The 144,179-nt window shown below is 45.4% G+C and overlaps 1 protein-coding gene across 2 annotated transcripts; it reads left to right on the top strand.

Annotated features, from left to right (window-relative positions):
* The first annotated feature begins 44,256 nt into the window (after positions 1 to 44,256).
* On the top strand, positions 44,257 to 142,733 carry ALOX5 (arachidonate 5-lipoxygenase). Of its 2 annotated transcripts, XM_038743803.1 has the most exons (14): positions 44,257 to 44,411; positions 66,715 to 66,913; positions 77,094 to 77,175; positions 93,670 to 93,792; positions 104,511 to 104,617; positions 108,304 to 108,476; positions 123,919 to 124,065; positions 129,821 to 130,024; positions 131,774 to 131,860; positions 132,024 to 132,202; positions 135,917 to 136,038; positions 138,277 to 138,377; positions 140,445 to 140,615; positions 142,122 to 142,733. In XM_038743803.1, the coding sequence occupies exons 1-14, from the start codon at positions 44,262 to 44,264 to the stop codon at positions 142,299 to 142,301; spliced, it is 2,025 nt and encodes a 674-aa protein (XP_038599731.1). In that variant the 5' UTR covers positions 44,257 to 44,261; the 3' UTR covers positions 142,302 to 142,733. The 2 variants fall into 2 exon arrangements, with proteins under 2 accessions (XP_038599731.1, XP_038599732.1); XM_038743804.1 differs by lacking the exon at positions 129,821 to 130,024.
* The last annotated feature ends 1,446 nt before the right edge of the window (positions 142,734 to 144,179 follow it).

The following is a 144,179-nucleotide window of genomic DNA, read 5'->3' as shown; positions in this document are numbered from 1 at the left end:
TTTTTAACCGATTAACTTTCATTGTTGATATTTTGGTAGGTTTTTTTTTTGCTGTTTCATCGTTACCTTACCTACCTTTCCTCCCCAATTTTCTACTGCAACCCAGCTCGCTCCTCTCATTCCAACCTACTCACCGTACCTCCATCTCATCTATCTCACCATCGACCTCACACCCACGCCCTGCCTCTCTCCTGGAACACCCTCCCTCTGACAGACGATCCCTCTCCCCACCCTCAAAGCCTGCTATTTCTGTTGTATCGTACTCCGCTGAGTGCCTAGTACGGTGGTCTGCACATAGTGGGCACTCAATAAATACCATTTATAGATTAATTATTGAAGGCACATCTCCAAGAGGCTTTCAATCAGTCGTATTTATTGAGCGCTTACTGTGTGCAGAGCACTGTACTAAGCCCTTGGGAAGTACAAGTTGGCAACATATCATCATCAATCGTATTTATTGAGCGCTTACTGTGTGCAGAGCACTGTACTAAGCGCTTGGGAAGTACAAGCCGGCAACATATAGAGACAGTCCCTACCCAGCAGTGGGCTCACAGTCTAGAAGGGGGAGACAGAGAGCAAAACCAAACATACTAACAAAATAAAATAAATAGAATAGATATGTACAAGTAAAATAAATAGAGTAATAAATATGTACAAACATTAAATACGTACTTGGGCTTGGGAGTCAGAAGGTCATTGGTTCTAATCCTGGCTCCATCACTTGTTTGCTATGTGGCTTTGGGCAAGTCACTTCTCTGTGCCTCAGTTACCTCATCTGTCAAATGGGGATAGAGACTGTGAACCCCACATAAGGTAGGGACTATGTCCAACCCGATTTACTTGTATTCACCCTAGGGCTTAGTGCAGTGCCTGGCACGTACGAAGTGTTTCCTCTCCTCCTCCCCATCCCCCCAGCCCTACCTTCTTCCGCTCCCCACAGCACCTGTATATATGTTTGTACAGATTTATTATTCTATTTTACTTGTATATATTTACAATTCTATTTATTTTGTTAATGATATGCATCTAGCTTCATTTATTTTATAAATAAATAAATAGTCATCTATTTATTTTGATGACTTGACTCCTGTCCACATGTTTTGTTTGTTGTCTGTCTCCCCCCTTCTATACTGTGAGCCCATTGTTGGGTGGGGACTGGCTCTATATGTTGCCAACTTGGACTTCCCAAGTGCTTAGTACAGTGCTCTGCACACAGTTAAGCGCTCAATAAATATGATTGAATGAATGAATGAAGTGTTTATCTGTTTGTTGTTATGTTGTGCTCTCCCAAGTGCTTAGTACAGTGCTTTGTACACAGTAAGTGTGCAATAAATATGATTGAATGAATGAACAAATACCATTATTATGATTATCCCTCTTCTCCCACTCTCTTCTATGTCACTTCTCTTCTATGCCACAAGTGCCCCACAGCACTTGTGCACATATGTACATATTTATTATTCTATTTATTTTATCAATGATGTCGATATATCTATAGTTCTATTTATTTATATTGACACTATTGATGCCTGTTTACTTGTTTTGATGTCTGTCTCTCCTCTTCTAAACTGTGAGCCTGTTGTTGGGTAGGGATTGTCTATGTTGCTGAATTGTACTTTCCAAGACCTTAGTACGGTGCTCTGCACACAGTAAGTGCTCGATAAATACTATCGAATGAATGAATTACACTTCACTCCTCAGTGGAAAGAGCACGGGCTTTGGAGTCAGAGGTCATGGGTTCAAATCCCGGCTCCGCCAATTGTCAGCTGTGTGACTTTCGCAAGTCACTTCACTTCTCTGGGCCTCAGTTACCTCATCTGTAAAATGGGGATTAAGATTGTGAGACAACCTGATCACCTTGTATCCCACCAGTGCTTAGAACAGTGCTTTACACATAGTAAGCGCTTCACAAATACCATTATTATTATTATTATTATTATGGGTTCTAATCCTGGCTCTGCCACTTATCAGCTGTGTGACTTTGGGCAAGTCACTTAACTTCTCTGGGCCTCAGTGACCTCATCTGTAAAATGGGGATTAAGACTGTGAGCCCCCAGTGGGACAACCTGATCACCTTGTAACCTTCCCAGCGCTTCAAACAGCGCTATGCACCTAGTAAGCACTTAATAAATGCCATCATTATTATTATTATTATTAATGCCAACCTACTTACTGAACCTTGAGCTCATCTATCACACCGTCAACCTCTTGTCCACATTCTGCCTCTGTCTGGAATGCCCTCCCTCTTCACATCCAGCACGTGATCACTCTCTCCACTTTCAAAGCCTTATTAAAAGCACATCTCCTCCATGAGGTCTAAGCCCTATTTTCCTCTTTTCCCATTCCCTTCTGTGTCACTCTTGCAGTTGGATTTTTCACCCTTTATTCACACCTCCCTCAACCCCACAGCACCTGTGAAACAGTGTGGCTTGATGGATAGAACGCGGGCCTAGGAGTCAGAAGGACTTGGGTTCTAATCCCAGCTCTGACAGTTGTCTGTTGTGTGACCTTGGGCAAGTCTCTTCACTCCTCTGGGCCTCAGTTCCCTTATCTGTAAAATGGAGACTAAGACTTTGAGCCCTGTGTGGGACAGGGACTGTGTCCAACCCAATGATCTTGTATCCACCCCTGTGTTTAGTACAGTGCCTCGCACATAGTAAGTGCTTAAGAAATACCACAGGTATTATTATTATATCTGTAATTTATTTATTTATATTACTGTCTCCCTCGCTAGGATGTAAACTCGTTATGGCCAGGGAATGTGTCTATCAACTCCATTGTGTTGTCCTATCCCAAGCACTTATTACAGTGCTCTGTACATGATAAGCTCTCAATAAATACAATTGATTGATTCATTGATTGTTGTAATGTACTCTCCCAAGCGCTTAGTACAGCGCTGTGCACACTATAAGAGCCCAATAAACATGATTGATTGTATCGACTGTATGATTGATTGATTGCAAATATAAGCATTTACTATGTGCAGAGCGCTGAACTTAGCAGTTGGGAGAGTACAATATAACAATATAACTGCTTCATGGCCCACAATAATAATAATAATAATAATTATGGCATTTGTTAAGCTTTTACTATGTGCAAAGCACTGGTGTAGATACAAGGTAAGCAGGTTGTGCCACGTGGGGCTCAGGGGTCTTAATCCCCATTTTACAGATGAGATAACTGAGGCACAGAGATGTTAAGTGGCTTGCCCCAAGTCACACAGCAGATAAGTGGCAGAGCCAGGATTAGAACCCACATCCTCTGACTCCCAAGTACGGGCTCTTGCCACTAAGCCCTGCTGCTTCTCTATGAGCGATCAGTCCTTAGTAAAGTACTCCACACCCAATAAGCACCCGTTAAAAACACCATCGATTGATTGACTGATTGATTGATGGCTAATTCATGCTCAGAACTTGGAAGAAGAATTCAGGAATTTGGGACTCTGGGAAGAGGTTGGAAAGGGATTAAGGAAGCCAGACGCCACATGGAGGCAGAGATGGATGCAGGAGTCCCCCTCTAGACTGTAAGCTCATTGTGGATATGAATCTCACTGTTTATTGTTGTATTGTACTTTCCCAAGCGCTTAGTACAGTGCTCTGAACACGCTAAGTGCTTAATGAATGTGGATGAATGAATTAATGAAAGATAGCTGGTATTTTGGGTATTTCTACTGCTCCTGCTTCCACCCCCACAACTTTCAAGCTTCAGAGAGGCGATTCAAGATTAGTTTGTCCCTGGAACTCATGAAGGCTGATCGGCTTTGTGCCCAGGAAATATTAAACTCTGCCCCTCAAGGTTAAGCAGAATTAACCACCCAAGTTAGAGTGCAATATTATCTGTATGGTTTGATCAAGGGCAGAAAGGATGTGAGAAGAGGCTACTTCCTGTTTGGATGTTTTATGTTTCAGTTAGAGGGAACTACTTAAATGACAGAATATTTGGTGTGAACCGCAGTAATGACTGTCACACACTCTCGCTGGAAAATAAGAGGGTTGGCTCAAGTGAAACCTTAGCGAAAAAAGATAATTGTAGTACTTGTTAAGCACTTTCTGAATGCCAAATACTGTATTAAGCACTAAGATAGATACAAGATTTCAATCAACTAATTGTATTTATTTGTACTTTCATTCATTCATTCAATCGTATTTATTGAGCACTTACTGTGTGCAGAGCACTGTACTAAGCGCTTGGGAAGTACAAGTTGGCAACATATACTTACTTATTCTGTACTTGTACTTACTGTGTGGAGAGCAATGTACTAAGCACTTGGGAGAGTACAATAAAACAGAGTTGGTAAGCACATTTCCTGCCCGGATCATGGCCAAGATCCACCCTTTCCTCTCCATCCAAACCACTACCTTGTTAGTATAATCACTCATCATATCCTTACTGGATTACTGCATCAGCCTCCTTTCTGATCTCCCAACCTCCTGTCTCTCCCCACTTCAGTCTGTACTTCACTCTGCTGCCCGGATTTTCTTTGTACAGAAACACTCAGGGCATGTCAGTCCCCTCCTCAAAAATCTCCAGTGGTTGCCTATTAACCTTCGCATGAAGCAAAAACTTCTCACTCTCAGTTTCAAAGCTCTCCATCCCCTCGCCCCCTCCTACCTCACCTCCCTTCTCTCCTTCTCCAGCCCAGCCCGCACCCTCCGCTCCTCTGCTGTCGCTAATCTCCTCACTGGGCCTCGTTCACTCCTGTCCCGCTGTTGACCCCTGGCCCATGTCCTATCCTAGTTTGGCAAATGGAATACCCTTCCTCCTCACATTCGCCAAACTAGCTCACTTCCCCCCTTCAAAACCCTACTGAAAGCTCACCTCCTCCAGGATGCCTTCCCAGACTGAGCCCCCCTTTTCCTCTGCTCCTTCTGCCCTCCCCAACACCCCCACTCCCTCCCTCTGCTCTACTCCCCTCCCTGCCCCACAGCACTTGTGTATAAATGTACATATATATTATTCTATTTATTTTATTAATGATGGGCATATATCTATCATTCTATTTATTTATTTTGATGGTATTGATGCCTGCCTACTTATTTTGTTTCATTGTCTGTCTCCCCACTTCTAGACTGTGAGCTTGTTGTTGGGTAGGGATTGTCTCTATCTGTTGCCGAATTGTACTTTCCAAGCGCTAAGTGCAGTGCTCTGCACACAGTAAGTGCTCAATAAATACAACCGAATGAATGAATGAATGAACAAGGTAACAGTCTAGAAGGGGAGACAGATATCAATATAAATAAATACAATATGGATATGTACTTATAAATGCTGTGGAGCTGAGGGGTTGGGGGGGGGGGTGAATGAAGGGAGCAAATCCAAGAGCAAGGGTGCCACAGAAAGAAATAGAAGAGGAGATGAGGGGCTTAGTCAGGAAAGACCTCTTGGAAATGGGCCTTAAATAAGAGTTTGAAGGTGGGAAGAGTCATTGTGTGTCAGATATGAAGAGGGAGGGCATTCCAGGCCAGAGGCAGGACGTGGACCAGACGTCAATGGAGAGACAGATGGGATCTAGGTACAGGGAGTAGATTGACTTTAGAGAAGTGGTATTTTTTGTGGTATTTGTTATGCACTTACTATATGCCAGACACTGTACTAAACACCGGGGCAGATAAGAGCTAATCAGGTTGGACCTTGTCCCTGTCCCACATGGGGCCCGGAGTCTTAATCCCCAATTTTACAGATGAGGTGACTGAGGCACGGAGAAGTGAAGTGAAGTGACCCAGGCCCTTCCGACTCTCAGGCTCAGGCTCTATCCACTAGCCAAACTGCTTCCTAACTGTGAGGGCTATTAGTTAATTAATTAATTCATTCATTCAATTGTATTTATTGAGTGCTTACTGTGTGCAGAGCACTGTACTAAGTGCTTGGGAAGTACAAGTTGGCAATATATAGAGACGGTCCCTACCCAATAGTGGGCTCACAGTCTAGAAGGGGGAGACAGAGAACAAAGCAAAATTTATTAACAAAATAAAATAAATAGAATAAACATGTACAAATAAAATAGAGTAATTAATACGTACAAACATATATACATATATACATTTGCTGTGGGGAGGGGAAGGAGGTAAGGTGGGGGGGATGGGGAGGGGGAGGAGGGGGAAAGGAAGGAGGGGGCTCAGTCTGGGAAGGCCTCCTGGAGGAGATGAGCTTTCAGTAGGGCCTTGAAGGGAGGAAGAGAGCTAGCTTGGCGGATGTGCGGAGGGAGGGCATTCCAGGCCAGGAGGATGATGTGGGCCGGAGGTTGATGGCAGGATGGGCGAGAACGAGGCACTGTGAGGAGATTAGCAGCAGAGGAGTGGAGGGTGCGGGCTGGGCTCCTGCTCGGTTACGGGAAGTTGCCTCCATTCTTCTAACTCCTTAGCCACCTGGGGTGCCAATTTCTGCTCGAAAAGTACCGCCTGCTGCATTTTTACCTCTGCCGTTGTCTACGGTAAGAGGCATTTCGAGGCATTAGCTCTTGTCCCATGTGGGGAATCATAGACTAGGGGGAAGCAGAAATGAATTCGAACATCCCAAAGCTGGCCTTTCTGTTGGTCCACTTGGGAGAGTACAGTTCAACAGAATTGGTAGACACTTTCCCTGCCTATATTGAGCTTACAGTCTAGAGGGGTAAACTCACTGTGTGCAGGGAATGTGTCTATCTATGCTATATTGTACTTTCCCAAGTACTTGGTACAGTGCTTTGCACACAGTAATTGCTCAATAAATAATAATAATAATAATAATAATAATAATGATATTTATTAAGTGCTTACTATGTGCAAAGCACTGTTCTAAGCACTGGGGAGGTTACAAGGCGTTCAGGTTGTCCCACAGGGGGCTCACAGTCTTATCATCATCATCAATCGTATTTATTGAGCGCTTACTGTGTGCAGAGCACTGTACTAAGCACTTGGGAAGTACAAATTGGCAAGACATAGAGACAGTCCCTACCCAACAGTGGGCTCACAGTCTAAAAGGGGGAGACAGAGAACAAAACCAAACATATTAACAAAATAAAATAAATAGAATAGATATGTACAAGTAAAATAAGTAAATAAATAAATAGAGTGATAAATATGTACAAACATATATACATATATGCAGGTGCTGTGGGGAAGGGAAGGAGGTAAGATGGGGGGATGGAGAGGGGGACGAGGGGGAGAGGAAGGAAGGGGCTCAGTCTGGGAAGGCCTCCTGGAGGAGGTGAGCTCTCAGTAGGGCCTTGAAAGGAGGAAGAGAGCTAGCTTGGCGGATGGGCAGAGGGAGGGCATTCCAGGCCTGGGGGATGATGTGGGCCGGGGGGCGATGGCGGGACAGGCGAGAACGAGGTACGGTGAGGAGATTAGTGGCAGAGGAGTGGAGGGTGCAGGCTGGGCTGGAGAAGGAGAGAAGGGAGGTGAGGTAGGAGGGGGCGGGGGGATGGATGGACAGCCTTGAAGCTGAGGGTGAGGAGTTTCTGCCTAATGCGCAGATTGATTGGTAGCCACTGCAGATTTTTGAGGAGGGGAGTAACATGCCCAGAGCGTTTCTGGACAAAGACAATCCGGGCAGCAGCGTGAAGTATGGATTGAAGTGGGGAGAGACATGAGGATGGGAGATCAGAGAGAAGGCCGATTCAGTAGTCCAAACGGGATAGGATGAGAGCTTGAATGAGCAGGGTAGCGGTATGGATGGAGAGGAAAGGGCGGATCTTGACAATGTTGCGGAGCTGAGACCGGCAGGTTTTGGTGACGGCTTGGATGTGAGGGGTGAAGGAGAGAGCGGAGTCGAGGATGACACCAAGGTTGTGGGCTTGTGACATGGGAAGGATGGTAGTGCCGTCAACAGAGATGGGAAAGTCAGGGAGAGGGCAGGGTTTGGGAGGGAAGACAAGGAGTTCAGTCTTGGACATGTTGAGTTTTAGGTGGCAGGCAGACATCTAGATGGAGATGTCCTGAAGGCAGGAGGAGATGCGAGCCTGGAGAGAGGGGGAGAGAGCAGGGGCAGAGATGTAGATCTGGGTGTCATCAGCGTAGAGATGATAGTTGAAGCCGTGGGAGCGAATGAGGTCACCAAGGGAGTGCGTGTAGATCGAGAACAGAAGGGGACCGAGCACTGAACCTTGGGGAACTCCCACAGTAAGGGGATGGGAGGGGGAGGAGGAGCCTGCAAAAGATACTGAGAAAGAATGACCGGAGAGATAAGAGGAGAACCAGGAGAGGACGGAGTCTGTGAAGCCAAGGTCAGATAACGTATTGAGGAGAAGGGGGTGGTCCACAGTGTCGAAGGCAGCCGAGAGGTCGAGGAGGATTAGGACAGAGTATGAGCCATTGGATTTGGCAAGCAGGAGGTCATTGGTGACCTTTGAGAGGGCAGTTTCTGTGGAATGTACGGGACGGAAGCCAGACTGGAGGGGGTCGAGGAGAGGGTTGTTGTTGAGGAATTCGAGTCAGCACGCGTAGGCAACTCATTCAAGGAGTTTGGAAAGGAATGGTAGGAAGGATATGGGGCGATAACTAGAGGGTGAGGTGGGGTCAAGAGAGGGTTTTTTTAGGATGGGAGAGACATGGGCATGTTTGAAGTCAGAGAGGAAGGAACCAGTGGAGAGTGAGCGGTTGAAGATGGAAGTTAAGGAGGGGAGAAGGGATGGAGCAAGAGATTTCATGAGATGAGAGGGAATGGGGTCAGAAGCACAGGTGGCCGGAGTCTTAATCCCCATTTTACGGATGAGGGAACTGAGGCACAGAGAAGTTAAGCGAATTTCCCACAGTCACACAGCTGACAATTGGCAGAGCCGGGATTTGAACCCCTGACCTCTGACTCCAAAGCCCGTGCTCTTAAATGCGATTGAATGAATATGAACGAACGAATAATTGAATGAAAAGGGAAGACAGGTATTAGTATAAACACTTTATAATATATAATTTCTAGATTTAGACAAGTGCTTTTTGTAGGTTTAGGATTGTTTTTTATCACAATGTCTTGCCAACATCCCAGTAGAAAGAACATTTCTTTGGAAATCAGGAGTTCTGGGTGTTTGTTCCAGCTTTGCAACAAGGTGACACCAGCTGGCTCTAGCCTGTAAGTGAAGATTTTTTTTAAATATTTGTTAAGCACTTTCTACGTAACAAACACTGTTCTAAGCACTGAGGTAGGTACAAGTGAATTAGGTTGGATGCAGTCCCTGTCCTGCATGGTGCTCACAGTCTTAGTAGAAGGGAGAAGAGGGGAACCGAGAAGTTAAGTGACTTACCCAAGGTCACGCAGCAAGCATTTGGCAGAGCCAAATTTCACAGGTATTTCTTGAGCATTTCCCATATGCAGAGCACTGTACTAAGAGCTTGGAAGAGTACGATATAACAATGTGACAATATAATGCTATAACAGTATTACAAAATAATAGAAGCAGTGTGGCTTAGTGGAAAGAGCATGGGTTTAGGAGTCAGAGGTCATGGGTTCTAATCCCAGTTCCGCCACTTGTCAGCTGTGTGACTTTGGGCAAATCACATCATTTATTTATTTTATTACTCTATTTATTTTATTAGTACATGTTTATTTGTATTTTATTTGTATTGTATTATTGTATTATTTGTATTGTATTTATTTGTACATGTTCAGACTGTGAGCCCACTATTGGGTAGGGACTGTCTCTATGTGTTGCCAACTTGTACTTCCCAAGCACTTAGTACAGTGCTCTGCACACAGTAAGCACTCAATAAATGTGATTGATGATGTTTATTCTATTTATTTTATTTTTTACACGTGTTTTGTTTTGTTCTCTGTCTCCCCCTTCTAGACTGTGAGCCCACTGTTGGGTAGAGACCATCTCTATATGTTGCCAACTTGTACTTCCCAAGCACTTAGTACAGTGCTCTGCACACAGTAAGCGCTCAATAAATACGATTGAATGAATGAATGATCTTCATTTCTCCATGCCTCAATTCCCTCATCTGTAAAATGGGGATTGAGACTGTGAGCCCCATGTGGGACAACCTGATTACTCTGTACCTACCCCAGCACTTAGAACAGTGCTTGGCACATAGTAAATGCTTGATAAATGTCATTATTATTATTATTATTATTATAGCTGACACATTCCTTGCCCACAATGAGCTTACAGCCTAGAAGGGGAGACAGACATTAATAGAAATGAATAAATTACAGATAAATACATATGTTCATAAACACTAGGCAAGATGTCGGGGTCCCATAGGCTGTAAATGGGTCTTGCATGTAAAAATTCCAACATGCTGCACCCCTGAGTTCCTGCTCTCTCTTGGCACTCTCCTGAGTGCCCTACTGAGAGCTCACCTCCTCCAGGAGGCCTTCCCAGACTGAGCCCCTTCCTTCCTCTCCCCCTCGTCCCCCTCTCCATCCCCCCATCTTACTTCCTTCCCTTCCCCACAGCACCTGTATATATGTATATATGTTTGTACATATTTATTACTCAATTTATTTATTTATTTATTTTACTTGTACATATCTATTCTATTTATTTTATTTTGTTAGTATGTTTGGTTTTGTTCTCTGTGTGCCCCTTCTAGACTGTGAGCCCACTGTTGGGTAGGGACTGTCTCTATATGTTGCCGGCTTGTACTTCCCAAGCGCTTAGTACAGTGCTCTGCACAAAGTAAGTGCTCAATAAATACGATTGATTGATTGATTGAATGCTTAGTACAGTGCTCTGCACAAAGTAAGAGCTCGATAAATACGATGGAATAAATGAGTTCCTTGCCTCAGGGGAAACCACAAATGGTGGGGAACAGAGAGCGTCATAGTGTGCAAATCACTAGCTCTAGAATCTGCTGCATTCTCAGAGCTCAGGACTCGGCCCAGACTTGGACTTGTTGGTATGTTTGGTTTTGTTCTCTGTCTCCCCCTTTTAGACTGTGAGCCCACTGTTGGGTAGGGACTGTCTCTATATGTTGCCAACTTGTACTTCCCAAGCGCTTAGTAAAGTGCTCTGCACAAAGTAAGCGCTCAATAAATACGATTGATGATGATGATGATGATGGACTGAGAACTGTATACTCACTGGAGCTGAACGAGGATGGAGGGTGGGCGACACCTGCCCCTTGGATCATGGCAAAGCGAGCATTCATTCGCTCATTCACTCATTCAATCGTATTTATTGAGAGCTTACTATGTGCAGAGCACTGTACTAAGCACTTGGGAAGTACAAGTTGGCAACATATAGAGGCGGTCCCTACCCAACAACGGGCTCACAGTCTAGAAGGGGGAGACAGGCAACAAAACAAAACATGTGGACAGGTGTCAAGTCACCACAACAAATAGAATTAAAGCTAAATGCACATGGGGAACCCCCGTAAACATACTGGGTCTGCTGGCTCTGTCACTGAATAATAATAATTATGGTACTTTTTAAGCACTTACGATGTGTCAAGCACTGTTCTAAGCACTGGGATAGACAAAAGATAATCAGGTTGGACACAGTCTTAATCCCCATTTTACAGGTTAGGTAACTTAGGCACAGAGAAGTGAGTGACCTGCCCAAGGTCACACAGCAGACATCGTGGAGCCGGGATTAGAACCCAGATTCTTCTGAGTCCCAGGCCCGAGCTCCATCCGCTGAACCACACTGCTTCTTGTCTGCTGCGTGACCTTGGACACGTCACTTCACTTCTCTCTTGCTGCAGAGAAGCAGTGTGGCCCAGTGGAAAGAGCATGGGCTGGAGAGTCAGAGGTCATGGGTTCTAATCCCGGCTCCGCCATTTGTCAGCTGTGTGACTTTGGGCAAGTCACTTCACTTCTCTGTGCCTCAGTTACCTCATTTGTAAAACAGGGATTAAGAATGTGAGCCCCACGTGGGACAACCTGATTACCTTGTATCCTCCCCCCAGTGCTTAGAACAGTGCTTCGCACATAGTAAGTGCTTAACAAATACCGTCAGTATTATTATTATTATCATTATTATTATTGCCTTAGTTACCTCATCTGCAAATGAGGATTAATACTGTGAGCCTTACGTGGGACTGGGACTGTAGCCACCCTGGGAAACTAGTATCTACCCCACTGCTTAGAACAGTGTTTGGCACATAGTAAGCACTTAACAAATACCATCATTATTCTCATTATTATTATTATATGGAGTCATGGGTGTCAACTTCAGTGAGGCCACCCTCTCATTGATGAATGGGTCCAGTCTCTGGTCAAACAGGCAATTTTAGGGGAGTCCAAGATACCCTGGAATCTCTCCCCGACATCACTTATATATCATAAACCTCATTCTGGATTCTAATCCCAGCTCTGCCACTGGCCCGCTGTGTGACCTTGGGTGAGTCCCTTTACTGCTCTGTCCCTCAGTTTCTTCATCTGTAAAATGGGGGTTTAATGTCTCATCTCCCTCCTACTTTGACTGTGAGCCCCATGTGGGACAAGGACTGTGTCCAACCTGCTAAACTTGGATCTAACCTTGAGCTTAAAACAGTTATTGACACATAGTAAGCACTTAACAAATATAATAATAATGATAATAATAATGATGATGCACGCATTCATTCATTCAATCGTATTTATTGAGCACTTACTGTGTGCAGAGCACTGTACTAAGCACTTGGGAAGTACAAATTGGCAACATATAGAGATGGTCCCTACCCAACAGCGGGCTCACATTCTAGAAGGGGGAGACAGGTAACAAAACAAAACATATTAACGAAATAAAATAAATAGAATAAATATTTATGAGTAAAATAAATGAATAAGTAGAGTAATAAATATGTACAAACATATATACAGGTGCTGTGGGGAGGGGAAGGAGGTAAGGCGGGGGGGATGGGGAGGGGGAGGGGGACGAGGGGGAGAGGAAGGAGGTGGCTCAGTCTGGGAAGGCCTCCTAGTAAGTAAGTGCTGAATAAATGACATAATTAGAGGCAAGTAGAAGTCATAAGGGTCTGAAGGGGACAAGTTCCAGCCAGGCCTGAGAGAATGTCATTTCCCAAAAATATCCCAGTGCCTCTCAGCCCAGGACTATGAGACATTTTATCATCATCATCACCAATGGTATTTATTAAGTGCTTACCATGTGCAGAGCGCTGTACTAAGCACTTGGGAGAGTATAGTCACTTGCCCTTCCCAAAACGAGCTAACAGTCTATGGGGGGAGAGAGATATTAACATAAAAACTTTATAATTGATAATTTACAGATATATACTTCAGTAGGTTTTTTTACAGATTTAATAGTGCTCTTTATCACAGTGTTTTACCAGCATCCCAGGAAGATCTACATACCTGGTATGTGTCTATTTCTCATATTTCCTCTTAGTAATTCTTTCAATTGTTTTCAGCTGGGTTTCAGGAAAATCCTAATGCCGGTTTGAAGCCAGGAACCAAAGCAGAATTTGTAGCTCTGAGCCCAGAGTTCTGGAACCTTGGGACTCAGGGCTTGTGACGAGGCCCAGTAAGTACCAAGCATCTCTGCCCCATGAGAAGCCCAGAAGAACAATAATAACAACTGTAGTATTTGTTCATTCATTCATTCAATCGTATTTATTGAGCACTTACTGTGTGCAGAGCACTGTACTAAGCACTTCGGAAGTACAAGTTGGCGACATATAGAGATGGTCCCTACCCAACAGTGGGCTCACAGTCTAGAAGGGGGAGACAGACAACAAAACAAAACATGTGGACAAGTGTCAAGTCATCAGAATAAAAAGAATTAAAGCTAAATGCACACCATTAACAAAAGCACTTACTATGTTCCAGGCACTGTACTAAACTCTGAGTAGATCCAAATTAATCCATTTGGACACAGTCCCTGTCCCACATGGGGCTCACAGTCTTAATCTCCATTTTACAGATGAAGTAAGTGAGGCACAAAGAAGTGCAGTGACTTGCCCAAGGTCACACAGCAGATAAGTGTCAGAGCTGGGATTAGAACCCAGCCTGGACAATGTGCTTTTTTCCACTGTTCAAAAAGGGAGAAGCAGTATGAGAAGTAACAGGGTCTAGTGGAAAGAGCCCGGGCTTGGGAATCAGAGGACCTGGTATCTAATCCCAGCTCCCACCACTTGTCTGCTCAGTGATCTTGGGCAAGTCACTTCACTTCTCTGGACCTTGGTTACCTCCGCTGTAAAATGGGGATTAAGACTGCGAGCCCCATGTGGGACAGGGACTGAGTTCAACCTGATTAACTTGTATCTAACCCCGTACTTAGAGCAGTGCCCAGCACATAGAAAGCACTTAACAAATACCATAAAAAATAAAGTATCCATGTGGGACAATAGATTGTGTCCGACCTGATTAACTTGTAGCTACCCTAGCATTCATTCATTCATTCATTCAATCATATTTACTGAGTGCTTACTGTGTGCAGAGCACTGTACTAGGTGCTTGGAAAGTACAGTTCAGCAACAAATAATAATAATAATAATAATGGCATTCATTAAGCACTTACTATGTGCAAACTGTTCTAAGCGCTGGGGAGGTTACAAGATGATCAGGTTGTCCCAAGGGGGCTCACAGTCTTAATCCCCATTTTACAGATGACATAACTGAGGCCCAGAGAAGTTAAGTGACTTGCCCAAAGTCACACAGCTGACAAGTGGCGGAATTGGGATTTGAACCCATGACCTCTGACTCCAAAGCCCGGGCTCTTTCCATTGAGCCACACTGCTTCCCCAATAGAGACAATCCCTTCCCACAATGGGCTCACAGTCTAGAAGGGGGGAGACAGACATCAAAACAAGTAAACAGGCACCAATAGTATCAATATAAATAAATAGAATTATATGCACATCATTAATATAGATAAATTGAATTATAAATATGTACATGCTGTGGGGCAGGGAGGGGGGGTTAGAGCAAAGGGAGGGAGTCGGGGTGATGGGGAGGGGAGGGGGAGCAGAGGAAAAAGGAAGCTTAGTCTGGAAAGGCCTCCTGGAGGAGGTGAGCTCTCAGTAGGGCTTTTGAAGGGAGGAAGAGATTTAGCTTGGAGGATGTGTGGAGGGAGGGAATTCCAGGCCAGGGGAAGGACGTGGGCCGGGGGTCGATGGCGGGACAGGCGAGAACGAGGCCCAGTGGAGGTTAGTGGTAGAGGAGCAGAGGGTGCGGGTTGGTCTGGAGAATGAGAGAAGGGAGGTGAGGTAGGAGGGGGCAAGGGGATGGAGAGCTTTGAAGCCAATACTGAGGAGTTTTTGCTCTAGAAAGAGATTTTGCCAGCTAGTTTTTGCTAGGAGTTTGTACTAGCACTTAGTACAGTGCCTGGAACATGGAAAGCACTTAACAAATACCATAAAATAAATGGGGCAGGAGAAGGACACTGCTCTTTCTCAGGAATAACCAAAAGCCAAGAGTCAAAGGCAGCATCTATACTATCACAGTCCATTCTGGGTTCTCAGTGCAGGATTTTCATTCGATTCCTGGCAGAATCTTCTTCCTTGCTAATAGCTCCAGAGCAGTGAAACGGGCAGAGAAAGGGAGAGAGGTGCATTAGTCAAGGAGCCCTTTACTAGCTGAATGATGCCACTACACCATTTTCTACATAACAGCCACAGAATTGCCTTGGGGGGACCATTCTTAAAATGATGATATTGAGAAACAGCATGGCTTAGTGGAAAGACAACAGGCTTGGGTGTCAGAGGTCGTGGATTCTAATCCTGGCTCCACCACTTGTCAGCTCCGTGACTTTGGGCAAGTCACTTCACTTCTCTGTGCCTCAGTCACCTCATCTGTAAAATGGGGATTAATCAATCAATCAATCGTATTTATTGAGCGCTTACTATGTGCAGAGCACTGTACTAAGCGCTTGGGAAGTACAAATTGGCATCACATAGAGACAGTCCCTACCCAACAGTGGGCTCACAGTCTAAAAGGGGGAGACAGAGAACAGAACCAAACATACCAACAAAATAAAATAAGTAGGATAGAAATGTACAAGTAAAATAAATAAATAAATAGATAAATAGAGTAATAAATATGTACAACCATATATACATATATACAGGTGCTGTGGGGAAGGGAAGGAGGTAAGACGGGAGGATGGAGAGGGGGACGAGGGGGAGAGGAAAGAAGGGGCTCAGTCTGGGAAGGCCTCCTGGAGGAGGTGAGCTCTCAGCAGGGCCTTGAAGGGAGGAAGAGAGCTAGCTTGGCGGATGGGCAGAGGGAGGGCATTCCAGGCCCGGGGGATGACGTGGGCCGGGGGTCGATGGCGGGACAGGCGAGAGCGAGGTACAGTGAGGAGATTAGTGGTGGAGGAGCGGAGGGTGCGGGCTGGGCAGTAGAAGGAGAGAAGGGAGGTGAGGTAGGAGGGGGCGAGGTGATGGACAGCCTTGAAGCCCAGGGTGAGGAGTTTCTGCTTGATGCGCAGATTGATCGGTAGCCATTGGAGGTTTTTGAGGAGGGGAGTAATATGTCCAGAGCGTTTCTGGACAAAGATAATCCGGGCAGCAGCATGAAGTATGGATTGAAGTGGAGAGAGACACGAGGATGGGAGATCAGAGAGAAGGCTAGTGCAGTAGTCCAGACGGGATAGGATGAGAGCTTGAATTAGCAGGGTAGCGGTTTGGATGGAGAGGAAAGGGCGGATCTTGGCAATGTTGCGGAGCTGAGACCGGCAGGTTTTGGTGACGGCTTGGATGTGAGGGGTGAACGAGAGAGCGGAGTCGAGGATGACACCAAGGTTGCGGGCTTGTGAGACGGGAAGGATGGTAGTGCCGTCAACAGAGATGGGAAAGTCAGGGAGAGGACAAGGTTTGGGAGGGAAGACAAGGAGCTCAGTCTTCGACATGTTGAGCTTTAGGTGGCGGGCGGACATCCAGATGGAGATGTCCTGAAGGCAGGAGGAGATGCGAGCCTGGAGGGAGGGGGAGAGAGCAGGGGCAGAGATGGAGATCTGGGTGTGATCAGCGTAGAGATGATAGTTGAAGCCGTGGGAGCGAACGAGGTCACCAAGGGAGTGAGTGTATATTGAGAACAGAAGGGGACCAAGCACTGAACCTTGGGGAACCCCCACAGTAAGAGGATGGGAGGGGGAGGAGGAGCCTGCAAAAGAGACTGAGAAAGAACGACCGGAGAGATAAGAGGAGAACCAGGAGAGGACGGAGTCTGTGAAGCCAAGGTCAGATAACGTGTTGAGGAGAAGGGGGTGGTCCACAGTGTCAAAGGCAGCTGAGAGGTCGAGGAGGATTAGGACCGAGTATGAGCCGTTGGATTTGGCAAGCAGGAGGTCATTGGTGACCTTTGAGAGCGCAGTTTCCGTGGAATGAAGGGGACGGAAGCCAGACTGGAGGGGGTCGAGGAGAGAGTTGTTGTTGAGGAATTCTAGGCAGCGCGTGTAGACAACTCGTTCAAGGAGTTTGGAAAGGAATGGTAGGAGGGATATGGGACGATAACTAGAAGGTGAGGTGGGGTCAAGAGAGGGTTTTTTTAGGATGGGAGAGACATGGGCATGTTTGAAGGCAGAGGGGAAGGAACCAGTGGAGAGTGAGCGGTTGAAGATGGAAGTTAAGGAGGGGAGAAGGGATGGAGCGAGAGATTTCATAAGATGAGAGGGAATGGGGTCAGAAGCACAGGTGGCCTTAAGACTGTGAGCCCCACGTGGGACAACCTGATTAGCTTGTATCTACCCCAGCGCTTAGAACAGTGCTTGGCACATAGTAAGTGCTTAAAAAATACCATTATTATTATTATTAAGCTCAAAAGGGAAAGAGAGGGTGCTTCCAGGGAGATGAACAAGTTGTGAGGGCGGGAGACAAAAGGACAAGATAAGGAAACAGATTATTTTTGAAACATAATGTAAACTAAGGAAAAAGAAGACAGAGATAATAATAATAATGGCATTTATTAAGCGCTTAATATGTGCAAAGCACTGTTCTAAGCATTGGGGAGGTTACAAGGTGATCAGGTTGTCCCATGGGGGGCTCATATTCTTAACCCCCATTTTACAGAAGAGGTAACTGAGTCACAGAGAAGTTAAGTGACTTGCCCAAAGTCACATAGCTGAAAATTGGCAGAGCTGGGGCTTGAACTCATGACCTCTGACTCCAAAGCCCCGGCTCTTTCCACTGAGCCAGGCTGCTTCTCTAGAGAAGAAAGCAGAAGAACAAAGACATAATAATAATGATAATAATTGTGGTATTTGTCAGTGCTTACTATGTGCTAAGCACTGGAGTGGATACAAGCAAATCGGATTGGACATGGTCCCTGTCCCCCATGGGGCGCACAGTCTCCATCCCCATTTTCCAGTTGAGGTAACAAGCTCAGAGAAGTGCTGTGACTTCCTCAAGGTCACACAGCAGACAAGTGGCAGAGTCAGAATTAGAACCCATGAGCTTCTGACTCCCAGGAACTTGCTCTATCCACTAAGCCGTGCTGCTTCTCATAATCTGTGAATCACTGGCATTTACTGAGAAGCCATCCACCTCTGAATCAAAGCATCCATCTGTTCTGAGACACTCACCAAGCTCTCACCCCTACCTTACCCCTCTGTCTCTTACTAAAGAAGCAGCATTAGCCCTGGGCAAGTCACTTCACTTTTCTGGCCCTCAGTTCCCTCATCTGTCAAATGGAGATTTGAGACTGTGAGCTCCACATGAGACAGTGACTGTGTCCAATCCGATTTAGTTGTAATAATGATAATAATAATAATAATGAGGGCATTTTTAAAGCACTTACTATGTGCCAAGTACTGTTCTAAACACTGGGGAGGTTCCAAGGTGATCAGGTTGTCCCACAGGGGGCTCACAGTCTTAATCCCCATTTTCCAGATGAGGTAACTGAGGCACAGAGAAGTTAAGTGACTTGCCCAAAGTCACACAGCTGACAATTGGCGGAGCCGGGATTTGAACCCCTGACCTCTGACTCCAAAGCCCGGGCTCTTTCCACTGAGCCATGCTGCTTCTCATGTTCCCACCCCAGCACTTAGAACAGTGCTTGGCACATAGTAAGCACTTAACAAGTACCACCACCATCACCATTATTATTATTATTATTATTATTGTTATTACTTCACCCAACCTGCACTTCCCTCCCCTAAAGCCAACCTCCTCACTTTACCTCAATCTCAGCTATCTTGCCACCAAGCCCTTGCCCATGTCTTCCCTCTACCCTCCTTCTGCATATCCCACAGATCCCATCTTTCCTCATTAATCAATCCATCCATCAATCATGTTTATTGAATGCTGACTCTGTGAAGAGGACTGCGCAAAGCACTTAATACAGTGCTCTGCACACAGTAAGCGCTCAATAAATATGATTGAATTAATGAATTAACTTGAGAGAGTCTAATACAACAGAGGTGGTAGACGCATTTCCTGCCCACAAAGAGCTTGCAGACTAAAGGGGGAGACAGACGTTAAAATAAATTACAGATAGGTACATAAGTGCTGTGCGGTTGAGGGTGGGGTGAATATCGAGTGCTTAAAGGGGACAGATCCAAAAGCATAGGTGACATTGAAGGGAGAGGGAATAGAAGCAGCATTGCGTAGTGGATACATCTGGGGCTTGGGAGTCAGAAGGTCGTGGGTTCTAATCCCGGCTCCACCACTTGTCTGCTGTGTGACCCTGTGTGACTGTGTTACTCCCTTCCTCAAAAATCTCCAGTGGCTGCCTGTCAACCTGCGCATCAAGCAAAAACTCCTCTCTCTCGGCTTTAAGGCTGTCCATCCCCTCGCCCCCTCCTACCTCACCTCCCTTCTCTCCTTCTACAGCCCAGCCTGCACCCTCTGCTCCCATGCTGCTGCTAACCTCCTCAATGGGCCTCGTTCTTGCCTGTCCCCCCGTCGACCCCCGGCCCACATCCTCCCCCTGGCCCGGAATGCCCTCCCTCCCCACATCCACCAAGCTAGCTCTCTCCCTCCCTTCAAAACCCTACTGAGAGCTCACCTCCTCCAAGAGGCCTTCCCAGACTGAGCACCCCTTTTCCTCTCCCCCTCCCCATCCCCCCCGCCCTACCTCCTTCCCCTCCCCACAGCACCTGTATATACGTTTGTACAAATTTATTACTCTATTTTACTTGTACATATTTACTATTCTATTTATTTTGTTAATGATGTGCATTTAGTTTTAATTCTATTTGTTCTGACGGCTTGACACCTGTCCACATGTTTTGTACTGTTGTCTGTCTCCCCATTCTAGACTGTGAGCCCATTGTTGGGTAAGGACCGTCTCTATATGTTGCCGACTTGTACTTCCCAAATGCTTAGTACGGTGCTCTGCACATAGTAAGTGCTTAATAAATATGATTGAATGAATGAATTAATGAATGCTCTATGCCTCAGTTACCTTGTCTGTAAAATGGGGATTTAGATTGCGAGCCCCACATGGGACAAGAATGGTGTCCAACTTGATTTGCTTGTATCCACCCCAGTGCTTAGTACATAGCAAGTACTTAACAAACAAATTATTATTATTATTATTAGAAAAAAATGAGAGATAGGTAAGGATTTAAAGCCCTACTAAAATCACACATCATCCAAGAGGAGGAGGTCAAGCAAAATTCTTTAGCCAGTCACCACTAGTTACACATTCTCCCCTGCTTCAAAACCTTATTAAAAGCATACAATAATAATGATGGCATTTATTAAGCGCTTACTATGTGCAAAGCACCATTCTAAGCACTGGGGAGGTTACAATGTGATCAGGTTGTCCCAAAGGGGGCTCCCAGTCTTAATCCCCATTTTACAGATGAGGCAACTGAGGCACAGAGAATCAATCAATCAATCAATCAATCAATCGTATTTATTGAGCGCTTACTATGTGCAGAGCACTGTACTAAGCGCTTGGGAAGTACAAATTGGCATCACATAGAGACAGTCCCTACCCAACAGTGGGCTCACAGTCTAAAAGGGGAGACAGAGAACAGAACCAAAGATACCAACAAAATAAAATAAGTAGGATAGAAATGTACAAGTAAAATAAATAAATAAATAAATAAACAGAGTAATAAATATGTACAGGTGCTGTGGGGAAGGGAAGGAGGTAAGACGGGGATGGAGAGGGGGACGAGGGGGAGAGGAAAGAAGGGGCTCAGTCTGGGAAGGCCTCCTGGAGGAGGTGAGCTCTCAGCAGGGCCTTGAAGGGAGGAAGAGAGCTAGCTTGGCGGATGGGCAGAGGGAGGGCATTCCAGGCCCGGGGGATGACGTGGGCCCGGGGTCGATGGCGGGACAGGCGAGAGCGAGGTACAGTGAGGTACAGAGAAGTTAAGTGACTTGCCCAAAGTCACAAAGCTGACAACTGGCAGAGCTGGAATTTGAACCCATTACCTCTGTCTCCAAAGCCCGTGCTCTTTCCACCGAGCCACGCTGCTTCTCCTCCAAAAGGCCTTCTCTGACGAAGCCCTCTTTTCCTCTTCTCCCACTCCCTTCTGTGTCACCCTGACTTGCCCCCTTTATTCATTCCCACCTCCCAGCCCCACAGCACTTCTGTACATATCAGTTATTTATTTATTTATATTATGTCTGTCTTCCCCTCTAGACAGTAAACTCACTGTGGGCAGGGAATGTGTCTGTTTATTGTTGTACTGTACTCTCCCAAGCACTTAGTACAGTGTTCTGCACAAGGTAAATGTGATTGACTAGAAAGCTCATTGGTGGGGTTGTCTAGGTCACCATTTTGTCATGATCATGAGGCGCTCCAAAGGTCTGTTGGCATATTTCTTGCCTAACTGCAAGTAGCTACTAATCTTTGTATAAACTTTATCAAATCTGTCTTGATGTTGTCTCTTTTGCATACCAACAGACGAGATAGCTGCCTGTGGGCAGTGTGATATCGGCTCTGAATCTGACCCGGTCTTATACTGTATATTTTCTTTCTTCCTGGGTGATGACTGTTCTCATCAGCATGGGTGTGTGTGTGTGAGTATATGTGAACATGTGCTGCTACTTTTAGAGAAACAGCATGACCTAGTGGAAAGAGCAAGGGCCTGGGAATCTGAGGATGTGGGTTCTAATCCTGGCTCTGCCACATCTCTGCTCAGTGACCTTGGGCAAATCACTTGACTTCTTTGTACTTCAGTTACCTCATTTGTAAAATGTGCATGATAATAATAATAATCAATAACAATTATGGTACTTGTTAAACACTTACTTTGTGCCTAGTTCTGTTGGGGTAGATACAAGTTAATCATTCATTCATTCATTCAATCGTATTTATTGAGCGCTTACTGTGTACAGAGCACTGTACTAAGCGCTTGGGAAGTACAAGTTGGCAACATATTGAGATGGTCCCTACGCAACAGCGGGCTCACAGTCTAGAGGGGGGAGACAGACAACAAAACAAAATATATTAACAAAATAAAAGAAATAGAATAAATATGTACAAGTAAAATAAATAGAGTAATAAATATGTTCAAACATATACACATATATACATATATACAGGTGCTGTGGGGATGGGAAGGAGGTAAGGCGGGGGGATGGGGAGAGGGGGACAGGAAGGAGGGGGCTCAGTCTGGGAAGGCCTCCTGGAGGAGGTGAGCTCTCAGTAGGGCTTTGAAGGGAGGAAGAGAGCTAGCTTGGCAGATGTGGGGAGGGAGGGCATTTCAGGCCATGGGGAGGACGTGGGCCGGGGATCGACGGCGTGACAGGGGAGAACAAGGCACAGTGAGGAGGTTAGCGGCAGAAGAGTGGAGGGTGAGGGCTGGGCTGTAGAAGGAAAGAAGGGAGGTGAGGTAGGAGGGGGCGAAGTGATGGAGAGCCTTGAAGCCAAGAGTGAGGAGTTTTTGCCTCATAAATAGGTTGACTGGTAGCCACTGGAGATTTTTGAGGAGGGGAGTAACATGCCCAGAGTGTTTCTGCACAAAGATGATCCGAGCAGCAGCGTGAAGTATAGATTGAGGTGGGGAGAGACAGGAGGATGGGAGATCAGAGAGGAGGCTGATGCAGTAATCCAGTTGGGATAGGATGAGAGATTGAACCAGCAGGGTAGCGGTTTGGATGGAGAGGAAAGGGCGGATCTTGGCGATGTTGCAGAGGTGAGAGTGGTAGGTTTTGGTGACGGATTGGATGTGAGGGGTGAACGAGAGAGTAAAGCCAAGGATGACACCAAGGTTGTGGGCTTGTGAGACGGGAAGGATGGTAGTGACTTCAACAGTGATGGGAAAGTCAGTGAGAGGGCAAGGTTTGGGAGGGAAGATAAGGAGTTCAGTCTTGGACATACTGAGTTTTAGATGCGGGCAGACATCCAGATGGAGATATCTTGAAGGCAGGAGGAGACACGAGCCTGAAGGGAGGGAGAGAGAGCAGGGGCAGAGATGTAGATTTGGGTGTCATCAGCGTAGAGATGATAGTTGAAGCCGTGAGAGTTAATGAGTTCATCAAAGGAGTGAGTGTAGATACAGAACAGAAGGGGACCAAGAACTGACCCTTGAGGAACCCCTACAGTAAGGGGATGGGAGGGAGAGGAGGAGCCTGCAAAAGAGACTGAGAATGAACTGCCAGAGAGATAAGAGGAAAACCAGGAGAGGACAGAGTCTGTGAAGCCAAGGTTGGATAGTGTGTTGAGGAGAAGGGGGTGGTCCACAGTGTCTCAGGTAGCTGAGAGGTCGAGGAGGATTAGGATAGACTATGAGCCGTTGGATTTGGCAAGCAGGAGGTCATTGGTGACCTTTGAGAGGGCAGTTTCCGTGAAATGTAGGGGACACAGTCCCTGTCCCACATGGGGCTCACACTCTTAATCCCCATGTTACAGATGAAATAACTGAGGCACAGAGAAGTGAATTGACTTGCCCAAGGTCACACAGCAGATATGTGGTGGAGCTGGGATTCGAATCCAGGTCCTTCTGACTCCCAGGCCCATAGTCTATCCACTAAGCCATGCTGCTTAAATAATAATAATAATTGTGGTATTTCTTAAGCACTTACCAGTGCCAGGCCCTGTACTAAGCACTGGGGTGGATACAAGCAAATTGGATTGGACACAGTCCCTGGCCCACATGGGGCTCATAGTCTTAATCTCATTTTACAGATGAGGTAACTGAGGCCCACAGAAGTGAAGTGACTTGCCCAAGATCTCGCAGCAGACAAGTGGCAGAGCTGGGATTAGAATCCAGGTCCTTCTGATTCCCAGGCCCGTCTTCTATCCACTCTTACTTCCTACTACTTAGACTATGAGCCCTTGTGGGAAAAGGACTGTGTCCAACCTATTTAACTTGTATCTATCTACCCTAGTGCTTAGAACACTGCTTGGCACATAGTAAGTGCTTAATAAATACCATAATTAATGTTCAAGCCCTCATTTTTCCTATTTGCCCTCCTTTCTATGCTGCCTATATGCTTCCATCCATACTCCTTAAGTGTTTGCTACTCACCGCGCCCTCAGCCTCACAACATTTGTGCACATATCCCTATCCTCTCCCATTTCCCCTTTCAGTAATATTTGTTAATGTCCCCTTCTAGACTGTAAGCTCTTTGTAGACAGGAAACATATCTACCATCTCTAATGTATTCTTCTCTCCCAAGGATCTAGTATGGTGTTCTTCGTGTTGTAAATGCTCAATAAATACCACTGCTTAATTCATTCATTCATTCATTCATTCAATCATATTTATTGAGCACTTACTGTGTGCAGAGCACTGTACTAAGTGCTTGGGAACTGATTGATTATTGAGTGCCTACTGTGTGCCAAGGACTGTACTAAGCTTTTGCGAGATAAAAGTTGAAACAGAAACTCCCTTTCCCCCATCCACACACACATACATCCTCCCAGACATACACACTCAGACACAAACACGCAATCTCAGACACTTCCAGGACACAGAGAGACATATACAGTCACAGAGATACCCATATGGGCGATACTGCTGAACAATTGCTGAACTGTACTTTCCAAGTGCTTAGTACAGTGCTTGGCACACGGTAAGCGCTGAATAAATATGATTGAATAAATACGATTGAATGATACATAGTTTCTCAAGGCAGACTTGCTCTGTTCAGTGTCTAGCAAAGGTATCGGTGTGGGGAAAAAACGTTGTCAGGATAAGGTTTGGTGGTGAGAAAGACGAGATTGAGATACAGTGAGAAGGTTTATCACGAGAGGAGAGTAGTGAGGAGAGGGAGGAGAGGGCAAGGTGGTGGACTGATTTAAAGCCAACAGTGAGGAGCTTTTGTTTGATGCGGAGGTGGATGGGCAACCAGTGGAGTTTCTTGAGGAGGGGAGAAACATGTCCTGAACATTTCTGTAGAAAAATGATCAGGGCAGCAGAGTGAAGTATGGACTGGAGTGGGGAGAAACAGGAGGCTGGGAGGTCAGCAAGGAGGCTGGTGCAGTAATCCAGGCAGGAGAGGATGAATGATTTTATTAATGTGGTAGCAGTTTGGATGGAGAGGAAAGGGTGGATTTTAGCGATGTCGTGAAGGTGGAACCGACAGAGTGACAGATTGAATATGTGGGTTGAATGAGAGAGAGGAGTCTCTGCACATAGTAAGCACTCCATAAATACAACTGAATGAATAACTAACTAAATAAATGAAACAAAGCTTCAGACATTGCTGCGTCTCTGCTTAAAGCTGAGAGTCAGTGGCTGTAGCCAAACCAGCACAGTGCATGGAGATCAGGAAATGAGTGACATTGACGGAGCAGAGGCTCTGTAAGGAACAGGAAACAAGGGTTCTCCACCTTCATCAAAATAATAATAATAATAACTGTGTCATTTGTTAAGTGCTTACTATGTGCCAAGCACTGTATTAAGCTCTGGGGTGGATACAAGCAAATCGGGTTGGGCCCAGTCCCTGTCCCATGTGGGGCTCACAGTATCAATCCCAATTTTCCAGGTGAGGGAACTGAGGCCCAGAGAAGTGAAGTGACTTGTCCGAGGTCACACAGCAGACAAGTGGCAGAGCTGGGACCCTGACCTTCTGATTCCCAGGTCTGTGCTCTATCCACTTCGCCTTGAAACAGCATTCTTTAGTGAATTTCATGAAGCAGCCTGGCCTAGTGGATAGAGCCCGAGCTTGGGAGTCAGAAGGACCTGGATTCTAATCCCGGCTCCCCCACTTGTCTGCTGTGTGACCTTGGGCAAGACACTTCTCTGGGCCTCAGTTACCTCATCTGTAAAGTAGGGATTAAGACTGTGAGCCCCAAGTAAGACAGGGACTGTGTCCAACTTAATACTAATAATAATGACATTACTATGTGCCAAGTACTGTTCTATGCACTGGGGTGGTTACAAGGTGATCAGGTTGTCCCACGTGGGGCTCACAGTCTTAGTCCCCATTTTACAGATGAGGGAACTGAGGCACAGAGAAGTGAAGTGACTTGCCCAAAGTCACACAGCTGACAATTGGGGGAGCCGGGATTTGAACCCATGACCTCTGACTCCAAAGCCCATGCTCTTTCCACTGAGCCACGCTGCTTCTCAACTCCATATCTAACCCAGCGCTTAGTTCAGTGCTTGGCACATAGTAAGTGCTTAACAAATACCATCATCATCATTATTATTAAATAAATTTAGTATTATATTAAATATATTAATATTATTTAATTTAATAATAATTTATTATTTATGCACAATACACATAAGGTGGATCCCACTTTAATCTTTGCAGGTACACATTTATGGTTGGATTTCAAAGTAAGTTTTGTCTTTGGGGATGATAGACCCCTATACACACACACACACACACACACACACACACACACACATTCCCACACACCCACCCATGCTGATGAGAACAGTCGTCACCCTGGAAGAAGGAAAGTATTTATAGTACAAGACCTGATCAGATTCAGAGCGGATATCACCCAGCCCATTAGGCAGCTATCTTGTCTGTGGGTATGGAAAAGAGACAACATCAAGATAGATTTGACAAAGTTCATGCAAAGATTAGCAGCTACTTAACGGTAAAGCAAGAAATATCTCAAAAGCACCTTGGAGCTCCTCATGAACAGGACAAATTGGTGTCCTGACAAATGACAAATTAGAAACCCACCATGGGCAGTCAGGTCAAATGTCAGACCAGGGGTGAATAATCATAATAGTAATGTATTTGGTAAGCGCTTGCTATGTGCCAGGTGCTGTGCTAAGCACTGGGGTAGATCCCCGCCCCACAGAGCTTGTGTATATTTGTACATATTTATGATTCTATTAATTTTACTAATGATGTGTATATATCTATAATTCTATTTATCTATTTTGATGCTATTGATGCCTGGCTCCGTGTTTGGTGTTGTTGTCTGTCTCGCCCCATCTAGACTGTGAGCCCGTGGCTGAGTAGGGATTGCCTCTATGTGTTGTCGAATTGTACTTTCCAAGCGCTTAGTACAGTGCTCTGCACACAGTAAGTGCTCAGTAAATACAGTTGAATGAAAACAAGATAATGAGGTTGGACACAGTCCCTGTCCTACATGGAGCTCCCAGTCTTAATCCCCATTTTACAGATGAGGTCACTGAGGCACAGAGAACTGAAGTGACTTTCCCAAGGTCACACAGCAGACAAGTGGTGTATGTATGTATATATGTTTGTACATATTTATTACTCTATTTATTTATTTGTTTTACTTGTACATATCTATTCTATTTATTTTATTTTGTTAGTATGTTTGGTTTTCTTCTCTGTCTCCCCCTTTTAGACTGTGAGCCCACTGTTGGGTAGGGACTGTCTCTAGATGTTGCCAATTTGTACTTCCCAAGCGCTTAGTACAGTGCTCTGCACATAGTAAGCTCTCAATAAATACGATTGATGATGATGATGATGAAGTGGTGGAGCAGGGATTGGAACCCAGGACCTTCTGACTCCCAGGCTGGTGCTCTATCCACTAGGTAACACTGCTTCTCACACTGGTGGAAGGCCAGGGATTTTTTCCCCATGACTTAGGGCATTGTTTGGCCCTGGCTGCAGACACATTACTATGGCCCCGCTGCAGAAGCAGCGTGGCATTGTGGAAAGAGCATGGGCTTGGGAGTCAGAGGTCATGGGTTCTAATCCCAGTTCTGCCACGGATCAGCTGTGTGACTTTGGGGAAGTCACTTGACTTCTCTGTGCCTCAGTTACATCATTTGTAAAATGGGGATTAAGACTGTGAGCCCCACATGGGACATCCTGATTACCTTGTATCTACTCCAGCACAGTGCTTGGCACATAGTAAGCGCTTAACAAATGCCATCATTATTATCTACATAGAACTGCTCTCATCACAGACAGTTAAAAAAAAATGGGACTGGATGTCAAGAGACCCGAGTCTAGCCCTGGGTTGGCTACTTGCTTAGTGCGTGACCTTGAGTAAGTCACTTAACTTTTCTGAACCACAATTTCCTGTAAAATGGGTGTTAAGTACCTGTTTTTCCTCCCCCTTAGACACAAGCCCCATGGAGGGGCTGTGACTGATCAAATTAGCTTGTAATACTTCAGTGCCTGGCACATAGTATTTTTTTATTATTCATGGCATTTATTAAACACTTACTAAGTGCCAGTCACTACAGCGTAGCTCAGTGGAAAGAGCCCGGTCATGGGCTCTAATCCTGACTCCGCCACTTGCCAGCTGTGTGACTTTGGGCAAGTCACTTAACTTCTCTGGACCTCAGTTAACCTCATCTGGAAAATGGGGATTAAGACTGTGAGCCCCACGAGGGACAACCTGATCACCTTGTATCTATCCCAGAGCTTAGAATAGTGCTTGGCACATAGTAAGCACTTAACAAGTACCATCATCGTCATCACCATCGTCATCAACAGAGTTGGTGGACACGTTCCCTGCCCACAATGAGCTTACACTCTAGAAGGAGAAGAAAGAAGATGTACTGTTTGACAAAATATTCAGTTCTGAAGTGCCTGGACTTTGTTTGAAAGGCTCTTCATTCATTCATTCAATCGTATTTATTGAGTGCTTACTGTGTGCAGAGCACTGTACTAAGCACTTGGGAAGTAAAACTTGGCAACATATAGAGATGGTCCCTGCGCAACAACGGGCTCACATTCTAGAAGGGGGAGAGAGACAACAAAACAAAACTTGCAGACAGGTTTCATAATAGTCAGAACAAATAGAATTAAAGCTATATGCACATCATTAACAAAATAAACAGAATAGTAAATATGTACCATCATCATCACCATTGTCATCTTCTTCCACAACAATTTTTGAGCCAATCTAGTAGTAAAGGTGCAGTCTCTGCAGTTGAACAGCTTAAACTCCAAAGGAGGAGACAGATGGCCAAATATATTGTATGTTAAAAAAACACAAGAGAATAAATTGAAATGAAAAAAACACACATAGACAATGAATGTAATAGATACTCAGTACTCATAAGTTACGAACGATAATAATAATTGTTGTATTTGCTGAGTGCTTACTATGTGCCAGGCACTATATGAAGTGCTGGGGCAGATACAAACAAATCGGGTTGGACCATTCCTTGTTCCACCTGGGGCTCACAGTCTCAAGCCCCATTTTACAGATAAGGTCACTGAGGCACAGAGGAAGTGAAATGTCTTGCCTGAGGTCACACAACAGACAAGGGGAAGAGCCAGGATTAGAACCCATGACCTTCTGATTCCCAGGCTCGTGTGCTCTGTCCACAAGAACACCATGCTGCTTCTCCAGGTTGAAAGAGTTGTGGGACCGGGAAAGCTGGGAAGGGAAGGACAAATCAGAGAAATGCCTCTTGAAGGAGGTACTTTTTTGGGAGGGCTTTGAACGGGAGAAATCCCTGTGGGCTGGGAATGTGTCTGTTATATTGTTGTGTTGTACTTTCCCAGGAGCTTAGTTCAGTGCCCTGCGTAGAGTAAGCACTCAATAAGATTGGTTGAGAGAAGTGGTTCGGCAGAGTTGAGGGGAGGGATTTGATGCAGGAGGAAAGATGTGAGCTAGGGCTAGAGAGTGGGGAGAGTTCCTCCGTGCAGGAAATAAGCAAATAAAATCGCTTTCAGGGGAACATATTCCCCCATATGTTTCTAGTATATTCCACTTTAGGCAATAATTGTGATATTATTCTAATCCTCACATAATCTAATCTATCCCTTCCCCACAGCACCTGTATATATGTATATATGTTTGTACATATTTATTACTCTATTTATTTATTTATTTATTTATTTTACTTGTACATATCTATCCTATTTATTTTATTTTGTTAGTATGTTTGGTTTTGTTCTCTGTCTCCCCCTTTTAGACTGTGAGCCCACTGTTGGGTAGGGACTGTCTCTATATGTTGCCAATTTGTACTTCCCAAGCGCTTAGTACAGTGCTCTGCACATAGTAAGCGCTCAATAAATACGATTGATGATGATGATGAGAGATTCACGCAGTTGGAAGGTTAGGGTGGCGGAGCGGAGAGCGTGAGATGGGGAAGGGGAGAAGAAGAGGTAACTACCAGTAGGAGAGTTTGTCAGAAGTTGGTGCTCCTGAATTGAGTCCATAAACATCCTTGTGGTTGCAGTAATGTAATTCAGTGAGCGTTTGCTCAGTGTAGTGCACTTAATCGAGCGATTGTACTTATTGAGGGCTTACTGGATACAGAACACTTTATTAAGGACTTGGGAGAGCACACTATAACAGAGTTGGTAGACACGTTCCTGGCCCACAAGAGGCGTGCGATTTACCAAGTGCTTAGGAAACACAAAAGAGAGAAACGACACGATCCCTGTCCACAAGGAACTTCGATTCTAATGGGGGAAACAGATGCAACAGACCACCACACTCCCCATTTTGAAAGCCCTACCATGATTACATCACCTCCAGGAAGCCTTCTCTGACTAATTTTTTTATCTCCCTCCCTTCTGTGTCACCTAGGCACTTAAATCCGGACTCCTTGATATTCACTCTGCCCCCGTCCCTGGAGCACTTATCTACAGTTCCTTGTAGTCCTGCAGCGTGGCTCAGTGGAAAGAGCCTGGGCTTTGGAGTCGGAGGTTACAGGTTCAAATCCTGGCTCCGTCAGTTGTCAGCTGTGTGACTTTGGGCAAGTCACTTAACTTCTCTGGGCCTCAGTTCCCTCATCTGTAAATGGGGATTAAGACTGTGAGCCCCACGTGGGACAACCTGATCACTTTGTATCCCTCCAGCACTTAGAACAGTGCTTCGCACATAGTAAGCACTTAACAAATACCATCATTATTATTATTATTATTACCTGCAATTTATTCCATTGTGTGTCCTTCCTGCTAGACTGTAAGCTCCTTCAGGGCAGGGATCATGCCTACTTTATTGTACTCTCCCAAGTGCTTAGTTCAGTGCTCCGCACACAGTAAGTGTTCAATAAAGACCACCGACTGCTAAAAATAAATAATTTAACAGAATAAGCCTAACCTTTCTTTTTCATCACTGCAGTGTATCGTTATGAGGAAATCCACGTGCTGTGCACACAGTAAGTACTCAATAAATACAGTTGACTGATTGAATGGTTGATCTATATTGTTGATGTTGGCAAAGTTCTATTATTTGCAGGGCAGATGTAAAGTCATCTGATGGAAATTTATGCCTGTGGGCCAACTTAGTAACAATAATAGTGTTGATGATGGTTTTTATTAAGTGCTTACTATTTGCCAAGCACTGTACTAAGCGTTGGGGTAGATATGAAATAATCCGACCAGACACAGTCCCTGTCCCACCCGAGGTTTACAGTCTAAGGAGGGAGAACAGTGTTTTATTCCTATCTTACAGGTGAGAAAACTGAGACTCAGAGTGGTTAAGTGACTTGACCAAGTTCACACAATGGGTAAGTGGTGGAGTCAGTACAAGAATCCAAGTATCCTGACTCTCAGTCTTGTGGTCTTTATGCTAGGCCACCCTGTCTGCCAAAAAGTATGTGATGGTGTCAAATATTTTTATAAGAAATTAAATATATAATAATAATAATGATAATAATAATAATAATGTATTTGTGTGCCAGGTACTTACTAAGCATGGAGGCACTGTATTGCATATATGTAATATATTGGCACACAGAAGTGAAGTGACTTGCCCAAGGTCACACAGCAGACGTGTGGTGGATCGGGATTAGAACCCGTGACCTTCTGACTTCCTTGAAGAAAAGTTTGGGACACTTCCCCAAAACACTAACCACATGAGGAGGGTACAACATTATGTAATTTCATTTCCAGGGAATAAAAGTTATTGGAGTTAATCTTAACAAAAGAGTTTTCTTTCAGTCTCTGCACTAGTAGGGGAAAATAGTTCTTAGATTTTTTATGAAGGACAGAGATTTTGACAGCCAATGGATCAATTCTGAAAAGAAAAATAGGCAGGGGAATGGACTCAAGTAAATTTTTTCCAGACTTATGATTCTATAATGTGATTTTAATGTAAACCAGCAAAGATAACACTGATTACCAGAAAACCCTGCAAATTCAAAGTCATTTGTACCCAACCCATTAAAAATTCTCCTATTCCTCAACTGAGGTCTCTCCCTGTGCCAAATAGATTGAGATCATTTTTCTACATCTCAAAGAAAATCATCAAAGACTTGTCATACTAACAAAGCGTAAACAAAGTCTGAACTAAGCATTCAGGATTCCAGGTTTGTGTATTTTTTAAAGCAATAGTTTTATCCTATTAGTATGAGCACATAGTAAGTGCTTAACAAATACCATTATTATTATGTCAAAAGCCCCTATATCCTCTCCCTGCCCCTTCCTTCCCCCCGGGCTTCCTCTTTGTGTTAAAGGCCTCCTTGATGCTTCTTCCCCCAAATTGGAGTGTTCCTTCTCAATCAATCAATAATATTTATTGAGGCCTTACTGAGTGCTCGGCATTGTACCAAGTGCTTGGGAGAGTACAGCATATATATATATATATGTTTGTGCATATTTATTACTCTATTTTACTTGTGCATATTTATTCTATTTATTTTATTTTGTTAATATGCTTTGTTTTGTTATCTGTCTCCCCCTTCTAAACTGTGAGCCTGCTGTTGGGTAGGGACCGTCTCCATATGTTGCCAACTTGTACTTCCCAAGCGCTTAGTACAGTGCTCTGCACACAGTAAGTGCTCAATAAATACGATTGAATGAATGAATGAATGAATATTATATTATTTGGTATTCACTTATACATACACATATAGAGAGGGAGGAGAGAGAGGGAGGTATCTTGGTGATGCTTTCTGTACGTTTCCCATATCTGTCATGCTGCGAAGATCATATCAGCTGGGCTGTGTTTTGGTCAGAAGCCACATTATGATTCAGAGAGTTTACAGCTGATGCGATGCTTTAATATAGCCTGTTGTGAAGAATTCTGACTGGAATCATCCCTGCAGAGGAGAACAGGGGAGTCTCTGGTAGTTTTGATGGTCAGCCCACTCCCCTTCCTTTACGAAGATGGCAATTATGGTGGTACCTTCCTCCGTGCTGAGGAAAAATCTGTGAAGCTATCTGAAGATTATCTTTGGCTCCCAGGTGTTGGTAAAGATATTCAACTCCCGGCTTTGAGTTAGAACCTGTCTTTTTAACTGCACCTCAGCCTTAGCATTCTTTTCTATTGGAACGCACTTTATTGGATTCCCCTCTGTGGACGGGATTGGGAATTTGAGGAGTTTAGCACTGGGGGCCACAGACAAGTCTCTCTGAGACTCTTTTCTCCAAGATGATCTAGTGATAAAAGCACAGTCCCTGCTCTGCCACTGGTCTGATGTGTGACCTTGGGCCAGCCACTTAACCTCTCTGAGTTACAGTTTCCTCATTGGACAAATGAGGATAGTATTACCTGCCTCTGCTTTCCAGGGATATTGTGAGGATATAATGAGATCGCCTTTGCAAAAGTGTTTTGGAAGAATGAAAGTACAATACAAAAAAGATAGCATTTATTATTATCATTATTATTATTATTATTATTCACAATAATAAAGCAATAAAACTAGTGTGGGTTAGGATGCAGTTTGGGTTCCTCATCAGGGAAATCTCTGCTTGTCCTGTGATTGGGGCCAGCTCTGCTCAGCATCTAGCACTGTGTAGACTAAGAGACTCACTGACCTGGGTTCTAATCCTGACCACCACTTGTCTGTGGTGTGACTTGGGCAAGCCACTTGACTTCTCTGTGCCTCAGTTTCCTCATCTGTAAAATGGGGATTGAGACTGTGAGCCCCATGTGGGACAGGGACTGGGTCCAACCAGATTTGCTTCTATGATAATGATGATGGTATTTGTTAAGCGCGTACTATGTGCCAAGCACTGTTCTAAGAGCTAGGGTAGACACAAGGTTATCAGTCTTAATCCCCATTTTACAGTTGAGGTAACTGAGGCCCAGAGAATTTAAGTGACTTGCCCAAAGTCACATAGCTGATAAGTGACAGAGCCAGGATTAGAACCCATAATAATAATAATAATGGTATTTGTTAAGTGCTTACTATGTGTAAAGCACTGTTCTAAGCGCTGGTGGGATACAAGGTGATCAGGTTGTCCTATGTGGGGCTCACAATCTTAATCCCCATTTTACAGATGAGGTAACTGAGGCACGGAGAAGTGAAGTGACTTGCCTAAAGTCACACAGCTGACAATTGGCAGAGCTGGAGTTTGAACCCATGACCTCTGACTCCAAAGCCCGTGCTCTTTGCACTAAGCCACCCTGCTTTTGTTGTATTGTTCTCTCCCAGATGGTGATGATGGTATCTATTAAGCACTTACTATGAGTCAAGCACTGTTCTAAGCACCAGGGTAGACGCAAATTAATCAGGTTGGACACAGTCCCTGTCCCACATGGGGCTCACAGTCTTCATCCTCATTTTACAGCCAAGGAAACTGAGGCACAGAGAAGTCAAGTGGCTTGCCCAAGGTCACACCACAGACAAGTGGCGGAGCAGGATTAGAACCCAGATCCTGCTGACTCATAGGCCCCTGCTCTTAGTTCTGTGCTCTGCACACAGTAAGTGCTCAATAAATAGAATCGACAGGTTCTCCCAGGTGGGATCAGGCAGAATAATGGTTTGTCAGTTCAGAGATGATGTGTCCCTAGTCTTTGTCTTGCCCATGGATTGGACGACCTCCGTGGAAATCAGCTCTTGTATCCCACGGGGTCCCAGGGTCCCGGGCCTCCGGGGTCTCCCTAGTCAGGGCCTACTGAAGGCCGGTGAAAGGGAAAGCATTCATTCAATCATAGTTGTTGAGCACTTACTGTGTGCAGAGCACTGTACTAAGCAGCAGCTGCAGACACGGACCTGGGTTCTAGTACTTCCTGATTAATGCAGTGACCACAAACACCAAGCCTTCCTTCGCGCCTCTGCTCTTCTTCAAAACCGTCTTCCTGCCGGTTATGCGGTGGACTTGGTGAGCCAGGATCACGTTGACTTTCTGGTCCAGTCTGGCCTCCATTATGGCCAGTTAACCCTCCTGGTGTCAACCTCTATGTGCACTTCTAATTCTGTAGGGATGTCTGCGATCACTGGGCGGGCAGAGGGGAGCCCTGAACCAGGGCTTGTTTTAGCACTCCAGCTATTCTCAGATAACAGCAGACATGGCCACTCTTTCATTCATTCAATCGTATGTATTGAGCACTTATTGTGCTAAGCGCTTGGGAAGTACAATTCACCAATAAAGAGAGGCAATCCCTACCCAACAACGGGCTCTCCTTCTAGACTATGAGCCTGTTGTTGGGTAGGGACCGTCTCTAAATCATCATCATCATCATCAATCGTATTTATTGAGCGCTTACTGTGTGCAGAGCACTGTACTAAGTGCTTGGGAAGTACAAGTTGGCAACATATAGAGAGGGTCCCTACCCAACAGTGGGCTCACAGTCTAGAAGGGGGAGACAGAGAACAAAACATATTAACAAAATAAAATAAATAGAATAGATATTTACAAGTAAAATAAATGGAGTTATATATACGTACAAACATATATACATATATACAGGTGCTATGGGGAAGGGAAGGAGGTAAGGCAGGGGGATGGAGAGGGGGAGGAGGGGGAGAGGAAGCACTTAGTACAGTGTTCTGCACACAGTAAGCACTCAATAAATATGATTGAATGAATGAATGAATGAAAAACAAAATGAAACAAGTAGACAGGCATCAATAGCATCAATATAAATAAATGTAATTATAGATATATACACATCATTAATGAATGAAAAGCAGTATGGCCTAGTGGAGGGAGCATGGGCCTGAGAGACAGAAGGACTAGTGTTCTAATCCTGGCTCTGCCACTCGTCTGCTGTGTGACCTTGGGCAATTCACGTCACTTCTCTGCACCTCAGTTACCTCATCTGGAAAATGGGGATGGAGACAACGAGCCCCATGTGGGACAAGGACTGCGTCCAACCCAATTAGCTTGTACCAACCTGTAGCTTAGTACAGGTCAGCTTAGTACAGCGTAGTACAGCATCAGGCAAAAACTCCTCACTCTTGGCTTCAAGGCTGTCCATCACCTCACCCCCTCCTACCTCACCTCCCTTCTTTCCTTCTCCAGCCCAGCCCGCACCCTCCGCTCCTCTGCCGCTGCTAACCTCCTCACTGTGCCTCGTTCTCGCCTGTCCCGCTGTCGACCCCCGGCCCACATCCTCCCCCTGGCCTGGAATGCCCTCCCTCCGCACATCCGTCAAGCCAACTTTCTTCCTCCCTTCAAAGCCCTACTGAGAGCTCACCTCCTCCAGGAGGCCTTCCCACACTGAGCCCCGTCCTTCTTCTCCCCCTCCTCCCCCTCCCCATCCCCCCCAACTTACCGCCTTCCCCTTCCCACAGCACCTGTATATATGTATATATGTTTGTACATATTTATTACTCTATTTATTTTACTTGTACATATTTATTCTATTTATTTTATTTTGTTAATATGTTTTGTTTTGTTGTCTGTCTCCCCCTTCTAGACTGTGAGCCCGCTGTTGGGTAGGGACCATCTCTATATGTTGCCAACTTGTACTTCCTAAGCGCTTAGTACAGTGCTCTGCACACAGTAATTGCTCAATAAATATGATTGAATGAATGAATACAGTGCCAGGTACAAAGTAAGTGCCTAACAAATGCTACAATTATTTCTAATTTATTTTATGGTTCCCCAGTGCCCCAGTACCAGGCTCTGGGCTCTGGACAGGGTCTCTGTGGAGGGCAGAAGGGCGGGCGAGTGCCCAGCACACAAACTTCCTGTACCAAGTGTTCCCCTGCCTCAGCCTTATCTCCTGTGGGGAGGAGCAAAGCTGTGGCAAAAAGTCAAGTCTTGAGTAATAATAATAATAATAATAATAATAATAATAATAATAATAGCATTTATTAAGTGCTTATTATGTGCAAGCACTGTTCTAAGCACTGGGGAGGTTACAAGGTGATCAGGTTGTCCCACGGGTGGGCTCACAGTCTTAATCCCCATTTTACAAGTTAGAGTAAGAGGTGGGGGCAGGGGGTGTCTATCAATCAACCAATTTTTAATGGTATTTGTTAAGTGCTTACTATGTGCCAGGCATTCATTCATTCATTCATTCAATCTTATTTATTGAGTGCTTACTGTGTGCAGAGCACTGACTAAGCACTTGGGAAGTACAAGTTGGCAACATATAGAGACGGTCCCTACCCAACAACGGGCTCACAGTCTAAAAGGGGGAGACAGACAACAAAACAAAACGTGGACAGGTGTCAAGTCGTCAGAACAAATAGAATTAAAGCTAAATGCACATCATTAACAAAATAAATAGAATAGTAAATATGTACAAGTAAAATAGAGTAATAAATCTGTACAAAAATATACAGGTGCTGTGGGGAGGGGAAGGAGTTAGGGTGGGGGGGATGGGGAGGAGGAAAGGAAAAAGGGGGCTCAGTCTGGGAAGGCCTCTTGGAGGAGGGGAGCTCTATCCATTATCCACTCATTTATTCGATCGCAGTTATTGAGCACTTACTGTGTTGAAAGCACTATACTAAATGCTTGGGAGAGTACAACATTTTGAGTACAAATTATTGAGCACTTACTGTGTGCAGAGCACTGTTCTGCACCCTCGAGAGGGTAATGATAATAATATTGATGGCATTTATTAAGCACTTACTATGTGCAAAGCACTGTTCTAAGAGCTGAGGAGGTTACAAGTTGATCAGGTTGTCCCACAGGGGGCTCACAGTCAATCCACATTTTACAGATGAGGTAACTGAGGCACAGAGAAGTGAAGTGACTTGCCCAAAGTCACACAGCTGACAATCGGCAGAGCCGGGATTTGAACCATGACCTCTGACTCCAAAGCTTCGGCTTTTTCCACTGAGCCACACTGCTTCTGTAGACATGTTCTCTGCCCACAAGGATCTTACAGTCCAGAGGGGGAGGTGGACATTAATATAAATATATAAAATACGGGTATGTACATTGGTGCTGTGGGTAGGGGGAATAAAGGGGGCAAATCCAGGCACAAGGGTGACAAGGAGGGGAGAGGGAGTAGGGAAAATGAAGGTTAATAGTCTCCTTCCTTTACCCTTTTTCCCATTAATACCAGAGGAGCCACATACCCCCTCCTCCCCTTCCCCTACCCCCAGTGGAATGGATAATAATAATAATAATGGCATTTATTAAGTGCTTACTATGTGCAAAGCACCGTTCTAAGCGCTGGGGGGGTTACAAGGTGATCAGGTTGTCCCACAGGGGGCTAACAGTCTTAATCCCCATTTTACAGATGAGGTAACTGAGGCCCAGAAAAGTGAAGTGACTTGCTCAAAGTCACACAGCTGACAAGTGGTGGAGTAGGGATTTGAACCCATGACCTCTGACTCCAAAGCCCTGGCTCTTTCCACTGAGCCACGCTGCTTCTCATGGATTATCTCTCCTCCCCCACAGGGTTGTGGCCAAGAGGGCAAAAGTTCCAGCAGCAGTGGCAGCTGAAGCAGCAGTAAAACAAACAAATAAAAAACCCTGCCTTCTGCTCATGGGACCACATCCTTTACTTGCGGCTGCCATACACCTGACCCTTTTTTTTTTCCTGTCTCTCTGAGTGGCTGAGGGAGGGAGTGCATGGATCTGGGATTGTCAGCTGTGTGACTTTGTATTCCTTGTATTCCCCCCCAGTGCTTAGAACAGTGCTTTGCACATAGTAAGCTCTAAACAAATGCCATCATTATCATTATTATTATTATGTCTGCTGTGTGACCTTGGGCAAGTCGCTTAACTTCTCTGTGCCTCAGTTCCCTCATCTGTAAAATGGGGATGAAGACTGTGACCCCCCGTGGGACAACCTGATTACCTTGTAACCTCCCCAGCGCTTAGAACAGTGCTTTGCACATAGTAAGCGCTTAATAACTGCCATCATTATTATTATTATTATCTGGGAGAGGACGAGGAAATGAGGAGGAGGAGGAATATGGATTAGTCAGTCAGGCAATCATATTTATTGATCGCTTACTGTGTGCAGAGCACCGTCCTAAGAGCTTGGGAGAGGACACTATCACAATAGACACATTCCCTAAAAGACACATGTCTTTTAGACTGTGAGCCCACTGTTGGGTAGGGACTGTCTCTATATGTTGCCAATTTGTACTTCCCAAGCGCTTAGTCCAGTGCTCTGCACACAGTAAGCGCTCAATAAATACGATTGATGATGATGATGATTCCCTGCCCACAACAAGCTTACAGTCTAGAGAGGGAGACATTAAATAAATGACAGATATGGACATAAGTGCCATGGGACTGAGAGGGGAGACAAATAAAGGGAGCGAGGCAGGGCGATGCAGAAGGGAGTGGGAGAAGAGGAAAGGAGGGCTCAGTCATCCCCATCTTCAGTGAGTTGGTTCCTCACACTCACCTGATCTTGGCCCACTTAGGCAAGCTAAACAACGGCGCAGTTTCGCTGCTGATTTTTCACCCACATCCTACCTCTGGCCTGGAAGGCCTCCCTCCTCATGATTGCTCTCCTCCACTTCAAAGGTTTATTGAATGCACATCTCCTCCAAGAAGCCTTCCCTGACTTAAGCCCTCCTATCTTCTTCTCCCACTCCCTTCTGCCCCCCTCCTACTTGCTCCTTCATTCTTCCTTCCTCTCTTCCCCACAGCACATATGGACATATTTGAATATAATGGTAATTTATTTATTCATTTATCTATTTATTTATTTATATTTATGTCTGTCTCCCCCTCTAGACTGTGAGCTCATTTATTTATCCATTTATTTATTTATATTTATGTCTGTCTCCCCTCAAAGAGCCCGGGCTCTGGAGTCAGAGGCCAAGGGTTCAAATCCCAGCTCTGCCAATTGCCAGCTGGGTGACTTTGGGCAAGTCACGTCACTTCTCTGTGCCTCAGTTACCTCATCTGTCAAATGGGGATGAAGACTGGGAGCCCCCCGTGGGACAACCTGAGCACTCTGTCACCTCCCCAGTGCTTAGAACTGTGCTTTGGACATAATAAGCACTTAATAAATGCCATTATTATCTTTTAGACTGTGAGCCCACTGTTGGGTAGGGACTGTCTCTATATGTTGCCAACTTGTACTTCCCAAGCGCTTAGTACAGTGCTCTGCACACAGTAAGCACTCAATAAATACGATTGATGATTTATTTATCTATTTAATTTATTGGAGAAGCAGCGTGGCTCAGTGGAAGGAGCATGGGCTTTGGAATCAGAGTCATGGGTTCAAATCCCAGCATCGCCAATTGTCAGCTGTATGACTTTAGGCAAGTCACTTAACTTCTCTGGGCCTCAGTTACCTCATCTCTAAAATGGGGATTAAGACTGTGAGCCCCCTGTGGGACAACCTGATCACCTTGTAACCTCCCCAGCGCTTAGAACAGTGCTTTGCACATGATAAGTGCTTAATAAATGTCATTATTATTATTATTATTATGCATATACATACATTCAATCAGTATCAGTATCAATAGATTTATAGGTATATAATGTACATATATACATTCGATCAGTATCAGTACCAATATCAGTATATTCATATTTAAACATGTATATACATTCATTCAGTATCAGTATTAATATAATTCTATTTATACATATATACATACACATATATATTCTATCAGTATCAATGTCAATATCAGTATATTTATATTGCTACATATATACATGTACATATATATATTCAACCAGTATCAGTATAAGTATAATTCTATTTGTACATATCTACATATACATCTATACATTCAAGCAGTATCAATATCAATATCAGTATATTTATATTTCTACATATATATGTACATACATACATTCAATCGGTATCAGTATCAATATCAGTATACTTCTATTTCTACATCTATACATATATACATTCAACAGTATCAATATCAGTATATATTTCTAGTTGTACATCTATACATATAAGCATTCAATCAGTATCAATAGCAATATCAGTATATTTCTATTTCTACATACATACACATACATATACAATTCAGTCAATAGCAGTATCAATATTTCTATATTGATAGATGTAGAAATCCCTCCCTCTTTCCTACCCCCTTCCCCACCCCACAGCACTGGTGTATATCTGTACATATTTATTATTCTATTTATTTTATTAATGATGTGTATGTATCTAGGATTCTACTGATTTATTTTGATGGTATTGAGACGCTTGTCTACCTGTTTTGTTTTGTTGTCTTCCCCATCTAGGTAGATTATAGAAATATAATATATATTTCTATTTCTACATCTATAAAGACACACATTCAATCAGCATGGCTTAATGGCAAGAGCACAGGCTTGGGAGTTAGAGGTCATGGGTTCTAATCCCAGCTCTGCCACTTATCAGCTGTGTGACCTTGGGCAAGCCACTTAACTTCTCTGTGCCTTGTTACCTCATCTGTAAAACGGGGATTAAGACTGTGAGCCCCAGGTGGGACAACCTGATTACCTTGTATCTACCCCAGCCCCTAGAACAATGCTTGGCAAATAGTAAGTACTTAACAAATACCATCAGCATTAGTATTATCAGTATCAATAGCAATATCAGTATATTTCTATTTCTATATACATACACATTCAGTCAGTATCAGTGTCTGTATCAGTATATTTCTATTTCTACATCCATAAACAGACATCTATACATTCAGTCAATATCAGTATTAGAGATCAGTATACTTCTATTTATACATCTAGAAACATACATCTCTACATTCAATCAGTATGAGTAATAACGATCAGTATATTTCTATTTCCACCTAGCTACATGTACATCTCTATCCTCACATCTGCCAAATTAGCTCTCTTCCCCCCTTCAAAGCCCACCTGAAAGCTCACCTTCTCCAGGAGGCCTTCCCAGACTGAGCCTCCCCTTTTCAATCAATCAATCAGTCAATCGTATTTATTGAGCGCTTACTATGTGCAGAGCACTGTACTAAGCGCTTGGGAAGTACAAATTGGCAACATATAGAGACAGTCCCTACCCAACAGTGGGCTCACAGTCTAAAAGGGGGAGACAGAGAAATTCCTCCACTCCTCCTCCCTTCCCCATCACCCCAACTCCTTCCCTCTGCTCTACCCCCTTCCCCGCCTCACAGCACTGGTGTCTATCTGTACGTATTTATTATACTATTTATTTTATTAATGATGTGCATGTATCTAGGATTCTATTGATTTATTTTGATGGTATTGACACTTGTCTACCTGTTTTGTTTTGTTGTCTTTCTTCCCCATCTAGACGATGAGCTCGTTGTTGGGCATTGTCTCTATCTGTTCCCGAATTGTACTTTCCAAGCGCTTAGTACAGTGTTCTGCACACAGTAAGCGCTCAATAAATACGAATTAGTGAATGAATGAGTAAAATGGGTATTAAAAGTGTGAGCCCCACTTGGGACAACCTGATTACCTTGTATCCCCCCCCAGCACTTGGAACAGTGCTTGGCATATAGTAAGCGCTTAACAAATACCATCATCATTCATTCATTCAATCATATTTATTGAGCGTTTACCATATGCAGAGCACTGTCCTAAGTGCTTGGAAAGTACAATTTGGCAACAGATAGAGACAGTCCCTACCTAACAACAGGCTCACAGTCTAGAAGGGGAAGACAGACAACAAAACAAAACGTAGACAGACATCAATACCATAAAATAGATAAATAGAATTATAGATATATACACATCATTAATAAAATAGAGTAATAAATATGTACAAATATACACAAGTGCTGTGGGGGGGAGGGGGTTGAGCAGAGGGAGGGAGTCGGGGCAATGGGGAGGGGAGGAGGAGCAGAGGAAAAGGGGGGGCTCAGTCTGGGAAGGCCTCCTGGAGAAGGTGAGTTCAGTTTCATTAGTAAGCGCTTAACGAATACCATCATCATCATCATCATTACATGTACATGTCTATATAGTCAATTAGGAGGATTGAATGAAAGTTGGGGAGGGAAGAATGGGGAGGGGAAGGGGGAGGGGAGGAAGAGGAGCAGGACGAGGAAAAGGCGGAGGAGGAGGAGGAAAGGGAGGAGGAGGAAAAGGAGAAGGAGGAAAGGGAGAGGAGGAGAAAGAGCAAAAGGAAGAGAAGGAGGAGGAGGAAGAGGTGGGGGAAAAGAAGAGGAAGAGGAGGAGGAGGGGGGGAAAGGAAGAGGAGGAGGAGGAAGAGGAAGAGGAGGAGGAAAAGGAGGAGGAGGGAGAAAAGGAGGAGGGGGAGAAGAGGAGGAGGAAAAGGAGGAGGAGGAACAGAAGGAGGAGGAGAAGAAGGGAGGGAGAGGAGGAGGAGGATAAGGAGGAGGAGAAAAAAGAGCAAAAGGAGAAGAAGGAGGAGGAGGAAGAGAAGGAGGAGGGAGAGGAGGAGGAGGAGGAGGAGGAAGAGGAGAAGGAGGAAGAGGAGAAGGAGGAAGAGGAGAAGGAGGACGAGGAAGAGGAGGAGGAGAAGGGGAGGAGGAGGAAGAGGAGGGTGGAGGAGGAGGAAGGGGAGGAGGAGGAGGAGCAGGACGAGGAAAAGGAGGAGGAAGAGGAGGAAAAGGAGGAGGAGGAGGAAAAGGAGGAGGAGGAGGAGGAAAAGGAGGAGGAGGGAGAAGAGGAGGTGGAAAAGAAGGAAGAGGAGGAGAAGGGAGGAAGAGGAGGAGGGAGGGGGGAAGGAGGAGGAGGGAGGGGAGGGGGGAGGGGAGGGGGGAGGGGAGGAGGGAGGGGAGGAGGAAAAGAAGGCGGAGGGGGAGGAGGAGGACGAGAAGGGGGAAGAGGAGGAGGAAGAGGGAGAGGAGGAGGAAAAGGAGGAGGAGGAGGAACAGAAGGAAGGGGGAGAAGGAGGAGAAGGAAAAAGAGCAAAAGGAGGAGAAGGAGGAGGAGGAAGAGGAGAAGGAGCAGGAAGGGGAGGAGGATAAGGAGGAGGAGGAAAAAGAGCAAAAGGAGAAGGAGGAGGAAGAGGAGGAGGAGGAGGAGGAGGAAGAGGAGGAAGAGGAGGAGGGGGGAGGAGGAAGGGGAGGAGGCGGGCGAGGGGGCGGGTGTTGGCTCGGAGGGTGGGGCTCCCTCGGTGAGGCCGGGGCGCTTGCTTGGGAGGTCGCTTGGAGGTTGGTCAGTCGGGGGGTAGCGATGGCCATGGCGATGATGGCGATGCGGTCGTACACGGTGACGGTGGCCACGGGCAGCCAGTGGTTCGCGGGCACGGACGACTACATCTACCTCACCCTCATGGGCTCCCGGGGCTGCAGCGACAAGCACCTGCTCGACAAGCCCTTCTACAACGACTTCGAGAGGGGCGCGGTGAGACCCCGGGGCACCGACTCGGGGGACAGCGGCGAGGGGCCTCCTCCCCAGTCCTCCCCCTCCCCAGCCCCCCAGCCTTACCTCCTTCCCCTCCCCACAGCACCTGGAGAGATGGAGAGATGTCTGTACGGATTTAGTCCTCTATTCATTTTATTTGTACAGATTTATAATAATAATAATAATAATAATAATGATGGCATTTGTTAAGCGCTTACTATGTGCACAGCACTGTTCTAAGCGCTGAGGGGATACAAGGTGATCAACTTGTCCCACGTGGGGCTCACAGTCTTAATCCCCATTTTACAGATGAGGGAACTGAGGCTCAGAGAAGTGAAGTGACTCGCCCAAGGTCACACAGCAGACATGTGGCGCAGCCGGGACTCGAACCCATGACCTCTGACTTCAAAGCCCGTGCTCTTTCCACTGAGCCACGCTGCTTCTCCAACTGCTTCTCCAACGCTGCTTCTCCAACTAGATTTATGCTAGTTATTTTATTTTGTTAATATGTTTTGTTGTCTGTCTCCCCCTTCTAGACTGTGAGCCCGCTGTTGCGTAGGGACCGTCTCTATATGTTGCCAACTTGGACTTCCCAAGCGCTTAGTACAGTGCTCTGCACACAGTAAGCGCTCAATAAATACGATTGAATGAATGAATGAAAGGGGGACACGGGCACGGGGGGACTCCAACCCAAGCCGGCCTCCCTGCCTGCCCAAAATCTGGACCTCTGCTAACACCTCTTTCGGGGCAGGGGGGGAACCTCACTCTCTACTGCTCGAGTTTTCTTCTTCTAATACTAATATTACTAATACTAATGATGTTGGTATTGGTTAAGCGATTTCTAATAATAACAGCATTTGCTAAGCGCTTACTATGTGCCGAGCACTGTTCTAAGCGCTGCTATGTGCCAAGCACTGTTCTAAGCACCGGGATAGACACAAGGTGATCAGGTTGTCCCCCTTGGGCTCACAGTCTTCATCCCCATTTGACAGATGAGGTCGCCGAGGCCCAGAGAAGTGAAGTGACTTGCCCAAAGTCACACAGCTGATAAGTGGCAGAGATGGGATTAGAACCCACGGCCTCCGACTTCCAAGCCCGGGCTCTTTCCACCGATCCACACTGCTTCTCCATAATAATGATGGTATTGGTTAAGCGCTTACTGTAATAATAATAGCATTTATTAAGCGCATACTATGTGCAAAGCACTGTTCTAAGCGCTGGAGAGGTTACAAGGTGATCAGGTTGTCCCACAGGGGGCTCACAGTCTTCATCCCCATTTTCCAGATGAGGTAACTGAGGCCCAGAGAAGTTAAGTGACTTGCCCAAAGTCACACAGCTGACAATTGCCGGAGCCGGGATTTGAACCCATGACCTCTGACTCAAAAGCCCGGGCTGTTTCCACTGAGCCACGCTGCTTCCCCTATGCCAAGCACCGTTCTAAGCGCTGGGGGAGATACACGGTCGTCAGGTTGGCCCCCGTGGGGCTCACAGTCTTCATCCCCATTTGACAGATGAGGTCAATGAGGCCCAGAGAAGTGAACTGACTTTCCCAAAGTCACACAGCTGATAAGTGGCGGAGGCGGGATTAGAACCCATGACCTCTTTTCCAAGCGCTCAGCACACTGCTCCGCACATGGGAAGCGCACAATAAAGACGATTGGATGCATGAATGAAGTGCATGGAATCGTAATAATAATAATAATAATCACTGTGATATTTGTTAAGTGTTTACTATGTGCTGGGCAATGTACTGAGTGCTGGATCGTACACTCTCCCAAGTGCTCAGGACAGTGCTCAGGAAGTGCTCAACAAATACAATTAAATGAATGAAGTGTATGGAATCGTACTCTCCCAAGCGCTCAGGATAGGGCTTTGCACACAGGAAGCACTCAATACATAGGATCAAAAGAATGAATGAATGAATGAACCCATGAAATCTTACTCTCCCAAGCTCTCAGGACAGTGCTCTGCACACAGAAAGCACTCAGTAAATACAATTAAATGAATGAATGAAGTGCATGGAATCGTACACTTCCAAGTACTTAATACAGAGCTTGGCACACAGTAAGTGCTCAATAAATACAATTAACAGTAATAATGATAATAATCGTGAGTGGGAAATGCTTTGAGATTCCTCCATCCCTCCCCTCTGACTCTTTCCCCTTCCCCTTTCCCAACCCCCCTGCTCTTTCCTCCTTTCCTAGCCCCCCCCCCCCACCCCTCCTCAATCAATCAACCATATTTATTGAGCGCTTACTATGTGCAGAGCCCAGGATTAAGCACTTGGGAGACTGGTATGCGTTGAAGGTTTACTATGCAAACAGCGCTGTACAAAGCACTTGGGAGACTACTATACAGTAGAATTAGCAGACACATTGCCTGCCCATGATGTCCTCCTCCTCCTCATCCTCCTTCTTATTCTCATCCTAGTTCTCCTCATCCTCCTAACACTGCTCCTCCTCCTCCTCTTCAATCAGTCAATTAATCGTATTTATTGAGCACTTACTGTGTGCAGGGCACGGTACAAAGTGTTTGGGAGCTTACAATATAACAGAGTTGGTAGACATGTTCACTTCTTCCTCTTCCCCCCACTCCCCTTCTTCCCCCTTCTTTTCCTCCTTCTTCTCCTCCCCCCCCACTCTTCCTCCTCCTCTTCTTCTTCCTCCTCCTTTCTCCCGACCTGCAGAATCCTTCCCATGCCCCCAAATCACCTTCTGAGATTGACACCTGTCAACTTGTTTTGTTGTCTCTCCCCCCCCCCCCCCTTTCTGGACTTTGAGCCCCTTGTTGGGACTGTCCCTCTCTGTTGCCGAATTGTACTTTCCAAGCGCTTAATACAGTGCTCTGCACCCTATCAGCGCTCAATAAATACGATTGAAGAATGAATGAATGAATCTCCTCCAGGAGGCTTTCCTTAAGTAATCTGCTTTGAATCCTCTAAGTGCCTTTTCATCACTTCCCTGCCACCTAAACGCTTAAATTTCCACAACTGCCAAAGCACTTATGTATATAACTTCTATGTCCTGTCACTTTCCCTCTCAGTAACACCTGTAAGAATCTCCCTTCTAGACGAAGTTCTTTGAGGGCAGGAATCGTGTTTTGGGACACTTTTCAACTCTCCCTAATGCTTACAGTGCTTTACTATTAGCTGGCTTGAGTAAAAAGACAAGAGACGGTCTAGTCACTGAACTTCTCCAAGCCGCAGCTTCCCCATCTGTAAAATAGGGAATTGAATAACTGTTCATTCATTCATTCAATCGTATTTACTGAGCGCTTACTGTGTGCTAAGCACTGTACTAAGCACTTGGAAAGTACAATTTAGCAACCAAGAGAGGCAATCCCTGCCCACAATGGGCTCACAGTTCTAGACTATGATCAGGGACTGTGTCTGGTCTTCTTATGTTGTATCAATCCTAGTATTTAGCAGAGAGTTGGGCACATTTATTTATTTTACTTGTACATATCTATTCTATTTATTTTATTTTGTTAGTATGTTTGGTTTTGTTCTCTGTCTCCCCCTTTTAGACTGTGAGCCCACTGTTGGGTAGGGACTGTCTCTTTATGTTGCCAACTTGTACTTCCCAAGTGCTTAGTACAGTGCTCTGCACACAGTAAGTGCTCAATAAATACGATTGATTGATTGATTGATTGACATAGGAAAGCGCTTAACAAATACCATGATTATTAGTAGTAGTAAGAGCAGTAAGAGCAGTAAGAGCAGCGACGGCAGCCGCAGCAGCAGCATGACCTAGTGATAGAGCGTGGGCTGGGAGTCGGAGTCAGAAGGTCCTGGTTAATAATTCCAGCTCCACCACTGTCTACCGTGTGACCTTGGGTAAGTCACTTCAGTTCTCTCGGCCTCAGTTACCTCTCTGTAAAATGAGGATTTAGTCTGTGAGCCCCATGTGGGATAAGGACTCTGTCCAACCCGATTTGCTTGTGTTCATCCCAGTGCTTAGTACAGTGCCTTGTACATAGTAAGCACTTAATAAATACCATAATAATAATTATTAGTAATGATAATGATGGCATTTATTAAGTGCTTACTATGTGCAAAGCACTGTTCTAAGCGCTGGGGAGGTTACAAGGTGATCAGGTTGTCCCACTGGGGGGTCTCACAATCTTAATCCCCATTTTACAGATGAGGTAACTGAGGCACAGAGAAGTTAAGTGACTTGCCCAAAGTCACACAGCTGACAGTTGGCGGAGCCGAGATTAGAACCCCTGACGTCTGACTCCCAAGCCCGTGCTCTTTCCACTGAACCATGCTGCTTCTCTAGTAGTAGTGTGTATTGAGTGCCTGCTTGTTGCATTGTACTATTTAGTAGGGGGCTGGATCCATTGTTATTTCACTCTATGTTGCCAACTTGTACTTCCCAAGCGCTTAGTACAGTGCTCTGCACACAGTAAGCGCTCAATAAATACGATTGAATGAATGAATGAATGAATATTCTATTTATTTTATTTTGTTACTCTATTTTACTTGTACATATTTATCCTATTTATTTTATTTGGTTAATATGTCTTGTTTTGTTGTCCGTCTCTCCCTTCTAGACTGTGAGCCCACTGTTGGGTAGGGACCGTCTCTCTATGTTGCCAACTTGTACTTCCCAAGCGCTTAGTCCAGTGCTCTGCACACAGTAAGCGCTCAATAAATACGATTGAATGAATGAAATACCCTGGCCCTCCTGCCAATGAGCCACCCTTCTTTTCTGTGTCCTGTTTTCTCAAAGTATAAAATGACAGGGTGCACCTCACAAGGGGATGGCGAAATTGGCCAGGCCCATGGCTGCCCTGAGTTCTTTCAACCCAGGGACCACTATTCCTGAGACATTTAGAAGCAGCATGGTGGAGTGGATAGAGCTCGGGCCTGGGATTCAGAAGGTCATGGGTTCTAATACCGGCTCTGCCCCTTGTCTGCTTGGGCAAGTCACTTCACTTCTCTGGGCCTCAGTTACCTCATCTGTAAAATGGGGATTGAGGCTGTTAGCCCTACATGGGACAGGGACTGTGTCCAATCCAGTTTGCTTGTATCCATCCCAGCGCTTAGTACAGTGCCTGGCACACAGTAAGTGCTTAACAAATACCATTATTATTATTATTATTAGATGTCTTAGCTGCGCACCAGATGAACATAGAAAAATAAAGCCTCATGCTCACAAGGTACTTTAACATGTAGGACTTGAAACTTAGCAAGATGAAAATCACTCCAAGATTTTCTCCATTCATTCAATCGTATTTATTAAGCACTTACTGTGTGCAGAATACTGTACTAAGTGCTGGGGAAGTATAAGCCGGCAACATATAGAGACGGTCCATACCCAACAACGGGCTTGGTAACTGAGAACCCCAGTACTCAAGCAGACTGCGTGATAAGTCACTTTCACCATTACTCTGTTAACCCTCCAACTGACAGACCGGTCACCCATCAGCTAGCTAAGTATGTGTGGTTACGGGAAATTAATTCCACAAGCAAGCCCCTCTGTGAGAATAATAACTGTGATTTTTGTCAAGTGCTTTCCATGTGTCAAGCACTGTACTAAGACAGTCAGGGTGGACACAGTCCCTGTCCCACATGAGGTTCACAATCTAAGTAACGGGGAATGAACAGGTATTGAATTCCCATTTTATAGATGAAAGTGCTGAGATGCCTAAATAAATTAAGTGACTTGTCCAAGGTCACACAGCAGAGCTGGAATTAGAACGCAGATCCTCTGATTCCCGGGCCTAAGTTCTTTCTACTAGGCCATGCCTCTCCTCTGTAAATAGGGAGATATTTTTCCTAACTCGGTTATTCAAATGTCCTAGGTTTTATCTACATAAGCAAATTCTACAAACCCTTTGGAGGAGAGGATTAAAATTCAGAGTGACTGAGACCCATGGGAAAAATAATCCTTCAAGAGCAGGAGGAAATTTAATAGAAACTGCCAGGTAGAGCAAGGAGTAATGGGAAGCAAGAGAAAACAAAGCAATGTGCAAACCTAGGTAAGAGAGAGAAGCAATAGGCTCCCATACAGAGCTATCGTTTGGGGTTTAGGCATGACACTATTGAGGGTGGGTTTTTTTAAATGGCATTTTTTAAGCACTTACCATGTTCCAGGCACTGGACTAAGCGCTAGGGCAGATAAAATGGAATTTAATCAGCTTGGACATAGTCCATATCCCCCTGGGGCTCACAGTCTTCGAGATGAGGGAACTGAGGCCCAGAGAAATTAGATGATTTGCCCAAAGATACAGAGCCGACAAGTGGCCGAGCTGGAATTAGAGCAGGCCAGTGCTCTATCCATTAGGCAACACTGCTTCTCTCTGTGGGATTCATTCATTCAGTCAATCATATTTATTGAGTGCCTACAGTGTGCAAAGCACTGTGTTAAGCATTTGAGATAATACAATACAACAATAAACGGACACATTCCCTGCCCACAATGAGCTTAGAGTCTACAGGGAGAGACAGACAATAATAGACATATAAATAAATAAATTACAGATATGTATGTAAGTGCTGTGGGGCCAGAAGTGGGGATGAATAAAGGGAACAAGTCCGGGCGACATAGAAGCGAGTGAGAAAAGAGGAAAGGAGGGCTTAGTCAGGGACAGTCTCTTGGAGGAGATGTGCCTCCTCAAAAATTTCCAGTGGCTACCAATCAACCTACGCATCAGGCAGAAACTCCTCACCCTCGGCTTCAACGCTGTCCATCACCTTACCCCCTCCTACCTCACCTCCCTTCTGTCCTTCTCCAGCCCAGCCCGCACCCTCCACTCCTCGGCTGCTAATCTCCTCACTCTGTCTCGTTCTCGCCTGTCCCGCTGTTGACCCCTGGCCCACGTCATCCCCCTGGCCTGGAATGCCCTCCCTCTGTCCATCCGCCAAGCTAGCTCTCTTCCTCCCTTTAAGGCCCTACTGAGAGCTCACCTCCTCCAGGAGGCCTTCCCAGACTGAGCCCCCTCCTTCCTCTCCCCCTCCACCCCCTTGCCATCCCCCCGCCTTACTTCCTTCCCTTCCCCACAGCACCTGTATATATGTATATATATGTTTGTACATATTTATTACTCTATTTATTTTACTTGTACATATCTATTCTATTTATTTTATTTTGTTAATATGTTTGGTTTTGTTGTCTGTCTCCCCCTTCTAGACTGTGAGCCCACTGTTGGGTAGGGACCGTCCCTATATGTTGCCAACTTGTACTTCCCAAGCGCTTGGTGCAGTGCTCTGCACACAGTAAGCGCTCAATAAATACGATTGATTGATTGATTGATCTGTAAAATGGGGATGAAGATTGTGAGCCCCACGGGGGGCAACCTGATCACCTTGTAGCCCCCCAGCGTTTAGAACAGTGCTTCATTCATTCATTCCGTCGTATTTATTGAGAGCTTGCTGTGTGCAGAGCACTGTACTAGGTGCTTGGGAAGTAGGGAAGCAGCGTGGCTCAATGGAAAGAACCCGGACTTTGAAGTCAGAGGTCATCGGTTCAAATCCCGGCTCTGCCACTTGTCAGCTGTGTGACTTTGGGCAAGTCACTTCACTTCTCTGGGCCTCAGTTACCTGCTCTGTAAAATGGGGATTAAGACTGTGAGCCCCACGTGGGGCAACCTGATCACCTTGTAAATTCCCCAGCGCTTAGAACAGTGCTTTGCACATAGTAAAGGCTTAATAAATGCCATCATTATTATTATTATCATTATTCAATAAGGCTTTGAAGTGGAGGAGAGTAATTGTCGGATATGAGGAAGGAGGGCATTCCCAGCCAGAGGCAGGACGCAGGCGAGGGGTTGAAGATGAGATAGAGGATATTGAGGTTCAGTAAGAAGGTTGGCATTAGAGGGGTGAAGCGTGTGGGCTAGGTTGTAGAAGGAGAATACTGAGGTGAGCTAGGAGGGGGCAAGGTGACTGAGTGTTTTCAAGCCAACGGTGAAGAGTTTCTGTTTGATGCGGAGGTGGATGGGCAACAACGGGAGTTTCTTGAGGACTGCAGGAAAACGATCGGGGCAGCAATGTTGTATCCTTGTATGTGTTAGAAGTGATACATGATTGATAATCCTTGCCACTCTGGGTACATGCAAAGGGAGTGCCTTCTTGCGTTGTGTTTTAGATACCAGTAATGCCTGGCATGGTTTACCCTTCTGCGTTTTGACCTGAACAAATCACAGTATTCGCAAAGACTCTGCTTTAAATTATAGTGTTAAATTATAAATTTATAAATAAAGTATGCATGATAATAAATTTAGTATTTAATATTAATATTTAACAAATTTACTATAATATTAAATAAATTATATCTATTTATTTATAAATATATAAATTATAGTGTAAAATTATAGCATTCTATTCAGCATTTAGAACAGTGCCAGCGCTTAGAACAGTGCTTTGCACATAGTAAGCGCTTAATAAATGTCATTATTATTATTATCATTATTATTATTATTATTTAAAAGAGTTGTTCATCCAGGCTCTCAGCTGAAAACCAGTTAATCTGTCTATGGTCTATATGTCTACATGTTGCCGACTTGTACTTCCCAAGCACTTAGTACAGTGCTCTGCACACAGTAAGCGCTCAATAAATACAATTGAATGAATGAATGAATAAGGTCACTGCTGCTGCTTCCACCTCCCAGATGGCTACAGCATTGTTACATTGCTTGAGGTTTCTATACATTGCTCCTCCCTGCCTGTTTTAAGATTCCTCCTTTTCCAGAATCGTTATTGTCAGTTGGTAGTCATTAAATGCTGGACTAAATTCAGACAGCATAGCCGAGTGGAAAGGGAATAGGCTTTGGAGTCAGAGGATTTGGGCTCTAATCCTGGCTCTGTCAGTTGCCTGCTGTGTAACCTCGGGCAAGGCATGTAGCTTCTTGGTGCCTTAATTTCCTCATCTGTAAAATGGGGATAAAATCTCTCTTCTCCTTCCCTCTTAGAAAGTGAACCCCCTGTGGGGCAGGGCTTGTGTCTAACCTGATTATCTTGCATCTAACCCAGTGTCTAGTATTGTTCCTGGCTCAAAGTAAGTGCTTAATAAATACCCTTATTATTATCGATCCCGTCAGATCCAGTCCCTGTTCCACAAGGGATTCACAGTCTAATGTCCCCATTTTACAGATGAGGAAACCGAGGCCCAATGATGACATGCCTAAGGTCACGTGAGAGACCGGTGGTAAATTGGGATTAGAACCCAGCGTTTCTCGACTCCCAGACTTGAGCTGCAGCTGCTTGGCCATCCTGCCCCCGTTCTTTCTCTTCACATATCCTCCTCACATGTGAGGCAGAAAGACCAGCTTGGTGTGCTATCTCGATTCTAGAACCTCCTGGTTGGTGATTCTGAGAGCTCCGTGCTGAGAGCTCACCTCCTCCAGGAGGCCTTCCCAGACTGAGCCCCTTCCTTCCTCTCCCCCTCTTCCCCCTCTCCATCCCCCCATCTTACCTCCTTCCCTTCCCCACAGCACCTGTATATATGTATATATGTTTGTACATATTTTTTTACTCTATTTATTTTATTTGTGCATATCTATTCTATTTATTTTATTTTGTTAGTATGTTTGGTTTTGTTCTCTGTCTCCCCCTTTTAGACTGTGAGCCCACTGTTGGGTAGGGACTGTCTCTAGATGTTGCCAATTTGTACTTCCCAAGCGCTTAGTACAGTGCTCTGCACATAGTAAGCGCTCAATAAATACGATTGATGATGATGATGATGATGATGATGATTCTGCCTTGCCATTTGGATGCTAAGTTTGACACAGCGGGAAGAAAAGGGGGTACATATTGTTGGAACTGCGCTTGTAGTATGTGTAGTAAAAAAAGTCCGCGATTCCTAGCCGAAGTTGGATATGAGTCAGAAATGCAGCACTGTTACTAAAAAGAAAGGCCTGGAATGTATCAGAAGTATGATTCAGGAAGTGATCTTTCTGTTTCACTCTGCACCCAGTAGAGCCCAGCTAGAAGCAGCATGGCATAGTGGATAGAGCACAGGCCTGGGAATCAGAAGGTCATGGGTTCAAATCCTGGCACCACCACTTGTCTGCTGTATGACCTTGGGCAAGTCACTAAACTTCTCTGTGCCTCAGTTACCTCAACTGTAAAATGGGGATTAGACTGAGTCCCATGTGGGACAGGGACTGTGAAAACCCAATTTGCTTGTATCCACCCCAGCGCTTAGTACAGTGTCTGACACATAGTAAGTGCTTAACAAAAACCATTATTATCATTATTATTATTATTATTCATTCTCTGAACTTTGCAAAGGATGCAGAGAAACCAGAGAGGATCCAGAGAAGAATGAACACAGTGATTCAAGGATTGGAAATACGTCCTCTCAGTTCGTGATATTTACTGAATGTTTCCTGTGTGCAGTACCTGTCCTAAACTTTAGATGAAAGGATAAAGAAATTATGGTTGCTTAGCCTAGAGAATCAATCAAACTATCGATCCGTCAATCATTTATTGAGCACTTACTGTGTACAGAGCACTATACTAAGCACTTGGGAGAGTACAATATAAAGGAATTGATAGACACATTCCCTACCCACAATGAGCTTATAGTCTGAGGAGGAGACAGACATTAATATAAATAAATAAATTATGGCTATATGTAAACGAGTGCTGTGGAGCTGAGAGAGAGGTGTGTGGCTATGGGCAAGCCGCTTAACTTCTCTGTGCCTCAGTTACCTCATGTGTAAAATGGGGATTATGACTGTGAGCCCCACGTGGGACACCTTGATTACGTTGTATCTACCCCAGCACTTAGAACAGTGCTTGGCACAGAGTAAGCGCTTAACAAATACCACCATTATTATTATTATTAAGTGCAAGGGTGACGCAGAAGGGAGCAGGAGAAGAGGAAATGAGGGCCTAGTCGGGGAAGGCCTCTTGGAGGAGATGTGCCCTCAGTAAGGCTTTGAAGCTGGAAAAATAATTGTCTGTCGGATATGAAGAAGGAGGGTGCTCCAGGCCAGAGGCAGGTTGGCGGCTAGAAAGATGAGATAAAGAAGAGAAGACAGCGAGGTCTGGTGGATAAAACACGGGCCTGGGAACCAGAGGGCCTGGATTCTAATCCTCACTCCTCCACTTGCCTGCTGTGTGACCTTGGGCAAATCACTTAACTTCTTTATGTCTCAGTTTACTCAACTGCAAAATGGGAATTCAATAACCATTCTCCCTCCTACTTAGATTATGAGCCCCATGTGGGACAGGGACTGAATCTGGCCTGATGAACTTGTATCTACCCCAGCTCTTAGAACAATGCTTGACACGTAGGTAGTGCTTAATAAATATCATTAAAATAATTAAGGCAAAGGGATGACCAAACTGCCTTCTCTTACATAATAATAATAATAATAATTGTAGTATTTGTTTAGTGGTTGCTATATCCCAGGCACTGTACTAAGCACTGGGGTAGACCAGCAAATTTTATTGGACACAGTCCCTGTTCCACGTGGGGCTCACAGTCTCAACCCCCATTTCACAGATGAGGTAACTGAGGCTCAGAGAAGTGGAGTGACTTTCCCAAAGTCACACAGCAGACAAGTGGCAGAGCTGGGATTAGAACCCATGACCTTCTGATTCCCAGGCTCGTGCTCTATCCAATAACCATGCACCAGACCACCATTCCCCCACCTTCAAAGCTTTATTAAGATCACACTTCTTCCAAGAGATCTTCCTCAATTAAGCCTGCTTCTTCCCAACTCCCTCTCCCTTTGGTGTAGGCCATGCCATGCACTTGGATCTGTGCTCCTTAAACACTCGCTATTCACCCACCTTCAGCCCCTCAACATTTATGTACAATCCATAGAGTATTTATTTTTATTGGCTGTCTTCCCCTCTAGACTGTAAGCTTGCTGTGGGCAGGGATCATGCCTACCAACTCTGCTGTATTGTACTCTCCCAAGAGCTTAGTACCATGCTCTGTACATAATAAGCGCTCAATAAATATCATTGATTGATTGATTGATAAACTGTATGTTTATGAGGAAGTTTTATGGGAAGGCTGCAAATCAATCAATAGTAATAATAATTATTATTATAATTGTGGTATTTGTTAAGCACTTACTCTGTGCCCAGCACTGTACTAACCACTGGGGTAGATACAAGGTAGTTGGTTGGACACAGTCCCTGTCCCACAGTTGGCTCACAGTCTTAATCTCCATTTTCCAGATGAGGGAACTGTGACATAGAGGAGTTAAGTGACTTGTCCAGGGTCACACAGCCGACAAGTGGCAGAGCAGGGGCCTTTGGAGTCCCAGGACCATGCTTTTCTCTGAGTGGCTATTTACTGAGTGGCTGTTGTATGCAGAGCACTGTACTAAGTCCTTGGTAGGGGAGGACGATTGAATTAGCGGGCATGATCTCTGCCCTCAAGAAACTTACAATCTAGCAAGGGAATCAGACACTAAAATAGGGAAAGCTGTAGACTTTGTGCTCAGTTGGCACTGAAGTGCTAAAGTAACAGTTGGGGAGAAAAATAAACTGGGGAGATGAGTCTGATCAGAAAAGGTCTCCTGGAGGAAAAGTGATTTCAACCAAGGATTTGAAGATGGGGAGAGGTGTAGTCTGGTGGATGCGAAAGGGAATGTGTCCACCAACTCTGTTGTATTGTACTCTCCCAAGCGCTTCATACCTGTCTACTTACTTTGTTTTGCTGTCTGTCTCCCGCTTCTAGACTGTGAGCCCATCGTTGGGAAGGGACCGTCTCTATATGTTGCCAAATTGTATTTCCCAAGCGCTTAGTAAAGTGCTCTGCCCACAGTAAGAACTCAAGAAATACACCTGATGGATTGATTGGTTGAAAGGGGAAGGAGATCCAGATAATAATAATAGTAATAGTAATAATATCTGTTAAGCACTTACTATGTGCCAAGAACAAGGGTAGATACAAGGTAATCAGATCCTTCATTCATTCAATAATTCATTCATTCAATCACATTTATTGAGTGCTTACTGTGTGCAGAGCATTCATTCATTCATTCAATCGTATTTATTGAGCGCTTACTGTGTGCAGAGCACTGAACTAAGCGCTTGGGAAATACAAGTTGGCAACATATAGAGACGGTCCCTTCCTAACAATGGGCTCACAGTCTAGAAGCGGGAGACAGACAGCAAAACAGAACAAGTAGACAGGTGTCAATAACATCAAAATAAATCAGATGCAGTCCCTGTCCCACATCAGGCTCACAGTCTAGGTAGGAAAGTGAACAGGTATTAAATCTCCATTTTGCAGATAAGGGAACTGAGGCACTGAGAAGTGAAGTGATTTGCTCAGGGTCTCACAGGAGGTAAGTGGCAGAGTCAGGATTTAGAACCGAGGCCTCTGACTCTCACCTCAGGCTCTTTCCCCTAGGTCACACTGCTTCCCAAGAGAGGGTAAGAAAAAGGGGCATTGGTGGGAGAAGTGAGAACGAGGCACAGCAAGTTGATTGTCTCAAGAGGAGCATTAATTCAATCATATTTATTGAGCACTTACTGGGTGCAGAGCACTGTACTAAGCGTGTGAGTTGGGGGATACTGGGAGAACAGTGAGGAAAAGTAGAGGGGGAGAGAGCTGTCCCTGTCCACAAGGGGCTCATTCTCTAACAGGGAACATAATAATAATAATGATGGCATTTGTTAAGTGCTTACTATGTGCAAAGAACTGTTCTAAGTGCAGGGGAGGATACAAGGTGATCAGGTTGCCCCACGTGGGGCTCACAGTCTTAATCCCCATTTTACAGATGAGGTAACTGAGGCCCAGAGAAGTGAAGTGACTTGCCCAAAGTCACGCAGCTGACAAGTGGCAAAGCCAGGATTTGAACCCATGACCTCTGACTCCTAAGCCCGGGCTCTTTCCACTGAGCCATGCTGCTTCTTAGACATAGATTTTGAAATACTTGTTTTGACTCCAAGGAAGAATTAGCATGGAGATTTACAAGGTGATTCTCTTCAGTTCATTTTAGCAGTTACTGCCTACATGTTCTATGGGAATTAGTCTAATTAGTCTGTCCCTGAGCTGTCAGACTCTGAATTAGAGAAAGACCATGGTGCCTTGCATTTTACGCTCATTTCAAAAATACAGAATTACCTAGGATTTAGTGTAAGTGACTTTCTTGAGACAAATATGCATTTATATCTCTGTACCATGTGGGGATTTGAAATGAAAATTTGGGATTCCAGAGATTCATTCATTCATTCAATTGTATTTATTGAGTGCTTATTGTACGCAGAGAACTGTACTAAGTGCTTGGGAAGTACAAGTCAGCAACATGTAGAGACAGTCCCTACCCAACAACGGGCTCACAGTCTAGAAGGGGGAGACAGAGAACAAAACAATACATGTAGACAGGTGTCAAAACCATCAGAATAAATAGAATTATAGCTATATGCATATCATTAATAAAATAAATACAGTAATAAATATGTACAAGTAAAATAAATAGAGTAATAAATATGTACAAATATATACAAGTGCTGTCGGGAGGGGAAGGTGGTAGGGTAGAATCGGGGGAGTCGATGGGGAGGAGGAGAGGAAAAAGGGGGCTCAATCTGGGAAGGTCTCCTACAGGAGGTGAGCTCTCAGTAGGGCTTTGAAGGGAGGAAGAGAGCTAGTTTGGCAGATGTGTGGAGGGAGGGCATTCCAGGCCAGGGGGAGGACGTGGGCTGGGGGTCGACGGCAGGACAGGCAGGAACAAGGCACATTGAGGAGATTAGTGGCAGAGGAGTGGAGGGTGCGGGCTGGGCTGTAGAAGGAGAGAAGAGAGGTGAGTTAGGAGGAGGTGAGGTGATGGAGAGCCTTGAAGCTGAGGGTGAGGAGTTTTTTCTTGATTCAAAGGTTGACAGGCAACCACTGGAGACTTTTGAGGAGGGGAGTGACCTGCCCAGAGCGTTTCTGTACAAAGATAATCCGGGCAGCAGAGTGAAGTATAGATTGAAGTAGAGAGAGACAGAAGGATGGGAGATCAGAAAGGAGGCTGATGCAGTAATCCAGTCAGGATAGGATGAGAGATTGAACCAGCAAAGTAGCAGTTTGGATGGAGAGGAAAGGGTGATGTTGTGGAGGTGAGACTGGCAGGTTTTGGTGACGGATTGGTTGTATGGGGTGAATGAGAGAGCGGAGTCGAGGATGACACCAAGGTTGCAAGGCTTGTGAGACGGAAAGGATGTTAGTGCCATCTACAGTGACAGGAAAGTCAGGGAGAGGACAAGGTTTGGGAGGGAAGATAAGGAGCTCAGTCTTGGACATACTGAGTTTTAGATGGCGGCAGACATCCAGATGGAGATGTCCTGAAGACAGGAGGAGATACGACCTGGAGGGAGGGAGAGAGAGCAGGGGCAGAGATGTAGATTTGGGTGTCATCAGCGTAGAGATGACAGTTGAAGCCGTGTGAGCGAATGAGTTCACCAAGGGAGTGAGTGAAGATAGAGAACAGAAGGGGACCAAGGACTGACCCTTGAGGAACACCTACAGTAAGGGGATGAGACAGGGAGGGGGAGCCCATGAAGGAGACTGAGAACGAACAGTCGGAGAGATTAAAGGAGAACCAGGAGAGGACGGAGTCTGTGAAGCCAAGGTTGGATAGCGTGTTGAGGGGAAAGGGGTGGTCCACAGTGTCAAAGGCAGCTGAGAGGTCGAGGAGGATTAGAATAGAGTAGAAGCCATTTGATTTGGCAAGAAGGAGGTCATTGATGACCTTTGAGAGGGCAGTTTCATTGGAGTGTAGGGGATGGAAGCCAGATTGGAGGGGGTCTAGGAGAGAGCTGGCATTGAGGGATTTGAGGCAGCGAGTATAGACGACTTGTTCTAGGAGTTTGGCAAGGAAGGGTAGAAGGGAGATAGGGTGATAACTAGAAGGGGCAGTGGTGTCAAGAGAGGGTTTTTTAGGATGGGGGAGGCGTGGGTATGTTTGAAGGCAGAGGGGAAGGATCCAGTGTAGAGTGAGTGGTCGAAGATGGAAGTTAAGGAGGGGAGGAGGGAAGGGGGGAGAGTTTTCATAAGATGAGAGAGAATGGGGTCCGAAGCACAGGTGGATGGAGTAGCACTTGAGAGGAGGGAGGAGATCTCATCTGAAGATACTGCTGGGAAAGATGAGAGAGTAGTGGAGAGGGTTGTGAGCAGGGGGGATGGAGAAGGGGGAGCGGTGACTTTGGGGTGCTCTGACCTGATGGTGTTAATTTTACTAATGAAGTAAGAGGCCAGATCGTTGGGGGTGAGGGATGGATAAGGGGGAGGAACAGGGGGCCTGAGGAGGGAGTTAAATGTACGGAACAGCTGACAGGGATGATGGGCTGACAGGGATGATGGGCATGGATGTCAATAAGGGAGGAAAAATAGTTTTGCCTGGCAGAGGAGAGGGCAGATTTAAGACAGGAAAGGATAAATTTTGAGTGAATTTCCTTTCAATCGGAAGCTCCTAGGGGGCAGAGATCATTCATTCATTCATTCATTCATTCAATCTTATTTATTGAGCACTTACTGTGTGCAAAGCACCATACTAAGTGATAGATTCTATCTTTTTATTTGACTTAATGTAGTGCTCAGCACCTTAGCCCACTTACTTGGGTGGCTGAGGAAGGTGAAGTTGAAGATAATGTCTGGCCTTGAGAGGAATGATGTATTTAAAAAAACAAAACTGAGATAATGGCTAAGGTCCCTCTTTCATATTGTTCTGCTTCCCGTCCACCGTCTGTTCTCTCTTCCTGTGCAACTGTTCATCCATTCAAATTTTGCCAGTTATCAGATAGTCAGAAAGAGGCAAGGCAAATTTTTGGAGATATTTGCATGTGAAGTTTTCCATGAAAGTTGGGGACACAAAAAAGTATTCTGAGGCTTGAAAGAGTAAAATCCTTCAAATTGCCTAGTCCCATTGTTCAGAGAAGTGAGCTCCTGGTTCCAGGAGCTGATTTGCTTTTATCTGGTTTTGAGAAACATCCTGCTGATGCAAAGGTATTTCACATTTTGCATTGCACAGGAACCGTTACCACTTCCCCAGACAATCCTTGTAGATGCAGTCTACTCTGCTAGCTATGTTGTCCTGACTCGCTCCCTTAGCTCTTCTCTGCGCCCTCCCCACAGCATTTATATATATATATATATATAAATATACAAATATATATATATATATATATATATATATATCTGTAAATTTATTTACCTTTATTGATGTCTGCCCCCCCCCACCCTCCACCACCACCCCCTTCCCAGACTGTGAGCTCATTTTGGGCAGGGAATGTTACTGTTTATTGTTGTATTGTTGTATTGTTGTATTGTCTGTCTCCCCCTTTTAGACTGTGAGCCCACTGTTGGGTAGGGACTGTCTCTATGTGATGCCAATTTGTACTTCCCAAGCGCTTAGTACAGTGCTCTGCACATAGTAAGCGCTCAATAAATACGATTGATTGATTGATTGATTGATATTGTACTCTCCCAAGTACTTAGTACAGTTCTCTGCATTCAGTCATTCATTCATTTAATCATATTTATTGAGCGCTTACTGTGTGCAGAGCACTGTACTAAGTGCTTGGAAAGTACAATTCGGCAGCAGGTAGAGTCAATCCATACCCAACAACAGGCTCACAGTCTAGAAGGGGGAGACAGACAACAAAACTAAACAAGTAGGCACACAGTAAGTGCTTGATAAATATGATTGAATGAATGAATGAATGCAGGCAAATCTCCTCCACGAGGTCTTCCCTGAACCCACTTTTCCTCATCTCCCACTCACTTCTGCATCACCCTGACTTGCTCCCTTTACTCTTTCCCCCTCCTAGCCACACACCACTTGTGTCCATATCTGTCATTTTATTTATTTGTATCAATGTCTGTTTCCCCCACTCTAGACTGTAAGCCCATTGTGGGGAGGGAATGCAACTGTTTATTGCTGTAGTGTACTCTTCCAAGCAGTCAGTACAGTGCTGTGCACAAAGTAAGCACTCAATAAATGTGACTGAAAGAAGGATGAAAGAAATAGATCTTTGGAAGCAGCACAGCTTAGTGGAAACAGCACTCAGAGGACTCAGAGGACCAGGGTTCTAATCCTGATTCTGCCATTGGCCTGCTGTGTAACTTGCCCAAGGTCACGTCATTTAAATACTCTGGGCCTCAGTTTCCTCATCTATAAAATAGGGATTTAAAGCCTGTTCTCGCTCCCCCGTAGACTGTAAGCACCATGTGGGGTGCAGAGACTGGCTGATTTGGTTATCATTTATCTTCTCTAGGGCTGCTGCACAGTAAACACTTAGTAAATACCACAGTTACCTTGAAAGATGTCTGCTTCAAAGAAATATGATTCTCTTTTTGATTCGGGAAATGTTTACATATAGTATTTACCATAAAAACCATACAATCATAAGTAATGGATCGTTTATTTACAATGGAATGACCAGTTAAGTGCATTCTATTCCATTTTAAATAAACCAGGGTTAAATTCAAATCTATGGAGACCAATACATTATTATTTCATTTTATTTTTCATCGTTGGGCTTTGAAGAGTGAATGAAATGGAAGAATTAGGGGTTCTGGATGTCAGCTTTCCTTAGTCTGCTACTGCTCAATCAATCAGTCATATTTATTGAGCACTTAATGTGTGCAAAACACTGTACTAAGTACTTGGGAGAGTACAATGTAACACTATAACAGACACATTCCCTGCTGACCTAATCCTTTGTTGTGCACTGTAGTGAATACCCATTTTCAATTTCATTTAATTTTTAGATTTCTCCAAAGTGCAACTTCTTTCAACATGAAGTCGGAGAAGGGATAGAGATAATTAAAAAAAAATAAATTAATCAATAATATATATTGAGTGCCTACTGCATGCAGAACATTATACCAAGTGCTTAGGTGATGGCGATACAATTATTAGATATAATCCCTGCCCTCAGGGATCATCTATTTAGGGAGATAGACACAAAATAAATTAAAAGTAGAAAAAAAAGATGATACTCCAGTTTCAAAACAAAACTTTCAAAATGAAAACTTGATTCTCCAGTAGTTTAATTTCATTTACTCTAGACGGTCAGCTCATTATGAGCAGGGAATGTGCCTGCTAATTCTGTTGTATTATACTTTCCCAAATGCTTAGTGCAGTGTTCTGCACACAGTGAACACTCAGTAAATACCACTGATAATAATGTTGGTATTTGTTAAGCGCTTACTATGTTCCAAGCACTGTTCTAAGTGCTGGAGTAGATACAATAATAATAATAATAATAATGGCATTTGTTAAGCGCTTACTATGTGCAAAGCACTGTTCTAAGCGCTGGGAGGTTACAAGGTGATCAGGTTGTCCCACGGGGGGCTCACAATCTTAATCCCCATTTCACAGATGAGGTAACTGAGGCACAGAGAAGTTAAGTGACTTGCCCAAAGTCACACAGCTGAAAGATAATCAGATTGTCCCACATGGGGCTCACAGTCCACATCCCCATTTTACAGATGAGGTAACTGAGGCCCAGGGAAGTTAAATGACTTGCCTAAAATCATTCATTTATTCATTCAATTCGCTGTCCCACGTGAGGATCACAGTCTTAATTCTCATTCATTCATTCATTCATAATTATTGAGCGCTTACTGTGTGCAGAACACTGTAGTAAGTGCTTGGAAAGTACAAGTCAGCAACATATAGAGATGGTCCCTACCTAACAATGGGCTCACAGTCTAGAAGGGGGAGACAGAAACAAAACAATACATGTGGACAGGTGTCAAGTCGTCAGAACAAATAGAATTAAAGCTAAATGCACATCATTAACAAAATAAATAGAATAGTAAATCTGTACAAGTAAAATAAATAGAGTAATAAATCTGTACAAACATATACAGGTGCTGTGGGGAGGGGAAGGAGGTAGGGCTGGGGGGATGGGGAGGAGGAGATGAAAAAAGGGGGCTCAGTCTGGGAAGGCCTCCTGGAGGAGGTGAGCTCTCAGTAGGGCTTTGAAGGGAGGAAGAGAGCTAGCTTGGCGGATTTGTGGAGGGAGGGCATTCCAGGCCAGGGGAAGGGCCAAGTCACACAGCTGCTAAGCAGTGGAGCAGGGATTTGAACCCACGACCTATGACTCTCAAGTCCATGCTCTTGTCACTAAGCCAGACTGCTTCCTTGGATAAGATAATACTAAGTACTTAGTATTCATTCATTCATTCAATTGTATTTATTGAGCACTTACTGTGTGCAGAGCACTGTACTAAGCGCTTGGGAAACACAAGTTGGCAACACATAGAGATGGTCCCTACCCAACAGTGGGCTCGCAGTCTAGAAGGGGGTGACAGACAACAAAACAAAACATATTAACAAAATAAAATAAATAGAATAAATCTGTACAAATAAAATAGAGTAATAAATGCGTACAAACATATGTACATATATACAGGTGCTGTGAGGAGGGGAAGGAGGTAAGGTGGGAGGGATGGGGAGGAGGAGGAAGGGGAGAGGAAGGAGGGGGCTCAGTCTGGGAAGGCCTGCTGGAGGAGGTGAGCTCTCAGTAGGGCCTTGAAGGGAACTTTGCAAACAGTAAGAGCTCAATAAATATGAATGAATAATAATAATAATAATAATAATAGCATTTGTTAAGCACTTACTATGTACAAAGCACTGTTCTAAGTGCTGGGGGGATACAAAGTGATCAGGTTGTCCCACGTGGGGCTCACAGTCATCATCCCCATTTTACAGATGAGGTAACTGAGGCTCTGAGAAGTTAAATGACTTGCCCAAGGTCACACAGCAGACATGTGGCAGAACCAGGATTCGAACCCATGACCCCAGACTCCAAAGCCCGTGCTTTTTCCAGGGAAAAGTTCCATTGTGTGTTTGTGTGTGAGTGTGTGTGTGTCTGTCCTATGTAATCCCATTGGGCTTAACTTCCACACCCTTGAAAATATGACATTTGAACACTAAATACCAAGACCTGAATACAATGCAGAACTCTTTGCCTTCTCAGTGCCCTGTTCACTGCGAAGCATTGTGGTCTAGAGGAAAGAATAATGGCCTAGGAGTCTGAGGACCTGGGCTCTAATCCTAGCTCTGTCAAAAGCTTGCTGTATGACCTTAGGCAAGTCACTTAACTTCTCTGTGCTCAGTGGAAAGAGCCTGGGCTTTGGAGTCAGAGGTCATGGGTTCGAATCCTGGCTCCGCCACATGTCTGCTGTGTGACCTTGGGCAAGTCACTTAACTTCTCGGAGCCTCAGTTACCTCATCTGTAAAATGGGGATGATGACTGTGAGCCCCACGCGGGACAACCTGATCACCTTGTATTTCCCCCAAGTGCTTAGAACAGTGCTTTGCACATAGTAAGTGCTTAACAAATTCCATCATCATTATTATTATTATTATTATTATTATTATTATTATTCTAAGCACAGTATAGATTTATTACTCTATTTATTTTACTTGTACATATTTACTATTCCATTTATTTTGTTAATGATGTGCTTATAGCCATTTGTTCTGACGATTTTGACACCTGTCTACATATTTTGTTCTGTTGTCTGTCTCCCCCTTCTAGACTGTGAGCCTGATGTTGGGTAGGGACCGTCTCTATACGTTGCTGACTTGTACTTCCCAAGCGCTTAGTACAGCGCTCTGCACACAGTAAGCGCTCAATAAATACGATTGATGATGAAGCGCTGAGTACAGTAAGCGCTCAATAAATATGATTGAATGAATGAATGAATGAGGATTGAGACTGTGATCCTCACGTGGGACAGGGACTGTGTCCAAACCGATTTGCTTGTGTCCACCTCAGTGCCTGGCACATAGTAAACGCTTAACAAATACAATGATTGTTACACTAGAACAGAATTAACAGACACATTTCCTTCCCCTAAGAAACTTTCAGTCTAGAGGCGTCATGGGGGTGTTTACCAGCCATGTTAGCGACCCGTGATCAAAGCCCCTAACCCCCATCCTTGGAGATTGTCCCTGAGCGGAATGAACTTGTGGTGTGCACAAAGGACTTCCTCCCTTTGCCCTCAGTGGCGTGTTAGCCAGATGGTACAACAGGAGTTCTCAGGCCGGACGGAAGCCACAAAATGAGGAGCCGTCTGCCCACGCCCACAACAAATATGGTTTAGAGATTCAGAGGGTTTCCCACATTTTCTCCCCCGACAAACTCATTAGAATAGGCAGTCAGTCAACTGAGCATATACTATATGCAGAGCACCGTACTAAGGGCTTGGGAGAATACACTGTATCAGATTCATTCCCTGAGCTTACAGTCTAGAGGGGGAGATAGACATTAATATAAATAAAGAAATTGCAGATAAAATGGAGGGAAGCTTCTTTGCTTGCAACAGGTAGACCATCGGCGGGTCCAGTGGGCTACGGAGTGAGTCTCTTTCCTTCTCTTCCTCAGGTTGACTCTTACGATGTGACGGTGACTGAGGAACTGGGTGAGATCCAGCTCATTAAAATCGAAAAGCGAAAGTACTGGCTTCATGACGACTGGTACCTTAAGTACATCACCCTGAAAACTCCCTACGGGGACTACGTCGAGTTCCCCTGCTACCGCTGGTTCACCGGAGAGGGGGAGATTATCCTGCGGGATGGCAAAGGTGAGGCCCGAATCGCTCATTCCAGGAGAACGGCTCCATCGCACCATTCATTCATTCAATTGTATTTATTGAGCGCTTACTGTGTGCAGAGCACTGTACTAAGAGCTTGGGAAGTACAAGTTGGCAACATATAGCGATGCTCCCTACCCAACAACGGGCTCACAGTCTAGAAGCGGGACTCTGATTTGCTCCCTTTGTTCTTCCCCTCTCCCAGCCCCACGGCAATTATGTTCGTATTTGTCACATTCATTTCTATTATTGTCTGTCTCCCCCACACTAGACTGTAATAATAATAATAATAATAATTATGTTATTTGTTAAGCACTTAACTATGTGCTAGGCACCGTACTGAGTGCTGGAGTGGATACAAGCAGACCGGGTTGGACACAGTCCCTGTCCCAAATCGGGTTCACAGTCTCAATCCCCATTTTACAGATGAGGTAACTGAGGCACAGAGAAGTGAAGTGACTTGCCCAAGGTCAGCAGCCGAGTGGCGGAGCCGGGATTATAACCCATGACCACCTGACGTCCAGGCCCGTGCTCTATCCACTATGTCGTGCTGCTTCTCTAAGCTAGTTACGGGCGGGGATTGTGTGTGTTTATTGTTGTCCTCTCCCAAGTGCTTAGTACAGTGCTCTGCACATAGTAAGTGCTCAATACATATGATTGAATGAATGGGTGGGCGAAGGAAAGGGAGAGCATTCAGCACGCTGTCGTAGTTATTGTGAGAATAATAATAACAGTGATAATAACTGTGGTATTTCTTAAGCACTTCCTATGTGCCAGGCACTGTACTAAGTGCTGGAGCGGACACAAGCAAATGAGGCTGGACATGGGCAGCGTGGCTCAGTGGAAAGAGCCCGGGCTTTGGAGTCAAAGGTCATGGGTTCAAATCCCGGCTCCGCCAACTGTCAGCTGCGTGACTTTGGGCAAGTCACTTAACTTCTCTGGGCCTCAGTTCCCTCATCTGTAAAATGGGGATTAAGACTGTGAGCCCCCCATGGGACAACCTGATCTCCTTGTAACCTCCCCATCATAATGCCATCATTATTATTCTTATTATTGTTAAGCGCTTACTATATGTCAAGCACTGCTCCAAGTGCCAGGGTCTTGTCTTATGCTGTCAAGTCGTCTCCGAGCCATAGTGGCATCACGCACACATCTCTCTCAGAATGCCCCGCTCTCCATCTGCAATCGTTCTGGTAGTGGATCTGTAGAGTTTTCTTGGTAAAAATATGGAAGTGGTTTACCACTGCCTCCTTCCACGCAGTAAACTTGAGTCTCCGCCCTCGACTCTCTCCCATGCTGCTGCTGCCCAGTCTTGACTTGACACGTCTTGACTTGTAGCAGATTGCCTTCCATTCATTCATTCAATCATATTTATTGAGCGCTTACTGTGTGCAGAGCACCGTACTAAGAGCTTGACTGGCTAGCCACTGGCCAAGCTAGGAATGGAACGGGTATCAATCAATCAATCGATCGTATTTATTGAGTGCTTACTGTGTGCGGAGCACTGTACTAAGCGCTTGGGAAGTACAAGTTGGCAACACATAGAGACAGACTCTCCCGCCCTTAGTTGAGACTGGTAGAGGACTGAAAATTCTCCAGGTGCCACCCTGAGAGGGTAAGTGCCTGGGCAGCTACCAGTTAATCGGATTGGACACAGTCCCTGTAATACTTGAGGCTCACAGTCTAAGTAGGAAGAAGAACAGGAATTGAATCTTCATTTTTATAGGGGGGAAACTATGGCCCAGAGAATCAATTAATCAATCAGTGGCATTTATTGGGTGCTTACTGCATGCAGAGCACTGTACTAAGTGCTTGTGAGACCCACAGCCCCAGATCACCACTACTGTCCGCCTCCTTCCTTCTTTCATTCATTCATTCATTCAATCGTATTTATTGAGCGCTTACTGTGTGCAGAGAACTGTACTAAGCTCTTGGGAAGTACAAGTTGGCAACATATAGAGACGGTCCCTACCCAACAGCAGGCTCACAGTCTAGAAGGGGGAGACAAAGAACAAAACAAAACATATTACAAAATAAAATAAATAGAATAAATATGTACAAATAAAATAAATAAAAAGAGTAATAAATAGGTACAAACATATATACATATATACAGGTGGTGTGGGGAGGGGAAGGAGGTAAGGTGGGAGGGATGGGGAGGGGAAGAATGGGGAGAGGAAAGAGAGGGCTGGTAGAGGACTGAAAACTCTCCAGGTACGACCCTGAGAGGGTAAGTGCCTGGGCAGAAATGGGTTAATCAGGTTGGACACAGTCCCTGTAATACTTGAGGCTCACAGTTTAAGTAAGAAGAAGAACAGGAATTGAAACTTCATTTTTATAGGGGGGAACCTATGGCCCAGAGAATCAATTAATCAATCAGTGGTATTTATTGGGTGCTTACTGCGTGCAGAGCACTGTACTAAGCGCTTGTGAGACCCACAGCCCCAGATCACCTCTACTGTCCGCCTCCTTCCTTCTTGCGCTCAAGCTGCGGAGAGCTGCTGGCAGAAATCTAAACTTGAGGCAAACCTTGTCCTCTTGAAGTTTGTCCTTTCTTGCCTTAACTCTGCCCTCTTCTCTGCCCGGGAAAACCATTTCTCTTCCCTTATTGACACCCATGCCCATCATCCTCGTCAGTTGTTCTGGACATTTAACTCCCTCCTCAGGCCCCCCGTCCCTCCCACTCCCCCATCCCTCAGGTGCAACGATCTGGCCACCTACTTCATGAGGAAAACTAACACCATCAGGTCTGAGCTCTCCCAAATTACCGCCCCCACATACACTCCATCCCCCCTCCTCGTGACCCCCTCTTTTACTTTCCCATCCTTCCCAGCAATATCCTTAGAGGAGATCTCCTACCTCCTCTCAAGTGCCACCCCCTCCAGACCCTACTCCCTCCCACCTTATAAAAACCTTCACCCCCCTCCCCCCGCCCCTCCTTAACTTCCATCTTCAACTACTCACACTACCATGGTTTCTTCCCTCTGCCTTCAAACATGTCCATGTCTCACCCATTCTAAAAAACCCCTTCAGTTATCGCCCTATCTCCTTACTACCCTTCCTTTTAAAACTCCTGGAGTGAGTCATCTATACCTGCGGTCTCAAATTCCTCTCCTCCAACTTCTCCTGGATCCTCTCCAGTCTGGCTTCCGTCGCCTCCACTCCACTGAAACTGCCCTCTGAAAAGTCACCAATGACCTCCTTCTTGCCAAATCCAACAACTCCTACTCCATCCTAATTCTCCTCGACCTCCCAGCTGCCTTTGATACTGTCGACCATCCCTTTCTCCTCAACACGTTATCCAACCTTGGCTTCACTGACTTCATCCCCTCCTGGTTCTCCTCATCTCTCTGGCCATTCATTCTCAGTCTCCTTCACAGGCTCCTCCTCCCCCTCCCATCCCCTTACTGCAGGGGTTCCTCAAGGGTCAGTTCTTGGTCCCCTTCTATTTTCCAGCTACACTAACTCCCTTGGTGAACTCATTCGCTCCCATGGCTTCAGCTATCATCTTTGCGGATGATAACCAAATCTACATCTCCTCCCCTGTTCTCTCTCCCTCCCTCCAGGCTCACATCTTCTCCTGACTTCAGTACATCTCTACTTGGCTTCCTTTCCTCCACCTAAAACTCAACACCTAAGACTTACCTCCTTATCTTCTCTCCCAAACCCTATCCTCTCCCTGACTTTCCTGTCATTGTGTAAGGCATGACCCCTCTCCCCATCTCACAAGCCCACCCTTGGTGTCATCCTTGACTCCGCTGTCTTTCATAAGCCCGCAACCTTGGTTTCATCCTTGACTCTGCTCTCTCATTCACCCCACACATACAATCTTTCACAAAGACTGCCAATCTCACCTTCACAACATCGCCAAGATCCGCCCTTTCCTCTCCATCCAAACCACTACCTTGTTGTTACAATCACTTATCCTATCCCAACTGTATTACTGCATCATCATCCTTTCTGACCTCCCAAACTCCTATCTCTCCCTATTTCAATCCATACTTCATTCTGCTGCTCGGATTAGCTTCCTACAGAAATGCTCTGGGCATGTCACCCCCTCTCCTCAAAACCCTCCAGTGGTTGCCCATCAACCTCCGTATCAAGCAAAAACTCCTCACTATTGGCTTCAAAGCTCTCCATCCCCTCGCCCCCTCCTACCTCACCTCCCTTCTCTCCTTCTACAGCCCAGCCCGCACACTCCACTCCTCTGCCTCTACCTTCCTCACTGGGCCTCGTTCTCGCCTGTCCCATCATTGACCCCTGGTCCACGTCCTACCCCTGGCCTAGAATGCCCTCCCTCCTCAAATCCACCAAACACACTTCCCCCCTCAAAGCCCACTAAAGGCTCATCTCCTCCAAGAGGCCTTCCCAGACTAAGCTCCCCTTTTCTTCAGCTCCCCCTCCCCTTTCCGTCTCCCTGACTCACTCCCTTTGCTCTACCCCTCTCCCCACCCAACAACACGTGTATATATGTACATATCTATAATTCTATTTATGTATATTAATGCCTGTTTACTTGTTTAGATGTATATATATCTATAATTCTATTTATAGTGATGCTATTGATGCCTGTTAACTTGTTTTCATGCCTGTCTCCCCCTTTCTAGAATGTAAGCCCATTGTGGGCAGGGATTGTCTCTCTAGTGATGAGTTGTACTTTCCAAGCGCTTAGTACAATGCTGTGCACACAGTAAGTGCTCATTCACAGTAAGTGAATGAATGACTGAATGAATGAACAACAGAAGTAGCAGGCACATTCCCTGTCCAGAACGAGCTTACAGGGTAGAGGGGGAGAAAGACATTAATATAAATAAATAATTAATAACATATTAATTTAAACATATGTACATAGTTTCAAGGTTAATTTAAAGATATGTACATAAGTACTGTGGGGTTGAGGGTGGGGCAAATATCAAATGTCAAAATGTCCACAGAGCCAAGTGCATAGATGACACAGAAGGGAGAGCGAGCCGGGAAAAAGCGGACTTAATCAGAGAAGGCCTCATGGACGTAAATATGAATAAATACATAATTTATAATATATAATTTATAGATGTGTACATAAGTGCTGTGGGGTTGAGGGGTGAATTAAATATCAAATGTCCAAAGGTCACAGATCCAAGTGCATAGATGATGCAGAAGGGCGAGTGAACTGGAGAAAAGTGGGGTTAATCAGGGAAGGCTTCTTGGAAGTGAAATGACTTACCCAAGGTCACAAAACAGGCAAGTGGCAGAGCAGGATTAGAACTTAGGTCTTCTGACTCCAGGCCTGTGCTATTTCCACCAAGCCACCCTGCTTCCCACTCTAGCCTTCCACTGTTTTTCGGAGCGTCTTGCCCTGCCCTGTCCCTGAGCAAAGTCAGTGATATGAAGCATAAGAAGACATAGCCCTCACAGTGCTCTGCACAAAGGAAGCGCTCAATAAACACCAGTAATCAAGACTCCGAGGGCTCAGGAATCCAAAACCGCAGTGCAGGGCAGTCACCACTGCATTGATGGTATCCTGGTCCTTCTTTAGGGTGGGCAAAGGAGAGAAAGGAGTATCCACCATCAGCAGACCACACATTTGATTGGTTTTTCCAAAAGCGGTGATGGGTTGCACTAAGTCATCCACTCCCTTGCCCGGTTGGAAGGGCAGCATGTCTGGTCTGTGGCATTTGGCACCAAACCTTTAAGTAAAACCTCTTCAGCGGCTGTGCACTTGAAATGTGAAAGCCATCGCTGGCTCTCTGGCTGATTGAAACAAAGATTAGAAGGTGTCATAGTCAACACCAATGGTACTTATTGAGCATCTGATGTGAGCAGAACACTGTACACTAACAAAACTCCTCATCTTCCCTGTCCTCCCCCTGGCTTTCCCGTCACTGTAGTTGGCACCACCATCCTTCCTGTCTCACAAGCCTGTAGGTTGGCGTTATCCTTGACACCTCTCTCTCATTCAACCCAAATATTCAATCTATCACTAAATCCTGTCAGTTTGACCTTCACAACATCACTAAAATCTGCCCTTTCCTCTCCATCCAAATTGTTACAACATTAATGAGAAGCAGCGTGGCTTAGTAGAAAGAGCCCGGGCTTGGTAGTCAGAGGTCGTGAGTTCTAATCCCGGCTCTGCCACTTGTCAGCTGTGTGACTTTGGGCAAGTCACTTAACGTCTCGCTGCCTCTTTTACCTCATCTGTAAAATGGGGATTAATACTGTGAGCCCCTCATGGGACAACCTGAGAACTTTGTATCTCCCCCAAGAACTTAGAACCGTTCTTGGCACATAGTAAGCACTTAATGAATACCATTATTAGTATTAATCCAATCACTTATCCTATTCCACCTTGATTACCGTAACAACCTCCTTGTTGATCTCCCAGTCTCCTGTCTCTCTCCACTCCAGTCCATACTCCACTCTGCTAACCAGATCATTTTTCTATAAAAATGTTCAGGCCACGTTTCCCCACTCCTCAAGAACCTCCAGTGGTTGCCTATCCACCTCCACATCAAACAGAAACTCCTCACCATTAGCTTTAAAGCACTCAATCCCCTTGCTCCCACCTTTCTCACTTCGCTACTCTCCCACTGCAACCCAGCCTGTAAACTTTGCTCCTCTAATGTTAACCTTCTCACTCTACCTTGATCTTGTCTTTCTCCACTGACCTCTCACCCTCATCCTGCCTCTGGCCTGGAATACTTTCCCTCCTCATATCCAACAATTACTCTCCCCCCTTCAAAGCCTTACTGAAGACACATCTCCTCCAAAAGGCCTTCCGTGACTTAAGCTCTCTTTTCCTTTTCTTCAGCTCCGTTCCGGGTTGCCCTGACTTGCTCCCTTTATTTAGCCTTCCTCCCAGCCCCACAACCCCTATATACATATCTGTAATTTATTTATTCATTTATAGTAATGTCTGTCTCCTCCTCTAGACTGTATACTCCCCATGGGTAGGGAAGGTGTCTGTTATATTGTCATAGTGCACTCTCCCAGCGCTTAATACATTGCTCTGCACACAGTAAGTGCTCAATAAATATGACTGACTGACTACTATGAGCTCAGGGTAGTATAATAGAAGTAAGAGACACAGACCCTGCCCTCCAGGACATTACAATCTAATGGAAGGGACAGGCAGACACAAATTATTTGCAAGTAGAGGGAGCAGGGAGAAGATCTAGGTTGCCTGTTTCTTGCTAAAAGTAACAAATCACCCTATCAAAGGTCACCAATAATCTTCTTTCTAAATTCAATGTCCTCTGCTCAATCCTAATCCTCTCCAACCTCTCAGCTGCCTTCTAAACCGTCGACCACCCCCTCCTCTTGGGAACGTTATCCAACCTCAACTTCACTGAAACTGTCCCTCACCTGGTTCTCCTCCCCTCGCTCTGGGCCCTCATTCTCAGTTACGGTCTCCTCTTTTGCCTCCCATCCTACAACTGCAGGAGTCCCTCCAGGTTCAGTTCTGGATCCTCTTCTATTCTGTATCAACACCCACTCCCTTGGAGAATTCATTTGCTCCCATGGCTTCAACTACCACCTCCATGTAGATGATTCCCAAATCTACAGCTCCAGCCCTGATCTCTCTCCCTCTCTGCAGTCTCACATTTCCTCCTGCCTTCAAGACATCTCTACTTCAATGTCCCACCGACACCTTAATATGTCCAAAACAGAACTCCTTATTTTACCACCCAAGTCCTGTCCTCCCCTTGATTTTCCTGTCATTATAGACAGCCCCACCATCCTTCCTGTCTCACAAGCCTGAAACCTAATTGTTATCCTTGATGCCGCTCTCTCTCACTCAACACACATATTCAATCAATCACTAAATCCTGCCAGTTCAACCTTCACAAAATCACTAAAATCCACCCTTTCCTCTCAATTCAGACTGCTACCACATTAATCCAAGCACTTATTGATTCATTCATATTTATTGTATGCTTACTGTGTGCGTAAGAGCTTTTCCCACTAGGCCATGCTACTTCCCAGAAGTAAGACATGGTCACTGCCTCCAGGAGACAGACAGAAATGATTTACCAGTAGGCATAGTAGGAGGACGAAGAAGGATGTAATGGGAAGAAATACAAATGTTTCAGAATGAAAATAGTGAAATAAGTAATTGACTTTATAAATAAAATATTTGTAAATGCTGAGGAGAAGAATGAAATATAATAGTGGTGAAGGTGGTGTGGGATTTACCAGAGGAAGCACAGAAAACTTCCTGAAGGAAACGAGGTTTTAGGAGGGCGTTGAACATGGGAGTGCTGTAATTTGAAATTTAACTTTCCACAAGCTTAATAATAAAAGATTTCTATATTCATTATCACCATCCACAAATATTTCCTAAACCTTCATAATTTCACCTGACCCTGTAGCTCTGGGGGCATAGACTGTGTCTACCAGAGAAGCAGCATGGCTCAGTGGAAAAAGCACGGGCTTTGGGCTTTGGTCATGGGTTCAAATCCCGACTCCACCACTTGTCAACTGTGTGACTTTGGGCAAGTCACTTAACTTCTCTGGGCCTCAGTTCCCTCATCTGTAAAATGGGGATGAAGACTGTGAGCCCCACGAGGGACAACCTGATCACCTTGTAAATTCCCCAGCGCTTAGAACAGTGCTCTGCACATAGTAAGCACTTAATAAATGCCATTATTATTATTATTATTATTATTATTATTATTACCAAGAGAAGAAGCATGATGTAGTGGATACGGCATGGGGCTGGGAGTCAGAAGGTCATGGGTTCTAATTCTGGCTCCGCCACTTGTCAGCTGTGTGACCTTGGGGAAGTCACTTCACTTCTCTGGGCCTCAGTTACCTCATCTGTAAAATGGAGACTGAGACTGTGAACCCCACAGGGACAAGGACTGTGTCCATCCTGATTTCCTTGTATCCACCCCAGTGTTTAGTACAGTGCCTGGCACATAGTAAGCACTTAATAAATACCATCGTCTGTAAAATGGGGGTTAAGACCATGAGCCCCGTATGGGACAGGGACTGTAATACAGGTCTTCCTTCACATCCGCTCCGCTCCCTTCTGTCCATCCAAACTGCAACCATATTAATGCAAGCACATCCTATCCCACCTTGATTACTGTATCAGCCTCCTGGCTGACCTCCCTGCCTCCTTTCTCTCCCAACTCCAGTCCATACTCCACTCTGCTGCCCAGATCATCCAGACCACGTTTCTCTAATCCTCAAGAAACTCCAGTGGTTGCCCATCCACCTCCACATCGAACAAAAACTCCTCACCATTGGTTTTAAAGCAGTCAATCACCTTGCCCCCCTCTTACCTCACCTTGCTACACTCCTACTACAATCCAGCCCGCACACTTCGTTCCTCTAATGCTAACTTTCTTACTGTACCTTGATCTCGTCTATCTCGACCCTGAGTTCTTGCCCACATCCTGCTTCCCTCCTCATATCAGACAGAAAATTGATCTTCCCATCTTCAAAGCCTTTTTGAAGGCACATCTCCTCCAAGAAGCCTTTCCTGACTAAGCCCTCCTTTCCTCTTTTCCCATTCCATTCTGCATCGCCCTGACTTGTTCCCTTCATTCATCCTCCCTCCAAGCCCCACAGCACATATGTATAGATCTATTTATTTTTTTACATATATTAATGTCTGTTTCCCCCTCTAGATTGTGAACTCTTTTTGGGCAGGGAATGTATCTGTTTGTTGTTGTAGTGTACTCTCCCAAGCGCTTAGTACAGTGCTTTGCACACAGTAAGCACTCAATAAATACAACTGAATGAATGGGCTTGAATCTACTCCAATGGTGCTTGACACATAGTAAACACTTGACAAATACCATCATTACTCTGTTTACTATTAAAGGCTTTGAATCACTTCTCATTAAGGACGGTTTGAGTCTAAAACCATTTTCTTGGAATTCCTCTCCTTTCAAAACTAAAGGCCAAGGAAGAGTCCGGAATTGAGCTCCTGGGTCCCAAATCTCTGGTTCTCAGATCGCACAGGACAGCTCCTCTGCCAGCTGTTTGGGAGCCAGGGGGAAGCAAGTGAAACCCACAGACTCCCCAGATCCTCCGTGTAGATAAGATTAGTTAATGCTCTCCCATTTCCTCTTTCTCCTGAAGTCCAACCGACAGTGTCTGGCAGACTAGGAAGACAGAGTGATTTGTTTTCTGGCCTTGTTTCCCACATTTGTCTAGTTTTCTCTTTATTGTCTCCCAGCAAAGCTTCCCCGAGATGATCACTTCCATATGCTCAAACAGCACAGGCGCAACGAACTGGAAAATCGGCAGAAACTTTATCGGTGAGTTCATCACTCTCTGGTCACCCTCTCCTGCCCTGTCCCCCTGACCGACTGGTTGACTGACTGACCGAGGTGGGAGACAGAGAAAAAAATAATATTTACTAGTCATAGGAGCAAAAGAAGAAGAAGACAGGAAGTAGATGTCCACATTTTTTGAATGGCATTTCTTAAGTACTTACTTAAGGTAAGTAACCCAAAGTCACCTAGCAGACATGTGGTGGAGTTGGGATTAGAACCCAGGTCTTCCTGACTTAAAGGCTCGGACTTTTTCCACGAGGCCAGCTGCTTTTCTGATGGTTGAACATCTCCAGAAATCAAGCTAGGCAAGTTTCAACCACTGCTGGTTCACCATGAGGTGTGCTGGGGGGGAAATAGGAGGTTCACCTTGCTAAGAGTCACACCCCTGTTGAGCACCCCATAAATACATGAAGGAACGTGGCCTAGTGGAAAAAGGCCTAGACTGGGAGACATGGGTGCTAATCCTGGCTCTGCCACCTGCCTGTGGTGTGACCTTGGGTAAGTCATTTAACGTCTCTGTACCTCAGTTTCTTCATCTGTAAAATGGGAAATAAATACCAGTCCTCCCCCAACCCTTTGCCTATAAGTCCTGAAATAGGGATTGTGCCTTATCTGGCTGTATTGTCTCAACCCTAGTTGCTGGCACATAGTGAGGGAATGACCAATGCTATTATTATTATTATTATTATTATTATTATTAGCAGATGAAGAGGAAGTCAGTGGACAGCCACCTCCTTGCCTAGCCAAGTTGAAAAGTAGCCAGATTCCCTGCAGTGGCTCTCCCCCTTTATTAGCTGGTAAAGCTGGCTCCAGCTCAGCCCTGCCGGCCAAAATTTTGAGTCCTGCCCTTCTGCCACCAAGGGAAAACAGTAATAATGCTAATAATATATGGTATTTGTTAAGTGCTTACTATGTGCCAGGCACTGTGCTAAGCAGTGGGGTAGATGCAAGGTAATCCAGTTGGACACAGTCCCAAACTGGGGATCACACTCTTAATCCTCATTTTACAGATGAGGAGACTGAGGTCCAGAGAAGTGAAGTGACTTGCCCAAGGTCATACAAGTGGCAGAGCCAGAATTAGAATCCAGGTCCTTCTAACTCTCAGGCCCAGGCTCTATCCACTAGGCCATGCTGCTTCTCCATCAGTGCATGTCTGTCTCCCACGAGAAGCAGCAAGGCCTGGTGGAAACAGCTTCGGCCTGGGGGCCAGAGGACATGAGTTCTAGTCCTGGCTCTGCTACTTCTGTGCTGTAGGACCTTGGACAAGTCACTTCACTTCTCTGTGCCTCAGATCCCTTATGTGTAAATGGAGATTAAGATTTAGGTGGAGACAGGGACAAACCCGATTACCTCATGTCTACCCAAGCTCTTAGTACAGTGCTTGTCTCATGGTAAGAACTTAACACAAACCATAAAAAAATGCTTAGTACAGTGCACCACCCTCCAATGGGTGCTTAGCACATGCTGGTTAGTCTTCCTTCACTTCACTTCTCTGTGCCTTAGTTACCTCATCTGTAAAATGGGGATTGAGACTGTGAGCCCCAGCTGGGACAGGGACTGTGTCCAACCCAATTTGCTTGTATCGACCCAGCGCTTAGTACAGTGCCTGGCACCATATTAAGCACTTATTATTATTATTATTGTTCCTCTTAATATCTTGGGGAACCCTTCCTTAGTGTAGTGGTTTAGACTTTAGGGATCCAAGACTCCTGTTTCAATAACTAGGTCCTGGTCGTATTATGCCTCAAGAATTTCTAGACTTGCATCTCCGCAAGTAGCTACTTCCATCACAAAAAGAGATCACACTTTTCACAGCAGAGAGATGAACCTTGCCAGCTGGAAAATTACAATTAGTTCTAACACCACCTGTAAAACTTTTGAAAGACCCCAAATTCACTAGTTTTGGATGAGTCCTGAGCACCTGCCATTTGTCAGAATGCACACTTTTTACCTCTCTCCTCTTTTCTTTCAGCATTTGCTGTTTTTTCCCCTATATTTTTCAGGTCAGGCTCTTGTTTCCTTGCTTCTTCCTCACATCTGCTGATTTCAGTGGCTTCCTCCTTTGGGGTTGGTTTTTGTCCAGACTCCCTTCCCTCCTTCCCCTTTATGTCTTCAGTCCGGAAACTAGGCTTTTGCCCTGTTTGCAAAATCCTAGAATTTCCTTTTTGGGGGGTTTTACTGTAAGGTCCCTGGCTACAGATTTGGTGCTTTGAAATAAAGCCACAAAAGGAGATGAATTGAGCCAACCAGTGAGTCAGAAATCCAATGCTTTCAGCTGGCATTGCCAATCTCCTTGAGTGAAATTACAGTGAACTGTGTGGTACATTCACATTTCACTGCCAAACACTTTTCTCTTGTAATTAACATTGGAGCATTCCAGGGAATCCTAATGATAATAATAATAATAATTGTGGCATTTGTTAAGTGCTTACTATGTGCCAGGCAAGTGCTGGGGTAGATAGATTCAAGGCAATTGGGTGGGACACAGTCCCTGTCCCACGTGGGGCTCACAGTCTTAATCCCCATTTTCCAGATGAGGTAACTGAGGCACAGAGAAGTAAAGTGATTTGCCCAAGGTCACACAGAAGACATGTAGTGGGGCTGGGATTAGAACCCAGGACCTTCTGACTCTCAGGTATCCTGCTCTATCCACTAAGCCATGCTGCTTCTCTGAATCTTGCCATTGTCCACATCATTCTCAGCACCATCAGTGGTATTTATTGAGCACTTACAAGGTGTAGAGCACTGTACTAATATATGTTTGTACGTATTTATTACTCTATTTATTTATTTATTTTATTTGTACATGTTTATTCTATTTATTTTATTTTGTTAATATGTTTTGTTTTGCTGTTCATCTCCCCCTTCTAGACTGTGAGCCCGCTGTTGGGTAGGGACCGTCTCTATATGTCGCCAAATTGGACTTCCCCAGCACTTAGTACAGTGCTCTGCACACAGTAAGCGCTCAATAAATACGATTGAATGAATGAATGAATGAATGAATACTAAGTGCTTGGGACAGTACAATAAACCAGAGTTGGTAGGCACGTTCCCTGCCCAACAGGAGCTTACATCTAGAGGGGGAGTTGGTCCCTGATATAAATAAATGAATCATGGGTATGTACCTAAATTCTGTGGAGCTGAGTGAAGGGTGAATAAAGGATGCAAATCCAAGGGCAATGCGGAAGGGAGTGGGAGAAGAGGAAATGAGGATTTAGTCAGAAAGACCCATCTCCACAAGAGACCTTCCTTACTAAGCCCTCCTTTCCGCTTCTCCCACTCCCTTCTGCTTCGCCTTGACTTACTCCCTTTATTCATCCCCCCACCCAGCCCCACAGCACTTATGTCCATATCTGTCATTTATTATTTATATTAATGTCTGTCTTCCCCTCTAGACTGTAAGCATTTTGAGGGCAGTGAGTGGGTCAGTTTATTTTTCATTCATTCATTCATTTAATCGTATTTATTGAGCACTTACTGTGTGCAGAGCACTGTACTAAGCGCTTGGGAAGTACAAGTTGGCAACAGATAGAGACGGTCTCTACCCAACAACGGGCTCACAGTCTAGAAGAGGGAGACAGAGAACAAAACAAAACATATGGGCAGGTGTCTGGTCATCAGAATAAATAGAGGTAAAGCTAGATAATAATAATAATAATAATAATGATAGTAATAATAATAGTAATAATGGCATTTATTAAGCACTTACTATGTGCAAAGCATTGTTCTAAGCCCTGGGGGGGGGGGGGGGGGTTACAAGGTGATCAGGTTGTCCCTCGGAGGGTTCACAGTCTTAATCCCCATTTTACAGATGAAGTACTGAGGCACAGAGAAGTTGTGACTTGCCCAAAGTCACACAGCTGACAATTGGTGGAGCTGGGGTTTGAACCCATGACCTCTGACTCCAAAGCCCGTGCTCTTTCCAATGAGCCATGCTGCTTCTGATAATAATAATAATAATAATGATGGCATTTGTTAAGCACTTACTCTGTGCAAAGCACTGTTCTAAGCGCTGGGGGGATACAAGGTGATCAGGTTGTCCCACGTGGGGCTCACAGTCTTAATCCCCATTTTCCAGATGAGATCACTGAGGCACAGAGAAGTTAAGTGACTTGCCCAAGGTCACACAGCAGACACGTGGAGCAAAATAAATAGAATAGTAGATATGTACAAGTAAAATAGAGTAATAAATCTGTACAAACATGTATACAGGTGCTGTGGGGAGGGGAAGGAAGTGGGGGGGATGAGGAGGAGGAGAGGAAAAAGGAGGCTTAGTCTGTATTGCATTGTAATGTACTCTCCTGAGTGCTTAGTATAGTGCTCTGCACACAGTAAGCGCTCAGTAAATACGATGGACTGACTGTTTGACTGACTGAAAGGATTCTTGGAGGCTACAGTGTTCAGAGGAGGGAGTCAGTCCTCTCTGTTCCAGACAGCATCCTTCCGGGCATTTAGCCTAGGATGGCAGTATCTTGCTCCACTGAAGTGTTTGCCCCTTGCGATTCAGTTCCATTGACTACTAGCACCAGGAACAATGCTAACCTACTTATTGATCTTCAACCTCATCTATCTCACCCCTGAGCTCTCCTCCATGCCCTGCCTCTGGCCTGGAATGGCCTCCCTCTCTATATCCGGTAGATGATCACTCTCTCCACCTTCAAAGCCTTACTGAAAAAACAGAAACAATGTGGCTCAGTGGAAAGAGCCCGGGCTTTGGAGTCAGAGGTCATGGGTTCATTCATTCATTCATTCAATCATATTTATTAAGTGCTTACTGTGTGCAGAGCACTGTACTAAGCGCTTGGGAAGTACAAGTTGGCAACATATAGAGACGGTCTCTACCCAACAGTGGGCTCACAGTCTAGAACAGTCTTGAACAGGTTCAAATGCCAGCTCTGCTGTCAGCTGTGTGACTTTGGGCAAGTCACTTCACTTCTCTGGGCCTCAGTTACCTCATCCGTAAAATGGGGATTAAGACTGTGAGCCCCCCGTGGGACAACCTGTTCGCCTCGTAACCTCCCCAGTGCTTAGAACAGTGCTTTGCACATAGTAAGCGCTTAACAAATACCATCATTTTTGTTATTATTATTGAAGGCCCATCTCTGCCGAGGAGCCTTCCCTGACTAAGCCCTCATTTCCTCTTCTCCTACTCCCTTCTGCATTGGCCCTGCACTTAGATTTGCACCCTTTATTCACCCCACGCTCAGCCCCACAGTACTTATGTACCGAGCCATAATTGATTTGAATATTTGTCTCCCTCTAGACTGTAAGCTCACTGTGGGCAGGGAATGTATCTATTATATTGCCATATTGTACTCTCCCAAGCGTTTAGTGCAATGCTCTGCACACAGTAAGAGATCAATAAATACAGCTGAGGGATTGACTACCCCTCTAGACTGTAAGCTCCCTGTGAGCAGGGAAAATGTCTACCAACTCAGTTGTATTCTCCCAAGAGCTCAGTATAATGATCTGCACATGGTAAGCACCCAGTAAATATGATTGATTGGTAGGTAACCATATCATTTATGGAATGCTTACTAGGTGCCTCCCATGCCATGAGAAATGTCCAGAGGAAAACTCTGTACTAAATCATCATCAATCGTATTTATTGAGCGCTTACTATGTGCAGAGCACTGTACTAAATGCTTGGGAAAGTACAACAGCTGGCCAAAACACGTTCCCTGCCCAAAAAGAGCGTGCTTTCTAAAGAAGATGGCAGATATAGGGATATTTAGAGAAGCAGCGTGGTTCAGTGGAAAAGAGCACGGACTTTGGAGTCAGAGGTCATGGGTTCAAATCCTGGCTCCGCCAATTTTCAGCTGTGTGACTTTGGGCAAGTCACTTAACTTCTCTATGCTTCAGTTACTTCATCTGTAAAATGGGGATTAAGACTGTGAGCCCCCCATGAGACAACCGATCACTTGTAATCTCCCCAGTGCTTAGAAAAGTGCTTTGCACATAGTAAGCACTTAATAAATGCCATTATTATTATTATTATTATTATTTATAAATCAAGCGGACAGATTAAGTAATTAAAGGCAATAATAATCATGTTGGTGGTATGTAATAAGAGCTTGCTGTATACCAAGCAGTGGCTAAATTAAAAATCCCTGTTCCTAAATCCTTCTCCCACACTGTGGACTGGGGATGTGTCTGTTTATTGTTATATTACACTGTCCCAAGCATTTAGTACAATGCTTTGCACAAAGTAAGCGCTCCACAAATTCGATTGAGTGAACGAATGAATGTTAAGTGACTTGGCCCAGGTCACACGGCAGGCAAGGGGCAGAGCTCTTAGGTCAACGTGCTTGCTTCTAGGGCACAATCCGTAAGGACTACATGGTAAATTCCTCAGGACAGGGACTATTGTCTACTATGTTGTTCTCTCCCAAGCATTTAGCATTTAATGGGGAAGCAGCGTGGCTCAGTGGAAAGAGCACGGGCTTTGGAGTCAGAGGTCATTGGTTCAAATCCTGACTCCGCCACTTGTCAGCTGTGTGACTTTGGGCAAGTCACTTAACTTCTCTGTGCCTCAGTTACCTCATCTGTAAAATGGGGATTAAGACTGTGAGCCCCACGTGGGACAACCTGATCACCTTGTAAATGCCCCAGCTCTTAGAACAGTGCTTTGCAAATAGTAAGTGCATAACAAATGACATCATTATTATTAGAGAAGCAGCGTGGCTCAGTGGAAAGAGCACGGGCTTTGGAGTCAGAGGTCATGGGTTCAAATCCCGGCTCCGCCAATTGTCAGCTGTGTGACTTTGGGCAAGTCACTTCACTTCTCTGTGCCTCAGTTCCCTCATCTGCAAAATGGGGATTAAGACTGTGAGCCCCCCCATGGGACAACCTGATCACCTTGTAACCTCCCCAGCACTTAGAACAGTGCTTTGCACATAGTAAGCGCTTTATAAATGCCATCATTATCATTATTACTTTTAGACTGTGAGCCCACTGTTGGGTAGGGACTGTCTCTATATGTTGCCAACTTGTTCTTCCCAAGTGCTTAGTACAGTGCTCTGCACACAGTAAGCACTCAATAAATATGATTGATTGATTGATTTATTATTATTATTCAACGTGGGGGAGAGGTTGGTGGTGAGATAGATGAGATCTAGGTACAGTTAGCAGGTTGGCATTAGAGGAGTGAAATGTTTTTTATTATTCCCTCTCTGCTTTTCTAAATCTGGACCTGTTTGATCCTGGGGGTGAGCTTTCACTCTTCCTCTGCTCTCCACCCCAACCCCCCACCTTCACCCTCCACTTTCTCAACTGGCTCTGGCCCAACCAAGATGACAGACGGCACTTCCCATATCTTTAAAAATAGTCCAGACTCCAGCACAAAGGGCCGGAACTGTGGTCTTTTTTACTTTACTGCATTTCTTCTCCTCTTTACTCTCCCGCAGGGCCGGCGGAAACTAGCCTGTCAACTCTCATTTGAACCCGGGCCCCACCAGGGGCTCTTAAGGATTTTGTTTTTTTAATGGTATCTGTTAAGTGCTTACAATGTGCCAGGCTCTGTACTAAGCACTGGGGTGGATACAAGCAAATCAGGTTGGACACCGTCCATGGCCCACTTGGAACTCCCAGTCTTAATCCCCATTTTTCAGACGAGGTGGCTGAGGCACAGGGAAGTTAAGTGATTTACCTAAGGCCACTCAGCAGACAAGTGGCGGAGCCGGGATTAGAACCCATGACCTTCTCACTCCCAGGCTCGTAATCTATCCACTACACCTTCCCTCAAGGAGTTTGCAATCTAGTGGGGGAGGCAGACAAAAAAATCGTTCTACATAGGGAGGCAACGAAAGTCCGGTTGAGTGGGATTGGGGTGAATATCAAAGTACTTAGGGAGGGACAGACCCAAGCACTTAGTCGACACAGAGGGAGGGCGTAGAGGCTAGATTGTAGAATGTAATCCCGTCTCTGGACTGTAAACTCATTGTGGGCGGGGGATGTGTCTGTTTGTTATAGTGTACTCCCCCAAGCACCTAGTACAGTGCTTTACACACCATAAAATCTCAGTAAATTCTGTTGAATTGAATGAAAGGCTAGGGAAAAGAAAGATTAGTCAGGAAAGTCTTCCTGGAGGAGATGTGATTTTGGTAGGGCTTTGAAAATGGGGAGAATGGTGGTCTGTCAGAAATAATAATCATAATGGCATTTGTTAAGCATTTACTCTGTGCCAAGCACTGTTATTTCTAATCGCTGGAACAGAAAGAAGGTAATCGGGTTGTCCCATGTGGGGCTCACAGTCTTAGTCCCCGTTTTACAGATGAGGTTACTGAGGCACAGAGAAGTAAAGTGACTTATGCAAGGTCACACAACAGAAAAGTGGCAGAGCTGGGATTAAAACCCACATCCTCTTAACTCCCAAACCTGTGCTCTTGCCACTAAACCATGCTACTTCTCTACTAAGAAATGAAGGCAGGGGAGGGCAACTCCAGACCCAAGGGAAGATGTGGGCAAAGGGTTGGCAGCGAGAAAGACAAGATCAAGACACGGTAAGTTGGTTAGTGGTTTATAGTAGGAGGGATATGACAACACTCACCATCTCCGCCTTCTGTGGCTTTGTGGAGAGAGGAGGGAAGGAAAGCAGGCAATTTGGGGAAGAAATTATCTCATGGTGTTGCCTCTTACCGAAAGCATTGTGCAGGTCTCATATTCCGCTTTTTCGTCAGACCTCAGTAGCATATTTTCATGCTGAAGGTCTCTAGTTGTGGCATTTCTTCATGGTAGCGCTTAATAAATGCCATCATTATCATGGTAGAATTTCAGAGGCTAGTGAATTCTACGTCTTCTCAATCTCCGCTAGACTGTAGTTCCTTGAGAACAGGGATTGTTCTGCCAACTCTTTCATATTGCACTTTCACAGGTGCTTAGAGCAGTTTTATGCTAACAATAAGCGCTCAATTAATATGATTGTTCTATTGATAGGGTATCTGTTGCATGGAGTGCACTCTACTACTTCTCCAAGTCCAGGACAAAGTGTCTACATTCATAAGAATAATAATAACAATAAAATAATAATAGTATTTGTTAAGCATTTACTCTACACCAAGTGTTAGGGCAGAGATGAGGTAATCAGGTCCCACATGGGACTCACGGAGTAAGGAGAAGGGATTTTGTTTTGTTGTTTGTCTCCCCCTTCTAGACCATGAGCCCGTTGTTGGGTAGGGACCGTCTCTATCTGTTGCTGACTTGTACTTCCCAAGCGCTTAGTACAGTGTTCTGCACATAGAAGTTAAGTGACTTCCCCAAGATCATACAGCAGGGAAGTGGTCGGCTGGGATTACGAGGCAGGGCCTCTGATTCCCTGGCCCCTATTCTTTCCTTTAGGCCAGAAGCAGTATGGTGTAGAAAACCGGTATGGCCTAGTGGACAGAGCACAAGCCTGAGAGTCAGAAAGTCATGGGTTCTAACCCTGTCTCTTCCACTTGTCTGCTGTGTGACCTTGGGCGAGTTACTCTACTTCTCTGAGCCTCAGTTACCTCATCTGTAAAATGGGGATTGAGAGTGTGAGCCCCACATGGGACAGGGACTGTGTCCAAACCGATTTGCTTGTATCGGTTTGCTTTGCTTGAGAAGCGGCGTGGCTCACTGGAAAGAGCGCGGGCTTTGGAGTCAGAGGTCATGGTTTAAATCCCGGCTCCGCCAATTGCCCGCTGTGTGACTTTGGGCAAGTCACTTCACTTCTCTGTGCCTCAGTTCCCTCATCTGTAAAATGGGGATTGGGACTGTGAGCCCCGTGTGGGACAAGCTGATCACCTTGTAACCTCCCCAGCGCTTAGAACAGTGCTTTGCACATAGTAAGCGCTTAATAAATGCCATTATTATTATTATCTACCCAGTGCTTAGAACAATGCTTGGCACATAGTAAATGCTTAATAATAACAATTGTAATAATAACGGTATTTGTTAAGCGCTTACTATGTGCCAAACTCTGTTCTAAGTTCTGGGGGAGAAGCAAGCTAATCTGGTTGTCCCATGTGGGGCTCACAGTCTTCATCCCCATTTTACAGATGAGGTAACTGAGGCACAGAGAAGTTAAGTGACTTATCCAAGGTCACACGGCAGGCTTACCAAGTACTGTAATTATTATTATTATATTGCTTTTCCTGAACCGCATAGCATTGGCTGTATGTTAAAAAAATTAGGAAAATGAACTTAAATATCCCCCCTTCTTCCAGAATAGTGTTTCACTGCATGTGTGGATAGTACAGTGTAAGCTTCTGGAGGGTAGAGATCATGTCTACCAACTCTGCTGTATTGTACTCTCCCAAGTGCTTAGTACAGTACAGTACAGTACTTGTCCAAGCTCACAGAGCAGACAAGTGGCAGAGTCAGAATTGTTTTCCAGACCTGTGCGCCACCATTGTATTAGTTAATAATAATAATAATAATAATAATAACAATAATAATAATGATGATGGTATTTGTTAAGCGCCTACTCTGTGCCAAGCACTGTTCTAAGCACTGGGGTAGGTACAAGATAATCAGGTCAGATACAGTCCTTGTCCCACATGGGGCTTACACTCTTGCAGGTGGGGAGAGCAGTTATACAGGTGAGGAAACCGAGGCCTAGAAAAATGACTTGTCCATGTTCACACAGCAGGGAAGTGGTAGAGTCGGGATTAGAATCCAAGTTGTCAACTCCAAGGCCCATGCTTTTACCATTCATTCATTCAGTCGTATTTATTGAGCACTTACTGTGTGCAGAGCACTGTACTAAGCGCTTGAGAAGTACAAGTTGGCAACATATAGAGACGGTCCCTACCCAACAGTGGGCTCACACTCTAGAAGGGGGAGACAGACAACAAAACAACACATATTAACAAAATAAAATAAATAGAATAGTAAATATGTACAAGTCAAATAAATACAGTAATAAATCTGTACAGACATATATACAGGTGCTGCGGGGAAGGGAAAGAGGTAGGGCTGGGGGGATGGGGAGGAGGAGAGGAAAAAGTGCGATCAGTCTGGGAAGGCCTCCTGGAGGAAGTGAGCTCTCAGTAGGGCTTTGATAACGCTGTTGGGTAGGGACCGTCTCTATAAGTTGCCAGCTTGTACTTCCCAAGCGCTTAGTACAGTGCTCTGCACACAGTAAGCGCTCAATAAATACGATTGAATGAATGAATGAAAGGGAGGAAGAGAGCTAGCTTGGTGGATGTGTGGAGGGAGGGCATTTTACCACTGGGCCATGTTGCTCAATAAATGCCATTGATTGATTAATTGATTGATATAGGAGACCACAGTAGCCAAAGAAACCCTTTGTGCCCATGGACACAGCATTGTAGTAATAATAATAATATTTAAGGTATTTGTTAAGCGTTTACTATGTGCTGGGCACTGTATTAAGCAATGCACCCAGTCAGCATACAGCACAGGTCTTTCTGGGTGCACAACTTCCTCTCCCAAGCACTTTGTACATTGTTGGTCACTCACTAAGTACCATACAAACATTCATTCATTCATTCAAGCATATTTTTTTAATTTTTTTAATAGCATTTATTAAGCGCTTACTATGTGCAAAGCACTGTTCTAATTGTGGGGCACTAAATGTGTGCAGAGCACTGTGCTAGGCACTTGGAAAGTACAATTCAGCAACAAACAGAGACAATCCCTACCCAACAATGGGCTCACAGTCTAGAAGGGGGAGACAGACAACAAAACAAAACAAGTAGATTCATTCACTCATTCATTCAATCGTATTTATTGAACGCTTACTGTGTGCAGAGCACTGCATAGGCATTAATAGTATCAATATTAATAAATAGAGGTTGGTGTTCAAAGAGAACAAGTCTTTTAAGTTCTTTAAGCGTTTGATATTCGTCTCACCTCCCTCCTAAACCCCATAGCATATATGTAGACTGTGAGCCCACTGTTGGGTAGAGACTGTCTCTATATGTTGCCAACTTGTACTTCCCAAGCGCTTAGTACAGTGCTCTGCACACTGTAAGCGCTCAATAAATACGATTGATTGATTGATTGATTGATTGATTGCATAATTTATCTTATTGTCCATCTCCCCTTCTAGACAGAAAGCAGCTTGTGGGCAGGCAGTGTGTACCAACTCTGTTATATTGTACTGTCGGAAAGCCATGGGAAGGAGCGTGGCTCAGTGGAAAGAGCACTGTCTTGGGAGTCAGAGGATGTGGGTTCTAATCCCAGCTCTGCCACTTGTCTGTTGTGTGACTTTGGGCAAGTCACTTAACTTCTCTGTGCCTCAATTACCTCATCTGTAAAATGGGGACGAAGACTGTGAGCCCCCCGTGGGACAACCTGATCACCTTGTTAACCGCCCCAGTGCTTAGAACAGTGCTTTGCACATAGTAAGTGCTTAACAAATACCATTATTATTATTACTCTCCCAAAAGTTTAGTACAGTGCTCTGAGAACATCACTCAATATATACGATTGAGAACAGTGCTTGGCATATAGTAAGCACTTAACAAATGCCATCGTTATTATTATTAAAACAGAAAAGGAAAAACAGAGCCCTTTATTTTAGAACAGAAGAGTGGACATTTGATTACTAACAGAACCAACATTCCTTTGGCCCTGAGTGAATTCTCCAAAGTAGATTGTTTTTGAGCCGTCACTTGCTGAGAAGCCATCTGCCCTTTGACCATGCCCCCCTCCCTCACCACCCTCCTGTCCTCCTCTTCAGAAAAAGCCCGGGACCGAAAGTCAGAAGACCTGGTTTCTAATCCAGGCTCCATGCCTTACCTTTAGAGTGATCTTGTGTCAGCTTCTCCATGCCTCAGTTTCCTCATTTCTAAAATGGGGATAAAGCACCCATTTTCTTCCCTCTTACCTGCGAGTCCTGTGTGGGACTGGATCTGTGCCTGAACTGATAATTTGGTTTTATTTCCAGCGCTGGGAACATGGTACATGTTTAAATGGATGCCATCATCATGGACATGTTGGAGAAGTAGTGTGGGCTAGTGGATAGAGTTTGGTCCTGGAATCAGAAGGATCTGAGTTTGTGGATTTAGTGGAAGAGTAGGGCTTGGGAGTCCGAGGTCATGGGTTCCGGCTCTGCCACTCATCATCATCATCATCATCAATCGTATTTATTGAGCGCTTACTGTGTGCAGAGCACTGTACTAAGCGCTTGGGAAGTACAAGTTGGTAACATATAGAGACAGTCCCTACCCAGCAGTGGGCTCACAGTCTAAAAGGGGGAGACAGAGAACAAAACCAAACATACTAACAAAATAAAATAAATAGAATAGATATGTACAAGTAAAATAAATAAATAAATAGAGTAATAAATATGTGCAATCAATCAATCAATCAATCAATCGTATTTATTGAGCGCTTACTATGTGCAGAGCACTGTACTAAGCGCTTGGGAAGTACAAATTGGCAACACATAGAGACAGTCCCTACCCAACAGTGGGCTCACAGTCTAAAAGGGGGAGACAGAGAACAGAACCAAACATACCAACAAAATAAAATAAATAGGATAGAAATGTACAAGTAAAATAAATAAATAAATAAATAGAGTAATAAATATGTACAACCATAAATAAATATGTACAACCATAAATAAATATGTACAACCATATTTATTTATACAAACATATATACATATATACAGGTGTTGTGGGGAAGGGAAGGAGGTAAGATGGGGGGATGGAGAGGGGGACGAGGGGGAGAGGAAGGAAGGGGCTCAGTCTGGGAAGGCCTCCTGGAGGAGGCTGTGTTCCTTTGGGCAAGTCACTTCACTTCTCTGTGCCTCAGTTACCTCATCTGTAAAATGGGGATTAAGATAGTGAGCCCCACCTGGGACAACCTGATAACATTGTATCTCCCCCAGCACTTAGAACAATGTGTGGTACATAGTAAGCGCTTAACAAGTACCATTGTTATTATTATTATTATTGTTATTATTATTAATCCAGGCTCAACCGCTTGCAGTTGTGTGACTTTGGGCATGTCACTTAACTTCTCTGTGCCTCAGTTCCCTCATCCATAAAATGGGGATTTAGACTGTGAGCCCTATGTGGGACAGGGGTTGTGTCCCATCTGTTTATCCCTTGTATCTATCCCAGCGCTTAGAACAGTGACTGACACACAGTAAACGCTTAACAAACACCGCAGTTATTATTATTCCCGCTAGACTGTAAACTCGTTGTGGGGAGGGAATGTGTCTGTTAGATTGTATTCTCCCATGCACTTAGTACAGTGCTCTGCACACATTAAGCGCTCAATAAATACAGTTGACAGACTGACATTAAAAAAGGATCAGTCTCTCCACTTGGCCCTCTGTCCCCGTGACTTAGATGAATCCTGAAACCTCCTCTCCCCATTTCCCGGAGGGAATCCAAGAAACCGCCGAGTTACTTACATGGAACGCTGGGGGTTGGCGGTAATAATAGTGATAATAACAACTGTGGTATCTGTTAAGTGCTTACTGTGTGCCAGACACTGTACTAAATGCTGGGGTGGATACAAGCAAATTGGGTTGGACACAGTCCCTGTCCCACATGGGGTTCACAGATTCAATCCCCATTTTACAGGTGAGGTAACTGAGGCCCAGAGAAGCAAAGTGATTTGCTCAAGGTCACACAGCAGACAAGTGGTGGAGCTGGGATTAGAACCCAGGACCTTCTGACTCCTAAGCCCTCCATGCTGCTTCTTGACAAGGGCCAATGCTGGGACCAACCCTGGACATCAGGCTGGCCACACTTCATAATCCTCTCTCTTCTCCCATCACAAACAAGCCCGCACGCTTCGCTCCTCTAATGCCAATTACTTGCCGTGTGACCTTGGGCAAGTCACTCAACTTCTCTAAGCCTCAGTTTCCTCAACTGTAAAATGGGGAGTCAGTCATATGGGACAGGGACTGTTGTCCAACCTGATGAGCATATTCTCTTCATACAGTAAGTGCTTAACAAATACTTTCATTCATTCATTCATTCAATCGTATTTATTGAGCGCTTACTCTGTGTGGAGCACTGTACTAAGCGCTTGGGAAGTACAAGTTGGCAACATATAGAGACAGTCCCTACCCAACAGCGGGCTCACAGTCTAGAAGGGGGAGACAGAGAGCAAAACCAAACATATTAATAAAATAAAATAAATAGAATAAATATGTACAAATAAAATAAATAAATAAATAAATAGAGTAATAAATCTGTACAAACATATATACATATACACAGGTGCTGTGGGGAGGGGAAGGAGGTAAGGTGGGGGGACAGGGAGGAGGAGGAGGGGGAGAGGAAGGAGGGGGCTCAGTACTTAACACTTACTTAACAAATACTTAACAAATGCTTAACAAATAGAGAAGCAGTGTGGCTCAGTGGAAAGAGCTCGGGCTTTGGAGTCAGAGGTCATGGGTTCAAATTCCGCTCCACCAATTGTCAGCTGTGTGACTTTGGGCAATTCACTTCTCTGGGCCTCAGTTACCTCATCTGTAAAATGGGGATGAAGACTGTGAGCCCAACAGGGGACAACCTGATCACCTTGTAACCTCCCCAGTGCTTAGTACAGTGTTTTGCACATGGTAAGTGCTTCATAAATGCCATCATCATAATTATTATTATTAAATACCATAAAACCCCACTCAAAGTACCCCTTTCTCACATCCTCTCTTCTGCCTAAAACTAACACCCCCTTCACATTTTACAGATCACTGCTCTCCCCATCTTCAAAGTCTAACAAATAGTAGTGAAGCAGCGTGACTAAGCAGCATGGCTCAGTGGAAAGAGCACGAGCTTAGGAGTCAGAGGTCATGGGTTCTAATCTTGACTCTGCCACTTGTCTGCTGTGTGACTTTGGGCAAGTCACAACTTCTCTGTGCCCCAGTTCCTTCATCTGTAAAATGAGGATTAAGACTGTGAGCCCCACATGGGACCACCTGATCACCTTGTATCCCCCCAGCGCTTAGAACAGTGCTTCGCACATAGCAAGTGCTTAACAAATACCATTATTATTATTATTATTATTATTATCAGCTGTGTGACTTTGGGCAAGCCACTTAACTTCTCTGTGCCTCAATTCCCTCATCTGTAAAATGAGGATTAAGACTGTGAGCCCCACTGGGACAACCTGATCACCTTGTATCTATACCAGTGGTTAGAACAGTGCTTGACACATAGCAAGCGCTTAACAAATACCATTATTATTATTATTATTATTATTATTATTATTATTATTCCTCCAGGAAGTCTTCCCTGATTAAGCTCTTATCTCCCCACTGTATTTCCCTCCCTACTGAGTCAACCACGAACTTGAGTCCTCACCCTACCGACAGAACTTACTTAGGTATCCTTAAATCTATTGCTTCCTCTTACCTACAATGAACGCTAAAGCCTGTGTCCCCTTCTTGATCACGAGCTTTTCCAGGATGGAGATCAAATTTACTAGCTCTGTTGTGTTCTCCCAAGCCTTTAGCACCGAGAAAACCTTCAATAAACGCTATGGGTTGATTGATCGGTGGAATAATTCTTTCCTCCCACCCAGGTGGATAGAATGGAGCCCTGGATTCCCCTCAAGCATCGACGCCAAATGCCACAAGGATCTGCCCCGGGATATCCAGTTTGACAGCGAGAAAGGCGTGGACTTCGTCTTGAACTACTCCAAGGCGTGAGTAGCTGGGAGAGGACAGTGGCGGGGTTAGCTGTGGAAACTCCAGGCTTCCCTGAGGGAAAATGCAGAGATGGATGACAGCCAGAGCAGTTTGGTGGCTACCAAATTCTCCAGGAACGTGTAGTGAGAAAGTCTTAAGCCGACTATTTCCCTGCTCAAGGTCATGAACGATCTTCCGCTACACATAGCCTTATACTCAATTGCTTCCTTTGCCTATGATTTATTTCAGTGTCTGCCCCGTCCCCTGCTTAGACTTTAAGCTCCTTGAGGGCAGGAATTGTATGCGCTTAACATAGTAAGCACTTAATAAATACCATAATTATTATTAGTTGTAGTAGTAGTAATATCATTTATTAAGCCTATACTGTGTGCAGAGTACCGTACTAAATGCTAGGAGAAAATACACAGATGGGAATAAGACCAGGTCCCTATCCATTAGGGGCTCAAAATCTATAGTAATAATGATGGTATTTGTTAAGCGCTTACTTTGTGCCAAGCACTGTTCTTAGCGCTGGGGTAGATACAAGCTAATCGGGTTGTCTCACTTGGGGCTCACAGTCTTCATCCCCATTTTACAGATGAGGCACAGAGAAGTGACTTGCCCAAAGTCACACACCTGACAAGTAGCGGAGCCGGGACCCTATGTCCCAAGCAGCCTGCTAAGCAGTGGGGGAAATACCTGATAATCAGTTGGACACAGTCTAAGAAGGGAGAGCAGGTATTATACCCCCCGTTATAAAGATGAGAAAACTGAGGCACAGAGAAGTTAAGTTAACAAAGCAAGCCACTGTAGAGCTGGGATTAGAATCTGGCTCTCTTGATTCCCAATCTCACACTCTTTCCACTAGGTCACACTGCCTCTATCTGTAAATCCTCACTCTCACCATATTTTAGATGTTAGGGATGAAACTAGAGTTTAGCGAGAATACATCTGTGAAAGTAATCGACTGATCAGTCGTATTTATTGAGTGCTTTGCAGAGCGCTTGGGAGAGTACAGTAGAACAGAGTTGGTAGACACGATTCCTGCACATAAGAGCAGTCACAATAAATCATACTAAGTGCTTGGGAGAGTACAATATAATAGAATTGATAGACATGATCCCTGACCACAAGGAGTTTACAGTCTAGAGGACTGTATTAAGTGCTTGGGAGAGTATAGTACAGTACAATTGGTAGCCATGATCCCTGCCCTCAAAGAATTTACATTCTAGTAGGGAAAATAGATACTGAAATAAAGTACAAGGTAGGGGAAGTAGCAGAGCATAAGGATACGTACACCAATCAATCAATCAATGGTATTTATTAAGTGCACTGTACTAAGCACTTGAGAGACTACCATCTAATAATAATAATAATAATGAAGGCATTTGTTAAGCATTTACTATGTGCCAAGCACTGTTTTAATCAGTGGATAATAATAATGGTATTTGTTAAGCACTTACCACGTGCCAAGCACTGTTCTAAGCACTGGGATAGCTACAAAGTAATTAGCTTGTCCCATGTGGGACTCACAGCCTTAATCCCCGTTTTACAGATGTGGTAACTGAGGTCCAGAGAAGTGAAGTGGTTTGCCCAAGGTCACACAGCAGAAAAGTGGGTTGGTAGACATTCCCTGCCCGCAACCAGTTTACAGCCTGGGGGGAGGACAGATAATTGAAATAAATTACAGATTTATTTCACAGAGTGTAAGAAGATGCATGTAAGTGCTGTGGGGCTGAGGGTGGAGGGCATATTAATTACTTTGAGGGTGGTGTGAATATCAGGTACTGAAGAGGTACAGATCCACCGCCTCTAGATTGTAAGCTTGTTGTGGGCAGGGAGTGTGCCAGCTACATTGTACTCTCCCAAGTGCTTAGTACAGTGTTCTGCACACAGTACATGCTTAATAAATAATTGACTGATTGTCAAGTGCGTAGGAAACTCAGAAGAGAGGGGGAATAAAGGCTTAGTCAGGGAAGGCTCCTTGGAGGAGATGTGAATTAGTAGTAATCGTATTTATTGAGCACTTACAGTGTACAAAGCACTGTACTAATCGCTTGGGAGAGTACAATATAACATCAGACAGTCCCTGCCCACAACAAACTCACAGTCTAGGAGGGCTTTGAAGGTTTAGGGCTCTCATGGGGGCCTAAAGAGGATGCGGTGCAGTGCTCCACTCATAACCACCGGCCATCTCCCCTTAGTAAAGAGAGCATTTACCCCCCCAGGGGCTCTTACTACATTCACAGTGACCTCTGACCCTCTGGCTGGAAGGGGAGGGTGGCGGGGGAGACTAGTATGCGGTTTCCCTGTCCGCTTCCAACTGTCTCCGACCTTACTGCAGTTGGTCAGCAGGGTTGAGAGAAGAGTTTGTCCCAGAAAAGGAAGTTGAGTAAAAAAGAGTTTCCTTCAAGTGGAGCAACGCCGAAGGGACGGGGCGGCGAAGGGACGGGGCGTCTCGGCTGATAACGAGAGAGAGAGTCTTGTGTCAATGTGGTCGGGGAATGTTGACAGGGCCTCCGTTCCCTGTACCGCCTCTTCCCAGGCTGCTCAGGGGCAGAATCAGAATAATAATAATAATAATATAATAATAATGGCATTTATTAAGTGCTTACTATGTGCAAAGCACTGTTCTAAGCACTGGCGAATTTACAAGGTGATCAGGTTGTCCCTCATGGGGCTCACAGTCTTAATCCCCATTTTACAGAGGAGGTAACTGAGGCCCAGAGAAGTGAAGTGACTTGCCCAAAGTCACACAGCTGACAAGTGGCAGAGCCGGGATTTGAACTGATGACCTCTGACTTCAAAGCCCGGGCTCTTTCCACTGAGCCATGCTGCTTCCCTACTTCCCAAGCACTTAGTACAGTGCTCTGCAAACAGTAAGCGCTCAATAAATATGACAGAATGAATGAATGAATGAAGCACTGTTCTAAGCGCTGGGGGGAGGATACAAGGTGATCAGGTTGTCCCACGTGGGGCTCACAGTCTTAATCCCCATTTCACAGATGAGGGAACTGAGGCCCAGAGAAGTTAAGTGACTTGCCCAAAGTCACACGGCTGACAAGTGGCGGAGCCTGGATGACCTTTAGCTCCCAAGCCCGTGCTCTTTCCACTGAGCCACGCTGCTTACAAATGTATACACATACGCACACATGCATATACACATATGGACATATATATACATACATCACATGTACACACTTGTGGATGCACCAGCATGACTTAGTGGGAAGAGCACGGGCTTGGAAGTCAGAGGACGTGGGTTCCAATCCCAACTTTGTCACTTCTCTGCTGTGTGACCTTGGGCAAATCACTTAACTTCTCTGTGCCTCAGTTACCTCATCTGTAAAATGGGGAGTAAAACTGTGAGCCCCACGTGGGACAACCTGATTACCTTGTATCTACCCCAGCACTTAGAACAGAGCTTGGCACATAGCGCTTAACGAATACCATCATCATCATCATCATCACACTTATGTGTATGGAGAAGCATCACGGCCTGGTGGTTAGAACACAAGCCTGGGAGTCAAAAGAACCTGGTTTCCAGTCCTGGCTCTGTCCCTCAGTTTCCTCATCTGCAAAATGGGGATTAAGTCTGTGCGCCCTATGTGGGACAGGGAGATTTGCTCAACCAGATTTGCTCATAATAATAATGATGGTATTTGTTAAGCACTTACTATGTGAAAAGCACTGTTCTAAGCGCTGGGGAAGGTACAAGGTGATAAGGTTGTCCCATTAGGGGCTCACAGTCTTAATCCCCATTTTACAGATGAGGTAACTGAGGCGCAGAGGAGTTAAGTGACTTCCCCAAAGTCACCCAGCTGACTAGTGGCAGAGCTGGGATTTGAACCCATGACCTCGGACTCCAAAACCCGGGCTCTTTCCATTGAGCCACGCTGCTTCTCCATCTACCCCAGCTCTTAGAACCGTGTCAGGCACATAGGAAGCGCTTAACAAATACCACACATTATTATTATATGCATGTGGACATACATATGCACACTTGTATGCTTACACACCCGTGTACACAAACACACACCCTACCCAGAGACGGATCCGTTGCAGCGGTTTCAGATCTTGGGGAAGCGGGCCGAGTCAAGGAAAGTCTGTGGAGTTTAAGCAGTCAGGGCTATTTATTGAGCACTCTCGGAATGCAGAGCACTGTACTGGACCAGGGACAGCAGAAACGAGACACAGGTTTTCTACCTTCGAGGAGCTTATAATCTAACAGGGGAGACAGGCAAACAGGATTTACCAGTAGTGGAAGGGGGAAGCAGAATAAAGACAAAAAAGTCATAATTCGAATATGTCAGGAGAAAGTCCCAGGATTTAAAAGGCCACGCTGACAGCTGCCTTTCATTGAACGCATCTATGCGATCGATCAATCAATCAAGCTTTTTGAGGGCAGGGAATGTATCTGTTTATTGTTGTATTGCACTCTTCCAGGTACTTAGTAATAATAATAATGATGGTATTTGTTAAGTGCTTACTATGTGAAAAGCACTGTTCTAAGCGCTGGGGAGATACAAGGTGATCAGATTGTCCCACGTGGGGCTCACAGACTTAATCCCCATTTTACAGATGAGGTCACTGAGGCCCAGAGAAGTGAAGTGGCTTGCCCAAGGTCACACAGCTGACAAGTGGCGGAGCCGGGATTCGAACCCATGACCTCTGACTCCCAAGCCCGCGCTCTTTCCAGTGAGCCACGCTGCTTCTCTAATAATGATGGCATTTGTTAAGCGCTTACTATGTGCCAAGTACTGTTCTAAGCGCTGGGGGAGATACAAGGTGATCAGGTTGTCCCACGTGGGGGCTCAGAGTCTTCCAGGCCCCCGGGCCTGGAATGCCCTCCCCCGGGCCTGGAATGCCCTCCCTCTGCCCATCCGCCAAGCTAGCTCTCTTCCTCCCTTCAAGGCCCTGCTGAGAGCTCACCTCCTCCAGGAGGCCTTCCCAGACTGAACCCCTTCTTTCCTCTCCCCCTCGTTCCCCTCTCCATCCCCCCATCTTACCTCCTTCCCTTCCCCACAGCACCTGTATATATGTATATATGGTTGTACATATTTATTACTCTAATTATTTATGTATTTATTTATTTATTTTACTTGTACATTTCTTTCCTACTTATTTTATTTTGTTGGTATGTTTGGTTCTGTTCTCTGTCTCCCCCTTTTAGACTGTGAGCCCACTGTTGTGTAGGGACTGTCTCTATGTGATGCCAATTTGTACTTCCCAAGCGCTTAGTACAGTGCTCTGCACATAGTAAGCGCTCAATAAATACGATTGATTGATTGATTGATTGATTGATGTGGACATACATATGCACACTTGTATGCATACACACCCGTGTACACAAACACACACCCTACCCAGAGACGGATCCGTTGCAGCGGTTTCAGATCTTGGGGAAGCGGGCCGAGTCAAGGAAAGTCTGTGGAGTTTAAGCAGTCAGGGCTATTTATTGAGCACTCTCGGAATGCAGAGCACTGTACTGGACCAGGGACAGCAGAAACGAGACACAGGTTTTCTACCTTCAAGGAGCTTATAATCTAACAGGGGAGACAGGCAAACAGGATTTACCAATAGTGGAAGGGGGAAGCAGAATAAAGACAAATAGGTCATGATGCGAATATGTCAGGAGAAAGTCCTAGGATTTAAAGGGCCACGCTGACAGCTGCCTTTCATCGAACGCATCTATGCGATCGATCAATCAATCAAGCTTTTTGAGGGCAGGGAATGTATCTGTTTATTGTTGTATGGCACTCTTCCAGGCACTTAGTAATAATAATAATAATAATGATGGTATTTGTTAAGCGCTTACTATGTGCAAAGCACTGTTCTAAGCACTGGGGAGATACAAGGTGATCAGATTGTCCCACGTGGGGCTCACAGACTTAATCCCCATTTTGCAGATGAGGTAACTGAGGCTCAGAGAAGTTAAGTGACTTGCCCAAGGTCACACAGCAGACATGTGGTGCAGCCAGGATTAGAACCCATGGCCTCTGACTCCAAAGCCCGGGCTCTTACCACTGAGCCATGCTGCTTCTTTAGTACAGTGCTGTGCACACAGTAAGCGCTCAAAAAATACGATTGACTGAATGAATGCAGAAGGGAGAGCGAGCTGGGGAAAAGAGGGGTTTATCGGGGGAGGCCTGTCTCTGCCTGCCCCGCTGGGCTTGCTGGGGTCACTTTGGGCCACCACCTTTGGACAGTGGCCACGCACAAACCACATCTCCGGCCAGCTCTATTTCTAAGGCAGCTGGGGGGGTTTAGGACGGAGGAGTTTCCTCTGTGATTCTGTGGAACCCTTTCCCGCTGAACCCACTTGCCAAAGCTGTTTCGGCTCCACACCCAAGAGCCAAGCCGCGGTCGCCAGCTGTTTTTCACTCTGGGGAAAGGAAGCGACTTCCTCTGAGCAGAAAAGCTGCCCTCTTTCCCCTAAAAATAATAATGATGGTATTTGTTAAGCACTTTACTGGGTGCCAAGCACTGTTCTAAATGCTGGGGTAAATAATAATAATAATCGAGAAGCAGTGTTGCTTAGTGGAAAGAGCACTTCTTGGGAGTCAGAGGACGTGGGTTCTAATCCCGGCTCTGCCACCTGTCTGTTGTGTGACTTTGGGCAAGTCACTTAACTTCTCTGTGCCTCAGTTACCTCATCTGTAAAATGGGGATTAAAAGTGTGAGCCCCTCGTAAGACAACCGGGCTTTAGTTCCCTCATCTGTAAAATGGGGATTGAGAGTGTGAGCCCCATGTGGGACAGGGACTGTGTCCAACCTGACTACCAGCTATCTAGCATGCAATAGATATGGTATAGTGGCTACAGCACAGGCGGAGTCAGAAGGTCAAGGGTTCTAATTCCGGCTCTGCCACTTGTCTGCTGTGTGACCTTGGGCAAATCACTTCACTTCTCTGGGCCTCAGTTACCTCATCTGTAAAATGAGGTAACTTTAAAATCTCTTCAAAGTCCTACTGAGAGCTCACCTCCTCCAGGAGGCCTTCCCAGACTGAGCCCCCTCCTTCCTCTCCCCCTCCTCTCCATCCCTCCCTCCTTACCTCCTTCCCCTCCCCACACCACCTGTATATATGTTTGTACAGATTTATTACTCTATTTATTTTATTTGTACATATTTACTATTCTATTTATTTTGTTAATGATGTGCATCCAGCTTTATTTGTTCTGACGACTTGACACCTGTCCACATGTTTTGGTTTGTTGTCTGTCTCCCCCTTCTAGACTGTGAGCCCGCTGTTGGGTAGGGACCGTCTCTATATGTTGCCAACTTGTACTTCCCAAGCGCTTAGTACAGTGCTCTGCACACAGTAAGTGCTTAATAAATACGATTGAATGAATGAATGAATGAATAAAATGGGGATTGAGTCTGTGAGCCCCACATGGGACCGGGACTGTGTCCAACTTGCTTCGATTGTATCCACCCTGGTATTTAGTACTCTGGTACTCTGCACACAGTAAGCGCTCAATAAATACGATTGATTGATTGATTAGTACAGTGCCTGGCACAAAGTAAGTGCTTAACAAATGCCGTCATCATTAATGATAATAATAATAATAATAATAATGGTATTTATTAAGCACTTACTATGTGCCAAGCACTGTTCTAAGCACTGGTATAATGAATCCAATACAATGAAACTTTGGTTCCATTTCACTCGTTATCACTTTAGAAGCAGCGTAGACTTAGTGGAAAGAACTTGGTCATGGGAGTCAGAGGACCCGATCCAAGCACTTAGTACAGTGCTCTACACTCATTAAGCGCTCAATAAATACAATTGAATGAATTGAATAAATGGTTTCTAATCCCGGCTCTGCCACTTGTCTACTCTGTGATCTTGGGCAATCAATCAATCAATCAATCGTATTTATTGGGCACCTCACTTCATTTTAATGTGCCTCAATTTCCTCAACTATAAAATGGGGATTAAATACCTGTTCCCCCTCCTACTTAGACTGTGAGTCCTGTGAGGGACAGGGACTTGAAGTTACCCAGCACTTAAAACAGTGTTTGACACATAGTAAGCACTTAAAAAATGCCATAAAAAAATCCAACTTGCGATGCAGTAAGATGGAGAGTTCAATTTATCACCACTTCAGTCTCCCTCCCTACTGCCCCATCTATGCATTTAGTCCCACCCACTAAGCACATAGTCAGCCAGCCAGTCAGTGGTTTTTATTGAGCACTTACTGTGTGCAGAACACTGTATTAAGTGCTTGGGAGAGTACAATACAATAATAAAAAGACCCATTCCCTGCTCACAACAAGCTGACAAGTCTAGAGGGGTAGACTGACATCAATATAAATAAGTAAATTAGAAATTTACAAATATATTACAGGTATATAGGTACTCACCCCACCTCCAATCAATCAATTGTATTTATTGAGCGCTTACTATGTGCAGAGCACTGTACTAAGCGCTTGGGAAGTACAAGTTGGCAACATATAGAGACAGTCCCTACCCAACAGTGGGCTCACAGTCTCAGCATTTCTGTTCACGTCCTTACACTTGATTGCTTCCCTTCCCTGTAGTTTTTTTTTTTTTAATGTCTACATCCCCAACTAGAACCTAAGCTCCTTGAGGGCAGGGATTCATTCATTCATTCATTCATTCAATCGTATTTATTGAGCGCTTACTGTGTGCAGAGCACTGTACTAGGCACTTGGGAAGTACAAGTTGGCAACATATAGAGACAGTCCCTACCCAACATTGGGCTCACAGTCTAGAAGGGGGAGACAGAGAACAAAACATATTAACAAAATAAAATAAATAGAATAAACATGTACAAATAAAATAAATAAATAAATAGAGTAATAAATACATACAAACATATATACATATGTACAGGTGCTGTGGGGAGGGGAAGGAGGTAAGGCAGGGGGGATGGGAAGGGGGAGGAAGGGGGGGGGGGGGATCAGGGATCATGTCTTCCTCTTCTAAATGCTCCACCCCTTCAGCATTTCTGTTCACCTCCTTACACTTGATTGCTTCCCTTTCCTGTATTTTTTTTTTAATGTCTACATCCCGACCTAGAACCTAAGTTCTTTGAGGGCAGGGATCATGTCTTCCTCTTCTATTGGATTCTTTCAATCACTAGCAAAGTGCACAGCACACAGTGAGCACTCAATAAATATCATTGACTGAATGGTTGAACAGAGGAAGCTGGGGCTGAGAAGGCAATGAGTTAGGCAGAGGCGTAGCAATAATAATAATAATAACCATGGTATTTGTCAAGCCCTTACTACGTGTCAAGCACTGCGCTTAGTGCTGAGGTAGAGACAAGATCTTAAGGTTCTTCATGAGACTCACAGAATAAGTAGGATGAATAGGTATTGACTTTCCATTTTGCAGAGGAGGGAACTGAGGCATAGAGAAGTTAAGTGACTTGCCCAAGGCCACACAGAAGGTCAGTGGCAGAGCCGGAATGAGAATCCAGGACCTAAGGCTCCCAGGCCTGGGCTCTTTCCATTAGGTCACACTGCTTCTCAAGCTAAAGCAAGCAATAAGAAACCTGATATGATTAAATTCCGTAGTTTGCGGTCCAACATAGTAATCAGGAGAACATCATGGTGTAGTGACAGGCCTGGAAGCCCTGTTCTAATCCCGGCTCCACCACTTGTCTGCTGTGTGACCTTGGGCAAGTCACTTTAATAATGATAATAATAATAATAATAATAATAATAATGTTGGCATTTATTAAGTGCTTACTATGTGCAAAGCACTGTTCTAAGCACTGGGGAGGTTACAAGGTGATCAGGTTGTCCCACGGGGGGCTCACAGTCTTCATCCCCATTTTACAGATGAGGGAACTGAGACACAGAGAAGTTGAGTGACTTGCCCAAAGTCACACAGCTAACAGTTGGCAGAGCCGGGATTTGAACCCATGACCTCTGAATCCAAAGCCTATGCTCTTTCCATTGAGCCACGCTGCTTCTTTACTTGTCTGGACCTCAGTTCCCTCATCTGTAAAATGGGGATTGAAGTTGTGAGCGCCACGTGGGACCACGACTGGGTCCTACCCGATTTGCTTGTATCCACCCCAGTGCTTAGTACAGTGCTGGGCACATAGTAAGCTCTTAACAGATACCACAGTTATTGTTGTTATTATTATTAGGACTCTCCAAGAGACTTTCCCAGACTAAGGCTTATATTTCCCCTCTCTGCCCTCCCCTCTGTGTCAACTACTATTATTAATCCTGAGTCTGGCACCTGTCTGCTGTGTGAACTTGAGCAAGTCACTTCACTTCTCTGGGCCTCAGTTCCCTCATCTGTTAAATGGGGATTAAGACTGTGAGCCCCACGTGGGACAACCTGTGTCTAGCCCAGAGCTTAGAACAGTGCTTGGCCCAGAGTAAGCGCATTACAGATACCGTAATTATTATTGTTATGATTTATGTTGGTGCATAGGTGCATCCTGAGTAAGACTGAAGCCCCGTTGCAGCCGAGGAATGGAAGAGCATGGAGTGATCCTTCCCTACCTCTGCTGCCAGAGTCCTTTTGTGGGCAGGAGGAGATCTATCTGGGGGAGTGCTCTGCACACAGTAAGCGCTCAATAAATACGATTGAATGAATGAATGGGGGTTGTGCCCTTATTCATTCATTCATTCAATCGTATTTATTGAGCGCTTACCTTTAGTTACCCAGTTCCTTCCCATCCCTTAACTCTGCCCTGATGCTCAGAGACGGAGGGCAAACTAAATCCCACATGCCGTCTCATTGCAGGATGGAGAATCTCTTTGTGAACCGCTTCATGCACATGTTCCAATCTTCCTGGAGTGACTTTGCTGATTTTGAGAAGATCTTCGTCAAGATCAGCAACACCATTTCCGGTGGGTTTGTCGGTGTCCCCCGGAGACTTAACCTTGTCCTCCCTCTTGCCCGGCACCAGAGGAGATTTGGGCTCCCTAGTCTATCTGACCTCTGAAGGGAAAGAGGTTCTAGAGAGATGCTATCGTTCATTCATTTCATTCATTCAATCCTATTTATTGAGCGCTTACTGTGTGCAGAGCACTGGACTAAGCGCTTGGGAAATACAAGTTGGCAACATATAGAGACGGTCCCTACCCAACAGTGGGCTCACAGTCTAGAAGGGGGAGACAGAGAACAAAACAAAACATGTTAACAAAATAAAATAAATAGAATAAATATGTACAAATAAAATAGAGTAATAAATACGTACAAACATATATACAGGTATACAGCCTGAATATATATACCTATATATACAGGTATACATATATACAGCTATCCTGACTGGAGTTTTCCAGATTAAGACTCTCCCCAAGTAGACTGTAAGCTCCTTGAGAGCAAGGATTCATTCAATCGTATTTATTGAGCACTTACTGTGTGCAGAGCACTGTACTAAGCGCTTGGGAAGTACAAATTGGCAACATATAGACTCGGTCCCTACTCAACAATGGGCTCACAGGCTAGAAAGGGATCATGGGTCATGTTTACCAACTCGTACTCTCCCAAATGTTCAGTACAGTTCTCTACACACAGTAAGTGCTCAATAAATACCATGGATGGATTGATAGAGGGTAAGAAGACAAGGTGCCAAGAAAGGATCAGTTTAAAGACACAAGCAGATAGGTGATGTCCACATAAACCCAAATCCATCCTGAAGCATGTACTAACGTGAACTCAATCAATCAATCGTTTGGCACTTTTTGAGTGAGGAACACTGTAGTAAGTACTTGGGAGAACATGGAATCAAACACACACTGCTATGCTCAAGGAACTAATGATGGAGAAGAAAAAGAGCATCTAAAGTAGTCCTCTATGATTGTATGAACTTGTATTTAATAATTATGGTATTTATTAAGCACTTACTATGTGCCAGGCACGGTATTGCCCTCTAGACTGTATGTTCGTTGTGGGCAGGGATCGTGCCCATTCAATCAATTGTATTTATTGGGTGCTTACTGTGTGCAGAGCACTGTACTGAGCACTCAGGAAAGTACAATGCACATATTGTACTCTCCTGAGTGCTTAGTACAGTGCTCTCTACAGAGTAAGTGCTCAATAAAAATAAATGCTCTTGGCTCTTCCACTTGCCTGCCGTGTGACCTTGGGCAAATATCTTAATTTCGCTGTGCCACTACTTGCATAGGAGGGAGAATAAGTATTGACTCTCCACTTTACAGATGAGGACACTGAGGCACAGAGAAATTAAGGGATTGGCCCGAGGTCACACAGCAGGCAAGTGGAAGAGCCAGGATTAGATCCCAGATCTATTTATTTTATTAATATGTTTTGTTTTGTTGTCTGTCTCCCCCTTCTAGACTGTGAGCCCACTGTTGGGTAGGGACCGTCTCTATATGTTGCCAACTTGTACTTCTCAAGTGCTTAGTACAGTGCTCTGCACACAGTAAGTGCTCAGTAAATGCGATTGAATGAATGAATGAATCTTCTGACTGTTTCCAACCCAATTATCTTGTTTCTACCCCAGCACTTAGTACAGTGCCTGGCACATAGTAAACACTTAATAAATACTCCTATTGTAATGATGATAATAATTCTGAGTCCCAGAACTTCCTATTTGGCCACACTGTTTCTCACTGTGAGTTTCACCCAAAATTCAAGGAAGAGACTGGGGGTGATTTTTGGAGAAGGGAAGAGTTCGTGGGAGCAGAGGTTTCCTCCCATGTTCTCCTTTTTGTTTCCTTTTCTCAGTTCCCTTTATGTTTCCTTTCCCCATTTGTCCAGGGGAATGCAGTAACAGTATTGCTCTGCCTTCCTTCCATCATGGAAACATGAAACCTTTTTGTAATAATAATGATAATAATAACTGTGGTATTTGTTAAGCACTTACTATGTGTCGAACACTGTACTAAGTGCTGTGATAGATAATAATAATAATAATGGTATTTGTTAAGTGCTTACTATGTGCCAAGCACTGTTCTAAGTGCTGGGGTAGCTGCAAGGTATTCAGGTTGTCCCATGTGGAGTTCACAGTCTTAATCCCCATTTTACAGGTGAGGTAACTGAGGCACAGAGAAGTGAAGTGACTTGCCCAAAGTCACACAGCTGATAAGTGGCAGAGCTGGGATTTGAACCCTTGACCTCTGACTCCCAAGCTCCAGCTCTTTCCACTAATAATAATAATAATAATGATGGTTTTGTTAAGTGCTTACTATGTGCAAAGCAGTGTTCTAAGCTCTGGGGGGCTACAAGGTGATCAGGTTGTCCCACATGAGGCTCACAATCTTAATCCCCATTTTACAGATGAGGTAAGTGAGGCACAGAGAAGTTAAGTGACTTGCCCGGAGTCACACAGCTGACAATTGGCGGAGCGGGGATTTGAACCCATGACCTCTGACTCCAAAGCCCTGGCTCTTTCCACTAAGCCATGCTGCTTCTCTTAGATACAAGGCAATTGTGTTGGATAGTCCCCGTCCCACATGGGGCTCACAGTCTTAGTCCCAGATGAGGTAGCTGAGGCCCAGAGAAGTGAAGTGACTTTCCCAAGGTCACACAGCAGACAAGTGGCAGAGCCAGGATTAGAACTCTGGTCCTTTTGATTCCCAGACCCCTGCTCTTTCCACTAGGCCATGCTGCTTGTCTTTTTGTCAGATGTTATAGCCCAAAACAGCAGGTTTATTGGTGTCCCAGACCCAAATGCAGCTTCAATTGTCCCTGACTTGATGTCCCCAGCAGCTGAACTGGTCTACCCAGTCTATCTCAGAGGGTTGAGGGGCCCCATGGGCCTCAACCCCTCTGGGCCGGTCCAGGCCGGGGCCCCTGGCCATCCCCCACCCCAGGGCGGCCACGGACCTCTGCCCTAGCTGAATCCATCAACTCCTAGAAGCAGCGTGGCTCAGTGGAAAGAGCCCGGGCTTTGGAGTCAGAAGTCGTGGGTTCAAATCCCAGCTCCGCCAACTGTCAGCTGTGTGACTTTGGGCAAGTCACTTCACTTCTCTGGGCCTCAGCTCCCTCATCTGTAAAATGGAGATTGACCGTGAGCCCCCTGTGGGACAACCCGATCACCTTGTAACCTCCCCAGCGCTTAAGCGCTTAGAACAGTGCTTTGCGCATAGTAAGCACATCCACCAAGCTAGCTCTCTTCCCCTCTTCAAAGCCCTACTGAGAGCTCACCTCCTCCAGGAGGCCTTCCCAGACTGAACCCCCTCCTTCCTCTTCCCCCCTCCCCGTCCCCCTCCCCTCACGTTACCTCTTTCCCCTCCCCACAGCAGCTGTATATATGTATATATGTTTGTACATCTTTATTACTCTATTTATTTATATTACTTGTACATATTTATTCTATTTATTTTATTTGGTTTATATGTTTTGTTTTGTTGTCTGTCTCCCCCTTCGAGACTGTGAGCCCGCAGTTGGGTAGGGACCGTCTCTATTTGTTGCAAACTTGTACTTCCCAAGTGCTTAGTACAGTGTTCTGCACACAGTAAGCGCTCAATAAATATGATTGAATGAATGAATAAGCGCTTAATAAATGTCATTATCATTATTATTGTTGTTATTATTATCATTATTATTATTATTGTTGTTTTAGAGTATGTGATGCAGCACTGGCAGGAGGACTTCATGTTCGGGTACCAGTTTCTCAATGGATGCAACCCAGTCCTGATCAAGAAGTGTACCAAGCTCCCCGACAAGTTGCCGGTGACCACGCAGATGGTGGAATGCAGCCTGGAGCGGAACCTGACCTTGGAGGAGGAGATCGAGGTACCCCAAAAGATGGCTTTGCTGATGGGGAAGTCTTTATGTCCTAGCAGAAAGGGTATGGGCCTGGGAGTAAGAGGACCCGGGTTCTAATTCCGCCTCCACTACTTACCCACTATTGGACAAACCACTTACCTTCTCTGTGTCTCAGGCTCCTCATCTGGCAATCCCCCTCTCCCTTAGACTGTGCCATATAATAATAATAATAATGGTATTTATTAAGCACTGACTATGTGCAAAGCACTGTTCTAAGCGCTGGGGAGGTTACAAGGTGATCAGGTTGTCCCAAGGGACGTTCACGGTCTTAATCCCCATTTTACAGTTGAGGGAACTGAGGCACAGAGAAGTTGACTTGCCCAAAGTCTCACAGCTGACAGTTGGCGGAGCCGGGATTTGAACTCATGACCTCTGACTCCAAAGCCCGGGCTCTTTCCACTGAGCCATGCTGCTTCATATATAGGAGGAGGACTGGGTCTGACCTATCTTGTATATACCCTGATACTTAGTATAATAATAATGATGGTATTTGTTAAGCATTTACTACGTGCCAAGCACTGTTCTAAGGGCTGGAATAGATACAAGGTAATCAAGTTGTCTCACATGAGGCTCACAGGCTTCATCCCCATTTTACAGATGAGGTAACGGAGGCCCAGAGAAGTTAAGTGACTTGCCCAAAGTCACACAGCTGACAAGTAGCAGAGGCAGGATTAGAACCTAGGACCTCTGACTCCCAAGCCTGTGCTCTTTCCACTAAGCCATGCTAGTATAATAATAGTAATAAAAAGTTATTATTATTATAGCTTGTGGTACATAGTAAGCACTGAACAAATACCATTATTATTATTATCATTATTATTATTATTTTTGTCTCATTCCACCTCTCCTGGACCCTGGCTGGGAGGAAGTTTGGATGGGAGGTGCAGACTTTTTCCAGAAGGAATCCAGAAGTTCAAAAGATGAGCACAGTATTTGGCACCCACTGAGTGCCTAACAGCTTCCATTTTCTTATCGTTATTATTGATATTGAGTAGTAGCGAAGGAGCAGCAAAGAGGAAGAGGTTTTTAGGCGGGGGCAGGTTAGTGAGAGGGACAGGGAGGAGACATCATTTGGGGCCTTTTCAGCCCTGATGGGAAACTCTCAGGTCTCACCAGAAACATGGAATGAACAAAGCCGGGGGGACGAGGGGTCAGCCCATACAGTCCCCCTGGGAGATAGCCCCTTTGGTGATAACTTTGGTACGTGTTAAGCACCTTCTATATGTCAAGCATTGGTCTAAGCACTGGGGCTGTTACAGGACAATTAAGTCCCTAAGTAGGAGGTAGTACAGGTTCCCATTTTGCAGGGAACTGAGTCATAGAGAAGTGAAGTGACTTGCCCAAGTTCACACAACAGACAAGTGGCAGAGCCGGGATTAGAACCCAGGTCCTTTGACTCACAGGCCTGGGCTCTTTCCAGTAGGCCACAGTTCTTCCCCATAGACAGAGCCAAAATTACACTACTTATTTATTCAGTTAGCTATCTAGTCTTTCCCGTTGTGTTACCAGCTGTATCTTGATGTTTCCTCCTTCTCCCACTAAACATAAATAATTTATGTCTGCCAGAGTCCCTATTAGATTATAAGCCCCTTGAGGGTAGGGCATGTGTCTTTTGCCCCCGTTCTATCTTTCTGAGTGCTTAGTACAGTGCTCAGGACACAGTTGGTGCTCAATTAATTGCACGCATTGACTGGGGGTACCTATTTACACCCATTCCCTAGGAAAAATCATTCACTCCCATGGCTTTGATTACCATCTCTATGTGGAAGATTCCCAAATTTACATCTCTAGTTCTTATCTTTCTCATTCTCTGCAGTCTCACATTTCGTCCTGCCTTCAGGATATCTCTACTTGGATTCATTCACTCATTCGCAATTATTAAGCACTACCACTAACACCTCAAAATCAGCATGTTCAAAACAGAACTCCCCATCTTCCCACCCAAATCCACTCTACCCCCTGACTTTTCTGTCACTGTAGACAACATCGCCACTTCCCTGTCTCACAGCTAATAACCTTGACATTATCCTCAACTCATCTCTCTCATTCACCGCGCATATTCAAATCCTGTGGGTTCTACCTTCACAGCACCTTTAGAATCCACCCTTTCCATTCAAACTGCTACCATGCTGATCCCAACACTTATCCTAACCCACCTTGACTACTGCATCCTGCTACTTATTGACTTCCCCGCCTTCGGTCTCTTCCCACTCCAGGCCGTATTTCACTCTTGCTGTTCAAATCGTTTTTCTAAAAAATAATTTAGTCCACATCACCCCTCTCCTCAAAACCCCCCAGAAGTTACCCGCCCATTTCTGAATGGAAAAGAAACTCCTCATGATCAAGTTTGAGACACTCAATCAGTTCTGCCCCTCCTACCTCACCTCGCTACTCTCCCAGCCCGCACACTTTGCTCTTCTAATGCTGACTTTCTCACTGTACCTCGACCTCATCTACCTCACGTCCTCGTCCTTCCTCTAGCTGGGAACATCCTCCCTCTTCATATCTGACAGACGATTACTCTCCCCCACTTCAAAGCCTTATTGAAAGCACATCTCATCCAAGAGGCCTTCCCTGACTAATCCCTCCTTTCCACTTCTCCCACTCCCTTCTGCATTGCCCTGACTTGCTCTCTTTATTCACCCCCCCCACCCAACCCCACAACACTTATGTACATATCTTTAATTAATTTATATTAAAGTCTGTCTCCCCCTTTAGACTGTAACCTTGTTGTGGGCAGGAAATGTGTTTGTTTACTGTTATATCGTACTCTACCAAGCGCTTAGTACAGTGCTGTGCACACAGTGAGTGCTCAATAAATACATCGACTGACTAAGCGCTTGGGAGAGTACAACACAACAGAATTAGCAGGCACGTTTCCTGCCCCTAAGGAGCATACAGCTTAGAGGTCATATTTCTCCTACTAAGCACTTAATAAATACCATAATTATTATTCATTTATTAATTCATTCATTCACTTGTATTTTTTGAGCACTTACTGTGTGCAGAACACTGTACTAAGCGCTTGGGAAGTATTATTATTAGAAATGAGAGGCTGGGCCTAAGTGTCAGGCACCTGGCCCACTCCTTTAATGGCCCATGGCAATCAATAATGCCACTTTATCAGCTTAGGGGTTTTCTTTGAGAGCCCCCGGAGAGCCGCATAGGAGAAGTGAATGTGGTTTTCTGACTTTGTGACCAAAACCTAGTCGCCCAGCATCTGTCTCTGGATTGTTGTCCACGTCATTTGGCGGGACTCTGGCTGCTTCTCTTGGTGTCCAAGTGCATTTCTGCAGGAAGCACTCATAGTTTCCTACCTCCCACTCTGAAAGGCTCCTCAACCCGTAGACAAATGTAACTTCTCCACCCTCACCACCTCTCCCAAACTCAATTCCTCCTCCTCACCTCCCTCACCAAGCAGTGCACCTATTGCGAAGAGTGTGAGATTGGGAGTCAGGAAATGCCTGGGTTCTAGTCCCAACTATTCATTCATTCATTCATATTTATTGAGCGCTTACTGTGCGCAGAGCACTGTACTAAGCGCTTGGGAAGTACAAGTTGGCAACATATAGAGACGGTCCCTACCCAACAGTGGGCTCACAGTCTAGAAGGGGGAGAGAGAAAACAAAACAAAACATATTAACAAAATAAAATAAATAGAATAAATATGTACAAATAAAATAAATAAATAAATAGAGTAATAAATCTGTACAAACATATATACATATGTACAGGTGCTGTGGGGAGGCGAAGGAGGTAAGGCGGGGGGATGGGGGAGGAGGGGGAGAGGAAGGAGGGGGCTCAGTCTGGGAAGGCCTCCTGGAGGAGGTGAGTTCTCAGTAGGGCTTTGAAGGGAGGAAGAGAGCTAGCTTGGCGGATGTGCGGAGGGAGGGAGGGCATTCCAGGCCAGGGGGAGGACGTGGGCTGGGGGTCGATGGTGGGACAGGCGAGAATGAGGCACGGTGAGGAGGTGAGCGGCGGCAGAGGAGCGGAGAGTATGGGCTGGGCTGGAGAAGGAGAGAAGCGAGGTGAGGTAGGAGGGGGCGAGGTGATGGACAGCCTTGAAGACCAGGGTGAGGAGTTTTTGCCTGATGCAAAACTAGGCCACTAAACTACTGTGTGTGACCTTGGGTGAGTCATTTAACCCCTCTGGGCTTTGGTTTCCTCATCTAGAAATGAGTATATCAATACCAGCCCCTCCCTTCATTTCAGGGATGTTTTGAGGCTGAGAGAAGATGATTGATGGCAAAATTACAACATAGTCTTCTCCAGCATACTCTATTTCTCCCTGCTATCCATCTCTCATGGCCCCCTCATCCTTGACCCCCATCTCTCCCTCCAGGTCACCATCTCCCAACCTACTTCTTGGCAGGGATTCAACAATTGTGTTGACTTCTGTTCCGGACACTCTGAATTTGCTCTGCCGAGCAAATTGCTCTCCCCCTCCCCCTCGTCCCCCACTCCATCCCCCCCCATCTTACCTCCTTCCCTTCCGCACAGCACCTGTATATATGTATATATGTTTGTACATATTTATTACTCTATTTATTTATTTATTTATTTATTTTACTTGTACATATCTATTCTATTTATTTTATTTTGTTAGTATGTTTAGTTTTGTTCTCTGTCTCCCCCTCTTAGACTGTGAGCCCACTGTTGGATAGGGACTGTCTCCATATGTTGCCAACTTGGACTTCCCAAGAACTTAGTACAATGCTCTGCACAAAGTAAGTGCTCAATAAATACGATTGATTGATTGATTGATTGAGTGGCAACTCTGCCCTCTGGCAAAGACTTTGCAATTAAACTCGCCAGAAGCTGTGCCGGCTCAGAGGCATAACAACCTCCGGTGTGGCTGAGAACAAACCGGTTGTCAGGCAGTCAGTCACTCAGTCATATTTATTGAGCGCTTACTGTGTGCAGAGCACTGCACTAAGTGCTTGGGAGAGTACAATATAACAGACACATTCCCCACCCACGATGACCACCAAACACACCGAAATCCCAAAGCCAACAGGGACCTCCCACCCCCTCTTAATAATGATAGTAATAATAATAATAATAATAATAATAATAATAATAATAATAATAATGGTATTTGTTAAGCACTTACTATGTGTCAAGCTCTGGTCTAAGCAGTGGGGTAGATAAAAGATAATCAGGTTGAAGACAGTCCCTTTCCCACATAGGGTTCACAGTCTTAATCCCCATTTTTCAGGTAAGGAAACCGAGGCACAGAGAAGTTAAGTGACCTACCCAAGGTCACACAACAGACGTGTCAGAGCTGGGATTAGAACCCAGGTCCTTCCACCTCCCAGGCCCATGTTCTATTTACTAGGCCATGTTGCTTGGCCACATTTTTCGGCTCTAAAGACCTTCAAGTTTCCACCCCCTACCCTGAGATAATTCTGCCCTTTCACAAGCAAATCAAACTTGTACAATCAATCAATCAATCAATCAATCAATCGTATGTATTGAGCGCTTACTGTGTGCAGAGCACTGTACTAAGCGCTTGGGAAGTACAAGTTGGCAGCATATAGAGACAGTCCCTACCCAACAGTGGGCTCATAGTATAGAAGGGGGAGACAGAGAACAAAACCAAACATATTAACAAAATAAAATAAATAGAATAGTTATACACATGTAGAATAAATAAATAAATAGAGTAATAAATATGTACAAACATATATACATATATACAGGTGCTGTGGGGAGGGGAAGGAGGTAAGACGGGGGAGATGGAGAGGAGGACAAGTCGGAGAGGAAGGAGGGGGCTCAGTCTGGGAAGGCCTCCTGGAGGAGGTGAGCTCTCAGTAGGGCCTTGAAGGGAGGAAGAGAGCTAGCTTGGTGGATGGGCAGAGGGAGGGCATTCCAGGCCAGGGGGATGACGTGGCCCAGGGGTCGACAGCGGGACAGGCGAGAACGAGGTACGGTGAGGAGATTAGTGGCAGAGGAGCGGAGGGTGCGGGCTGGGCTGGAGAAGGAGAGAAGGGAGGTGAGGTAGGAGGGGGCGAGGGGATGGAGAGCCTTGAAGCCCAGGGTGAGGAGTTTCTGCCTGATGCGCAGATTGTTTGGTAGCCACTGGAGATTTTTGAGGAGGGGAGTAACATGCCCAGAGCATTTCTGGACAGAGACAATCCGGGCAGCAGCATGAAGTATGGGTTGAAGTGGGGAGAGACACGAGGATGGGAGATCAGAGAGAAGGCTGATGCAGTAGTCCAGACGGGATAGGATGAGAGTTTGAACGAGCAGGGTAGCGGTTGGGATGGAGAGGAAAGGGCGGATCTTGGCAATGTTGCGGAGCTGAGACCGGCAGGTTTTGGTGACGACTTGGATGTGAGGGGTGAATGAGAGAGCGGAGTCGAGGATGACACCAAGGTTGCAGGCTTGTGAGACGGGAAGGATGGCAGTGCTTGGCATCACTTTCCAGGTTTTGGGCACAGGGGCTTCAACTTCTGGGGCTTTGAATCATTGTGGGCACAGAACGTGTCTACCAACTTTGTTGTATTGTACTCCCCCAAACGCTTAGTACAGTGCTATGAACACAGTAAGTCTTCAATAAATACGATTGGTTGATTGATTAATTGATCTGTAGGGACACCTGGTGAGTCAGGGTCATACTGCTAGCCATTCTCACTGCTTGCCAACATCCTAACATTCAAATCTTTATTTTAATTACTTGGTTGGTAAATACTTTTATGTCCACCCCCCTCAATAGAGTGTAAGCCCCTTTGTGGGAGGGAAAGCTCACTTGCTTGTTTTGTATTTCTCAAGCACTTAGTACAGGGCATCACACCTCGGAGATGCTCAGAAAGTGCTATTATTCATTCATTCATTCATTCAATCGTATTTATTGAGCACTTACTGCGTGCAGAGCACTGTACTAAGTGCTTGGGAAGTACAAGTTGGCAACATATAGAGACGGTCCCTACCCAATAGCGGGCTCACAGTCTAGAAGGGGGAGACAGACAACAAAACAAAACATATAAACAAAATAAAATAAATAGAATAAATATGTACAAATAAAATAAAACAAAATATTACTACCCCTACTATTTCTACATGAAGATTAGAGGGAAGAAAAGGCAGGAAAAAGGGGGACAGAATTGAGGGAGAGGCAGGCATGCGTGCATATACACATATGCACACCTACACAAACACACACACCGATCTCTCATTCATTCAGTCATATTTATTGAGCGCTTATTGGGTGCAGAGCACCATACTAAGTGCTTGGAAGAGTACAATATGACAATAAACGGACACATTCCTTGTCCACAACGAGCTTACAGTCTACAGGAGGAGACGGACATTAATATAATGGAATAAATTACAGATATCTATATTACTACTGTAGGGCTGGGGGGGGGGGAATGAATGAAGGGGGCTAGTCAGGGTGACACAGAAGGGAGAGGGTGAAGAGGAAAGGAGGGCTTAGTCAGGGAAGGCCTCTTGGAGGAGATGGGCCTTCAATAAGGCTTTGAAGGGAGAGAGAGTCATTGCATTGGTCAAGATACAAGGAGGGAGAGCACTGGCTCTTTCCCCTCATTGCCCAGTTGAGTCTGCACTCAATAATCTTCACTTTCTCTCTTCCAACTCCTTTCTAGACCTACACAGTTTGGATTTTGTTCCTTTCACCTGGCTGGCCTCCTTCTGGCCAGCTATGATGTTGTATTTTCATTTCTAATCCACTTTGATCTCTCTCTGCTTCTTTTGAGGCACTGACAACCCTCTTCTTTGAAACCCTCCGGTTTTGTTTTATGTGGTCACAATGTTCTGATTCTTATCCTGCTTCACCAACTGCTTCTTCTTGGTGGCTTTGGCCAACTCTTCTTCCTCATTTCACCCCACCCTCACCGCTTGCTCGCTCTATGCCCTTGGGGAGCTCATCAGTTCTCATGTTTGTTTAAATACCACCTCTCTCCAAATCTCCAGCTCTCCATCTCTGCCTTCTTGCCTACCTTACAATCCCTCATCAGGAGCAACTGGACTATTGGCTGACGTCTAAACTGAACTCCTTATTTCCTCCTAAACCTTTCCCTCTTCTGAACTTTTCATCAGGTCAACTTTCCCTGTCTTGTAAACATGCAACCTTGGTTACTTTTAACTTTGCTTTCTTTTATTTCTTTGCTCCTCCTTTCCCATTTCCCTCTCCTTTTCTCAACCCCTCCCTCCCTTAAGTCCTGTCTTTTCTTCCTGGGTAATATTTCATAAATATGCCCCTTCCTCTCATCTTGGGGGTAGTAGTTGTAATGAGATGATAATAATAATGACAGGGTATTTGTTAAGCATTTATTATGTTCCAAGCACTGGGCTAGCTGTTGGGGTGGATACAATACAATACCAACAAATAATAATAATAGTAATAATTGTTGTATTTGTTAAGCACTAACTATGTACCAGGCACTGTACTAACTGCTGGAGTGAATACAGGCAAATCAAAATGGGTCGGACACAGTCCCTGTCCCATGAGGGGCTCACAGTCTCAATCCCCATTTTACAGATGAGGTCACTGAGGCAGAGAGAAGTGAAGTGACTGCTCCAGTCACACAGCAGTCAAGGGGCAGAGCCAGGACTGGAATCCATGACCTACAGTTCCTGTCCGACTGGGAGAGGGGAGGGAGAATGGGTATTTCACTCCCACTTGACAGATGAGGAAACTGAGGCATAGAGAAGCCACATGGAAAGAGCTTTTGGAAAGAGCACAGGGCCTGTCAGAAGAACAGGGTTCTCATCCTGTCACTGCAACTCTCCTGCTGTGTGACCTTGGGCAAGTCACTTAACTGATTTGGGCCACAGTTTCCTCATCTGGAAAATGGGGAAGCAATTCCTGTTCTCCCTCCGCATTAGACAATTATTCTTCCCCAACTTCAAAGCCTTATTGAAGGCACATCTCCTCCAAGAGGCCTTCCCAGACTAAGCCCCACTTTTCCTCATCTCCCATTCCCTTCTACGTCCCCCTGACTTGCTCCCTTTGCTCTTCCCCACCGTCCCATCCCCACGGCACTTATGTATTTACCTGTCATTTTATTTATTTGTATTGATGTCTGTCTCCTCCCTCTAGACTGTGAGTTCATTGTGGGCAGGCAATGTCACTGTTTATTGTTGTATTGTACTTCCCCAAGCATTTATTACAGTGCAGTGCACACAGTAAGTGCTTAATAAATCCGATTGAATAAATGAATGAGACTGTGAGCCCTATATGGGACTGCTTCTGACCTAATTTTCTTGTATCTACCCACGCACTTAGGACAGTACTTGCCACATAATAATCGATCAATCATTCAATTAATCAGTTGTATTTGTCGAGCCCTTACTGCGTGCAGAACACCGTACTAAGCAATTGGGAGTATACAACAGAGATGGTAGACCTGTTCCCTGCCTGTAACGTGCTCACAGTCAAGAGGGGGAAACAGACATTACTATAAATAAATAAATTATGGATAATAATAATAATAATAATCAGGATATTTGTTAAGCACTTACTAGGTGCCAAGCACTGTTCTAAATGCTGGGGCAGATACAAGGTCAGCAGGTTGTCCCACTTGAGGCTCCCAGTCTTAATCCCCATTTTGCAGATGAGGTAACTGAGGCACAGAGAAGCTAAGTGACTTGCCCAAAGTCAAACAGCTGACAAGTGGTGGAGTCGGGATTAGAACCCACAACCTCTGACTCCCAAGCCCGGGCTCTTTCCACTAAGCCACTCTGCCAACAATGTACATAAGTGATGTGGGGCTGAGGGAGGGGTGAATAAAGGGAGCAAAACCAAGTGCAAGGGTGATGCAGAAGGGAGTGAGTGCTGAATACTCTTATCATTATTATTGTTGTTGTTGCTGTTATTAAGTCAAGTGACTTACCCAAGGTCACACAGCCAGTGATAGAGAAGGCCTTTAAAATCCAGGTCCCCTGACTCCTGGTCTTTTGTGCTTTCCATTAGGCCATGTGACTTCCCCTTGAATATTTTTCCCTTCATTTAGCCAACCTCAACCCTCCTCAGATTTCAAAAAGGCCATACTTACCAGGACATATCCCCTACTTCCTCATTATGCCACCCTGCAGTCTTCTCAGAACTCATGTAGCAATTTAGGGTCCTCTTTGTTGTTTACTATTTATCTATGTGATTGTCACTTAGTATGTGAGAGTCAATCGATCCGTGGTTTTTATTGAGGGCTTACTGCATGCAGAGCACTGTACTAAAGCTCCTGGGAGAGTACAACAGAGTTGGTAGACGGATGCAGTAATCAAATAACGAATAAATTAAATTTCGGATATGTGCATAAGTGCTGTGGGTGCTTAATACAGTGCCTGGCATCACTGTAAGCATTTAAGAAATGCCAAAGGGATTATTATCTCATCATCATTCATTCAAATGTATTTATTGAGCACTTACTGTGTGCAGAGTGCTGTACATTGAAGATGTGGAGAACAATGATCTGCCATATAGGAGTAGGTTGCTATTATCGGCTTGACGTGTGCGGCCTGGGTGGAAGGTGGGATAGGTAGGGACCGTCTCTACATGTTGCCAACTTGTACTTCCCAAGCGCTTAGTACAGTGCTCTGCACACAGTAAGCACTCAATAAACACGATTGAATGGATGAATAGGTAGTGTGGTTTAGTGGAAAGAGCACAGGCTCAGGAGTCAGAAGTCATGGCTTCAAATCCTGCCTCTGCCACTTGTCAGCTGTGTGACTTTGGGCAAGTCACTTCACTTCTCTGTGCCTCAGTTACCTCATCTGTAAAATGGGGATTAAAACTGTGAGCCCCCTCCGTGGGACAACCTGATCACCTTGTAACTTCCCCAGCGCTTAGAACGGTGCTTTGCACATAGTAAGCGCTTAACAAATGCCAACATTATTATTATTATTATTCTCCATGCCTCAGTTACGTCATCTGTAAAACGGGGATGAAGGCTGCGAGGCCCACATGGGATGACCTGATAACCTTGTATCTAGCGCTGAGAACATTCATTCATTCAGTCAGTCGTTATTTATTGAGCAGTTACTGTGTGCAGAGCACTGTACTAAGTGCTTGGAAAGTACAGTTTGGCAACAGTGCTTGGCACATAGTAAGCACTTAACAAATACCATTATTATTATTATTATAGATAGAGGAGAGAGCTGACAAGTGCCTCAAAACCGGTGGGGAGGGGTTTCTACTTGATGAAGAGAGGTATGGGCAACCCTTGCGGGTTTTCGAAGAGCTAGGAGACATATGCAGAACGATGTATTAGAAAAATTTGCACTCCGCGACTTTTCTTCTGACTCCATGTTACACTCTATCCAGATGGACACGCAGTGTAGGAAGAAAATTCCCTAGATCTCCCCCCCTTCTCCCCCTCGTCCCCCTCTCCATCCCCCCCATCTTACCTCCTTCCCTTCCCCACAGCATCTGTATATATGTATATATGTTTGTACATATTTATTACTCTATTTATTTTACTTGTACATATCTATTCTATTTATTTTATTTTGTTAGTATGTTTGGTTTTGTTCTCTGTCTCCCCCTTTTAGACTGTGAGCCCACTGTTGGGTAGGGACTGTCTCTATATGTTGCCAACTTGTACTTCCCAAGCGCTTCGTACAGTGCTCTGCACACAGTAAGTGCTCAATAAATACAATTGATTGATTGATTGATTAGATCTGCCATTTCATTCCAGCCAAAATGCAAAGTGAAAATGTACCATCGGGAATGCACGAGAAGCACCATGGCTTAGTGGAAAGAGTGGAAGGATAGGGAGTGAGAGGACCTGGGTTTAGCTGCTTAATAATAGTAATAATAATAATAATAATAATAATAATAATAATAATAGTGTTTGTTAAGCGCTTACTATGTGCAAAGCAGTGTTCTAAGTGCTGGGGAGTTTACAAGGTGATAAGGTTGTCCCACGTGGGGCTCACAGTCTTAATCCCCATTTTACAGATGAGGGAACTGAGGTACAGAGAAGTGACTTGCCCAAACTCACACAGCTGACAAGTGGCAGAGCCAGGATTTCAACCAATGATCTGACTCCAAAACCTGTGCTCTTTCCACTGAGCCATGCTGCTTGTCTGCTGTGTGATCCTGGGCAAGCCACATCACTTCTCTGTGCCTCAGTTCCCTCACCTGTAAAATGTGGATGGAGACCGTGAGCCCCACGAGGATCGTGGATGACTTGATTTGCTTGCATCCACCCCGGCGCTTAGCACAGTGCCTGGCACATAGTAAGCGTTTAACAAAGACCAGTCACACCCCCAGAAAACTAGGTGTAGAAAGCTCTGAGCTTGCTTGTGCTCTCTCTCTTCCTCTTTCCCTATAAAGCCTTCGTCGGGTTCAAAGAAGAGGATGCCTGTGGTGAGATGAGCCTATTATCAGTTTGTGCAAGTAGAGCTGATCAAGCCGATAAGGCCAATGTGTAACCAACAATCTCTCTGATATCACATTCACTTGAATATTTCCCCTTGCTGAACTGTCGCTCTTCTTCCCGCAGAGCTTGGCCCCATTTCACTTTTCTCGTTCAGTTTCCAAAGACCCTATGGATTAGTTAAAAATAGTAGCATGGTCTAATAATAATGATGGCATTTATTAAGCACTTACGATGTGCAAAGCACTGTTCTAAGCGCTGGGGAGGTTACAAGGAGATCAGGTTGTCCCACGGGGGGCTCACAGTCTTAATCCCCATTTTACAGATGAGGGAACTGAGGCCCAGAGAAGTGAAGTGACTTGCCCAAAGTCACACAGCTGACAGTTGGCGGAGCCGGGATTTGAACCCATGACCTCTGACTCCAAAGCCCGGGCTCTTTCCACTGAGCCACGCTGCCTCAAGGTCTAATGGGAAGAGCCTAGGCTGGAGACTCAGGAGTCATGGATTCTGATCCTGGCTGATTCTGATTCTGATTCTGATCAAATCCTGATCCATTTGTCTTCCATGTGATCTTGGATTTTGTTCCTTTCACCTGGCTGGCCTCCTTCTGGCCAGATATAATGTTGTATTTTCATTTCTGATCCACTTCGATCTCTCTCTGCTTCTTTTGAGACATTGACAACCCTCTTCTTTGAAACCCTCTGGTTTTGTTTTATGTGTTTTAGTCTGGGAAGGCCTCTTGGAGGGGATGTGCCTTCAATAAGGCTTTGAAGTTGGGGAAGAATAATTGTCTAATGGGGAGGGAGAACAGGAATTGCATCCCCACTTTCCAGATGAGGAAACTGTGGCCCAAATCAGTTAAGTGACTTGCCCAAGGTCACACAACAGGCGAGTGGCAGGATGAGAACCCTGTTCTTCTGAAAGGCCCTGTGCTCTTTCCAAAAGCTCTTTCCATGCAGCTTTTCTATCTCTTAGTTTCCTCATCTGTCAAGTGGGAGTGAAATACGTGTTCTCCCTCCCCTCTCCCAGTCAGACAGGAACTGTAATAATAATAATGTTGGTATTTGTTAAGCGCTTACTATGTGCAAAGCACTGTTCTAAGCGCTAGGGTAGATACAAGGTAATCAGGTTGTCCCATGTGGGGCTCACAGTCTTCATCCCCATTTTACAGATGAGGGAACTGAGGCCCAGATCTTGGGCACATTCTTTAATTTTGCTATGCCTCAGTTTCATCAGAAGCAGCGTGGTTCAGTGGAAAGAGCACGGGCTTGGGAGTCAGAGGTCATAAGTTCTAATCCTGGCTCCGCCACTTGTCTGCTCTGTGACTTTGGGCAAGTCACTTAACTTCTCTGGGCCTCAGTTACCTCATCTGTAAAATGGGGATTAAGACTGTGAGCCCCATGTGGGACAACCTGATTACCTCGCATCCCCCCAGCGCTTAGACCAGTGCTTTGCACATAGTAAGCGCTTAACAAAAACCATCATCATCATCATCATCATCATCTGTTCTCCCTCGCCCATAGAATGCGAGCCCCATGAGAGAGTGGGACAGGGACTGTTTCTGATCTGACTTCAGCTACCCAGTGCTTGGCATGTAGTATGCCCTAACAATTATTATTATTATTATTATTATTGTTATTATTATTATTATTATCACTACTACTATTAAGTGACTCGCCCAAAGTCACATAGGAGACAAGTGACTGAGCTGGGATGAGAACCCAGGTTTCCTGACTCCCAATTTTGTGTTCTTTCTACTAGGTCCTGCTGCTTTTCAACACTCTTAACCACTATATGCCTCAGTTTCCTCATCTGTAAAGAGGAGATAACATAACTGCTCCTTCTACCGCTTAGACTGTGAGTCCCAACCAGGGCAGGGACAGTGTCTGATATGTTTGCCCCAGTGCTTAGCCCAATACTTTTTTTGTGGTATTTGGTAAGTGCTTACTATGTGTCAAACACTCTTCTAAATGCTGGGCTATATATAGGTAAATTAGTTTGGACACAGTCCCCTGTCCCACATGGGATTCACAGCCTAAGTAGAAGGGAGAACAGGTATTGAAGTCCCATTTTACAGTTGAGGGAACTGAGGCATAGAGAAGTTAAGTGACTTACCCAACGTCATACTTGGAGCTGGGATTAGAAACTGGGTTTTTCAGACTCCTATGCCCAGAAAAGCAGCGTGGCCTAGTGGAAAGAGCACAGGCCTGGAGTCAGAGGACATGGGTTCTAATCCTGGCCCCACCACTTACCTGCTGAGTGACCTTGGGCCAGTCACTTCACTTCTCTGTGCCTCAGTTTCTTCATCTGCAAAATGGGGATTCCATACCTCTTCTCCTTCCTACTTAGACTGGGAGCCCCATGTGGGACATGGTCTGTGCCCGACCTGAATAACTTGTATCTACCCTAGCTCTTAGAACAGTGCTCGTCACATAGTAATCACTAAACAAATAATAATAATAATGATGGCATCTGTTAAGCGCTTACTATGTGCAAAGCACTGTTCTAAGCTCTGGGGGGGATACAAGGTGCTCAGGTCCCATGTGGGGCTCACAGTCTTAATCCTCATTTCACAGACAAGGTAACTGAGGCTCAGAGAAGTTAAGTGACTTGCCCAAGGTCACACAGCAGACATATGGTGGAGCTGGGATTCGAACCCATGACCTCCGACTCCCAAGCCCGTGCTATTTCCACTGAGCCACGCTGCTTCTCATATACCATTATTATCATTATTAAGTGCTTAACAAATACCCTAGTTGTTATTATTTCCATAAGACCATGCTGCTTTGGCACATAGCAAGTGCTTAATAAATATCTAATATTAGTATTATTATTATGAAGCTCACTGTGAAAGGGAATATGTCTTGTTTATTGTTGTACTGTACTCTCCCAAGGGCTTAGTACGGGACTCCACACACAGTAAGTGCTGAATCGATACAATTGAATGAACAAGTGATTATTATTCATGCATTCTCAGTCCTGTCTGGCTGTTTCATTTTGGGGGGCTACCATTCACCTTTCCTGTCTGAGAGCTCTCTGGACATGCGGCCACCTCTTATGTCCCACAGCAAGGGAACATCTTCATAGTGGACTTTGAGCTCCTGGACGGCATCGATGCCAACAAAACAGATCCGTGCACTCTGCAGTACCTGGCGGCTCCCATCTGCCTGCTCTACAAAAACCTGGAGAACAAGATCATCCCCATTGCCATCCAGGTAGGCCCCCTCGGCCCGCGGCCGCCCACCCACCTCCAGAGCAAACAAAAACTACTCACCACTGGCTTGAAAGCTGTCTCCCCCTCGTCCCCCTCTCCATCCACCCCATCTTACCTCCTTCCCTTCCCCACAGCACCTGTATATATGTATATAAGTTTGTACGTATTTATTACTCTATTTATTTATTTATTTTACTTGTACATATGTATTCTATTTATTTTATTTTGTTAGTATGTTTGGTTTTGTTCTCTGTCTCCCCCTTTTAATAACAATAATAATGATGGCATTTATTAAGCGCTTACTATGTGCAAAGCACTGTTCTAAGTGCTGGGGAGTTTTTACAAGGTGATCAGGTTGCCCCACGGGGGGCTCACAGTCTTAAGCCCCATTTTACAGATGAGGGAACTGAGGCCCAGAGAAGTGAAGTGACTTGCCCAAAGTCACACAGCTGACAAGTGGCGGAGCCGGGATTTGAACCGATGACCTCTGACTCCAAAGCCCGGGCTCTTTGGACTGTGAACCCACTGTTGGGTAGGGACTGTCTCTATATGTTGCTAACTTGTACTTCCCAAGCGCTTAGTATAGTGCTCTGCACACAGTAAGCACTCAATAAATATGATTGATTGATTGATTGATTGATTGATCCCCTTGCCCCCTCTTAACCTCACCTCGCTTTTCTCCCTCTACATCCCAGCCCGCACACTCCACTTTTCTGATGCTGACCTTCTCACTCTGCCTCCATCTCACCTGTCTCATCCCCGACCCCTGACCCACGTCATTCATTCATTTGATCGTATTTATTGAGCGCTTACTGTGTGCAGAGCACTGCACTATCCCTACGCAACAACGGGCTCACAGTCTAGAAGAGTGGACACAGACAACAAAACAAACAAACATGAAACAACAGTTTCATGTTGAGGAGAATCCTTGGACGAGGAGGGGAGACTTAAAAAATCCTTGAGTTCACCTGTCCTTTAGCCAATGAAATGGCCATTAATAATGATGATGGCATTTGTTAAGCGCTTACTATGTGCAAAGCACTGTTCTAAGTGCTGGGGAGGATACAAGGTGATCAGGTTGTCCCACATGGTGCTCACAGTCTTAATCCCCATTAAGTCGAGAGGCATCAATAGCATCAAAATAGATAAATAGAATTATAGATATATACACATCATTAATAAAATAAATAGAATAATAAATATATGCAAATATACACAAGTGCTGTTATCAGCCTGTCAACCGTATTTATTGAGCGCTTAGGGGGTGCAGAGCAATGTTGTAAGCATTTGGGAGATTCGATATAGCGATAAACAGACCCAGCCCCTGCCCACAAAGATTACAGGGTGCCCCTCAAACCAGGAACCTCTTCCCGCTCTCATAATCACCCAGAATCAAGAACAGGTGTCCTCCTTGGGGGATTTTTTTTTTTGTCCCAGAACAGATCGCTGGGCCAAGGCCACTTATTTGGAAGAGTTTTTGAGGTCTTTAGTTTCATGTTGAGTAGAATCTTTGGACAAGGAGGGGAGACTTAAAAAAAATCCTTGAGTTCACCTGTCCTTTAGCCAATGGAATGGCCATTAATAATGATGATGGCATTTGTTAAGCGCTTACTATGTGCAAATCAATCAATCAATCAATCATATTTATCAAGCGCTTACTGTGTGCAGAGCACTGTACTAAGCTCTTGGGAAGTACAAGTTGGCAACACATAGAGACAGTCCCTACCCAACAGTGGGCTCACTGTCTAGAAGGGGGAGAAAGTGCAAAGCACTGTTCTAAGCGCTGGGGGGGACCAGGGATCAAGGTGATTAGGTTCTCCCATGTGGTGCTCACAGTCTTAATCCCCGTTTTACAGATGAGGCAACTGAGGCACAGAGAAGTCAAGTGACTTACCCAAAGTCACACAGCTGACAAGTGGCAGAGCTGGGATTAACACCCATGACCTCTGGCTCCCAAGCCCATGCTCTTTCCACTGAGCCATGCTGTAATCAATCAATCAATCAATCAATCATATTTATTGAGCACTTACTGTGTGCAGAGCACTGTACTAAGTGCTTGGGAAGTACAAGTTGGCAACATATAGAGACAGTCCCTACCCAACAGTGGGCTCACAGTCTACAAGGGGGAGACAGAGAACAAAACCAAACATACTAACAAAATAAATAAATAGAATAGATATGTACAAGTAAAATAAATAAATAGAGTAATAAATACGTACAAACATATATACATATATACAGGTGCTGTGGGGAAGGGAAGGAGTAGTAGTACTACTGCTGTAGTAGTAATAGTAGTAGTAATGGTAGTGATAGTAGTAATAATAGTAGCAATAATAGTAGTAGTGATCCGACCGACAATTACTCTCCCCATCTCCAAAGCCTTATTGAAGTCACATCTCCTCCGAAAGACCTTCCCTGACTAAGCCCGCCTTTCCTTTCCTCCCATGCCTTTCTGCGTCTCCCTGACTTGCTCCTTTCATTGATCCCCTTCCCAGCCCCACGCCACTTATGTCCATATCCGTCATCTGTTCACTTCTATTAATGTCTGTCTCTCTCTCTCTAGACTGTAAGCTCGTTGGGGGCAGGGAATGTGTCTGTTTATCGTTCTATTGTACTCTCCCAAGTGCTTAGTACAGTGCTCTGCATACAGCAAGTGCTCAATAAATACAATTAATTGACTGAATGACTAGTAGGAGTAGCAGTAGCATTAAGTAAGCACTGTAGTAAGCTCTGGGACACAACACATGAATGAAGATGGGACAAGGATCCTTGTCCCTCAAGGAGCTCATGACCTAAGGATAAAGTGGGAAAAGGGATTAGTGACAGACTCATTAAGGAAAGGTAAAACAAGAACATAAAACAATCATCAGGGATATTTACCGAGCACTTATTGTGTGCAGAGCACTGTGCTAAGCACTTGGAAGAGAACAATATAACTCAAAATGTTCAAAATATTTTGAACATCTGCACAGGTCAGATCCTTTACCAACGGTAGCGACTTCGTGGAATTGGAAATACCAAATACCAAACACCAAAAGAACTAGAAATAATGTTATTAATCGTGAATAGAATTCACAATTCACAATTTGCAAACTCAAGTGGCACTCAATAAATACGACTGAATGAACCACTGAGGCCTGGAGCCTACAATTCTATAGCTATAATTCTATTTATTCTGTTGGTTTTAACACCTGTCTACGTGTTTTGTTGTCTGTCTCCCCCTTTTAATTTTGAATTAAAAAACCAATCTTCTGTTGTCTGTCTCCCCTTTCTAGACTATGAGCCCGTTATTGGGTAGGGACCATCTCTATATGTTGACGATTTGTACTTCCCAAGTGCTTAGTACAGTGCTCTGCACATAGTAAGCACTCAATAAATACGATTGAATGAATGAATGAATAGTAAGTGCTCAGTAAATACGAATGAATGAATACAACAGAGTTGGTAGACACCTTCCCTGTCCACAGCGAGCTTACAGTCTAGAGGGGGATGTGTAACAGATGAAGGGTGGGGAAAAATATCGAAATATAATTTAAAAAAAACCTAAGGGGTCTGTGACTAGGAGTGTGAAGGCTCTCACTGGAAAAATAATCTGAGGGCATTCAGAGGACTAATTTCAGCAAGTCAAACCTTCCCTTTGCTCTCAATTCTCTCTTGCTTGGGTCAGAGTTAGGGGTTTCAAGGCTCAATATTGAAGAGGAATCAGTCCGTCAAAGAATCAATTTATGGTATGTACTGAGTACTCACTGGGTGCAGAGCACTCTCCAAGTGCTTGGAGAGTACAGTGCAGTGAAGTGGTAACGGTGGTATTAGTAGTAAGTAACGTGAGCCCGTCTTCTAGACTGTAAGCCCATTGTGGGCAGGGATTGTCTCTCTTTATTGCTGAATTGTACTTCCCAAGTGCTTAGTACAGTGCTCTGCACACAGTAAGTGCTCAATAAATACGATTGAATGAATAATAGTAGTTGTAGTAGTAATGGGAGTAATAGCGGTGGTGACAGTAGTAGTAGTAATAATAATAATAATGATAGCATCTGTTAAGTGCTTAGTATGTGCTGGGGGCTGTACTAAGCGCTGGGGTGGATACAAGCAAATCGGGTGGGACATAGTCCCTGTCCCATGTGGGGCTCACAGTCTCAATCTCCATATTATAGATGAGGGAACTGAGGCCCAGAGAAGTGAAGTGACTTGCCCAAGGTCACACAGCAGACATGTGGCAGAGCTGGGATTAGAACCCATGACCTTCTGACACCCAGGCCCGGGCTCTAGCCACTAGTAGTGGCCGTAGTAGTAATGGTAGTAATAGTGGTGGTAGTTGTAGTAGTGGGCTTGGGAGTCATTCATTCCTTCAATCGTATTTATTGAGCGCTTACTGTGTGCAGAGCACTGTACTAAGCACTTGGGAAGTACAAGTTGGCAACATATAGAGACGGTCCCTACCCAACAGCAGGCTCACAGTCTAGAAGGGGGAGATAGACAACAAAAAAAACATATAAACCAAATAAAATAAATAGAATAAATATGTACAAGTAAAATAAATAGAGTAATAAATATGTGCAAACATATATACATTCATTCATTCATTTTCATTCAATCGTATTTATTGAGCGCTTACTGTGTGCAGAGCACCGTACTAAGCGCTTGGGAAGTACAAGTTGGCAACATATAGAGACGGTCCCTACCCAACAGCGGGCTCACAGTCTAGAAGGGGGAGACAGACAACAAAACAAAACATATAAACCAAATAAAATAAATAGAATAAATATGTACAAGTAAAATAAATAAATAGAGTAATAAATATGTGCAAACATATATACATTCATTCATTCATTTTCATTCAATCGTATTTATTGAGCGCTTACTGTGTGCAGAGCACCGTACTAAGCGCTTGGGAAGTACAAGTTGGCAACATATAGAGATGGTCCCTACCCAACAGTGGGCTCACAGTCTAGAAGGGGGAGACAGAACAAAACAAAACATATTAACAAAATAAAATAAGTAGAATAAATATGTACAAGTAAAATAAATAGAGTAATAAATATGGTATATACAGGTGCTGTGGGGAGGGGAAGGAGGTAAGGTGGGGGGGATGGGGAGGGGGAGGAGGAGGAGAGGAAGGAGGGCGTTCAGTAGAGGTCATGGGTTCAAATCCCGACTGCCAATTTTCAGCCATGTGACCTTGGGCAAGTCACTTAGCTTCTCTGTGCCTCAGTTACCTCATCTGTAAAATGGGGATTAAGACTGTGAGCCCCACGTGGGACAACCTGATCACCTTGTATCCTCCCCAGTGCTTAGGACAGAGTTTTGCACATAGTAAGCACTTAACAAATGCCATCGTGGCTCAGTGGAAAGAGCACGGGCTTGGGAGTCAGAGGTCATGGGTTCACAAACCAGCTCTGCCAATTGTCAGCTGTGTGACTTTGGACAAGTCACCAAACTTCTCTGTGCCTCAGTTACCTCATCTGGAAAATGGGGATTAAGACTGTGAGCCCCACGTGGGACAACCTGATTCATTCAATCGTATTTATTGAGCACAGTACTAAGCACTTGGGAAGTACAAGTTGGCAACATATAGAGATGGATCACCTTGTATCCTCCCCAGCGTTTAAAATAGTGCTTTGCACATAGTAAGCGCTTAACAAATGCCATCATTATTAGTAGTAGTAGTGTGCCCATGATGGAACTTGACAAGAAATCTCTACAAGAGGCCCCAAGGTCCCAGCAGTCCTATCCCTTTAACTTTTGCCAATTTTTAGATCAATCAAACCCCCGGGGAGAATAATCCCATCTTCCTGCCTTCCGATCCGAAATACGACTGGCTGCTGGCCAAGATCTGGGTCCGCTCCTCAGACTTCCACGTCCACCAGACCATCACCCACCTCCTGCGGACGCACCTCATGTCCGAAGTGTTTGGCATCGCCATGTTCCGGCAGTTGGCCGCCGTGCACCCCATTTTTAAGGTACCCCAGCCGGGCAGGGGACAGACCCTGGGGAAGACTAGGGGGGAGTGGGCCCCAGGGCGATGAATGGAAAGGCAGAGAGAAAAACAAGGTTATCCCTAAACCAAATAATTTTGGGATAAGCCGGGTCAACGGTTGATTGCCGGAATGGTCAGAAATTCATTGCTTGGAGGCGTTTTCCTATTGCTGACGTGGGTAGTATTGATGGGCCTGGATCCGGGAAAATCGAGCCGGGGAGTGAACCCCACAGGCTCCGCCGAGCAGAGTGTTAATAGTGCGTGGCACCTGCAGAGCACTGGTACAGAATAATAGTAATAATGATATTTGTTAAGCGCTTACTATGTGTCAAGCACTATTCTAAGTGCTGAAGCACCCTATAATACAACCGGGTTATGTGCCGTAGCAAAGGGGTTGGATCTTAGAGTACATTAGTCCCCCCCTTGCTGTGTGACCTTGGGCAAGTCACAACTTCTCTGTGCCTCACTTATGTCATCTGCAAAATGGGGGTAAAGACTAAGGGACATGGACTGAGTCCAACCTGATTATCATATCTACCCCAGCATTTAGTACAGTGCCTGGCACATAGTAAGCACTTAACAGATACCATAAAAAAACTTAACCCACATGTGCAGTTAAGTAGGATAATAATAATAATTGTGGTAGTTGCTTAGGATTTATTATGTGCCAGGCAAGTCAGATTGGACAGAGTTCCTGACCCGCGTGGGGCGCATAGTCTAAATCCCCATTTTACAGATGAGGAACCTGAGGCACAGAGAGGTGAAGTGATTTGCCCAAAGTCACAAAGCAGACAAGTGGTGGAGCCGGAATTAGAACCCGGTTCCTTCTGACTCTCAGGCCCGGGTTCTATCCACTAGGCTACTTTGCTTCTCTATTCCAGATCTATTCCAGAACCAGCCCCAGTGTGATGGCTGAGCCCAACTGGAAAGCTGAAGTTACCCTGTAAATCCCTCCCCTCAGCTCACTACTTCCACCATCCCTCCATCACGATGTCACCCTCTTCTTTCCCTTTATCCTTCTTACCAGCTTGAAGCCCTGCCTGTCCGCCCCAGTCAAAGCCATGGAAACAGGCTCAGGGACATACCAAAGTGTGCCCGCTGTGTCTACAGTCCCTTCTCAAGTCCCCAAGGATCCCTGGCCCCCTCTTGCCCTTGTTTCTGAAGTTTGCTTGGGGAGGGGGATTGGGGAGATGGCATGGAAGGGGAAGGATACCATGGTGGTGCTGGAAGAGGCCACCGTGCCTGCAGAAAAGAACTGTGACCATGATTAAAGTTCCAACCATTAAAAAAAAAACAAATATTGGGGTGAGAAAGATCCAGGAGGGCCAGGGGGGACTAGGAGACAGCAAGTTTGGGATACAGAAGGTTGTTGGGAACAGAGGAACGGGATGGGGGCGGGACAGGAGGCAGGATTGGGGAGGGCAATGACTTCCGTGCAGCGATTGGACAAAATATCCAGTTGTAAATATACAAGTGGCATGGGACGTACGCCCGAGTTGCACACACTGCACAATGGTCGTAACCTGGGGTATGTCTGTATTGGCTAAGGCATTAAAGTTTTGTTCCCTGGTGTCCCGGTGGCATCCAGCGAGTGCCGTGGGTATGTTGGAATTGGCCTAAAAAGATGCGCCATCAATGTTCCCTGGACACTGGCACCCGATTGGCACACCCGGGGGTTGCCATGGCACAGTGTCCCCTCACCGAACCCCGTTCCCGTTTCTCTTCTCGTCAGCTCCTGGTAGCTCACGTGAGGTTCACCATAGCCATCAACACCAAAGCCCGAGAGCAGCTCATCTGCGAGTGCGGCCTCTTTGACAAGGTGAGGCCTTCTGCCCCCTCCCCTGCTCTACCTGCTGGCCCCTAGGCCAGACACCCAGTGGGAGATGGATGTCGGGGGAGGAGGGACCCTCCAGGGAGCCAAGGAGCTGACGGCAGGGGAAGACATCCCTCCCCCAGCAAAAGTGTTCTTTCTCCTGCTCAAGGCCAATGCCACCGGGGGTGGCGGACATGTCCAGATGGTTCAGCGGGCCATGAAGGATTTGACCTTCAAGTCCCTGTGCTTCCCAGAAGCCATCAAAGCCAAGGGGATGGAGAGCAAAGAGGAGATCCCGTATTATTTCTATCGGGACGACGGACTCAAGGTCTGGGATGCCATTCGGAGGTGAGCTCCGCTCGGGAAATCGGTTTCTCTCCTTCGTTGACTTCTCCCAGGCCTGTCAAGATTCCCATCGCGGATCCTTGATTGGATACCACCCAGTTCCCAGGCCAGGGCTGAAAAAGAGAGCCGAACCAGGCCCTCCAATCTCGAGCTTCGTACAGTACCTTGAGGAGGGAAACTGAGGCATTAGGAACTAGTGCTGGGCCAGGTCGAGGGACCATTCAAGACGTGTGGGCCCCTGGGCTAGGCATCGTGGGAAGTTCCAAAGGAAGAGGGTCACTGGGTCCCAGAGTTGTGTTTCCCTGAATGATGGGGCAGGAACAATACAAACCACAGAGAGAAATACAGGTGTGCAAGGTTCAAGGGAGCATACCATCATTGGTATTTGTTGAGCACCCATTGCGCGCAGAGCACTGTATTAAGCACTTGGGAGAGTACGAGAGTACAATTTGGTAGAATTGGAAGACGTGATCCCTGCCTTCAAGGAGCTTAAAGTCCACTGGGAGAGAAATTTTGGGAAGGGGAAGCAACGGTGTATAAGGATATATACATAAGTGCTGTGGTGATGGAGTATCAAAGTGCTCATGGAGTATGACCACAAATCAATCAATTATGATTATTGAGCACTTACTGTGTGCAGAGCACTGCACTATCTGCTTGGGAAAATACAATACAACAGAATTAGCAGACTCGTTCCCTGCCCATAATGAAGTTACGATCTAGAGGGGGCTGGGGATGGGGTGAATATCAGATGTCCAAAGGTTACAGATTGAAATGCATTCATTCATTCACTCAGTCATATTTATTGAGCGCTTACTAAGCGCTTGGGAAGTACAACTCAGCAACAGAGACAATCCCTGCCCATAATGGGCTCACAGTCTAGCATGGGGGAGGCAGACATCTAAACAAATAAACGGGCATCGTTAGCATCATTATAAATAAATAGAATTATAGATATATGCACATCATTAATAAAAATAAATAGAATAATTATAGCTATGCACATATAAACACAAGTGTTGTGGGGTGAGGAGGGGATAGAGCAAAGAGAGTTGGGAGGGGCAATGAGGAGGGGAGGAGGAGCAGAAGAAAAGGGGGGGCTTAGTCTGGGAAGGCCTCCTGGAGGAGGTGAGCTTTCATTCATTCATTCAGTCAGTCAGTCATATTTATTGAGCGCTTACTGTGTGCAGAGCACTGTACTAAGCTCTTAGGAAGTGCAAGTCGGCAACATATGGAGACAGTCCCTACCCAACAACGGGCTCAGTAGGGCTTTGAAGGGGAGAAGTGTGCTAGCTTGGCGTAGAAGGGAGAGCGAGCGGGAGAAAAGAGGGCTTAATCTGGGAAGGCCTCTTGGAGGAGATGTGCCCTTAGCAATGCTTTGAAGATGGAGAGAACAGTGGTCTGGCATATAAGGGGTGGGGAGGGAATTCCATGCTAGGGGGTGGATGTGGGAATGGGGTTGTCAGTGAGAAAAATGCCCAAGGGCACAGCAACACACCCCAGTAGTCATAAAGATGAGAACTATTTCCCTCCTAACCTCCTCCTTTCTTACTTGTCTGAAGCAGAGGAATATGCTGGCAAAACTTGTTGAGGGCAGGGAATGTGTCTATTATATTGTTATTTTGTACTCTTCCAAGCACTCAGTGCAGTGTTCTTCTCATAGTTCTTCTCATAGTGTTCTTCTAGACTGTGAGCCCATTGTTGGGTAGGGACCATCTCTATATGTTGCCAACTTGTACTTCCCAAGCGCTTAGTACAGTGCTGTGCACACCGTAAGCGGTCAATAAATATGATTGAATGAATGAATGAATGAATGAATGAATGAGAGAGTTAAGTTAAGGACAAGGCCGAAGCTACGGGTTTGTGAGGTAGGGAGGACAAGGTGTTATCTAATGCCTATGTGACACAGAGAGGAGGGAGAATAGAGGTTCACCTTGGAAGGCTTCCTGGAGGAGGGCTCTGAAGATGAGGAGAGCAATGGTCTCTCCACTCCAAGTCCTAATTTCCTCTATCCACCCTACCGTCTCTATCAACTAGGCACTTGCCTGTGAACCCCTTAAACATTTCGATTTATTCATGCTGATGTCTGTCTCCCTCTATATATGGTAAGCTCATTATGGGCAGGGAATGTGTCTGCTAATTCTGTGCACTGTACTCTCCCAAGCACTTAGAACAGTGTTCTCTTTGTAGTAAACACTCAATAAACAAAACTGAATAATTGATTGGTACTCACTCCAGCCCCAAGGAATTTCTGTCCATATCCTACACTCTCCCATTCCCCCATCTATTATAATAATTCATTCAATCGTATTTATTGAGTGCTTACTGTGTGCAGATCACTGTACAAGTGCTTGGGAAGTACAAGTTGGCAACATATAGAGACGGTCCCTACCCAGCAGCGGGCTCACAGTCTAGAAAGGGGAGACAGAGAACAAAACATATTAACAAAATAAAATAAATAGAATAAATATGTACAAATAAAATAAATAGGGTAATAAATACGTACAAACATATATACGGGTGCTGTGGGGAGGGAAAGGAGGTAAGGCGGAGGGGATGGAGAGAGGGAGGAGGGGAAGAGGAAGGAGGGGGCTCAGTCTGGGAAGGCCTTCTGAAGGAGGTGAGCTCTCAGTAGGGCTTTGAAGGGAGGAAGAGAGCTAGCTGGGCAGATGGGTGGAGGGAGGGCATTCCAGGCCAGGGGGAGGACGTGGGCCAGGGGTCGATGGCGGGACAGGCGAGAACAAGGCACGGTGAGGAGGTTAGTGGCAGAGGAGCGGAGGGTGCGGGCTGAGCTGTAGAAGGAGAGAAGGGAGGTGAAGTAGGAGGGGGCAAGGGGATGGACAGCCTTGAAGCCCAGGGTGAGGAGTTTCTGCCTGATGCGTAGGTTGATTGGTAGCCACTGGAGAATTTTGAGGAGGGGAGTAAAATGCCCAGAACGTTTCTGCACAAAGACGATCCGGGCAGCGGTGTGAAGTATGGATTGAAGTGGGGAGAGACAAGAGGATGGGAGATCGGAGAGGAGGCTGATGCAGTAATGCTATTTGTAATGCAATAATGCTATTTGTTAAGCACTTACTATGTGTCAAGCACTATTCTAAGTGCTGGGTAGTCACAAACTAATCAGGTTGAACACAGTCCCTGTCCCACATGGGGCTCACAGCCTTAATTCCTATTTGACAGATGAGGAAACTGAGGCCCAGAGAAGCCACTTGCCTAAGGTCCCACAGCAGACAAGTGGCGGGACTAGAACCCAGGTTCTTCTGACGCCCAGGCCTGTGCTCTATCCACTAGGCCAGGCTGCTTTTATCTTTCTCCCTCTGAAGACTGTAAGCTCTTGGTGGGCAGAGGTCACCTCTACCAGCTATAGTATACTGCACTTATTACCAGCATCTAGTACAGTTCTCTGCACACAGTAAGCACTCAATAGATATCATGATTGACTGATGAAGGGCAAGAGACTGAGCGACAGGAGGAGAGCAGTGTTTCAGACCATGGACGGTCGCTTAACTTCTCTGGGCCTCACTTCCCTCATCTGTAAAATGGGGATTGAGACTGTGAGCCCCACGTGGGACAGGGACTGCATGCATCCCGATTTGCTTGTATCCACCCCAACCTGGCACATGGTAAGTGCTCACCAAATACCATCATCATTATCTGTCAGCCAGGGTGGAATCAGAGGGGCTTGGTTGGGGTGTCCTAACTCTTCTCCCCCCACAGCTTCACAACAGAGGTGGTGGAGATCTACTATGAGAGCGACGAGGTGGTGGCTGAGGACGTGGAGCTCCAGGCCTTCGTGAATGACGTCTTCCTCTACGGAATGAGGGGGAGCAAGGCTTCGGGTATGGGGCCTTTGCCCGCTCGTTTCTGGTCCTCCCCACCTCCTGCCCACTCATTCCCCGTCCTCTCCACATCCTTCCCGCTCAATCCCGGTTCTCCCCACCTTCTTCCCACTCATTTCTGGTCCTCCCCACCTCCTGCCCACTCATTCCCCGTCCTCTCCACCTCCTTCCCGCTCAATCCCGGTTCTCCCCACCTTCTTCCCGCTCATTCCCTGTCCTTTCCACCTACTTCCCCTTTGTTCCCAGTCTTCCCCACCTCCTGCCTGCTCATTCCCAGTCCTCCCCACCTTCTGCCCATTCATTTCCTGTCCTCCCCACATCCTGCCTGCAAGCCCTGGCCCCTCCTCTCTGCTGTTGTGCTTCTCTCCCCGACTTCCTGCCACAGAAGGAGGCCCCAGGTATCCCACCAGCCCACCTCTCCCCTTCCACTCCTGCTCCTCCTGCCACCTCCAGAAGGGCTCCCATCCATCTGTCCATTCTATCTATTGAGCACCTACCGTGGGCAGTGGACTGAAAGCTCAGGAGACTTCACCTGCATTAAAAAGACTCCCACAAGGTTATTACAATCTAACGGGCTATTCTAATCTAAAGAGTTTACCATCTCTGATTTGGCTTCCAGTTTTACAAGCCCATAACCTAGGCGCTATCCTCAACTCATCTCTCTCATTCAATCCCTATATTCAGTTGATCACTAAACCCTGTCGGTTCAACCTTCACAACTTCGCTAGAATCCACCCCTTCGTCTCCATTCAAACTGCTACCTTGTTAAGCCAAGCATTTATTCTATCCTGCCTTGATTAGTGTATCAGCCTCCTTGCTGACCTCCCTGCCTCCTGTCTCTCCCCACTCCGGTTCATGCTTCACTCTGCTGTCCAGATCATTTTTCTACAAAAATGTTCAGTGCATGTTTCCCCACTCCTCAAGAACCTCCAGTGGTTGCCCATCCACCTCCACATCAAACGGAAACTCCTCACCATCGGTTTTAAAGCAATCACCTCGCTCCCTCCAACCTCACCTCGCTGCTCTCCTATTACAACCCAGCCCACACACTTCACTCTACTGCCAACCTACTCACCGTACCACAATCTCGTCCATCTCACCGCTGACTTTCTCCCATGTCCTGCCTCTGGCCTGGAATGCTCTCCCTCTTCATATCTGACAATCACTTTCCTCACCTTCGAAACCTGACTGAAGGCCCATCTCCTCCAAGAAGCCTTCCATTCATTCATTCTTCATTCCATCATATTTACTGAACACTTACTGTGGGAAAAACACTGTACTAAGCAATACAACAACAAACAGGCACATTCCCTGCCCACAACAAGCTCACAATCTAGAGGGGGAGACAGACAATAATATACATATGGAAATGAATAAACTAATATATTACAGCTATATACAGATGTGCTGTGGGGCTGAGAGAAGATGAACTGAAGACAGCAGGGTGATGCAGAAGGGAGTGGGAGAAGAGGAGAGGAGGGCTTATTCAGGGAAGGCTTCTTGGAGAAAATGAGCATTTCCTCTTTTCCCATTCCCTTCTATGTCACTGTGTTCCCTTTATTCACACCCCTCCCCAGCCCCACCACATGTATGTACATATCCATAAATCATTAATTTATATTAATGGCTGTCTCCCCCTCTAGACTGCAGACTTGTTATGGGCAGGGATATATCTACCAGCTCTGTTATGTTGTTATATTTTGCTCTTCCAAGCTCTTGGGCATTTATCAGGCATTTATTTCTCCAAAGCCTCTTCTCATCAATATTAAGCATTTAGGACAGTGCTCTGCTACAGTAAACTCTCAATCAATACAATTAATTGATTGATTGATCTATAATTTATTTTAAGTCCGACTCGCCCACCAGATTATAAACTTATTGAGCACTTATGGTGTCTGAAGCACTGTGCAAAGCTCTTGGGTATAATAGAAATAGTAGACATGACCCTTGTCCTCAAGCAGTTCATAATCCAGGGCCAGCATGGGTTACTCAGCTATCTTCTGTGCGAACCCCACGTGGGAGAAGAAACTGTGTCTGATATGATTATGTTGTATCTAGCACAGAGCTTTGGCACATAGTAAGTGCTCAGTAAACACTACTTACCCTCATCAGTGGTATTTATTGAGTGTTTACTGTGTACAGAGGACTGTACTAAGCCCTTATTAGTGATGAGAAACAGCTTTGGAGAAATAAAAACCCGATACTGAGTCCCTTTTCATGTCTATGTCCCGTTCACAGGATTTCCCAAGTCCATAAAGACCCGAGAGAAACTCTCCGAATATCTGACCGTGGTGATCTTCACAGCTTCAGCCCAGCACGCGGCGGTGAACTTCGGACAGGTGCTGTCAGGGGGGAAAGGCAGACGCACTTCTGGAGCCAAGGGGGATGATGGGGCTGGGCATTTCCCTTTCTGAAGCGGGCAGGAGTGTGGGCAGACTCCCTCAGTGAAGGTGGGTAAGTAGTGGCGGCAAAGTGCCCGGGCTTAGACCTTGGGGATGTTTCGGTGCCTTGGCAGATGGAGGGAGGGGGTCGTTTGGCACCCCCCCCCGAGCCACATGCTCCCCTCCCTGCCCTGGTAGGGGTCAGCAAACCAAGGGCCCCCCTATTGGATGCCACACAGTTGCCAGCATCCCCCAGTACAGCTGTTTCACCTCCCCGTTTCCCCAATCAGTCAATGATATTTATTGATCGCTTACTGTGTGCCGAGCACTGAACTAAGCGCTTGGGAGAACACCAGATAGCAATAAAAAAGACACATTCCCCACCTACAAAGTAAAGGGGGTGACAGACATGAATTCATTCATTCAATCGTACTTATTGAGCTCATACTGTGTGCAGAGCACTGTAATAATAATGGTATTTGTTAAGTGCTTACTATGTGCCAAGCACTCGTTCTAAGCACATGGGAGAGTACAATACAACAGTAAATAGATCCATTCCCTACCCACAACGGGCTTACAGTCTAGAAGGGGGAAGGCAGACATAAGTGCTCAATGAATACGATTGAATCAATACAAATAAACAAAATTACAGATATGCACTTAAGTGGCGTGGGGCTGGGAGGGGGGATGGGCAAAGGGAGAAAGGATGATGCAGAAGGGAGTGGGAGAAGAGGAAAGAGGGGCTTAGTCAGGGAAGGCCTCTTGGAGGAGATGGGCCTTCAATAAGGCTTTGAAGTGGGGGAGAGTAATTGACAGTCAAGTTTGAGGAGGGAGGGTGTTTCCCGGCCAGAGGCAGGACATGGGCTAGGTGTCGGTGGTGAGACAGGCGAGACGGAGGCACAGTGAGAAGGTTAGCATTTGACAGATCTAGCGCTTAGAACAGTGCTTTGCACATAGTAAGCGCTTAACAAATACCATCATTATTATTATTATTATCTAGACATAAGTGCTGTGGGGCTGGGCTGGGGGATGAATAAAGGGAGTAAATTTCCCCGGTGCCACTGGTGAGCCTAAAGAGGAAGTGGAGAGCTATCAACCAGGTGATCAATGGTACTTATTGAGTGCTTACCGGGTGAACGCTTCCCTGTGCAGAGCATTGAGGTAAGTACTTGGAAGAGTACAGTGCATTAGAGTTAGTGGAAATGATCCCGGCCCTCAAGGAGCTTACCATTCAGGGGCATCTTGGGTTACTCAGTTCCCAAAGGAGGTTGAAGGGTCTGTGCCACTTTGAGTTTTCCCCAGCAGACTCCATTGCCTGCTGGGCCTCAACTGTCCTGCCGGAGGTGGAGGCCGGGGGTGGCTGACAATGGGGAGACCCTGGATAGGAGGATGATGGAGGGAGAGGGTGGATTGGAAGCTGATGAGGGAGAGACCGGATGGGAGCCCCCGCTGTTGGGTAGGGACCGTCTCTATATGTTGCCAACTTGTACTTCCCAAGCGCTTAGTACAGTGCTCTGCACACAGTAAGCGCCCAATAAATATGATTGAATGAATGAATGAATGGGAGGCTAACAGCAGGGATGGGAGGCTGGCAGAAGGGAGACCATGACAATGGGGGCTGAAGGCAGAGCTCTGGCCCCTCTGGGCAAGTCCTGTGAAGAGACTGAGTCATTGTCCATCGGGTTTTCGAGCTTGGGAGGAAGCTAGGCAGACTGAGGTGGGCCACCAGAGAAAGTGTCCTCCCAACAGAGAACAGCAAGTGATGGGGTGGGACCCTGGAGGCTCTGACCCCCAGTGACAGGGACAAGAGTCACTGTTGGCTTTGTGTCTGCTGGTCTGGACTGGGCTCCCCCTGGGCACAGTATCTGGTGGGTTTGACTTTGAAGTCTAAACTAAGCATGGTGGGTAGTGGGAGGCGGGGGGAGATAACCCCGGGGAGGAGTGGCGGTGGAAGGAGGGGCCACGGGAGACCGCGGGGCCTGGCCCCAGATGCGCCCTGTGTGATCGCGCCTCTCCCCCGAGCAGTACGACTGGTGCTCCTGGATTCCCAACGCCCCCCCGACCATGCGGGCCCCTCCGCCCACCACCAAGGGTGACGTGACCATCGAGAGGATCGTGGAGACCCTGCCTGACCGCGGGCGTTCCTGCTGGCACCTGGGCGCAGTTTGGGCGCTCAGCCAATTCCAGGAAAATGAAGTCAGTCCCTGCGGTGGGCGGGAGGCGGGCGGTCCTGGGGGCACTGTCCTGAGGTGGGAGGGGGCACGGGGTGGCAACTGGGGGCTGGGGGGAGGATGGGACAGAGTAAGACCCTCAGGAAGAAGTACACTAAGAAACCTGAACCCTACATCATCATCATCACCAATCGTATTTATTGAGCGCTTACTATGTGCAGAGCACTGCACTAAGCGCTTGGGAAGTACAAATTGGCAACATATAGAGACAGTCCCTACCCAACAGTGGGCTCACGGTCTAAAAGGGGGAGTTCTAAAAGTACTCAACCGCTTCCTATGCTCACTGGCCAATCCTTCAGGGCACGGGTGATAGCTGGGTTGCCTTTAGTAAGGAATCATTTATTCTTCTTATTATTATCATTATCATCATCATCATTAATATTATTATTTATGAAGCGCTTACTATATGTCAAACACTCTTCTAAGTGCTAGGGTAGATAGAAGTAAATTAGATTGAACACAGCCCCTGTCCCACATGGGGCTCACAGTCTAAGTATTATCATTATTATTAATTATTATTATTATTGTTATATTAAGCACTTATTGGGTGTCAAGCACCATTATAAGTGTTGTGGTAGATAAAAGTGAATTAGGTTGGACACAGTCCCTGTCCCACATGGGGCTCACAATCTAAGTATTATCATTATTATTATTATTAATGTATTAAGCACTGATCATCCAGCACTGTTCTAAGTGCTGTGGTAGATATAAGTGAATTAGGTTGGACACAGTCCCTGTCCCGCATGGGGCTCACAGTCCAAGTATTATTATCATTATTCTTCCTCCTCCTCCTCCTCCTCCTCCTCCTCCTCCCCCCCGCCCCTCCCCCTCCCCCTTCCCCTCCTCCTCCTCTCTTCTTCTTCTTTCTTCTTCTTCTTCTTCTTCTTCTTCTTCTTCTTCTTCTTCTTCTTCTTCTTCTTCTTCTTCTTTCTTCCTTCTTCTTCTTCTTCTTCTTCTTCTTTCTTCTTCTTCTTCTTCTTCTTCTTCTTCCTCCTGTTGTATTTAAGTACTTACTGTGTGTCAAGCACTGATCTAAGCGTTGAGGTAGATAGAAGTTAATCAGGTCGAACACAGTCCCCATCCCACATGGGGCTCACGGCCTAAGTCGGAGGGAGAACAGGCTTTGATTCCGGCATTTGGCCTTTTTTAACAGCCAGTTCCGTGGGCTATTAGGGTGCTGTCCATCTAGCTCTGAAGCGGTCGGGAAATTTTCCCAGTCACCCCCGACCCACTTCAATAAGACAGGTTCTAAGGGGCATCAGGGCTGTTCCCACAGACATGTCCCCGGGATTCCAGCTTCCAACAGGTAGCGGCCTTTTGGGGAGATTGGATCTGCAGAGACCCCCTCAGGGTGGTGGGGTGGGCCGGTGGTGACCGGTGGAGGTGTCTAGGAGGATCTAAGGATCTTGAGGATGGGCGGAGGGTCTCTGGCCACCCGCAGAGCGCTGCCTTTTCTGTCTTGGGCCTCCAGCTCTTCCTTGGCGTCTACCCCGAGGAGCATTTCATCGAGAAGCCCGTGAAGGAAGCCATGGCCAAATTCCGCAAGAACCTGGATGTCATCGTCGGGACCATCGCCGAGAGGAACAACAACAAAAAGCTGCCCTATTACTACCTGTCTCCGGACCGGATTCCCAACAGCGTGGCCATCTGAGCTCCCCCATCCCCGTCCGGGCTCTTCCCCAAGAGTAGCTTTCTCAGAGAGGTTGGTGGTTGGGGTGGGGAGGCCTACAGCCTCTTTGCAATTATCCGAGCAAGTGGGAGAAAGCCCCAGATGGGGCTGAACTCAAACCACAGATAACCTCTAGACCTGCGCCAATTAGGGTATGCCAGTGTGTTGCCTATAAGCATTTTCTATGCAGAATCCAATATTCTCTGTGCCTTGTTCAAATAGCAAATGGAAAACTGCAATGAGAATTTAGATTTCTATTGGATGTGTTCTACAATCAGGCAGTTCAACTGCAAAAGCAAGTAAAGCATTGCTTTTTTAAATCACCTTCGTCAAGATCTGCTGTTTTGAAAATCTTGGATGACTTTCTTACTTGTATTTATACTGTGTTCATAAATGAAAGTACTCTCATTTTGACTTGGTTTTTCATTATTCCGAGAGCGCCGTAGTTGGAGTAATGGGAGATGGGGGATTAAATCATGATGATGATGATATGATGATGATGATGATGGTATTTGTTAAGCACTTACTATGTGTCGAGCACTGTTCTAAGCACTGGGATAGATAATAAGAATAATAACTGTGGTATTTGTTAAGCGCTTACTATGTTAAGCGCTGGGGTGGATTAGAGAGGCAGCGTGGTTCAGTGGAAAGAGCCTGGGCTTTGGAGTCAGAGGTCGTGGGTTCAAATCCCAGCTCCACCAATTGTCAGCTGTGTGACTTTGGGCAAGTCACTTAACTTCTCTGTGCCTCAGTTACCTCATCTGTAAAATGGGGATTAAGACTGTGAGCCCCCCGTGGGGCAACCTGATCACCTTGTAATCACCCCAGTGCTTAGAACAGTGCTTTGCACATAGTAAGCGCTTAATAAATGCCATTATTATTATTAGTAGTAGAAGTAGTAGTAGTAAGTTCTTAATAAATGCCATCACAATTATTCCAGCGCTTACAACAGTGCTTTGCACATAGTAAGTGCTTAATAAATGCTATTATTATTATACAAGCAAATCAGGTTGGACACTGTCCCTTGTCCCACATGGGGCTCACAGTCTCAAGCCCCATTTTACAGATGAGGTCACTGAGGCACAGAGAAGTTAAGTGACTTGCCCAAGATCACACAGCAGAGAAGTGGCGGAGCCGGAATGAGAACCCATGACCTTCTGACAAGCTAATCAGGTTGGACACAGTCCCTGTCCCACATGGGGCTCACAGTCTTACTCCCCATTAAACAGACGAGGTAACTGAGGCCCAGAGAAGTGAAGTGGCTTGCCCAGAGATGCCCAGCAGACAAGTGGTGGGGCCAGGATGGGGACCCCTGGCCTTCTGACTCTACCCACTAGGCTATGGTGCTTCCCTAAAGAGGAGCAGAGGTAGAGAGAAAAGCGAAGAAGGCAGCAGAGGCAGTAGGAGGGATCGGAAAGGATAGAGGACTGACAAGTGTGGAGCAGGGCAGGATGGAAGAGACATAGAGAAAAGTGCTGGTTGAGCTTTACAAGATGGCCAGAGCATTCAGAGGCAACGCCTGAAGTGTGAGCTCATCCGCGGTGCACAAGTGCAATGGCCAGAGATGCAGTGTGGCTTGGTGGAAAGAACGTGGAGTCGGGAGATCTGGATTCCAATCCCAGCTCTGCCACTTGCTTTGCTGGGTGACCTCGGGCAAATCACTTAATTTTTCAAAGACTCCACATCCTTAAACTAGGGATTAAAGGCCTATTCTCTCTCCCTCTTAGACTGTGAACCCCATGTGTCCCACCTGATTATCTTGTGTTTTTTATCTAGCCCTGTAGTCAGTCAAAATATTTACTGAGCACTTACTGTGCGCAGAGTAACAAAAATAATGATAGCATTTATTAAGCACTTACT

This window comes from Tachyglossus aculeatus, chromosome 3 (genome assembly GCF_015852505.1).
Source record: "Tachyglossus aculeatus isolate mTacAcu1 chromosome 3, mTacAcu1.pri, whole genome shotgun sequence".
NCBI lineage: Eukaryota > Metazoa > Chordata > Mammalia > Monotremata > Tachyglossidae > Tachyglossus > Tachyglossus aculeatus.
Note: the sequence above shows the minus strand (reverse complement) of the source record. Positions and strands in the feature narration are given on the sequence as shown.

Excerpts from the sequence above, each read along its gene's own strand:
- ALOX5 (XM_038743803.1), top strand. The coding sequence starts at position 44,262 with ATGCGGTCGTACACGGTGACGGTGGCCACGGGCAGCCAGTGGTTCGCG. Across the intron at positions 104,618-108,303 it reads GATCAGCAACACCATTTCCG|AGTATGTGATGCAGCACTGG; the intron begins GTGGGTTTGTCG and ends TTGTTGTTTTAG. Across the intron at positions 136,039-138,276 it reads GAGGGGGAGCAAGGCTTCGG|GATTTCCCAAGTCCATAAAG; the intron begins GTATGGGGCCTT and ends TCCCGTTCACAG.